This window comes from Oryza sativa, chromosome 4 (assembly GCF_034140825.1).
Source record: "Oryza sativa Japonica Group chromosome 4, ASM3414082v1".
NCBI classification, from domain to species: Eukaryota; Viridiplantae; Streptophyta; class Magnoliopsida; order Poales; family Poaceae; genus Oryza; species Oryza sativa.
Genome location: NC_089038.1, coordinates 33227423 through 33341687, shown reverse-complemented (window position 1 = coordinate 33341687; position 114265 = coordinate 33227423). Strand labels below are relative to the sequence as shown.

General features: G+C 42.8%; 19 protein-coding genes and 1 non-coding gene across 28 annotated transcripts; 8 read left to right on the top strand and 12 right to left on the bottom strand.

Moving 5' to 3' along the window:
* Positions 1-3413: 3413 nt before the first annotated feature.
* LOC4337191 (synaptotagmin-5) lies at positions 3414-8345 on the bottom strand. Its single transcript, XM_015781779.3, has 13 exons — positions 7957-8345; positions 7150-7254; positions 7010-7060; positions 6789-6909; positions 6122-6243; positions 5605-5706; positions 5438-5512; positions 5268-5347; positions 4987-5137; positions 4658-4888; positions 4221-4517; positions 3987-4100; positions 3414-3881 (listed from the first exon to the last, which is right to left on the bottom strand). Exons 1-13 carry the CDS (start codon positions 8059-8061, stop codon positions 3708-3710), a joined length of 1728 nt encoding a protein of 575 aa, XP_015637265.1. The 5' UTR covers positions 8062-8345; the 3' UTR covers positions 3414-3707.
* Positions 8346-9427: 1082 nt separating this feature from the next.
* Positions 9428-14223, bottom strand: LOC4337190 (putative chloride channel-like protein CLC-g). The gene is made up of 7 exons (XM_015781121.3): positions 13906-14223; positions 13590-13790; positions 13291-13468; positions 12087-12349; positions 11669-11938; positions 10282-11410; positions 9428-9882 (listed from the first exon to the last, which is right to left on the bottom strand). The coding sequence occupies exons 1-7, from the start codon at positions 14151-14153 to the stop codon at positions 9745-9747; spliced, it is 2427 nt and encodes an 808-aa protein (XP_015636607.1). The 5' UTR covers positions 14154-14223; the 3' UTR covers positions 9428-9744.
* Positions 14224-14964: 741 nt separating this feature from the next.
* On the bottom strand, positions 14965-17413 carry LOC4337189 (coatomer subunit epsilon-2). Of its 2 annotated transcripts, none has more exons than NM_001419896.1 (7): positions 17042-17413; positions 16514-16606; positions 16253-16404; positions 15901-16036; positions 15636-15791; positions 15426-15505; positions 14965-15263 (listed from the first exon to the last, which is right to left on the bottom strand). In NM_001419896.1, the coding sequence occupies exons 1-7, from the start codon at positions 17222-17224 to the stop codon at positions 15170-15172; spliced, it is 894 nt and encodes a 297-aa protein (NP_001406825.1). In that variant the 5' UTR covers positions 17225-17413; the 3' UTR covers positions 14965-15169. The 2 variants fall into 2 exon arrangements, with proteins under 2 accessions (NP_001406825.1, XP_015636609.1); XM_015781123.3 differs by having other exon boundaries at positions 14990-15263; positions 16514-16649; positions 17042-17378.
* A 4247-nt stretch (positions 17414-21660) lies between these two features.
* LOC136351042 (probable GPI-anchored adhesin-like protein PGA55) lies at positions 21661-27203 on the top strand. Of its 2 annotated transcripts, none has more exons than XM_015780814.3 (9): positions 21661-21809; positions 22475-23417; positions 24087-24207; positions 24524-24583; positions 24719-25148; positions 25220-25278; positions 25372-25554; positions 25645-26659; positions 26755-27203. In XM_015780814.3, the coding sequence occupies exons 2-9, from the start codon at positions 22606-22608 to the stop codon at positions 26958-26960; spliced, it is 2886 nt and encodes a 961-aa protein (XP_015636300.1). In that variant the 5' UTR covers positions 21661-21809; positions 22475-22605; the 3' UTR covers positions 26961-27203. The 2 variants fall into 2 exon arrangements, with proteins under 2 accessions (XP_015636300.1, XP_015636298.1); XM_015780812.3 differs by having other exon boundaries at positions 25363-25554.
* A 98-nt stretch (positions 27204-27301) lies between these two features.
* LOC4337188 (uncharacterized) lies at positions 27302-32753 on the top strand. The gene is made up of 11 exons (XM_015780817.3): positions 27302-27734; positions 27827-27902; positions 28414-28499; positions 28933-29026; positions 29101-29177; positions 29264-29391; positions 30115-30186; positions 30387-30457; positions 31715-31790; positions 32081-32224; positions 32398-32753. Exons 1-11 carry the CDS (start codon positions 27420-27422, stop codon positions 32435-32437), a joined length of 1179 nt encoding a protein of 392 aa, XP_015636303.1. The 5' UTR covers positions 27302-27419; the 3' UTR covers positions 32438-32753.
* A 3862-nt stretch (positions 32754-36615) lies between these two features.
* On the top strand, positions 36616-37346 carry LOC9272463 (pEARLI1-like lipid transfer protein 1). The gene has a single exon (XM_015779910.3). It carries the CDS (start codon positions 36781-36783, stop codon positions 37048-37050), a length of 270 nt encoding a protein of 89 aa, XP_015635396.1. The 5' UTR covers positions 36616-36780; the 3' UTR covers positions 37051-37346.
* Positions 37347-40641: 3295 nt separating this feature from the next.
* Positions 40642-41909, top strand: LOC4337187 (36.4 kDa proline-rich protein). Its single transcript, XM_026024985.2, has one exon. It carries the CDS (start codon positions 40731-40733, stop codon positions 41601-41603), a length of 873 nt encoding a protein of 290 aa, XP_025880770.2. The 5' UTR covers positions 40642-40730; the 3' UTR covers positions 41604-41909.
* A 119-nt stretch (positions 41910-42028) lies between these two features.
* On the bottom strand, positions 42029-46102 carry LOC4337186 (uncharacterized). Its single transcript, XM_015781694.3, has 11 exons — positions 45676-46102; positions 44936-45058; positions 44753-44849; positions 44569-44604; positions 44295-44482; positions 43949-44051; positions 43644-43825; positions 43478-43555; positions 42837-42939; positions 42720-42756; positions 42029-42622 (listed from the first exon to the last, which is right to left on the bottom strand). Exons 1-11 carry the CDS (start codon positions 46026-46028, stop codon positions 42228-42230), a joined length of 1695 nt encoding a protein of 564 aa, XP_015637180.1. The 5' UTR covers positions 46029-46102; the 3' UTR covers positions 42029-42227.
* Positions 46103-55575: 9473 nt separating this feature from the next.
* Positions 55576-59295, top strand: LOC4337185 (protein ANTAGONIST OF LIKE HETEROCHROMATIN PROTEIN 1). Its single transcript, XM_015778950.3, has one exon. It carries the CDS (start codon positions 55700-55702, stop codon positions 57005-57007), a length of 1308 nt encoding a protein of 435 aa, XP_015634436.1. The 5' UTR covers positions 55576-55699; the 3' UTR covers positions 57008-59295.
* A 1247-nt stretch (positions 59296-60542) lies between these two features.
* LOC4337184 (uncharacterized) lies at positions 60543-61537 on the bottom strand. Its single transcript, XM_015779613.3, has one exon. It carries the CDS (start codon positions 61430-61432, stop codon positions 60866-60868), a length of 567 nt encoding a protein of 188 aa, XP_015635099.1. The 5' UTR covers positions 61433-61537; the 3' UTR covers positions 60543-60865.
* A 1047-nt stretch (positions 61538-62584) lies between these two features.
* LOC4337183 (uncharacterized) lies at positions 62585-65272 on the bottom strand. The gene is made up of 8 exons (XM_015779128.3): positions 64944-65272; positions 64647-64849; positions 64357-64538; positions 63942-64226; positions 63781-63839; positions 63652-63688; positions 63483-63554; positions 62585-63404 (listed from the first exon to the last, which is right to left on the bottom strand). The coding sequence occupies exons 1-8, from the start codon at positions 65074-65076 to the stop codon at positions 62735-62737; spliced, it is 1641 nt and encodes a 546-aa protein (XP_015634614.1). The 5' UTR covers positions 65077-65272; the 3' UTR covers positions 62585-62734.
* Positions 65273-68071: 2799 nt separating this feature from the next.
* On the bottom strand, positions 68072-70039 carry LOC9271328 (uncharacterized). 2 transcript variants are annotated; one of them, XM_015779863.3, is made up of 5 exons: positions 69840-70039; positions 69670-69713; positions 69484-69577; positions 68759-68826; positions 68072-68635 (listed from the first exon to the last, which is right to left on the bottom strand). In XM_015779863.3, exons 1-5 carry the CDS (start codon positions 69913-69915, stop codon positions 68465-68467), a joined length of 453 nt encoding a protein of 150 aa, XP_015635349.1. In that variant the 5' UTR covers positions 69916-70039; the 3' UTR covers positions 68072-68464. The 2 variants fall into 2 exon arrangements, with proteins under 2 accessions (XP_015635349.1, XP_015635350.1); XM_015779864.3 differs by having other exon boundaries at positions 69484-69574.
* Positions 70040-72342: 2303 nt separating this feature from the next.
* On the bottom strand, positions 72343-75883 carry LOC4337182 (pentatricopeptide repeat-containing protein At1g80550, mitochondrial). Of its 4 annotated transcripts, XM_066309494.1 has the most exons (5): positions 74347-75883; positions 73924-74241; positions 73506-73757; positions 72742-72793; positions 72343-72680 (listed from the first exon to the last, which is right to left on the bottom strand). In XM_066309494.1, the coding sequence occupies exon 1, from the start codon at positions 75859-75861 to the stop codon at positions 74533-74535; it is 1329 nt and encodes a 442-aa protein (XP_066165591.1). In that variant the 5' UTR covers positions 75862-75883; the 3' UTR covers positions 72343-72680; positions 72742-72793; positions 73506-73757; positions 73924-74241; positions 74347-74532. The 4 variants fall into 4 exon arrangements, with proteins under 4 accessions (XP_066165591.1, XP_066165590.1, XP_015635892.1 ...); XM_066309493.1 differs by having other exon boundaries at positions 72343-72793; XM_015780406.3 differs by having other exon boundaries at positions 72343-72793; positions 73506-74241.
* Positions 75884-76095: 212 nt separating this feature from the next.
* Positions 76096-82336, bottom strand: LOC4337181 (probable cyclic nucleotide-gated ion channel 6). Of its 3 annotated transcripts, none has more exons than XM_015780399.3 (10): positions 82167-82336; positions 81885-82000; positions 81496-81646; positions 81108-81197; positions 79670-80252; positions 79317-79529; positions 78567-78856; positions 77428-77539; positions 77110-77346; positions 76096-77026 (listed from the first exon to the last, which is right to left on the bottom strand). In XM_015780399.3, the coding sequence occupies exons 4-10, from the start codon at positions 81164-81166 to the stop codon at positions 76346-76348; spliced, it is 2175 nt and encodes a 724-aa protein (XP_015635885.1). In that variant the 5' UTR covers positions 81167-81197; positions 81496-81646; positions 81885-82000; positions 82167-82336; the 3' UTR covers positions 76096-76345. The 3 variants fall into 3 exon arrangements, with proteins under 3 accessions (XP_015635885.1, XP_015635888.1, XP_015635886.1); XM_015780402.3 differs by having other exon boundaries at positions 81908-82000; XM_015780400.3 differs by lacking the exon at positions 81885-82000.
* A 1538-nt stretch (positions 82337-83874) lies between these two features.
* On the top strand, positions 83875-87964 carry LOC4337180 (1-aminocyclopropane-1-carboxylate oxidase). The gene is made up of 3 exons (XM_015779807.3): positions 83875-84394; positions 85949-86270; positions 87376-87964. Exons 1-3 carry the CDS (start codon positions 84000-84002, stop codon positions 87637-87639), a joined length of 981 nt encoding a protein of 326 aa, XP_015635293.1. The 5' UTR covers positions 83875-83999; the 3' UTR covers positions 87640-87964.
* Positions 87744-87817, top strand: TRNAE-UUC (transfer RNA glutamic acid (anticodon UUC)). The gene has a single exon. It is a non-coding gene; the product is annotated as a tRNA-Glu (tRNA).
* A 374-nt stretch (positions 87965-88338) lies between the features above and the next one.
* On the bottom strand, positions 88339-93506 carry LOC4337178 (beta-ketoacyl-[acyl-carrier-protein] synthase III A, chloroplastic). Its single transcript, XM_015781604.2, has 8 exons — positions 92945-93506; positions 91947-92095; positions 91249-91385; positions 89881-89983; positions 89662-89780; positions 89395-89459; positions 89099-89315; positions 88339-89028 (listed from the first exon to the last, which is right to left on the bottom strand). Exons 1-8 carry the CDS (start codon positions 93157-93159, stop codon positions 88807-88809), a joined length of 1227 nt encoding a protein of 408 aa, XP_015637090.2. The 5' UTR covers positions 93160-93506; the 3' UTR covers positions 88339-88806.
* Positions 93507-94988: 1482 nt separating this feature from the next.
* LOC4337177 (glutamyl-tRNA(Gln) amidotransferase subunit A, chloroplastic/mitochondrial) lies at positions 94989-98801 on the top strand. Its single transcript, XM_066309492.1, has 10 exons — positions 94989-95625; positions 95945-96256; positions 96820-96999; positions 97096-97190; positions 97275-97350; positions 97526-97603; positions 97714-97807; positions 97889-97938; positions 98165-98278; positions 98430-98801. The coding sequence occupies exons 1-10, from the start codon at positions 95077-95079 to the stop codon at positions 98511-98513; spliced, it is 1632 nt and encodes a 543-aa protein (XP_066165589.1). The 5' UTR covers positions 94989-95076; the 3' UTR covers positions 98514-98801.
* A 415-nt stretch (positions 98802-99216) lies between these two features.
* LOC4337176 (V-type proton ATPase subunit D) lies at positions 99217-102079 on the bottom strand. Its single transcript, XM_015780683.2, has 2 exons — positions 101057-102079; positions 99217-99592 (listed from the first exon to the last, which is right to left on the bottom strand). Exon 1 carries the CDS (start codon positions 101893-101895, stop codon positions 101086-101088), a length of 810 nt encoding a protein of 269 aa, XP_015636169.1. The 5' UTR covers positions 101896-102079; the 3' UTR covers positions 99217-99592; positions 101057-101085.
* Positions 102080-103993: 1914 nt separating this feature from the next.
* On the bottom strand, positions 103994-108418 carry LOC4337175 (cullin-3B). Its single transcript, XM_015781447.3, has 2 exons — positions 108083-108418; positions 103994-106240 (listed from the first exon to the last, which is right to left on the bottom strand). Exons 1-2 carry the CDS (start codon positions 108241-108243, stop codon positions 104206-104208), a joined length of 2196 nt encoding a protein of 731 aa, XP_015636933.1. The 5' UTR covers positions 108244-108418; the 3' UTR covers positions 103994-104205.
* Positions 108419-114265: the final 5847 nt, after the last annotated feature.

Here is a 114265-nt window from a genome sequence, read left to right as displayed (position 1 = left end):
AGCGGCTACCATTCGACGGTCACGAGAGAGCGGAGCACGGCGACAAGCGCGGCTGTGGGGTACGTGACGCGAGGGCTCACCTCTCTCTCTCTCTCTCTCTGTCTGTCTCCTGCAGCGGCAGGAGAGGAGGGAAGGCCAGATGGCTCACGGCTAAGCCAGGGCCGGAGCTGTTCGATTCACCGGCCGATCCGAGGCGCCTAGCTCTGACGCTTCTGGCCACTATTCTCTCCTTCTGTTTGTCAGTGCGTCTAGCAACAAAATGTAACAATATAAAACCAGAGTTTAACGCAGTATAGCACTACGAATCTACATTAAAAAATATTGATAATATAGTGCTATATTTTAGGACGGTTATATGGTTTGTGTAGAGTTCTTTTGTGATTCGGAGCACGTTCTCTTGGTCATAGTAGGTTTCTTAGCTAACGTGATAATTCAGTTTGGTGATAGGATATCCATGGTGAGGTTAATTATTAGCCTGGAGAAATCATTCAGACCCGATTGGGACATGGACGGAGGTGAACATGAGAAGAAGTCAGAGATCCTACCCCCGTTGGTACCTCAGTGGAATTTCAGTAGGGCGTAAAATTGCTTGCCATGTTCAGAGAATGTGGTGCGTTGTCGATGGTTAACTGACTGACGTCCATCGTGAAATTGTCCTCTCTAGCTCTTGAGACCTTCGGGCGATTTCTCCTTGGAAATCAATTACCGAAGGACTTGCCTGATGGTAAGTTGGGCCGAGTTTGGATCCAAAATTTTTCTTTAAATTTTTAACTTTTCCATCACATCAAAACTTTTTTACACACACAAACTCCTAACTTTTCCATCACATCGTTTCAATTTGAACCAAACTTTTAATTTTAGCGTGAACATACCTGGATGGATTGAAAACGTGGACTGCATGAGCCTGAGATCGAGACGCAGTACAGTTTTGGTTTCCTACACGCATATACGCAGTCTGGAATATTTCTGGACACCTCAAGCTAGCTAGTATCACATTGTCAGTACTGCGATTTGTGTACTACCAGCAAGGTGTCACTCCGGTTGGAGTAGATGACAACAAAGCCAGGAAGAGTCCAGTAGATTGATGGGTTAAAGTTAAACACATATAGACACAAGCTAAAAGTTGTTTTTGTGCCGGAAACTGCTTCACTAATACGTGTGGCAGCTTGTAGACTTCGAAACAAAAATACACCTGCTACTGCTATCTATCTCTAAAGGGTGCAAGCAATTGACAGACGATGAACAGTCTGTATAGCATGTATGTACGCATGCCGATATGTCATATTAGTACGGGGCAGGCAGATGTGCTGGTTCAATCGGCGTGACACTAGAGTACCACATTATACTGTTTAACAAGCTGTGATTCATAAGAAAAATACAAAGCCCGTCGATTCAGATGTTATTAAAAGCAAGAAACATAACGATGTCGCTTGCATCATGACAAAATCAGATTTGACGCATAAAAATAATAAGTTAGTACATTTAGGCATAGCTAGCAAATAGCTAGCCTGAGGTAAAATATAAGAAAAGGACCACCTTAATTTGGGTATCTAAATCTGATGGTATTAATTCTGTAATTCGATTCCCTTAAGAAGCACGTCTTTTCCATTATGTGCCATTGTTAAAGCTGGCTGGGATCATGAATGCTGTCAAAGCTTTACCAGATTGCGACGTCGTGCGCATTACTGATCAATTAACAAAGCCAGGTGAAGAGAATCATCTGCGTGATTAACAAAACAAAAAAGAAAGAAGCATATGTTTTGTGCCTGATTTTTTTAGCCGGGAGGAGCGTGCCTCTACCCGTGGGGCTCGGAGCTTGGTTTTATTGGGCGCTGGATGAAGCACACGATGATGCTCTGTTGGTATCGTCCAAACCTGAAGCGAATCTGCCCAAGGTAGGAAACCCCGGGATGCTCGTGCGGCTCGTGTCCTGACCTAGAAATCTTTACTCCTGCATATTTTATATCAGCCGTAGCTTTCAGAGTTTCAGAAATGTTACAGAATACTCCATGCTTGGTACTACAACGATGTCTTCGTTGGAGATTTTCATGTTTCGTGCATGATTCTCGTTGGAGGCACGGATCTATGCTGCAGATTTTTTTCATGCCGAATCGGCATGACGGGAGTAACACGATGAGGCGGCGTACACAATGGGTTCGTCTTATGTCGTTAGTTCTTACGTCTGACGACAGCATTCACAGATTTCCTGTATGCTATTTCTTCAGAAATTTTACGATCCTAAAAGAAAGTACATGTAGAGCGGTCTTACTTATATCTGTAAACTTAGAGAATGCATGTTTAGATCCACGATCTCGTTTTAATGTACCATCTCAGGTTCAATCCGCGCTTGACCAGGTCTGACTGCAGTACATTTGCATTCTCCCCCCTCCTAAATCCCTCTGTCGCAAACCTAAATCCCCAAAAATCCCCAAACCTAAATGCCCTCTGTCCACTTCCCAGGGAGAGAGGGCGACCTCGACGACTCCGGGAGAGGCGGCGCGGAGCTGGGCTCCACGAGGGGCGTCGACGCGGCGGGGGCGGCGGGGCTCCGGGATAGGCGGCGCGCCGCGCGCCTCCGCGAGGGGCGTCGGCGCGGCGGGGGCGGCAGGGCTCTGGTTCGTGGCGGCGTGGCGCTGGGCTCCGCGAGGCGCGTCGACGGGGCTGTGTTTGTCATGTACTGAATTTGAACCATGGACTGTGTTTGTTTCTGTCAAAAAATGTGCTTGCCAGGCTTGAAATGTCATCTAATAACATCACTGTTTGATACTATTCTTATTCCTGGCCTAAGAGAGATGATTTCTGGAACCTGACACAGACCCTGTAAGACAGCAAAGCAATATGAATCGTCTTGTTTTTTGGTTTCTTATTGAAATTCCGAGTTGGTTTTGTTCTACAGAATGTTCTACAGAAGTGTGAGCAACTACTAAATCAACAATGTAGTCTGTCATGTTGTTTTAATCAAAGGCACTTGAGCTATCTTCGATCAACATTCTTTGCTGCATTTTAAATCAAGCCTCCGAGGCTGCTAGTTTGCTACTGCGCTATCTGTAATTCCACACAATGGTACTGCATATTTCACATTTGAAGACTACTTTGTTATGGATCGTTTCGTCACATGGTGGTGTTTAGGGATGATATTAATGCCTACATTTTGCGGAGGGGGGAGAATGCAAATATACTGCCTGCGTGGCACGCCACGTTGGCGGTCAGACGCTGTCACGCGCGGATTGGACCTAGGATGGTACATTAAAACGAGATCATGGACCTAAACGTGTATTTTTTAAGTTTACGGATCTGAGTGAGATCGCTCCACAAGTTTAAGGACCGGCCATGTATTTTAATCTATAAAAAATTTAGAGGTAACTAGTATATGAAGATAACAAGTTTTACACTAAAAAATATGACACCTTCAATTGTCTTCAACAGCTCACTCCAACAGCTCAAATTATATATTTTTCACATGTACATAAATGTGCTTTGAGCATACATTGCAAGTAAACACATAAATGTTGTTTGACAATTACATTATAAGCTAGCTGATCAACACCATAACTCTTCTTCCATGTATATGTGCAGCGGATGATCAAATTGCACCGCAAAAAAGAGATGACTGAACTCATCAGGTTTTCAGGAGGAAACCCTCATCACATCCGGCCCGCAGAAACCAGATGCCCACACGCATCTATGACTCTCCGCGCATACAAAACTCATCTGAATCTTAAGCTGTCCTCTTCTCGCGAATCACGGAAGATTGGTTGCGGCGACCACTTCAGATGCAAGTTCAGTTTCCCGGACTTTGCTCCCTCCAGTTTGAAGCTGTCCTTGTAATCTTCTTCGATCAAGACCTTCGTTAATGTTAGGATGCACCGTCCCATGTAATCCTACAGAAACATATTCAGTGCCTTGGTGTCAGTCGTTATCACAAACGTCTGCAGTTGAACAAGCCACTCGTCCAGTAATGAGATAAAAACTTCAATTGAACTTACTCTACTAAAAGTATCATGATCATATACTTCCAACATAAGCATATCATGTAAACCATCTTCGACAACAAAATCAAAAGTTTGGTTCCAAACTGGATTCAAGCTTTCGCTCACAACCTGCGGTCAGACACATGATAGGAGCAATTATGTTAAATATAGCGTAATACTAATAACTGTTAGGAGTATGTAATGGTTATTTGTGACCAGTAGTTTGTCCATATATGATGAATAAATTACCCTTGTCTTGTACTTGGTTTTTGATTTCTTGAGTGAAAGTACAACATATGGGTCAGACTTTCCATTCATATCCATTGCTGGCAGATCTTCCCCAGATATCACAGTTACTGACAAAACTCCCCGCATAATGATTTCTTTTTTCTTCCTGGAAGACAACCTGTTAAAACCATTGCTCCCTGACCCATTTTCCATGCTCGTCATTGTCCTCTCCAAGGATGTCATAGAAAACTGCTGTCTAAAAGGATTTGGAGTCTCCTCCTTCATGTCAAATGGGCAGTAGAGTAGCTCAAGATGCACCTGTTGAGGTGATATTCAAACAAGAGAAATACTATGTATTTACAACCCTGGATGAATAACAATATAAGAAGATCGAGCTATTTTACTGTGTTAGAGAAACAGAAAATGGAGAGTGGCACTGCCAAGAAAACAGGGCTCACCTGACCCCGATCTTTCCGGTCCCTTTGAATCTCCAAGTCTTTTACAAGCTTCAACCAGACATCCTTCACTTTGCCTGGCTGTAGATCCTTCAGAGTAACTTGAGCACAGCCAATCAATTCAGATTCCTGAATACCATCATCATCATAAATCTTCACTGTCACAGTCTGAGTATCTGCATCTTCAACAATAAACTCAAAGTGTTCATTCCAGATAGGGTTCAAGTCGTTGTTCTGTAAATTTGAAGCACATAAACAGCTGTCAGTATGCATTAAAAAATATACATATCTATTGGAGCACATAAACAGGGAATAGAGTAGCTGATACTTACAATTGTTTTACTTCTCTTCATTTTATCTGGCAAGGGTCGTACATACACAATTGCAAAAGGGTCAGATTTTCCTATCAGATCTTTGTTCGTCAAATCCCTCGCTTGTACTAGCTTGACTTCCAATGTACCAACAGGCTTTAGTTCCAAATCACTGTTGCACACAATAATTTATGGGATTTATCCATTTTTGTATTCATATGTTGATATAGTAAGTAATGACAATGATATTATTCAGTCAAGAGAATAAAACTAGTATGTCCCCAGAAATCACCAGTAATTACCTGTAGTCCCCAGGTATTATAGGAATGACTTTCCTTACAGGCCATGTTATTGAGTCTTCTATAGCATTTTTTATTGTGTCCTGTAACACGAGATGTTCCAGTCACCATCTTGACTGTAGGAAATGCAAACTAAACTTTTATAGCAACAAAACAGAGAAGTATGGTCAAACCTCAAGAGCATCCGAAATCCCAGGTATAGCAGAAATTTCACCACCAATGACCTTCAGTCTGAAATCCAGCTTTTTCTGAAGTGATTTGAGAAAAAAATATCAGATTAATGAGAAAATACCTTCAACCAGATTTTTTTTTAATAAAAAACACGACCAAGAAAAGGAACCTTCTTTCGTAGAGAAAAGCAAACTGCTCCAAAGCAGGGCAACTGATCAACAAGTGGCTTGAAGATCAAGCGGAAAACTCCTGTAAAGCCAATATCTTTCACCTATATGGCAAAAGGCACTCACAAGATTATTATAGAAAGAATAATTAATTTAAGTGTATGAAATACATAGCACAATTATAATAAAAAGATAATATCTACAGTATCACTATCCAATCAGACCATCACACTACTCATGATGTCACATAAAAACTGCATGAAGAATTACATACCCCCACAAAATTGGATTATTAACTAAGATCAACTGCACCAAAGTTAGTTGCAACTTGAATTCATGTTCTTTTTTGCCAGAACTGTCCACTTAATCATTAGTTATCAAGAACACCAATTCAGTGTTCCAATAGACAAAGCCTACTGTCAAACCTTGTGAACTAGGTCTAGTTCACTATGTAAATGCCTCAGTGCCTCCTCGTCAGTATTCATAACACAGGACAACAAGCAACATGAAATAAATCACCTGTATTGGAAGTGACACGCCAAGTCTAGTTTTTACGTCTAGTATGATACTTGGATTGGCATCCCAATTCATCTCTAGTTCCATGACAATGCCTGATTCGTCATTCTCAATGATCGAAACACCTGCACCAAAACCAACAGAAAAATCTAATATGGTAGCAAAATATAAAATGTATACCAAATATTTGGTGTCATTAGGTAGAAAAGAAAAAGAATTAAAACCATTCTAAAAAAAACAAACAACATAATGAAGCGAGCGCATTAAACTCCTCATAAAATAAGTACATTAGCATAAATTAGTATTGTTTAAAGAATACATACACGGCATCATTTTCCAAAGGATGCAATTCTTAATAATGAATTACACACTATTATTCATCTAAACACAGGGCTCACGCTTGCAACCACAAAAATCAAAACCCTTTTAAGTTTTCATGATTCTGAACATTTCATCAAACACCATGTACAATCTAATATCCACAAGCTGCTGACACCAGACAGCGGTGGTTATTGTCAGCTATTCAGTCATTGTACTCTTGGTTAATGCATGCAAAATTAAGTTGATTTACTTTGTCTAACAAAAATACAGTAGAGAAAGCAGAACAATATAGCTCAGTGCTGTCAAGAATATAATGAGAAACAGTCAATGATATATAATAGCTTCTTACCAGTAAACTGTGGTGCAACAGTACCAAGAGTGAGTTTTGAGAACTTGAGAGAAGCTAAGATTATTGGTCGATATTGTTCAAGAACAGGCTCCACGGAGGTTTTGATCAGTTCTGATGCTGCCTGCGACAACAATTGACAAGAGAAGAAGACATTGAAGAAAAGCATATTTGTAAAAGAAGTCAAATCCTAATTCTAGTCTCCCATGGAAAGGAATGCATACCGCGTTCACAAATGGCCATATTTTTATCAGCTCTTGATTGAGCCATTTTAACTGCAAAATTGCCCCCATTAGCATATACTCTCATTCACATCTAGTGTGTAAGCATGAAAATTGAGAGCTAACTAAATACTGTCAAATACCTTTTGCTGTGTTGAGAAAACAACCCAGGAAGGGTACAGGTCAGCTGGGAGTAACTTCCGTGAATCTTCAATAGTCATCTTGGAGAAACTAGCAATTGTGGCAGCCTGTCCAAACAAACAAGGAGAATCCCCTTTTAGTTTCATTTATTAATCAGGAGGAAAAAGATCAGAGATCAAAGCTATCTAAATTTACAGAGTAGCATGCAAGCAATCATATATGGACAACTGGCCTAAACAAAATGCCATAAGCGCAGTGAGTCAGTAGCAGGGAGCAGCCATGAATTTTAGCATGCCAGCAGCCATGGCACAAGAATAGGCATCAAATAGAATAGTGGCAACACGGATCAAATGAACACCGGCCTTCTAGCCCAACATTGCACTATGCATGCTAGGTTGTTTATTAGAAGCGCTTGCACTTGCCCCCACAATTTGAGGCCTCCGCTGCAACTTGAGCCCCCTAACATGAGTGCTTTCCAACTCCAACAAACTTTGTTTGTAGCAAACCGCATCATCATGTTCGTAAATTGAAAGCTCAATAAGCCCAAAACATGTTTCCATTTTGACTAGTCATACGCTCCAATGGAAAAGCAGTCGACATGGGGAGTGCAGCGCCTCTACCTAACGCAGGGACCATCCAGCTCAACGCAATCAATCGGTAGAAGGTAAGCGATTCGCCTTCCACTCGATTCACAAACAACGCAATTAATCTCCTATCAACTTCGAAGCTACCGCTCCAATCTAAACATCACACAAATCAAATTTATTACGGAGAAAGAGAGGGGCTAGGCAATTAGTAGTATAACTTACCAGCTGCCGGCGGCGGGCGGCGCGGGAGTTCTCGGCGCGGGCGAAGCCCACTATGAGAGCCACGCCCGCCGCGATCCCCAGCACCAACCCCACCAGGAACCCCATTCCCCTTCCCCTCCTCCTCCTCCTCCTCCTCGGCGACTCGGCGTTCCAACCCAAAAAAACCCAACCACTACAACACAATCAACCGCATCTGGCCGCGGTGGCCGCAAAGCTTCCAGCGAACGCGCAAAGCACCAGATGCTAAAAGCCGCAGCGCCAGGCGCCAGCTACCCGCGCGCGGGCCTCCGCACTGCCCCTGCCCGGCCGGCACGCACTCCACGGCGCGAGGGCTTCGAGCGGATTGGATTCCCGTGCGTACAAGTGGAGCTCTTCGCTCTGCCGCCGCCGCCGCCGCTGCTGCTGATGTGGGAGAGAAAGAGGAGAGGAGGGGGCGGAGTTTGAAAAGAGAGAGAAAAAAAACGGAACGGGGGAGGAAGAGATCTCGACAAAAGCGACCAGTTGTCTTTGTTTTCTCTTGGACTTTCGTCAGGTGGCCGACGTGATGGGGGAGGCGCCGTTGGGAAACGGGAGGGGGATGGGTCGCGGTGGCTGACAGGTGGGGGCAAGGTTAGGTGGGGTCCACGAGGAAGCGGGTGGGGCAAGGAGAGGTGGGGGAGTTGGGAATAATGTGGGGGGGGGGGGGGGGACGAATCGGTTCCCATTCGAGCCGTGCGTTTTATGCTCCGGGCACACGTTGGCTGCACCTATACCACACGATTCGGCCGGTGAGTGGAATTTTTTGTTTTGTTTTTGTGAACTTATTTTAATACGTATTCGTTATATCTAATTGCAAATTGCTGGTTTTTCTCATAAAAGCTGCCGTAATCACTTTACAAACACGCCGGTGAAATACGAGTAATTAATTTCGCGTAATCAACTGGACATGGTCATACAGTAGGCTTGTACTCCCTCTATACTCAAAAAAAAAAAAAGTCGTTTAGAATAATATTTAAGTCAAACCTTGAGAATATAAATCATAAATAACTCTCAAGTTATTGAGTTTGAAAATGTAAAAATTATATGAATATATTTGTCTTGAAAAATACTTTCATAAAAGTATACATATATCACTTTTCAATAAATATTTTTATAGAAATAAGAAGTTAAAATTATATTTTGGAGACCGTGTCACTGTCCTAGACGAATTCACATGTTAGGAGGGAGTACTTGTAGGCTCCCACCGACGCCGCGGCTGCTTGTGGGCCGATGTGAATAGCCGGCCCGAAAGCCCAACAAAAAAGCCCGGTATAAATTTCAGCTGGCCCATTCGGTCATGGGCCCGACGCCGCCGCCTCTTCCCGACGCCCCTAGCCTTTTCGGACTCGTCGACCCCACCCAGCGATAGCCCAACGCCAAAACGAAAGTTTGTGATGCAGTTACGAGAAGTTATGGAATGATGATTATTCTTATATATCATGCATCTTTATAGTTTCGATTAAACTCATTTCGACTAACAAAATTTGTACGTTCCAAACAAGATTTACATTTACAAAAAAAGATTTCCTACTTGCACTGTCCATTGTAGCTTGAACATTCTGAATATGGTACCACTCGGTACAATCGTAACAAAAAAAGAAAAGAAAAGAAAATGCAGTACAATTAGCTGCTAGATTCCCAGGCTGGAGAATCTACTACATTTTTTTGTGGTCTTCATCATATAAGATTATACTGTGCAGCTCCCAGCATCAAGATGGAATTTACAGCAGCAGTGCATCCTTGAGCAAACTCATCAGTTACTAGCGAGCGTCAGAAGACGAGGTTGGTGAATGCTGACTTGCCAAACCGCACCTTCTTCCATCTAGTCTTGAAGAGGAAAGGATGAAGACCCAATATATGCTCAGGCATGAAGTCGTGCCTTGTCAGTATGCCTACAACAGGCGCTCTCTGCATTGATAGGAATTAACCAGTCAAAGATTTATCACTGTTAATTATTAGAAAGTTTTATAATTTCAAATACTGTCATGAGCAATGAAAGCGATAATGCTGCTAGTAACCAAGAAGAATATGTATGGCTATTTAGAGATTTTTGCCACTAATCATCTTGGTTTGTCTTAGCAACGGTCATGGTTGGAACTTGGAAGCAACATTTGCCAATATAAAAGTGAAACAGGGGTGCCAATGCTATCAGCCTATCACCCTTTGGTTCTAAAAAGGCATTTCTAAAAGGTAATAGACACTGACGATTGCAAAATAGCTAGACCTATCTAGACAAAGCAAAGGAAATAAAAAGTAGAATGAAGAAGAATCCGACAAAAAAATATATTTGTGAATAGTATCACTAACCTTAGACGATTTTGGTAGAACCAAAAGATGCCTCAATCCAACTTCGCGGAAAAGCACATGGGCCTTAGCCAAAGACATAGTCTCGACCACAGTGTAAGGAGACGTGTTTGTGAACGGATGCAAATCTACGAACATTTCCAGTTCTTCTGCACTGAATTCTATTTCCTCTATTCTGTCATGCTTTCCTGAGCCAGGTTTAGCAAAATCATGAGGCAAGAATTGCTTGGAAGCATCCAGTGCTGAAGCTGAGCAGTTAGGAATGAAATCTTTCTTTCTCAGCAGAACAAGCAAGTGGGCTCTAAGAACTAGACCAAATAAGACAGGAGAATCTGAAAATGGTGGCTCATCAACAACAGGAAAACCATTATGTCCAGTTGTCCTTAAGACATGCACTATATGGCCAACCTTCTCTATGCCATTGAATGCCTGTAGAGGACCAGTTACAACATCACTGACAGACAATTGCCTCATGTAAGGTTCAACATGGCCTTCGAGATAAGGAAATCCTTTCAATTTAACAAGCAAATCATAAATATTTGCATTAAAAGCATCTGCCACTGTCTTCGATATGAGAAGGACCAGCATAACCAAAGGAAGCATAAGTAAATTATTAGTCAGCTCTAGGATGACGACACAAACTGAGACAGTCATTCTCATTGATCCTCCTAGAAGGGCAGCAGAGCCAAGAACTGCAAAAAGGCCATGATCTAATGTTGATTGGGACCCAATTAACATGCCAACAAGGCGGCCATAAGTTGCACCTGTCAAAATAACTGGCACAAAAAGGCCGGATGGTAAAGCAAGGCCATAGCTGAAAATGCCCAGGAAATACGATGTGAAGAAGAAGACAAGTATTGAAGAGATATGGAATTCATCATCAGTGCCAGCACTGTAAAGGTTTCTAATGGTGTCATCGTTGGTGTTGAAGAACAGGCTAGCTAAGTCATTGTACTCATTCATTGCACACTGATACTTCTTAAAATTACCAGATCTTCCTATGGATGGACAGGCTTCTTCGGTGTCACTTGGACAAGGTTTGCAAGAAGCAATCCATGGCAAGCCGAAGAGACAACAGGATGTACAAATGGTGACTACTGCAGCCAGGAGCAGCTTGTACTTTTGCCCTTTCCTGAAAGTAAGCTGAAGAGGTTACATGGCAAGTTATTTTAGGGATATATTTCACTTCAAAAAGGATGCGCAAGTCTAACAGATAACTGCAATATGCCAGTAGGTGTACTTTGCCATTTTTTAAAAACAGTTTTAATAAAGTACAGGGAAGTAATGTGTGCATGTCAGCTAAAGCTTTGGGAAATGGAAATATGAAACGCCTGCAGTTTAAAATTACAGAAGTGAAGATCATTAACATTAAGCCAACAGCAGTACATACTCGTTAATAAAATTGTAGAGACGAAGAACCTTGTCCAGGAAAAAGTTGTGCAAGCTTCCTAGTACTCCACCAAGAACTCCTAGAGTGATTACTGGCGGTAAATCGACCAAATGGTAGGTGATGTAATCTGAAGTCACATCAAACATTATAAGTCCACCTTTCCCAAACAAGCCACACTTGTCACTTTTGCAGAAGTCTATCAATGCCCTAAGCACAACAGCAACCATTGCTGTTGTGAAAAATGCTCGCCAGAGTAGGGCACTCCTCCACCTGCAAAGAAAGCAAAAAAGGAGCTAATGGTATTGTAAACAAAACACTGTATATGAATGGTATCGTCTTGCAGAAATTGTGTGGTTCACATTTTAATTAGTAACAGAAAAGAACAAGGAGTTTTCACATGCATATTCAAAGTTGTTACCATGAAGACACTGCTTCAAGAGCAAACAGGACTCCACCAACTGGTGCCCGGAAAGCAGCAGCAATACCAGCACCAGCACCACAAGTAACAAGGTCCCTTCGGTCCCTATCATTCTTGAAGTACCTTAGCCATTTACATGTCAGGTGATATTTACTTGACCCACCTTGTCCAAGTATAGATGCAATGCATGCACCTGTGTGTACTAGAGGACCAGCTTTTCCCACATGCAATGATGATGATACTGCAGCAATGCAACCCACAATCTGTCCAAAAAACAGTATATATGAAATCCAGATATATCAACGGAAGGGAACAATGGTGTTTTTCTTGCATAACAATTTATCACTTATGTATAAGTCAGAGAACATATTTTCTAGCTACCATTGCCCTAGAGTGGTTGGGCAGTCATGTTCACTTTGAGTAAAACCAATCATTCAGAATCGTTTTAGCATCTCCAAATTGAACCCCGACATTCAAGCAGAATAAGATAGGCATGATCTTTCTTATGCAAAGGTTATGTCAATACATCAGAACTAATCCAAAAACTAAAAGGTTTCATACCCCAATTCTTCTAAATGCATTCTTTGTTTCCCTTAAAAACATCAGAAATTAAAATGAAAAAGATTGCCCTGCATTTGTCTGAGATGGAAAACTAAAGAAAGCAAACAAAGAGTCATGCTTCACCGAGATGACAATTGGTCAAGAGAGAAGGAACGGGGAAAATCTCCAGATGACACAGAACTCAATACTAATTGCCAGGTTCTAAATTCTGCTTTTGAAGTGAACATAGAGTTACATCGCAAACTATATATACATGTCCAACAGTCAATAGAGCTGCTCCAAAATGAATAACAAACAAGTTGTACCACAGACACAGACACTGATGTCCTGCCAGAGACCAAACAATGTGTATTTCCTAACTCTTCCATGCATATTATTCGTAGTTATATATACATGATTTCTTAGCCCATACAAACCTGATCATGTCTAACAGACCAACATTTTCAACTTATTTAAATCGTCTCCAATGATGTTGAACAAAAACAGAATGGAACAAAAGACTAGATATATGTTTGCCACAAATCAATCACAGAGACAACTTCTTCTTGGAAAAAAAAATCACAGGGACAACTAATAAGTGTCAAGAATTACCAGTACTCTGTGATGAAATAACTTGAATGAAAGAGATATAACAGTAGTCTACCTTCACCACCAGGGTCTTTAGAGAAAATATGTCGGGGGCATCAACCCCGTTCAAGTAAGCCTTCACCTCAGGGATGCCCGACCCGGCCGCCGCCGGCGCCACATACACCGTCAGCACCGTTGCTAACATCGTAAGGGCGAAATTCGAAACCAGGAACACCGCAAACGCTGTCCCGTATCTGATCAAATCAATTTTGAGTCAACACAGACAACACGAGAAGTAAAGTCCATCAGTTACTCAAACTGAATCCAACCTAGTCTGAACTCTGAAGTAGAAACCACTCTGCAACCGCTGCTTACCTGCCGGCGAGCATGAGATTGGAGGTGACGACGAACTTGGCGCCGGCGACGTTCTCGACGCCGAGGTTGGCGACGAATCCGGCGGCGGCGGAGAGGACGCCGACGAGGAAGCAGAGGGCCCACTTGAGCGCCACGTAGCGCAGGATGTGACCCCGCCCCCGCGCCCTCCAGTCCTGCTTGAACACTTCGTTCTCGATCAACCTGCAGCACCCCCACGAACACCGCGTTTTCCATGGAGTCAAATCGCAAATGGAAAACCGAGCGAGCGAATCGCGCGCCTCGAATTGGGAAGGGAAAAGTGAGGGGGGCGCCGTACTCGTAGTCGAGGCTCTCGATGGGGCACACGCCGACGCCGACGAGGGCCACCTGGGAGGTGGTGTTGGACTGGGAGCGGCCGGCGAGGAGGAACCTCCGCCGCCGCCGTCGCGCCTCCTCGTCGCCATCGCCGTCCTCGTGCGCCGGGTCCTGGAAGAACGAGGAGCCGGAGGAGAGGAGTGGCGCCTCGATGCCACCCTCCGGATCCACCTCGCCGCCGTCCCCACATGACTGGTCCCTTGGCGCCATCGCCGCGGCCGCTCAGCTCCGCCGCCGCCGCCGCCGCCGCGCCACACACGCGACACAAGCCGAGGAGAGTGGTGGTGGTTTGGTGGGGACGTGGGGTTTAACGTCATAAAATTCCGGGTGGAATGGATCGCGAGATTTTTATCTGCGGGTCACTGCCACTGGGCCCAAGCGAAAATGGGCCCCACATGTATGTGACTGCGATAGCAGGCGCTGGGCCGTTTGGGAAGTTGAGTTCAGAAACGGTAGGGAGATGGCAGCACGCCGCTCCGAAGAAGAGCTGAACTGAAACGCCTCTTGACAAGAACTTCCTCCAGCGTTAGCAAATTTTCTCTCTCAATTTTTTTAAAATATTCTCTTTTTTTTTAAGTTTAGCAAAAGTTTTGCACTGACTGTGTCGATCGCTGTTTGGAATAGATCTGAGCTACGGTGGTCGATGGAGTGTAAGCTGGACTCTTGTCTCTTCCTCTCTCGGATTCTTTCTTCCACCACTAACCTCTGTCTCTGTCGTTGATCCTTATGATTAGGTGTCCTTTTAAGTAACACGTCACTAGATTTCGTACTCCTCTTATCCATTGTTTTGCTGGCAGATACATCTGACTCTTGCTAAGAAATTAAATTTAGTACTCCTAGTCCTATATAATAATCGTGGTTTGTTGGTATGGTGGCACTCTCACATGTTAGATTCAGAGCTCACATGCTGTCTTGTCCGGAAAACAGCATGTATTTGTACTACGTCTGCATTTATTTCCGAAATTGTTGTTTAACAACAGCTGCCAATTCATTTAGTTTAACAACAGCTGCCAATGCATCAAGAGATAGTACTCCGTACTCCGTAATTTTATTCAGTAAAGATACTGATGTACTCGTACCAATTTATTGACAAAGTGTAGTACTTCTGTTGATTGTTCATGAACTGCTAATGAACAAAAATTAGCTTGTCTAGGTCATGACAAGATCAGAGTGTTGCATTGCTTTTGGTTTATCTAACAGCAAAGTAAGTAACAGCACTGCAGAAATCATGATATCGCTTGGCAGGCTCTGTCGAAACTGTCTTCAGCAGAGGACATTCGCTTAACCAGCATATGGTCTGGGTGTGCCAGCTTCAGTTGGCTGCAACGGTTATCAGAATTACAGTTCAGATTAAGCGCTCAAATTGTACAGAAATATAACAATTATTAGAGCCTTGACATCTTGACTTATCAGGCAGAAATAAGACAAGGCATTAGGAAATGGCCTTCAAAATGAAAATATAACAGTGTAGAACCCACTTACTTCAGGTAGCGGGATGCAGACTTTCCTAGGTTCAGACTGCACACAACGAGGTTGGCTAGAGTTTCTGCATCCTTGGCATCCTGAACAGTTTGACCATTTTTTGTTAAGCACTAACACTCTGTTTGAGAAGTAGATTATCTAGAGCAAATGCTCAGATGGACAGGTTAACATCATTAGAACTTTTGATCTAAAAACATCATTAGAACTGACCTTGTTCAGTGATTCCAGCAGCAATCCCTCTGCATCTTCAAAGTTACCCATGTGCATCAGGCACAGTGCTTTACCATTAAGAATTAAGCAAGTTGCTGGGTACTTCTCTGACAAGTCCTGGAAGATGAGGTGCGCTTCTTGGATCTTGGACCCGCCCTGGTATAGAATCAGAAGCAATGGGAAGCAGTAGAACTCAGATTTCTCTCCTGCCTCTTTGATTTATCATCATAAACAACTCTCAAGTAACAACCCATAGTATTCCTACCATGACAAGGTCTACCCATGCGTTTGCGAGCTGCGTCAGTGTGTGGTCTTCGTCCAATTGCTGCATTATCCTCAGCTGTTTCTCTGCGTGATCAGACCTGTGCATCTGGAGGCATATCTGAACATTCATCGCAAGCCTGAAAAACACCAGACGTGAATCGGTTCAGTGACTTCAGTCTTCCCAATGGTAAAACATAACATGCAGTAATTCTCTGATGGCATGGAAATCTTCAGCTATATATAATTCTTATGCGAGCAGGCAATCGTATCAATCATGGAACAACACATGGGGTAAAAATAAGATACTGTGCAGAATGGATCAAAAGTTACATGGAAGGTTGGATGATCCTTACAATTCCATAGTCCCACCAGAATTTGTGTGCTTCAGTGCTCCGGCATAGTCCCGCTCGTGCATGAGAACCGTCCCTGCAACCAGCCGGAGAATCGGGTTGCTCCCCACCGCATCATCTGCCAGGAGCTCGTTCAGCTTCCTGATCGCGGATTCCTTAATTACACAGAGATTGATTACAAAACGCACAATGAGATATATAGCGCGGTAATTAATTGGATCCAAATTGAAATGCACGCGCGGATGAAACAACAACAGGAGTAACCTTGCCGCCGGCGCCGCCGGAGAGATACACCGTGAGCAACCTGACGGCCTGGAGCGGCGTGGCCGCGCCCGGCCCGATCTCGTCGATCACCAGCTGCATTTCACACGAGAAACCAACCGCTCGACGAGTCGATCAGCTAGGTCATCCAACACGAGAAAATTGTCATTTTACCATTGTCAAAAAGGATTTTCGCCCAAATACCACTATGCAGTTGAGATTCGCCGAAATACCATTATCAATTGAGGGGCTTCGCTCATGTCATTTTCTTCGAATTCTCTCTTTCCTCTCATAATTACTTAAAAAAAATACCCCTAGTAAAATTAATTAATTCAACTAGGGGTATTTTGGTCAGAAAAAATAAGAGGAAAGAGAGAATTGGAAGAAAATGGTGTTTCAGCGACGAATTCCAACTGCTTAGTAGTATTTGAGCGAAACCCTGTTTGACGATGATATTACGCCAATTTTCTCATCCAACACACAGGGCGTGATCAATCGATCGATGGACACGTGCACGCGATGCGTACGTACCTGGTGGGAGCCGATGGCGATGTAGGAGCGGTAGAGGAGGGAGTCGCGCTCGGCGAGGGCGTCGGGGGAGAGGGCAGCGCGCGCGGGGATGGCCTGGACGCCGGTGATGACGGCCTGGTACGCGCCGACGTAGAAGCTGTTGCGAAGGCCGAACAGGTGGTCCGGCGACGCCGCACCCGCCATGCTTGCTGCTGCTGCTGCCTCACGTACCTCACTACGTGCCTTCGCGCGGCCGTACGTGGAGACGATGGATCGATCGGCGAGCGAGCTAGCACGCGCGCGTCCGGGAGCCCGGGAGGTATGGATCTCGTCGAGGCGAAGCAGTGGTGGCCAGGGAGTGGGGGTACCGTGCCGTGTACGTGCGCGCGTTACGTGGTTACGCAAAGCGCATCCCCGCTATCCGAGACCGAGAGAGATGATGACTGATGGTGCCTGGCCCAGTTTGGGGCTCGGGCTGATGCCTGATGGTCCATCAAAAGTTCTCTTTTTTGTGAAAAAGGCTCGTCAAAATTCTAGCCCAAAACCAACTAGGCCTTGTTCTCTATCCCAGCCCAGTCTATGCGGATACGCCACATATTTCTAGCTAAGAGAGTACTGCATGTTCGGTAAAACTCCATCTCTTATAAATTTAATTAACTTCAGGAGTTGAGTATAGAATAGAGCTATGAAGTAGCTTAAACTTTACTTCATTTCTTTAATTTATTTTGTGATAGAACTCTAATCAGTTCATCCACTTCCTTTTTAAGTGAAGCATAACCGTTTGATAGAGCTGAAGCTGTGGCAAATATACTCTAAATATTGTACCGATTCCAACGCTTATCCTCTCAAGTTTGTTCAAAAGTGTGTTTTGATTAGTACCAAAATAAAACCATTATGGTAGCATCAATTAAGGAGGTTATTAAATGAATCATGTAGATGTAACTAGGATGGCCCTGATGTGGATCGATGCTAGATACTGATGAAAAAAATCGAACACACCAGCCTGAGAGATCTGCTTAACTCCAGTGCAGGTCTAAAGATTGGTGAGATACGAGCGTGCCAGTCAGTTTGATCCTGTAACTGACAAGATATGCAAATAGTAGATCAAAACAACCGATCGGCTGACAAGCCGATGGAGTAGTTCCAGCCGATGCCGATAATAGCCGATGCTGATAGCAGCCGATGCCGATAGGGTTTAAGCAATCGGCTATATGTCCAATGTAGATAATGATATAAAGGCAATCGGCTGACGACGATGTAATAAAATAACAATATAATCCAGTATAAACCAATCAGCAAATAATGATATGATAAATAAGCATCGATCCGAAGGTCAAAGCACACATCGGATGGAGGTCCGATGTCATGAAATCCACAAGATTAGATTAAACAGTGAAGCCTTTGTTGTCATCGGCTAAATCCAACTTATATGTATATGCAATCCTTATGAGCCGATGCAACGTCCAGATAACTCACCAGCTGAAACCCCGATGAAACCCTTATTAGCAATCAAGAAGCAGGCTAGAGATTATGGTTTTAAGCATGACTTAGTAGATCAAACTTAACTGATGCAGCACCAAGTATGAAAAGAAACATAATATCTAGACAATCAAGCCGTTGACTGATTTTTAGGGTGGTAGATGTCTGAGCTAATCTAATCTAGCAACGCGATTTAGCCGATATCGGCAGAAACCCTAAAACGAGAAGCAGCCGATAGAGCTAAATTGATATGCTAAGACTAGATTAATAGAGACATATGATAAATAGGTAGGCAAATATATCATCCAAACCAGAGCGATCCAAGAGGTTGAATGTACTGATGCAGCCTTGAACGACGCCGACGTAAACGATACAATTGCCTGGGCCGACGGAACATTGGACTTACCCTTTCGCCGGAGATCGAACACCGATGCAGCACCGCGTCAGATGCCAAGTCTCGCCGGACGATAAAATAAAGTAGAAAAGGTAAAAGGTGGCGATGCGCCGAATTGTATTGATTGTGAGGATAGATTACATAGACCCCGGGTGTACATATTTATACCCATGGGTTGATACAAGTCCTTGTCGGATAAGAAAGAAACTAACCTAAAGATAAAAGGAAACTAACAAACTATTCCTAATTAATAGATAAATTGCCATGCCGCATCCTCTTTAAACTCAGTCACTTAGGGATAAGCTTCCTTTAGTAGATTGATTTCCTTAATCAAATATAGCAGGAACCCGACTATTGACGACTTGATAACTCCCATCGGCTGATTCCGAGATGCTGCAGCCGATAATGATTCTAAGCCGATGACGTCTTTGCCGATTACCAAATTTTACTGTTAACAGATACATAGGCTAATTTTATCCTTGAGAGTCTAACTCAATTGAATATGGATCTAGAAAATCAAACAATTGCATGGCTAATAGCCATGAGAATGTAATTGCACGTTAATTTACTAGCTTCCAATACAGGATGTCAGACATCGTAATACTTAATTTAGAAATAAACAGAGTAAACCATAGCGATGTAAATGTAAACAATGAAATCGTTATCCATAGATGAACTACTCTCAACAAGAAGAATACACGAAATAGGCATGCTATTAGTGTAGACCATCGAAACAAACATATCTAACTCGTTTGCGCATATAAACGGAACTAACAGAAAAGAATAGAAGAGGAAAATAACATGCGGTGCTTCAACAATAGTTGTAGCGGAAGGATAACCGTAGCCGTTTACATTCTCGCCACTAGCCATGATGAAAAGGAAGTAGTCTAGTCGATGTAGTCATTCATGAACACCGGCGAGGAGTCACGCGATGTGCTCACCAAAAACCTAATTCGCCTCCTCCTGTGCAAGATCAGGAGATGGGGGTTTCAGAGGCATGCTCTCCCACGCATGTGTACGCACTTGTCAGAATGGGATCACCTTATCAGCAACGAAAGTGAAAATGGATGAAAGTATATGTTCTCTATCGCGCATGGGAAATCAGATCCATTCTCCTTTTATAGGATAGAAGGAAAATGAAGAGAAAGAGACTCATGTGATAGGAAAAGGAATAGAGTAACTTATTGTCATCAACCATCCTCCACTACACCACCATCAACTAACCATCAATTAGATACAATTGACGTATGTTGCCAATTTGTTAATCATTTCTTGGAATAATTCTCAGAAAAGGTACACCTTCCTCCTAATTATCCATGATGAATTAAACACCATAACTCCTAGCATTCCATGAGTCTTGAGATTTATTTGATTTAGTTGATTTAAATGGGCCAGTGCCAAATTAAATCTAACATAGGAGCTCTCCAGTTTCATAAAAAAGGATGAGAGAAAAAAGAAATAGTGAGACACTTTCATGACAGGTTTTTAGCTCACCCTTTTTTAGTTACTGGTAGAGTTTTGATGGTGCTCTAGCGGTGGCCGTAGGGGTGAATCATTGACGATCTGGATAGTCTTACCGTTGGTGGCCCATATCATCAGGCCCATTGCAATATTCGGGTGGCCTAGCAACTAGAGCTGAGTCGTTAAGTATTCGAAGTTCCGACGAATTGGCAATGGTTCGGGAATCAGTTGCACGACTGTAGTTTCAAAGCTAGAGCATATCGGTGGTGATACTCAATAACATTGCCAATTCATAATGATTTAGGCGAGAATCCATTATGAACTGATCGTGATGGGCTAGCTATGAAGCCTCTTTTAAAGTAGTGTCGTAACTTTCTATGGCAATAATAGTACACAATGTATGCCCAATCCACAAGTTTCATTTGACTATGACTATAGTTGGGCCTAGAAGAAACAATCGATTTGATCTTCTCTCATAAGCCCAACCTACTTGTTATGCACTAAGGCCCATATAGGCAAACATTGTATTAGGTGGCATAGGGCTAGTCGGCTAGGGTACACCTTCAGTGCTTCCCTTTTCCCTATTTATTGGCTTTGCTCACTCACTCACTCTTGCATCTTATCCCTTCTATCTCCGGTCTCCGCCGCTTCCCATGGATGGTAGTCTTGTGGAGAGCTAAGCGCCTCATATGTTTCCTTCCCAAGGTATGTAGATCTAGTTATACACGATCCCTGCAATCTTCTTACCGTCGTGCCCCCTCCACGGTCACGCCAACCCTATCTCATCACTCAATTGTTGCTCACTTTTTCTTGTCGCCGTTTAAGCAAATCCCTTTATCTCCTTTTACATCTTTTGTTAATACCACTTGATTTGCGATTTACTTTAGATTTGTTATTAACACCGTTTGATTTGTGGTTTGCTTTGTACTATGTATGTTGATTTTGGTGTTTTCGATAGGGTATGATGTTGTTAGCTCTCAAACCTAAATTCATACTAAATACTTCTGATTCACGATCCTAGATTTTTAATTTGAGATCTCTATCCCTTATTTGCTTAAATAGATGAGAAACCATACTTATGTGTGTGTAAATGTGATAGACACTTTACACTTGGATACATATGGGTTTTAATATAGCACACATAAATAAAAGATGACACTGGTGGTTGGTGGCTCCTCCTAGGAAGGTGGGATACATTGTGTCCCTTGTGACTTGTGTTAGTCCAAAGGAAAAAGAGGAAAGTTGGGTGGTCCCACCTGCAGTTCTTCTGCCCTTTACCCTTCCGAATGTTCCGTGTGCATCCTCCGTGAAAACTAACGCGTGCGCTAGTGTTTTCGTCGTCCGACTCCGACGGTTGCTTCCTGTAGGCTGCGGCCGCTCGCCTGCTCGACGCCGCGTCGATCGGACAGTTCCGAGTTCCGACGCCCAAAACCCTCGCAACTTCATCTCTCCCAGGTGAACTCGTGCTTCCTCCTCCTCCTCCTCCTCCTCCACAAATCCCTCCGCCGCGAGTTTTTCTCGGACATGCTTCAGCTTGTGGATCCCCTTAGCCACCGGAGGCGGCGGTGGCAGCGGCCTCTTTTCGCCGCTGGTAGGGTGTAATCTTGGCGCAGGAACCTTTTCCATCAATCGAGATACCATTCCTCTCCCCCCCCCCCAATGTTCAGTCTTATCCCGATTTTTTCCCCTTTGATCCCTCCAAAATTGGACGATCATAGGATGGAGTGTAAAAAAGGGGCTGCATGCTGGCTCAGTAGTCATGTTGGAATTCATTGGCTAACTGCGGTTTTTGTGGTGGATGCTGCAAATCAGTGGTGCGCTAGTAGTTCCTTCAGTTAATGCTGCCTTGCGGATGGGCAATTTTTAGTTACTTGTTTGGGTGGCAGCTTACACGCAAAGGAGATCAATTTTGTGGAGTTTTGCAGTGTTTGCGCTCTTCTGTCACTGCATGGATTGTCAGTAGTGAACTGATGTTCCCTATAGAACCATCTGAATTTCCAGAGCAACTGCGAGGGAATGGTTTACATGTAGATTAGCTTGCTTGTAAAGATGTCACTTTTTCTCACACTCTTATACCAATTTCAGTGACTGGGCCTTCCTATTCACTGTGTTTTTGGCAGGCTTCATATTCTGGCATTCTGCTATTGTTGGAAGCAGTGCTGCAATCTACAGTTGATTTCATTCCTTTAATTCTGCCTTCGCAACAGCGTGGAACAAACAACCATATAATATTTCTGTTCCAGAGGAAAGGATGTCGGGCCAAAGTAATTCCCCCGACATGATTTTTCAGGTTTATACGCCAAGAAAAAGAAAATTTTTGAACTCTGTTCACTACAGTGAATCTAATAGGGCCGTTTCTCATGGATCTGGGTTAGTCACTAGTGCTAAAGATAGTCATCAAGGTGAAGAATCATTTCTAAATGGTCCAGCTGGGTTGAGCTCTATTTTGAGTAACTCACAGGGTTTTGCTCCTCAAGATATTCTGTCAGGAACCACAGAACTGAGTGGCATTAGATGTACAACTAGTTCATGCAAACCAAATGAAACCATACTGCACACCATTTCAACAAATAATGGCACATCAAACTGTCAGGATACTACTCAATCGTTCTCTCTATTGATGGAGTGTACAAATCATACAACACCAAGCAAACCTATGCATCCACATATTACTTTTCAACTAATGCACACTAAAATAGAGTCTAGTAATAGTTGTGCTAAGTATGCAGATTCAACAGATCAGAGCCAGACAGCTGTGGCTCATAAGTTACTTTTCAGCTGTGAAAAGGGTGATCAGAGTATTGTAGCTATGGTTCACCCTTCTCAGAGTTCCCTTGAAAAAATTCAACAGAAGCAAGGGATATCAAGCTATGAAGCTAAACATGATGTACAAGGTTCTACAAAAGCAGATGATAGTTCTAGTATATTGTCTCCTCATTCTTTGGATGATGAAATCATGTCAGTTGTTGGCCTGCTATCTCCTTCTGCTTATGAAAGCCTATGTGATGGTACAATCCAGTTGAGTAGCACTGTCAAGGTGTCTGTGATCGCCTTCTTCAAAAGGTGACTTTCGTGTCTACTAAGAATGATAATTCTATAGTGTCCATATTTGTGCTCTATGGTGCATTTTATTACATCATCCCATCCCTAGTAAGATCGTATTTAGTTTTATTCTTAGCTTCAGACAAATAGTAAGGCTAATAAATATAGGATTTCTGATCCTACCTTGGCAAAAGCCATGAACGTTTTTACAATCTACATTTGATTATTGCTTGCTACTTTATACTAAAAAGGTAGAAAACTTCACCAAATTCCTATTTAGCTGTGACTTATGTGCCTCTTTGAGGAGTTAGTAAGAGTATCCATTTTTTACAAATCTGAAATACCATATTCAACAAGTTTTATTGGATTCTGGAAGCATATAAATTGTGTATCTCATTGTTTTTGTACAAAACTTGATAACCACGCCAGAGCTAAGTTTGTGCCGCTTGGAAGCACAACTAGTCTGATGCTATGCGGTTGATAAATCATTTTTTTGCTAGAGAAATTATAGTTGCTACTTTTGTTCAACTACGTTGCTAGTTCTTGTGCTGAGTTGACTGACTTTTATGAATAATCATTCTTATATTTCTCTATTTAGCTTGAGTCGAAGTTATCTTTGTGAATGATGAATATTTTCACAGGGTATACATTGTTTCATGTTAAATACGTCTTTGCTTGTTTTCTTGGTAGCGGAGAAAAAAATCACGACATTACTTGGCCGAAAATCATAGAAATCAAAGGGAGAGTGAAATTAGATGTGTTTGAAAAGTTTGTCCAGGAACTCCGTCGATGTCAAACCCGATCTTTGATGGTAAGATTATTTCTTGTTTTCTCATCAATCCTTGCTGATATATTAATAAACCTTTGATAATTTATCTTCCTTTCATTCTTGAAGTAAATATCCACTATGTTCATTGCTAATCAAATGCACAGTTAGCTACCTTTTGCGCTAAAAAAGGTTCATCCCACTTAATTATGCTTTGAGGTTCTTTCTTTTAGGCTTAATTACATTTGTGTGCTTATGAATTTAAAACCAATGGAGAAAGAGTTTGTAAATTTTGTCTTCTACGGTAACTGTACCAGTTAATGTAACATTGCTAATAATATTCCAACACCTGTATGTATAGGTAATTTCTCTTTGTTGGAAGTTTGGGACATCAAAAGCTGGCTTACTGGGAATGAAAGAGGTATTACAAGCACTTAATTACATTTTGATCTGTAACAGCTATGGACTTTTCTGGACATTGGATCTAACTCATTTGAGATAACAGCTACGGACTTTTCTGGACATTGGATCTAACTCATTTGAGACACTGGTATAGGTTGCCGAGAACTTTGAAGCGAGCCAGAAGGTTGGTTTTGCAGATGTATGTGATGGTTCCAATCTCTATGTCTGCCCCAGAAGTGATGCTGTAATTACAATCCTAGCGAAATGTGGTTTCTTTAAAGGCATGTCAGCAGCTGATACAAACCAAGACTCGTTGATAGGGTGCATTGTGTGGCGCCGAAATCCACTGTCAAAAATTGTGGATCATAGCAGGTCTGAAACTATTGGAAAGGGATCTCCTTGTGTGCCTCATGTTGGAGCAAGGCATCCAACTTCGTTGCCATTTTCAGATGGACATCAGGCAACATCATGCTCCAACAATCCTGGCATGGACTCTAGAACAAACACAGGCAATATTCAGAATGATATTGATCAAATGCAAGAAATTCAGAGCAATTCTGTGAAAACGCATCCTGTGGCAACTGGTAAACTTCTTTCACTGATTAGCGCATGTACATGGTGATTACTGAATTATTTACGTTTACTTCTTATCCAGGTTTGCTATCTCAGTGTGGGCATGCTAAGAGTACTGGTGAAAGAGATCCTACAGAAAAAGTAGTGCCCCATTCTCTATTCAAACTTGCATCAAAGCTAACCCCGCAGCCACCGTTCAAAGCACCATCACTAATAGGATGCCAGTTGTCACAGGTTTCACCGTTCGAATTGGCATCGCATGAAGTCCCAGAAATTCAGCAACATGTTCAGTCCATCATAGATTCTCATTCTGGATCTTTTGGAGTGTGGCATCCTACTTCACATTCTCAAGGATTGTCTCTGAAATCCTTGCATGTTCAGCAGAGAACTACCCACTATGATTTAGCTGCACAAAAGGTAACCTGCTCATCTAGTTACTTGTGCAATCAGTTCTATTTGGTTGCAAGTGTTAATCTGTTGAATGGTATTATCCTGTAAATTGTGTAGAATCATATGGCGGAGGCCTTCTCAGGCAGCATAACTCAAGAATATGCATCAAATGCTGTTGAGTCTTCAAAACAACAGGAGACTAATCCATTTTTGCTGCAGCCTGATACTTATGGTGCTCATAGAGCTAATGATATAGATGACCTTCCAAAAGTTGACTTCGCTAATCTCCATAGAGTTGAGTTGAAATTTGATGTGCATCCAATCAACAGGGAAACTACAATAACTTCTGATGTGCTGATTTGCCCTAGGTTATCTGATAAGAAGTCAAACAGTCCATTCCAGCAATCATCGCAACCATCATTTCAAGTTGAAGGCATCAAGAATCATGAAAAGGTTGAGGTGAAAGAAAATGTCACAGACATGATTTCAAGGGAGATAACGAATCAAGTATCTCATCGCAAGGCAGAAATAGAGAACTTCAAGAGCAAAGATGACATTGATGCTGAAGACATGCCAGAGTGTCACTTCCAGGGGTTGGATAATGAGAAACTGCATCAAAGCGGTTCAAGTAAACATACATCACCATCTTTGAAGAACTCCACAGGGTCTAAAGCACCATCACAAGTGTTTCCTCCAATTACTCAGAAATCTTATACTCCACTTGAAGTAGAAGACATCTCTTCTGGTCATGATCCAAATATGCCATCTGGATGTCTGAACATACCAAGAGATCAAGTCTCGTTTCCTCGGCATCCTCCACCTGCACAAGGGGATCAACGGTTAGCAGCTCGGCATCCTCCTGTACTAGCAGATCAAGGTTATGTTCCTCGGCTTCCTCCTCCTGTACTAGAAGATCAAGGCCTTGCTCCTCGGTGTCCTCCTCCTGCATTAGCTGGTCAAGGCTTCGTTCCTCGGCATCCTCCACCTGTACTACCAAATCAAGGCTTCTTTCCTCGGCGTTGTCCTCCATTTGCAGGTCAAGACTTATATCCTTGGCGTCCTCCGTTCCATGCAAATCAAGGCCCATTTCCTCGTCATGCTCCTCCACATCCTTGTCCTCCATTTACTCCAGGTAATTTTCATTCCCCGTGAAACCATGGAAACAAAAATGGTACTTTTCCTGATGAACAACATTTGATTTAATGGCCAATCTTCCTGCAACTTCAGGACACGTGAGGCCACCTAGCAATTTTGCTCCCCCTGGCCCTTGGCGTCCAGTTCTGCATCCAGGGCAAGAACACCATCACCATCACTACGGACATCCTGGAAGATCAAATGGTCCATCAGGCTCTGGCAACAAACCAGGCTACCATAACCCCAGCTATGGAAATGGACCAGGAGGTTGCAGGCCACAACACCAAGCTCAAGGATAACATTCTGCATGATTGGTTGCACAGATTATACCCATTCCCAATTGCATTCTGAACAACTAGAGAAAAAAAAACATAGAACAACTCCTCCATTTGGTGGACAACAAAGAGCTCCTCAAACTTTCTCTAGATGATGTTGCCTTTATGGCGAATTTACCAATAAGTTGTACAGTACATAGCCATCTTGTGTTGCTGAATTGTGAAGTTTTGTTGTTAGAAAATTCATGGATTTCCAGAGTGATTCAATTGTGGCCACTAGACTAGAGTAGAGTGAGAGAGTGGCTCACCTGCGGTTGTGCACGGGAGCCACATGAGAAGTGATCTTGTCGGCCCCACCGCAATTCGCGGAGAATCTTCTTTCTTCCCGACCGTTCGACGCGGCTGCGCCAACCGAAAGCGTCTCGCCGCGCCGCCACGTCTCGCCGGAGCGCGCGCGCGCACACCCACCCGAACGCCGCCGCCATGTCCTGCTGCCCCTGCACCACCACCACCTCGTCTCCTCTCTCCCTGCCACGCCCCGCTTGCAGAGGCAGGTGGTCCGGCGGCGGCGGCAGCAGCGCCAACGCCGCCGCTTGGAGGGCGCGTGGAGGAGGAGCGAAGCGGAGTTTGGTAGTCGCGGCGAGCGGCAGCAAGGATGAGACGGCGGAGGGGAAAAAGCAGGAGGAGGAGTCGGAGTTCAACCCGTTCGGGTTCGTGACGGACAACCCGTCGAGCCGCGGCGCCATCCAGCTGCCGGAGTCGCCCGCCCAGGACGGCAATGTCGGCCAGATGCTCTACGTAATGCCCACTTCGCCACACCTCCTTGATTCCGAACTCGTATCATTGTTGACCATTTCTAGTATGCTGTAAAGTAATCTCGACGCGTGCAGAGGATCGAGGACAAGGGGAGGGAGTTCGGCTCAAGAGTGAAATCAGGAAAGCTGCGGTGGTTTGTGAGGGAAACAGGTACTGTTTCTTCATTTCTGTGTTGGTTAGATGAAAGATGATCTTATTGCAGTGATCACTGAACGTTAGTAAAACGTTGTATGCACGTTGATCCAGTGAAATGGGGTGTGTACTGACGACGAAGCAGTATTGCATTGTGAATACAAATTTAGTATTTAAGAATAAAAACGAATGATACTTTCACTAAGATAGTGGATTTTGTCAGACCTTTGTGTATTTCAGTAATATTGATTTCTCCTACAGTAGTACATAAGTTCATCTCCTTCTGCAAAGCTTTTAAAGGAAACAAAACCTGTCCCAATTTGCTATAATTCTGCCTCTATAAAACTTAAGGAAAATGTACCTTTTTTTGTTTGTTTGTCTTGTACCTTGTCCTTGTATAGTTGTCATTGCTGAACCATGAAAAGAAGGGCTCACCAGGTGTTCTTGCAAACAGAGCCATCTTGCAATTGTCTCTGTCAAATAAAAAGCCCCATGTAATTGCTTCATAAATATGGTGATACAATTGTAGGTTCCGCTGGTGCACGACGTGGGACTGTCGTGTTTATTCACGGTGCTCCATCTCAGTCATTTAGCTATCGTATGGTTATGTCTCAGGTCAGACTCATTTATCTTGCAGCTTGTTGGACTAAACTTAATTTATGAAACAATTTGTTGTTCTTGATTTGCATTACCAGACAGAAAATATCAGTGGTTCTGGCTTAAATTAGTATGTGGTTCTTTCTAAAATATGTTTTCTTTCGCTGCAAAGTTTAGCTCCATGCACCATTTAAGTGGTGACTTTAGACATCTAACAGCTGCAGCATGTGTATGTCCTGTTGATTATGATTCCGAGACAGATGGGTGACCTTCCAGAGACTATTAAAATTTAAAAGAAAAACATAGTTTGAATATGGAGCATATTTATGACATTATACTGGAAGCTTAATAAATAGGGATCCTCATGTTAAATATAAATTTATAAATCGTACTAACGATTTGTTTCTATCGATCATTTTACCCACTAAGCAGCTATTGAAATTGCTACTAGATGGCAGATGCTGGCTACCACTGCTTTGCTCCTGATTGGATAGGATTTGGGTTCAGTGATATGCCACAGCCCGGATATGGATTCGACTACACAGGTGTGGCCGTGTGGCAAATGTTGACAAAATTAATGAATCTTACTAAACTCTCATTTATATTGTATCATGTGCAGAAGAGGAGTTCCACAAGTCACTCGATGAGCTTCTTAGTACTTTAAATATCACTGAGCCATTCTTCTTAGTTGTCCAGGTACATGCCCAAAACATTAGGAACCTGCATTTTCATAATAATTCTCATATATATTTTCTGAATCGTTTCTTTCATTTTCATTCTAGGGATTTCTTGTAGGTTCATATGGGCTAACATGGGCACTAAAGAACTCAAGCAAAGTTCTGAAGGTAGCAATTCTTAACAGTCCACTCACTGTTTCTTCTCCAGTGCCTGGATTGTTTAACCAGCTAAGGTCAGTCTTTCTGTTTCTCTTGCTTTGCATCTTAATTGAAGTGCATGCTCAGCATTTTACATTGTGCTACAAGTTCAGGCATATAGTTCTTTAGCTTTTCAACAAAATTTAACTTAAAAACAAGCCATATGTCTGCGTACACCAACATATCAACCAAATCCGCTATACATTGATAATGCAAGAATCTGAGCAAAGATGCATCAGTCACTGCTTTACTAGTCACTGCACATCTGAATGTTCCAGCTCCATTTCCTTGGCATTTCTACAATTTCTCAGGCCCGCCCGAACCCAGCCTGAGCAGAAGTCTGAAAGCGCAAAGCTTGACCTGAAAGTGTGACATAAATTTATGCATGAGCAATTTGACGTCCAGATCTACCCGAAAAATGAACATTGTGCATATTCTTTTTCACATTGTTTTCCTTCTTCAGTTTTATCGGATGTTATTGTGGACTTATTATATAGAAAATGCCTTGAGGGTGGTATGTTAATGCTTTCATCCGCCTTAATAGCGTAGTATGGTTTTTCGCTATTAACTTTTATTTGGACTTTATACAAGCTGGTCCTAAAAAGAGTATGAGTATTTGATACATGTGCAAATAGAATTTATCTTTAACCTGCTTACTGCTCAATATTTTTCACTAATGCTGCAGTTGATGCCATCTTGCCTTTTTTGCCCTTAATATTTGTATCATGGAAGTAAATTCAAGTCACATTTCAATGCAGGTTGCCACTTTTTGGTGAATTTACCTGCCAAAATGCTGTTTTGGCTGAGAGATTCATTGAAGCAGGTAGCCCGTACGTATCTATCATTGTCACAGAAATTCTTCATTCTCCTCTTCAGATATGTTATCATTATTCTTCTTACTGATATGCTCAAAATAAGGAAAAAGTTTGGTTTATTCTTCATATTATGTTGTTCTATATCAGTCCTGTCCATATCTGTGGCATGTTGTTTATTCTCATATTTGCTTATATTGTGTCCACTTGCTTCACAGCTATGTGCTAAAGTCGGAGAAGGCTGATGTATACAGATTACCATATCTATCAAGTGGTGCACCTGGATTTGGTTAGTCTGTACACCTGAATCACATGCCCCCAACATGTCTTTACATTAAAGTTGTATTGTTCTCAGCCATGAAACGTACCTAAATAAATTGTCAGCTATATGACTATGTTTTATCAATTTATAGAATCCATCTCTCCTAATGAAGGAAATGCAAATTCTGCTTGCACAGCCATTTCCATCTAGCTTACCCTCCATCGCAATGATTGGGTTTTTCACATTGGCTTGCCAAGCTTGTCACAACCTCCTCCTTTGCCTGGGCTTGGGGCTGGGCTATATTCATAATAAAGGAAACGAAAATTCCACAGGGGAAACTATTTCCTTCTAGCTAATCCTAATTACTGTCCATGGGAAATACTCGAAGTTTATGTTTACATATTTTCACTCAATGCCTAGCTATTTTGGAAGTTATCTTATGAAGAAATGGCACTGGGTCCACATAAGTGTTTTCAGCAAAGGATCTTGATTATATTGCTTTAGCCTTCATAAAGCAAAACTGCAATTTTTAGAACCCTACTAGTTACACATATGATGATTACTGAAAAGTACCATGTTTAGTTTATTATAGGATATTTGCTTGCATGTTTGGGCCAACAATTTGTATCTGTACCTTAGCCTGCATGGTTAATGTTGTACCTGCCAGGCTACCATGACAATTATATTGGTTGAACCTTGGACTTCGGAGGGAAGGATTATACTTGTTGAAGGCATCTGTTTAAGCTATTAAGTATTACATCATCTATATAAAAACTGTTGTTTTGTTCGTCCATTCTTTATATAAAGCTAATGCCCACTAAATACCTAAAGCTCAACATGCAAGCATAATATTTATTAGCACTCCTAAAACCTACACGCAAGCATGCCACATCAACCCATTAAACACAGGAAACTCAACATGCAAGCATATAATAATTATATCTACAATTTATTTCATTCTAAAACTAAACACACACATGCTAAATCATCATTTTCAAATCATTTTTATAATATTTCAATCCAAATCGTTTCATCATTTTTCCATTGTCTAACATATATCCCGCAGCAAAGCGTGAAGTATCATCTAGTTTATGCTACGCCTTATGCCAATAGCATCGAACAACTATTACTTCTTCTGCAACTTATGTTGTATTCCTTGTACTTTAAGAAAAATGATGTTTAGATTTTTTTTTATATTCTTTTGTCTACTTTTTACCTAGAACTGTCATTACCATCTGAGATTATTTGACAACCTTAGTTACATCTCGCTTTTCTTTTTTTTAGCATTGCTTGAAGCTGCCAGGAAAGCTAACTTCCGAGATGTATTAAGTAGAATTTCAGCCGGGTTTGCATCCAACAGGTAAGTTAAACAAACAAACAATCACTCATATTTATTGCATGTTATTGCTTCTGTTCTAACTAAAAACAGATAACTTAAACAAACAAACATATTTATTAGCTTCTGATATAATTAAAAACAGATAGATTATGCCGTATAACATGCAAGTTACTACTATGTCCATAAACATATGTATGCATGCACAGCAGTGTCAAAAGGTTCATTCTGAATTCAAGCAAGCAATATTAGACAGGTATCAGTTATCACTAATGTTTTCCAGTTCTGAAACTTCTCTCTGGTATTTCCTGCAGCTGGGAAAAACCAATATTGCTTGCATGGGGGATTTCTGATAAGTACTTGCCACTCCCCATAGCTGAGGAGTTCCAGAAAGGTAATCCTGCAGCCATAAAATTGGAGCCAATAGAAGGAGCTGGTCATATGCCTCAAGAGGACTGGTAATTGTTTTTTTACTAGCTCAGTATTTTCTGTCGATCTGTGTCCTGTAAAATTTGTACTCATAGTTCCATCGGTGCTTGCCTGCTTTGACGTGTAACCTTCAACCTTTACCTTTTGGCCAATTCATATACTTGTGCGATCCTTAACGCATCTCACTTGTCATGTTATGCAGGCCAGAGAAGGTTGTGACGGCCCTAAGATCCTTCTTGTAGAGTTTGGCACTATACTTTTTTTCCTGTACAAGTCACAGGTAAAAGTTTGACTATAAGTTACAAGATATGCCTAAATATGCCTCTAACATGCAAACAGCCGACGGCAAAATCAATATCAGGAAGGGATGGGTAAGTTCAAGAAATTATAGAACTGTTCTTAGTTGAGTTTCCTCTTGGTTTTACATATTCACAAGATCTGGTCGTTTAGGATGTTACGTTCCTGTATAAATGCAGTGTGTATATATGCACTTGGTCACTTGGATATAAATATCATGGGTAAATATGTATAAATGTATGTACAACCGCATTTTCATTATCCCCCATTCCCCCAATTTCGTTGTTGTCTACTTGCTTTGCACACTCGACAATAAGATAATTCCTGTGACATTTTCTGGCGATGCGAAGTTGTACACTTGTACTCCACTCCAGCCTTAATAAAAAAACATCACTGAGCCATTTTTCCCAGCTGTCCAAATACATACTTAAAACTTTTAGGAGATCATCATAAGGCATCAATCCTTAAGGTTTGGATGGATCGGGTTGGGTTGAACTTTTTTTTTCAGGATATTTGGTTTGGGAATAGGTGGAAAGAGAATAAGAGATGGACCATGATAGGAAATATTTCCCTAAGATTCAGGTTAACTGGTGGATCAATCCAATCCACTTTTTCTCTCGTTAATGTGTGGGTCAATGGGTCATCCCTTAAATGGTAGGACTTCATATATTCAAGCTGCAGGCATGCTCCACATTTCGTATTGATGCTCTGAATTCAGGCATATAATCATGTAGTAGTTTTTAAATTAAATTTGACTTAAACAATCATGTGTCCTCATACACCAAATCCTCTAAGCAAGCAGAAGGCAGAGGAGGACTCATTGATAGTCCAAGCGGAGATGCATGAGCATCTGTTACGCGCACAGCAAGCCAGGATCGAATTGTTCCAGCTCCGTTTCTGCCGGTATAAGATTCCCTGATCCCGACTCCTGCCTGATCGTCGGAGATTGGCGGCTTCAGGAAGGGGGTCCATTTCTGCCAGTCAAGATTCCCTGATCCTTCAGGAAGGGGGTCGCCATGTCGAGATTGCTTGCCGCCTCCTAGAGGAGCCGCGAGCCCACGCAGCAGCATCGACAGCTCCGGCTTGCCGGCGTATCACCATTGTCGCACGGCGGCTAGGGCCAGCGACAGTAGCGGATGCAGCAAGCGAGACCACGTACCTGCGTTGGCCGCGGTTTTGCAAAACTGTGTTGTAGGGGGTTTTCAGAATTTGGGAGACGACATTAACGGAATACTGTTCCAACGAAATAGCTAATATTTGCAGCACGATATCTTAGTTATCAGATCTGATATCTCTGATATCAAACATGATACCCTCGTAGTTATGAGATCTTATAACTAGGTGTCAGCATGGTACTGTAAATATCAAATCTAGTATCGGAGATAGCAAACATGATATCTGGTAGATATCAGATCTGGTACAATAGGCATCATGCTGACGTTAGCATAATACCGAGGAACTGGATTTAGTATCTCCTGTACCAAACATAATACCTAGTAGATACTAGATCTGCTACCTACCATAATGATGTTAGCTATTTTATTGGAACGATATACCAGTTCTATAGTATTTTTATTTCGGAATATATCCATGTGTCTACCAGAGCGATTTGAATGAGGGGGCAATATGAAAACCTAACGAAATTGAGTGAGGACATATCTCACCCGTTTGATAAAAAATGTGTGGTCCATTCACTCTCGAAACTAGTAAACACCGCCTCGCCTGCTCGCCGGTGTCGTTGCCCTTGTCCACCGCCTCTTTCGCCGGCAGACGGCTTCCATGGCTCGGTAGTGGACCTCTTCTTGACCTCACGAACAACGGAGGAAGCTAGCAAATATATATACTATGGCCGTGTAAACTAGCTGCGAAAACTAAGAATCTCATATTTGTTGGAGCCTTTGCTTTGTGTTTGGCTCTATAATTAAGTAGAAATGATATAGTTTTAAATAAATCTTGAAATAAACATTATATATACACACACACTTTTCAAGGTAACACGTTGGCTCGATTGCTGGGCATAACTTCAAAAGTGTGAAGAGAATAAGAAGCTCATATATTCTATATGTCGAAACTTAGAAGTTACAGTTATAGATTTTCGCCAACTACGGATGGAGATTCACAAATAGATGATCAGTAGTTGTTTTCTCCTTATTTATTGGTTTTATTATTCAGTTTATACTGTTGCATGAGTGTTTGTTCTCTTTAAGAAAATATTGTAATAAGTGAATGAAGTTTCTTCGAAATAAAGACCAGGATATAGTTTAGGGCATGTTAAGATTGTAGCCAAAATAAAGAGTGAAGTGCATGAGCGGTCCCTAAACTTGTGCGGGCGTGTCATCTAGGTCCCTAAAATCTCAAAATGCATTTTCGAGTCCTCAAACTTGTCTTGAGGTGTCATCTAGGTCCAGAGGAGCTCTAACCCGCTCCATGCGCTGATGTGGCATGCCATGATAGCACCTACGTACCACGTGTCAGGCACATAGAAAAAATAAAATTAAAAAAGCATATTTTCTCCTCTCTACCTTAGATTTTTTGTCTTTTTTATGTTTACCTAAGAGGAGAAAATATGGTTTTTAATTTTATTTTTTATATTAGATTTTTTGTCTTTTTTATGTTTACCTAAGAGGAGAAAATATGGTTTTTAATTTTATTTTTTATATATGCTTGACATGTGGATTTCAATGACACGTAGGTGCCACCATGGCAATGCCACGTCAGCGCATGGAGCCGGTTTGAACCGGTTAGGACCTATATGACACACATGACAAGTTTAGGGATCTAAAAATACATTTTGGAAGTTTAGGGATCTAGATAACACACCTACACAAGTTTAGAGACCACCCATGTACTTCACTCCAAAATAAACTTTACCAAATTTTAGCAATTTAGCGATATTGCTAAAATTTTGGTAGGATTTCTTATGTCTTTACTAGAGTTTGACAATAAACTAAATGAATACACTATTTAATATTTTTTAAAAAAAGTGATATGGTTTGAAATGTCATCAATTTTAACGACCCCTTAAATTTTAAAATACTACCTGCAGGAGAACTGGCAGTAATTTCTTTGAACTTCTGATGATATCAGTATTTTCGGTTGATTCATGTCCTGTTTCGCATGCTAGCTAATCACAACTCACGAAGATTTGTCCACTTGGGATCGAGGTTGAATTCCTCTACACTCGCATGTACTATGTACTTGGAGTTGGATGCAATATGTTCTACTTGGTCCAATGCCACGGATGGATCTCAATCCTCAGCGTCACGGGCGGGGCGCCCGGGCGCGCTCCCGACGTTTTCCATCCGCGCGCACGCGAGCCGTTCGGTCGCCGGCGTCGCGCGCGGCGCACGCGGGCGCGCATGGCGTACGACCGCGCGCGGCTGCCGGTGGCGAGCCGGAAGCCAACTGCGCGCGCGCGCACACACACACACAAAACAGTTTGATTAGCTTTCTGTCGAATCTGTCATGCATGCACGCATGGACCGGCATTTTTCGTAACCTTGTTCTTGATGTTCTTGATCTCTCTTCTGCTGGTTACGAAAAATTTGTGTGGATGCTGGCATATGCTGCTGTTGCTGCTGCGTTGAGTGACTCATGAGATGCTAGCTGAATCAGCAAGGAAATCTGCTATAGGCGCATATCTGTCGCCGGTGTCGCTATTCACAGCTAGCCATGCATAGTACCCCCATCGTCTCCCCTGTCCTCTGCTTTGCTCCATCGAAGAAGCCATTTCCTCCTCACATGACCGAGCTACTGCGCGCGCTCGCGTACGCTGCTGGTGAGAGTGGTGATCGCGTACCTTGTGTTTTGCGACGGGACCATGGCAAATGGACCACCTGAATTTGCAATCTTCCGGTGCCATCACCATCGTTATAATGCTACGCAAGCGGAAATATCGTCACGTCGTTGATGCAGAGCCTAGTGCACTGTCGAACACACGAGCGATTTCTAGATTCTTCTAGTGTACCTTACTATGTTACCACAATAGTATGTAGTTCCATGTAAAACTAGAACGAATATAACTACACCGTACATGCAAAAAAAGTACGTAACCTTTTTTTCAGTACATACGTATTTACGTCGTATCGTACGTATACGTAGTAGTGGCATACGTAGTTATGCAGTATAAAAATGTACGCGGCGAGAACGAGGACACGGCACAAGCAAAGGATAATGGCCAGCCGCCGCGACGTCGCGGCGCTCGCGCTGGCCATCATGCTCACCATGGCGTCGACGCGCGGCGGCGGCGGCCGGCGCGTCGCCGCGCAGGGGGCTGTGGGGGAAGGACATGCCGGTGAACCCGTTCTGCCCGTGGGACGCCGTCAAGTTCGGCGCGTGCGCCGGCGTGCTGGGCGTCGTGGGCGTGCAGGCTGGCGCCCACCTCGGGAGCAAGTGCTGCGCGCTCGTCGACGGGCTCGCCGCGGCCGAGGCGGCGGCGTGCTTCTGCACCACCATCAAGGAGAGCGTGCTCGGGATCCCCACGGAGTGGACCGTCGGCGTCAGCGTCCTCGTCAGCACCTGCAAGACGGAGCTCCCTGACGGCTTCAAATGTGTCTGATTAGATCTGCATTTTAGAGTAATTCTACGGTCTTTGAGAAGGTATCATGAGATACAAAAAATTTAGTGTAAAATTTAGTATCTTATGATACCTCATAGTACCTAGGTACCATAAGATACTAAATTTACAATAGAAAAAATGGTACCTTGTGATACCTCCTCAAGGAACGTAAAATTGCTCTGCATTTTATAATTTCGTTTAGTGTCCAAAGTGAAGCAGCATTGTAATTCTTTTGCTTACCCTTGTACAAGCTTTTGCATTATCCATAAAAATGCAGTCACTTACTGCGTTCGCTACTGTGCTTCGAGTTCATCTGAACAAAAGAACAAAACAAAAAAAAGAACTTGATTGAGGCTACGATGGTGATAGAGTTTGCATCCATGATATGAGAATTCTGAACTATGTCGACGGCATCTCGATCTTGCAACACTTATAATCAGAAAATGCATGTGACGCGACGCACGTCCAATCGAGCTTAACTATCACTGACATTGTTGGTCAATAATTAATAAGAACTGTCACTGATATTGTTGGTCAATAATTAAGATCTTAAAACCTGCATGGCGCACGTCCTCGTCACATGATGATGTGCATTTCGCTTCTGAACAACTCGTCAGTATGGGGCTACTCTATGCGCTGGTCTCAGCGATTAGGATGAGGGTATGGCAGTATGGCTGAACATCTGGGGGCATGTAGACGAGGCAGATCGATACTTGACTGCCTTAGTAATAGTTCGACCCACAACCAGATCTGCGTATCGATCTGGGTTAGCTTGGTGCAAGCAAAACCAAGCAAACTAAGTACAGTGAGCAGGCCTTCATCAGTTTGCTATGCGGTGTAACGATATGTCTCGCATTCTAGTCAAGAACTTTTGATGTAATCGCTGCAGAAAGTTCTCTAAACATTTGATAGCATGAGAATACTGAATTCCTATCACCACCATTCGACCAAATCAAAATCTAGTGCTGGCAGACCAGTATACCAATATGGCTAATACTCCTTCAGCAATGTGCTGGCATTGATGGTCACCCTTTAGATAATACTACTAGAGGAAAGTACAATGGGCATCTGAATATCTTTGTCAGGTGCACTGAACTTGTTAATAGTTCTTACCATAATGTAAGTGCCATCAATTAGATTTTTACGGTGTTTGTGAGGTACTTAAAAGGTGGATTAATGTGAACCGTTGATCAAAAGAGGGATAAGGTACGGAATAAAATTATTATAACATGATGGCAGTATTAACTAGTAAATTATAGGTATTTAATGTGAATTGAATACCTGGTTCTATTGACCGGTATCGTTGTACATATCGATACCATTGTAGAGAAATAAAAACGTAAATCATGGCTACCCCGTTAATTTAGCGATTGATTCAATATGTATCGGAGAGAAAAAAAAATCAAAGATCATATCTCCTTTCTTCTCTACCTTCAAAGATATCCATGACTTATTTACACAGTTAATTAGTTATTTATGTAGTCGAGGAAGAAGTTTCATCTTTACTAGGGATAAATTTATAAAATATTATATAATTTAAATCGACGCAAACCTTCGGTGATATTTTAACCAATCATGTTTATGAAACACAATACAAATCTCTTCTAGTAAAAAAGATATAAATCTCAAAAGAATTAAACAGAGGGGTTTTGACGTCTTCTTGAGAACATAATGTAAATCTATAGAAATGAACGCAAATGAAAACTTTTACTCCAATAACATTTTCTTCGGAACAAAACGTAAATATAAAGAAAATCATGCAAATGAGAATCTCAAAGAACACAACATAAATCTATAGAAAATCATGAAAATGAGGACAGCTAGTACTGGGCAAATCACTTAACTGGTACCTATGCGGTACCGATAAAAATTTAGGGACAATTCTACCATTTCTCTCAACTAATATATTTGTATTTTTACCCTTAGTATCTAAGTACCAATACTAATACTTAAATACTTTAAATACTTTTCATATGGTACCTGTTATTGAGGAGCGTTGGATTTTTACTTTTTTTTTTGGAATGCAAGCACCATAAAAGTTCTCTTATAGCGAGATGGTTCAGAAATTCTAAAAATATTGAGCGCGTGCATATTTCTCTGAATCAATCATGGATATATATTTTCATCAAAAAAAAATCATGGATATATACATGCCCGCTCCAACTGAACAACACTACATGATGATTCAGATTGAAGAGCAGTACTGCATATGGATTATATGAAAATACAATGGAGTAGCAGTACCACATCTCTGAACAGAGTTAAGCAACATTATTAATGGATCAGAGAGGAATCCATGAATCCCATTTGAACTCTGGAACGAATTAATTAAACTGTAATAAAAAAAAACTTCTCTGATAGGTTCATCGGTTCATGCATGTACAGCACGCGCTACGGCCTCGCTCTCGCCGTGAGCTGTGAGATTAGACAGAGAGCAAGGGAAGTAAGCAGTGCGTTGCAATCATGCACGCTCATGGCGACGGGCGCGGACAAGCGAGTGTCACACGCCGCTGCGCCTGTTTTTTTGGCGGCTTGGCAACGGGCCAAGCCTCCCAACACTGGCAATCCCACTGGCTTCACGTGGCCGGTTCGTTCGTTCCCGCGCGCGCCAACCCACGCCCCCGTCGCTCAGTGGCATGGCATGCGCGCGCAAAGCTCTCGACCATTCCTGGCCGCTCGATTGCTCAGAGATGGTTTTTCATTTCTCGACAGGGCATCATCATTTCGTTTCTTCCGTATCTAAATAATCATTATTAAAATAACATCATAGATTAATATAGAATATACAAATATGCAAAACTAAATTCAGCTTCTATAAATTGTCATAAAAGAACAAATTAAACTAAAAATAATTACTCCATATGTCCCAAATTATAATGCCTATATTTTTTAAATGGTCTTCATTGATATACTTTGACCATTAATTTATTTCATGTTTAGTTACCAACAAATATAAAATTAACATCACATGAAAAGCCTTTAAAATATAAATCTAGTAATATAGCATGCATAATAGTTAGCATATATATGGTTAATATGATTATTAGTCAAAAGTTATCGAGTTTAATTTTTCTTAAAAAGAGGACGCCTTATAATTTGAGACGGAGAGGGTAACATACATTAATTCATAATTCTACTTGTTATTTTCGTTACAACTTATAAAAGTTGAATTCGAAGCTACATGTGTTTATAGAGTGATAATTCCTCCGTTTCACAATGTAAGTCGTTCTAGCATTTCTCACATTCATATTGATGTTAAAATGCTATAATGACTTACATTGTGAAACGGAGGAAGTATATTTTATATTAATTTATCTCTAATTTTATATAACTATTTAGACGATGAAGGGCCTGTTCATTTTGATGTCAAAAAAAAAACTTACCAAATTTTGGCAATAGTTACCAAAAAATTTAGCAGGATTTCTTATATAATTAACAAAATTTGACAGCAAACTAAATATAGCTATTTTTTTTAGTAATTTTACTAAAATTTAGTAAGGTTAAAAATGACATTAAAGTAAACAAACCCGAAATGCAAGAAGCAAGTGATGAAAATACTTTCCCGGACCGCTCGCCTTCCCCGCCTATAAAAGAGCGCGCGCGCCACGGCCTTCGCCTCCCGCCACACCTCGCAGTTCGTAGCAGCGAATAAGCGAGCTCCATTTGATTCTTTGATTACAATGGAGTCCACCAAGGTCTCGGCGATGCTCCTGCTCGCCATGCTCGCGCTCTCCTCCTCCCCGCTCGCCCTCGCGTGCGGCTCGTGCGGCTCCGGCGGTAGCGGCAGTGCACCGTCGGGCGGCGGCGGCAGCGCGCCCTCGGGTGGTGGTGGTGGTATCGGAGGAGTCGTCGGAGGAATCGTCGGGGGTGTCGCTCCCGTCGTCGGAGGAATCGTCGGCAAAGTTCCTCCTGTCGTAGGAGGAGTTGTCGGGGGAGTAGCTCCGGTCGTCGGTGGAATCGTCGGGAAAGTTCCTCCGGTTGTAGGAGGAGTTGTCGGGGGAGTAGCTCCGGTCGTCGGTGGAATCGTCGGGAAAGTCCCTCCCGTCGTCGGCGGTGTCGTCGGAGGTGTCGCCCCGGTCGTCGGTGGAGTCGTCGGTGGCGTCGCCCCGGTCGTCGGAGGTGTCGCCCCCGTTGTCGGTGGCGTCGTCGGAGGCATCGCCCCGGTTGTCGGAGGAATCATCGGCGGCGGCAGCGGCGGCGGCGGCTACAGCCCGAGCCCGAGCCCGCCGAAGCGACACGGCGGGAGGAAGGCGTGCCCGCCATCGCCGACGCCGACGCCGTCCACCCCGACGCCGTCGTCCTCGGACACGTGCCCCATCGACGCGCTCAAGCTCGGCGTGTGCGTGGACCTCCTCGGCAACGAGGTGCACATCGGCGACGCCCACGTGACGTGCTGCCCGCTGGTGAAGGACATCGCCGGCCTGTCCGCCGCCGCCTGCCTCTGCACCGCCATCAAGGCCAAGGTGCTCGACATCAGCATCTACATCCCCATCGCGCTCAAGCTCCTCGTCAACTGCGGCTGCGACGTCCCGCCTGGCTACACCTGCGCCTAAGCCATCCTCATGCACGTCACGTCCCAAACCATGCACGTCACGTCCCAAGCCATGCACGCATTCATTATTCTCTCTCGAGTACACAGTTTAGCTTCAATCAAATTAAGGTCGGTCGTTAATTTGGTCAAATCGGTCGGGTGATGAAGCCACTCGCTTCTGGGATGTTCAATTATTCAGTGAACTTCTTTTTTATTGGATTTGCTTTTCTTGTTTTGCAATGTTAATTTGTACATGTAGTGGCTCCGGAAATTGTCATCAATTGTACTGTATGCATGTATTGTAAAACTATTTAATTTAATTCCCAGATGTAACTCTTGTTTGCAATGTTTTGTGCTATACTCGCGAGCTTATCTAGTTACCCTATAGGAACTATAGGAACTACATACGTACTACACATATTAAGATACAGTTGATAGCACAAGGAGTAACTTCTAAAGCTGAGATTGCTATCCATGAGAAATTACTTAAGCACACGGTAATAAGTTTCCAGGTGGCAGAAAGGTAAACTCATGTACAAATCGACCCTATTAAGCAAACTCTCTCGGATTGAGGCTGACTATATTTCTTTCTGAGGTTTGATAAAAACTATCTAGACCAGGTGAGTAATATGTTTGCACATCAAGCCTAAGCAGCAGAATCCAGTAAGCTCAGGTACTCTGATATAGCCTGCCCTTCGTTGCTAACATCAATATCATAGTCATCCAAGGCATCCCCCGTCATTTCATGGGCAAGCTCGTTTTCCATCGCCACATCCCTGACTGGAGGAGGATTTGCTTCTTCTTCACCCTCAGCTGACTCCTCGCTCATATCTTCCTCCTCATGGTTCACAGTTTCGTCATCGTTCACAGCCTCTACGTTGTTTGCAGCTTCTTCATTGATCACAGGCAACACATGACTCTCCTCCATAGCGCTTCCATCTGGAACATTAGCTGAAGTGTCAACCGGAGCCTGTGAATTGTTTACCCCTGAAGCAGTCGTGGCAGCAGCAGCCCTGGAGCTTGATGACCCTGAGCCCGAGCCTAGCAAGAACAACGAGAACAGAAAGGGGCATAAATTCGTTTTCATCTGAGACCTTCTGATTTTACAGAGCAATCATGAATGTATTATGATCCATACCGCGAGATAATCGCTTCGCCTTTGACATGATTTTGTGCTGAAAGTGAAAGAGACAGAAATAGAGTTAACAACTGCAGAGTATCTCAATATGAGTTCCAAAACGGTGCAAAGAATTACTTGTAGGATGCAATTTTGCTCAGGATCTGTCAAGAGATCTAGTGCTTTGTCAGCATCATTTTCATTTATGCGGAGTGCTTCAGCAGCAAGTTTCTTCTCAAACCTTAAAGATACAAACAACTGATTAGTCACAAATAGGAAGTACGACAGCATAAATATGTGGAATTGTAAAAAGAGCGCTACCACAAACAACTGAGTGCAATTTATTTTGCTTTATATTACATCAGCACTCACTATCCATAATTTAAAGTGCAACTGGGTAGTCAATATATATTTTGTCCCTTTGTTTCTTTCACAATGCATGTAGACTGTAAAAGCTATTGCTAAAAGGAAAAGGGCAAAGAGAGAACTTTCAAGCATTTCAAGATGGTATGCCTGGTATCCAGATTATATTGAGTGTCATAAGACTAAGATTTCCATCATGACTTATAATACAATGATCCTACAATACATTAGTCAATAAGACAATAACAGACAAGAATATTTCTAGAAGATAATGTATGGACTGCCAAGCAATAGGTGCCCTAAAGTTCTCAACAGATCTAGTCTTCATGGCTGGTAACAAAATGCTATATTAGATCATCATGACAAAATCAACATCTAGAACTTCAGGATTAATGTAATAAGACCAACATTCTTACCCAATTGCAACCAAGCCTTTCAACTTCTGCATATTCACTGCCTTGTTCATGGGAGTTTTACCATATTTCTTTTGTTCCCTAGGACATCACCAAGGAAGTTCACACTATTCAGCAAAAAGGAAAAGCAAATGAGAATAGAAGAGAAACCCCTTGATGAGAAGCTCACATGATCTCTTTTTGCATCTCCATATCTTCCTGTACTCTACGAATTTTCTTTTCACGCTCTTCACATAAGAGATCAACTGAGGATTGGATATCATAGCCAGTCATCTTTAATGCTCTTTTTGCAGCTTGTGCTCCATAGCCCATGCTCATTAAGATTGATATAGCTTCATCTGGTACTTGAAGCTAAATATCGCATGCAGTTAGGAAATATAAAGTCAAGAAGTTACTAGAAGCTATGGTACTAAAATATTCCAATGCAAAATAATAATAGAAAACGCAGCAGACAAAATTAACAACTGAAAATACCTGCATGTATTTTGCTTGGGCAGAAGTAAGGGATTCACGCGCCTTTACAGTATTTCCATTGTGATATGCTACCACTCCTTCCAAAAGCTCCAGCCTTACATATCTAAAACACATGGCAATTTTTCATGCATTGGAAAACAGCATAAGTCAAAACTAGAATGTGTAAGATTGAACCTTGATAAACACCACTATAAAAAGTTATACAATTGTAACATTGCTTTTCATATATAAAATTAGAGAATGAATGCTTTCATCAGTTCATAGCTAAGGAACAGTTCTCACTTCTCAATGAAAATTCAGACTCTAATATGGTAAAAAGAAGGGAGAATTGATAGTAAGTGCTCACATTGCAAGATCTGCATGACGGCCAGCTTGGAGTAATCTGAAACGAGCAGAGTCTTTACCATGAGAACGTTCAAATCCTGAGCGAGCCCTTTCTAAGCGAGTTCCTGCAACTTCTAAGCGTGATACATCACGAAGCACGAAATAGCACCAAACTATATCTAGCTGAAGCATCGGCACATTATCAACCCTCTGCAGAATATACATGGAGTGTAGGTAAAATATTTGCAGCACTCTATGATACATGTAAAAAATGTTCTTCTTGCAATTCAATTTACCTCAATGAGTTTAGGGTCACAAAGAGAGAAAGCTTCCTGTTGTTCACACAACAAAAGGGTCAGGAAATATACAAATATTTGGTTGCATATAAAGCAGACCAATTAAAAAGCTGCACATGCTTACTGATATTGGAAGGAAACAAACAGTCAAACAAGCATGGTAGGATCAAGCAAACATACATACCTCAGCCATTGCTAAGACATCAAGTGCCTCCTTGTGCATGTCCCTCTTGATAAATGTTTTGGCTTTTTGATGAAGCATCAAAGCCATCTTTACCGCCCTAGAGATAACAGATGATGATGTTATATTATAAAATAATAATAAATCATAGTATGAGAAAACTGTTTAGACGATTCAATCTCTTACTTGAGATCATCTACAGATCCAAACATCACTTTCTGGCCACTCTGATCCTCAAGATCTAAGTTGAAATCTTCTTCATGAAAGGAGCCATCAGTATGCCTTTGACATAGTGCTTCTGCAGCATTCCTACAAAAATTATTGTGTCATCCATCGACCAAAAGAAGTGTGTGAGTTTCTAGCAAACCAACAAAATTATGTGGTAATCCTAATACATTATACATCATTTCACTGTTCAATAGGGGCACACAATTTGTGCAGACTCTCAGCCTTCTTTCAGATTCAGTAGGAGCTATTCCAGGCTCTGCACCCGCATGCTTCGTGATCAATTACTCAGAAACAATGGTACTCAATACCTTTTTTTGTGCTTCTTACTACTTCACACAAAACAAAACATACAAGTAACCATGGGGTATGGTTACAAACAACCACCAAATCAATAGTCTTTGCATATTCATTAGAACATCCCAGAATTGGCATAGAGTAATCCTTTTGTAAAGATGACTAACGACTTGATACCACATTCAGTAATCAGTACCCAAACCAAGGGGCACGATGGATTCTATGTTCAGTGGTGCGGTTGAGTATGCAACTAAAGAGTAATAAGTGAATCGTGGTTCCTAATTTCAGGCTGCAAATCCTGCCCAATATGACTGGAATTTTGACTGGAAACATGGGAGCGGAATCCTCAAAATCCCCCATCGATCCTCTAGAATTTGATCGAAGAGGAACGGAGACCTCCTTACCAGAGCCTGACGAGCCTATTATTATGCTCCTCCTCGGCCGCCGCCGCGGCGGCCTGGGCGGCGATGGCCTTGCCGCGATCGGGGGCGAGGAGGGTGGAGAGCACCTTGGCGTTGCCCTTGAGGCCGGCCTGCTGGAGCGACGCGGGCGGATCGTCCTTGAGCACGCGGCCGCCGAAGATGAGGTTGATGCGGTCGGGCTCCACGCCGCCCGCGCGCCGCGCCACCTCCGCCCGCAGCATCGGCACCGTCCAGCCGCCCAGCTCCACCTCCAGGGAGCCGGCCCACGCCCCGACCACGCGAATCCTCTCCGCCGCCGCCGCCGCCGCCGCCGGGGAGGCCTCGTCGGACGCCATCGGACTGATCGGGGTTGGGGGTTTTGGCTCGGCGTAGGCGGTTTTTGGTGTGTGCTCAACAGATTGCAACAGCCAAAAGGCAAGACGAACGGAACGGGATTGTCTATGGAGGAGACTTGGCACTCTTGACTTGGATAGAGTTCGTTTGGGCTAAGATTTCTGGTATACTTATTTATAGATGATTTATTTTGCATCAGATTTGGTGCATTTTTTTTAATTAAGAGACATGCTTTAAATTCTGATATGGAATTGTCGGCTCAGGTATGATCATATATACTTCTATACATCAATAATAAGCTAAAGGGTACATATTTACCTTCTACATATTCAAACAAATTACACTAAAACATAGGTTTTACGTATTATTATTTACTTGAGTGCTTGTATTGGTTGTTTAAAAAAAGATTGGAGATTAAACTATGGCCTTCCCCAAACCTATTTCAACACAACCACGTCATTATTGAGCCACATAAGGCAAGCGATAAAATTCTACATATTTTGGACTCAGATTTAGGCCTTTCGGCAACACTATTTCAAACGGATCTAGTTGTTTATCAATAAAGACTCGCGAAGCTCATGAGTATTTGTTGAAAAGCTTATGAAGTCTACTTTTTGTTGATTTTGGTCTCATTTCAAAATTTTTTCTAAGATGTACGTAATCATCCAAATAAGTTATGCACATCATCTAGTCCAAATTAGATTTGGGCCTTGGGCCTTGTGACCGTGTTGTGGGCTAAGCCAAAGAGGTGTGCGCTCTAGGGCTAACTCTAGGACACCTCTAATCGTATACATTCAGTAGTCGTCATCGCTTAGAGTGAGAGTTTTACTTATATTATTATTTTACAATCATGCAGTTTCACCGGTAGATCGATTTAAACAACCTCACCTTTGTGTGCCAATCATTCATTATCCTTGTTTTTGTGAATTTCTTCAATTATATTTGCAGAAACATAACCTTCGTGATAAGGTCAATTACTTGAGAGAGTGGTCAATAATGACTAAATGCAGATATAATAGTTGCGAGGTGACGATCGGCCGACCAGAAGCCTCCAAATCGAACCTATCGGAAGATCAAACACCTATTCACACCAGGTGGTATTAGAGCACAGTTTACCCCTTAGGTAATTCTTTTCTCCTTTATACTAGTGTTGTATCGACCTATAACCAGGAACAAATTGAATTCATTACCAAACCAATTTGAGTTGTTATATTTTCCTATTAGATTATGATTTGTTGAATTTTAGATTGCATTGTTGTATCGAGTGATGATTTTAGTCTTGATTTAGTTTGATCTTACGTCAGTCATCACTTTGGTCTAGGATTTATCCGTTTGTGAGCCCATTTGTTGGCAGCATTATTTCACATAATTTGAGTTGAGTTCAATTTGTGTATGTAGTTGTTACTGTTGGGACCCTCGAAAATTGAACCGTTGTTATCGGGTTTCCGTTTTGTTTTTACTTTGCAAGTTCGTGTTAGTCAAATTTCAAATTTGTAAGGTTACAAGTTTTGTGAGGATGAAGTCAAATCTCAAATTTCAAATTCCGTTTGGGAGCTTAAGATTCTGAGTCAGAAGCAACTGATTGTTAGTTAGTTTCTAAGAATATGAAAAAGTTAGATCATTTAGCTTTCAACTTGTAGTTTATTTTCTAGATTTTATAACTATAAATTATTTGATTATTTGATGTTTAATAATTTAAACAGTTTGAGGAGCTCAATATTCTGGACAGCTGCTAAAAGCAGACTAGTACTGGCTGTGTTTGAGATGAGATGAGAAGAGAAGATTGAGAAAATACACAAAGCGAGCGAGGTGAGCTATTAACACATGATTAATTCAGTACTAACTATTTTAAATTTTAAAAATAGATTCATATGATTTTTTTAAAATAACTTTCCTATAGAATTTTTTTTAAAAAATATACCATTTAGTAGTTCGGGAAGCGTGCGCGCGGAAAACGAAACAAACCAACTCACAAACTCCCACCGCCGAACAGAGGCCCCCTAGTAGATCTGTTGCCGTGGTAGTTTCAATCGGGTTATGTACTTAAGGTGTGTGTGAAACTCACGAAGATGAATATTAAGTTAGCGTATGTAAAACGAAAAAGCTATTAGCATATAATTAATTAAGTTTTAATTATTATAAGCTTGACAAATGAATATATTTGATATTTTAATATAACTTCTATATAAAAAGTTTTCGTACTAAACATATCATTTAGTTTGAAAAACATGCTAACAAAACTGAAAAACGTGCTAACAAAACTGAGGTAAAATCTACTCCATATGTTTACGAGAAAAGAACAGGCCTGAGTCTGTGATGGTTCTGTTGGAGATAGAAAAACTTCGAGTTCAGAAAGTTAAAAAACACGTTTGTCTCCCTGCGCAAGAAAGGAAGCATAAAGGAAAAGACACGTTTGTTTCTTACTCCCTGCGCAAGAAAGAGGGAGTCGAGAGTTAACTCGACCACCTCCACCGAGTCCCAACGTCCAGGACTCCGGGGCGTGTCGTCCCGTGTTCAGTTTTCCCTCATTACGTCAATCTTCCCGTCAGACACTTTCGTAGTAATTTCGTTTTGTCGGGTTTTTGCACAAACGGAATCCATGCGAAGTGAGCATTCCATTCTCGAGCGGTTGCGACATGAGGGATAGATGTCTCTATTTGCGACATGAGCATTCCATTCTCGAGTGTCCAATCTTCTGATAGGCCGGTTCGTTTTGTCCCGTGTTGATAGAAGTCTCAAAAAAACGTACGGAGTATAAACGTCTTTACGTTGTTAACTCGAACCGGCCTATTAGATTTAGACACTATCCGCATTAAAATCTCTATTTGTTTAGCTGAGTTTCTAATTTTAATCGACGTCTGCATCGAATTGTAGGTTGTTTAGTTTAGGATACAACACGCAAACAACGTATAGTCGTTTATTTTGTTGCCGTACTTATGATATGCTTGAAAAATACAGTTGTTTACCCTCATAGTCGATAATAAGTTATACAATTCCACACTTTTAGCTCTTATATACGAAGATTTGTTCTTCTTCCTTTGCTCCAAATAGATAAATTACACCCTTTGTGTTAAATATGTGATCCGAATTTTGGGCCCACAATATTATCGGATTAGTTTCCTAGTAGAAGTCCTATTAGGTGTCTTTCTTTTATCCCCTATATATACTCTTGTAAGCCGTACGGGAAGGGGTGACGTTCCCATTACGATTCCCCTACGTTTATAATCATCTCCTCTATAGTGATCATTGCCTGTCGGCGCCCGTGGTTTTTTCCCGCAAGGGTTTTCCACGTAAAATTCGTGTCTCCGTTGTACATCTATTTTTATAACAAGTAGTATCAGAGCATTGGAGATCGATCTACTGCAGTCCTGGCCACCGGCGATTTTTCCCGATCATAGAAATCGATCTAATCGGCGGCACACATAGTCGTGTTCGTCGTTCCGTCGAAATTCTGTTCGGCGAAATCCAATCCAAAGCGGAGTTGACTTCGTCCTTCCTACCGCGCAAGAATCAGAGCAGCAGCAGCGCACGCGTCAGGAGAGGAAAAGCAAGCAGAGAGAAAACCCTTCCATCTGCAGTGCACGTTCACCGAGGAAAAGTAGGGCAGAAGCCAGAAAGCCATCGAGATAGGAGCAGAGCGCTCCTGTACATGTGAATTTTTATTCACGTTGAAATTGCTACGCGCACACAAGCTTGTCTACCAGGAAGATTCAGATCTACACTACATGCACACGAGAAGTGTACCAGGTTTCGCGTTTTTGCTAGTTTACCCTAATTTCTTACTAGCAAATTTCAGGATTAATTCCCATGACGAGTTTGAAGTATGATCTACCGCTCCTGGACCGAGACACAAGATTCTCACTTTGGCAAGTTAAGATGCGAGCCGTTCTTGCACAACAAGAACTCGATGATGCGCTTTCTGGATTTGACAAGAGGACACAGGATTGGTCCAACGATGAGAAGAAAAGGGATCGTAAGGCTATGTCATATATTCATCTTCATCTATCTAACAATATTTTGCAGGAGGTGCTTAAGGAGGAGACAGCCGCTGGGCTGTGGTTGAAGCTGGAACAGATATGCATGACTAAGGATCTGACCAGTAAGATGCACCTGAAGCAAAAATTATTTTTGCACAAGTTGCAAGATGATGGGTCTGTGATGGACCATCTCTCCGCTTTCAAGGAAATTGTTGCTGACCTTGAGTCTATGGAGGTAAAGTATGATGAAAAAGATTTAGCCCTTATTCTATTGTGTTCATTGCCTAGCTCATATGCAAACTTCAGGGATACTATACTTTATAGCCGTGATACTCTAACTTTGAAAGAAGTTTATGATGCTTTGCATGCCAAAGAAAAGATGAAGAAGATGGTACCCTCTGAAGGTTCAAATTCACAAGCAGAAGGCTTGGTTGTTCGGGGTAGCCAACAGGAGAAGAACACAAACAACAAATCAAGAGATAAAAGCTCAAGTAGCTACCGTGGGAGATCAAAGTCCAGAGGCAGGTATAAGTCATGCAAATACTGCAAGAGAGATGGACATGATATCTCTAAGTGTTGGAAGCTACAGGATAAAGACAAGAGAACCGGAAAATATATACCAAAAGGTAAGAAAGAAGAGGAAGGTAAAGCCGCAGTTGTTACTGATGAGAAGTCTGATGCAGAATTGCTTGTTGCTTATGCTGGTTGTGCACAAACTAGTGACCAGTGGATTCTTGATACTGCATGCACCTATCACATGTGCCCGAATAGGGATTGGTTTGCCACTTATGAAGTTGTTCAAGGTGGTACTGTTTTGATGGGTGATGATACACCATGCGAGGTTGCAGGTATTGGAACAGTTCAGATCAAGATGTTTGATGGTTGTATCAGAACATTGTCAGATGTGCGGCATATTCCGAATTTGAAGAGAAGTCTCATCTCTTTATGTACTCTTGATCGCAAAGGGTACAAATATTCCGGTGGAGACGGAATTTTGAAGGTAACTAAAGGCTCTCTTGTTGTGATGAAAGCTAGTATTAAATCTGCCAACCTGTACCATCTACAAGGTACAACTATATTAGGTAATGTTGCAACAGTTTCTGATTCATTATCTAATTCCGATGCTACTAATCTTTGGCATATGCGTCTTGGTCATATGAGTGAAATTGGTTTGGCAGAATTGAGCAAGCGAGGATTGCTAGATGGACAAAGCATCAGTAAGCTCAAATTTTGTGAGCATTGCATCTTTGGCAAGCATAAGAGGGTGAAGTTCAACACATCTACACATACTACTGAAGGTATTCTTGATTATGTGCATTCTGATTTATGGGGGCCTGCTCGTAAGACATCTTTTGGAGGTGCTCGTTACATGATGACCATCGTTGATGATTATTCGCGAAAAGTTTGGCCTTATTTCTTGAAGCACAAATATCAAGCTTTTAATGTGTTTAAAGAGTGGAAAACTATGGTTGAAAGACAAACTGAAAGGAAGGTGAAAATCCTTCGTACTGACAATGGGATGGAGTTCTGTTCTAAGATATTTAAATCATATTGCAAGTCTGAAGGCATTGTGCGTCACTACACCGTTCCTCACACACCTCAACAAAACGGCGTAGCTGAGCGTATGAACAGGATAATTATATCAAAGGCCCGTTGTATGTTGTCTAATGCAGGTTTGCCTAAACAGTTTTGGGCGGAAGCCGTTTCTACTGCTTGTTATCTTATCAATCGATCACCCAGTTATGCCAATAAGAAGACTCCAATTGAGGTATGGTCTGGTTCCCCAGCAAATTATTCAGACTTAAAAGTATTTGGTTGTACTGCTTATGCTCATGTTGATAATGGTAAATTGGAGCCTAGAGCTATTAAGTGCATTTTTCTTGGTTATCCGTCTAGTGTGAAAGGCTATAAGTTATGGTGTCCTGAAACCAAAAAGGTTGTGATTAGTAGAAATGTTGTCTTCCATGAATCAATTATGTTACATGACAAACCTTCTACTAATGTTCCTGTTGAGAGTCAGGAGAAAGCAAGTGTGCAGGTGGAGCACTTGATCAATTCAGGGCATGCACCAGAAAAAGAAGATGTTGCTATTAACCAAGATGCACCTGTTATTGAAGATTCAGATTCTTCTACTGTTCAGCAGTCTCCAAAACGTTCTATTGCAAAAGATAAGCCCAAAAGAAATAGTAAACCTCCTCAAAGATATTGAAGAAGCGAACATAGTTGCTTATGCTTTGAGTGTGGTAGAAGAACTTGAAAAGAATCATACTTGGGAATTGGTGAAGTTGCCAAAGGAGAAGAAACATATCCGTTGCAAGTGGATCTTCAAAAGAAAGGAAGGTATGTCTCCAAGTGATGAGGCAAGGTACAAAGCAAGGTTAGTTGCTAAAGGCTATAGCCAGATTCCAGGTATTAATTTCAATGATGTCTTTTCCCCTGTTGTGAAGCATAGTTCAATTCGCACTTTACTCAGTATTGTTGCAATGCATGATTATGAACTAGAGCAAATGGATGTTAAGACTGCATTTTTACATGGGGAGTTAGAAGAGGACATTTATATGGAGCAACCTGAAGGTTTTGTTGTTCCTGGAAAAGAGAACCTAGTTTGTAGGTTAAAGAAAATCTCTTTATGGGTTGAAGCAGTCACCTAGATAATGGTATAAGAGATTTGACTCTTTCATGCTTTCTCAGAAGTTTAGAAGATCCAATTATGATAGCTATGTTTATCTCAAAGTTGTTGATGGTTCAGCTATATATTTGCTTCTTTATGTCGATGATATGTTGATTGCTGCAAATGATAAATCAGAGATAGCAAAGTTGAAGGCACAATTGAGTAGTGAATTTGAGATGAAGGATTTGGGTGTAGCGAAGAAAATTCTCGGTATGGAAATTACTAGAGAAAGACATTCTGACAAGTTATATCTTAGTCAGAAAGGTTATATTGAAAAAGTTTTTCGTCGTTTCAATATGCATGATGCAAAACCAGTGAGTACTCCTTTAGCTGCACATTTCAGATTATCTTCAGATTTATGTCCACAGTCAGATTATAATATTGAGTACATGTCTAGAGTTCCTTATTCAAGTGCAGTTGGTTCACTTATGTATGCCATGATATGTTCTCGTCCTGACTTATCACATGCATTAAGTGTTGTCAGTAGATACATGGCTAATCCTGGCAAAGAGCATTGGAAAGATGTTCAATGGATTTTCAGATACCTACATGGTACATCTAGTGCTTGTTTGCAGTTTGGGAGATCTAGAGATGGACTTGTTGGTTATGTGGATTCAGATTTTGCTGGAGATTTGGATAGGAGAAGATCGCTCACAGGTTATGTTTTCACTATTGGAGGATGTGCTGTTAGTTGGAAGGCAAGTTTGCAAGCAACTGTTGCCTTATCTACTACTGAAGCAGAGTATATGGCTATTTCTGAAGCTTGTAAAGAAGCTATTTGGCTTAGAGGTTTATACACTGAGCTTTGTGGAGTTACGTCTTGCATTAATATATTTTGTGATAGTCAAAGTGCAATATGCCTTACAAAGGATCAAATGTTCCATGAGAGAACAAAGCACATTGATGTGAGATATCACTTTATTCGAGGTGTGATTGCTGAAGGTGATGTCAAAGTATGCAAGATAAGTACTCATGATAACCCAGCTGATATGATGACAAAGCCAGTTCCTGCTACTAAGTTTGAGCTTTGCTCAAGCTTGGTGGGTGTTACAGTATAGTCCTAGAGACTATTTGGCGTGCGGTGATTTTACCTACATGAGGTATTTTTGGTGATTGATGTTTTTATGCTACAAGAGGAAATTCGTCTCAAGGTGGAGATTGTTAAATATGTGATCCGAATTTTGGGCCCACAATATATTCGGATTAGTTTCCTAGTAGGAGTCCTATTAGGTGTCTTTCTTTTATCCCTATATATACTCTTGTAAGCCGTACGGGAAGGGGTGACGTTCCCATTACGATTCCCCTACGTTTGTAATCATCTCCTCTATAGTGATCATTGCCGGTCGGCGCCCGTGGTTTTTTCCCACAAGGGTTTTCCACGTAAAATTCGTGTCTCCGTTGTGCATATATTTTCATAACACTTTGTAAAGTAGGCGCTTTTCTATCCGCTTTTCTTCATTGGTGTCTCAAAAGAGTTTCTTCCACAGTTCCACTCTTGGCCAATGTAAGACTTCTATTTTATTTATAACAAAGCTAATTAAGGGATTATTAATTTGTAATGGTAACTGTGCATCTTCCACTCAGTACTCCTATTATAGATTTTGCAAATCGCACTCTTACAAACTTCTTAATATTAAAAAACAATCAAATCTGAATGGATAGATACATACTCCATAAAATAAGGACAAGTTTATTTTGTACCCTTCAACTATTATGTTCATATAAAATACATTCGTCGGCTATAAAACCAGACATCCAACACCCCTCACTTGTCAAAACCGTTCAATTACAACCCCCTCCAAACCAGTCCAAACAATAGTTTTTGCCTTCGTGGCAACTGAGGTGGTGGTCCCATCAACAACCATCTATTAGTCGCTATAATTTCGTCTCTTCTTTTTCGTCTATTCCTTCTATAACAAGTAGCAATGCACATGAGCACTGCCATCAAAGTTCTCAGCCACCAACGAAGTCCTTCATGCGCAATGTTGGAGCCGATATCCTCCTCGAGGACAGCCGTAGTCAGAATATTCTTAAGTGACGCTTCATCCACATAGCAAGGGATGGGAAAAGAGAGATTGGGAAGCTCAAGTTAAACCAACAATGATGGCCAACGGTGAGAGACGAGTGACCTAATAAGTCAAAGCAAAGTTAAAATTTAATTTTTTTTAATTTAATTTTAAGATATTTTCAATGCAAGTTATTTTTAGTGTTGGCTTTAAATCATTACGAACAATATATAAAAATTTTAACTACAAATTAAATTTTGTTTCCTAATAAAAAAGGATAAATTGGAACCATGCCATTATAATTTTGTAAAGTTTGAGATATGCCATCGGTATCTCAATGACATGTAAATGACATGTGGATCAGGATGGCATATCTCAAATTTTACAAAATTATAATGACATGGTTCCAATTTTCCCAATAAAAAAAAGCTTATTAAGAAATATGGCAACCGATGAGACTACGACTTACCATCTGACCTTCCCTGGCCTGGCCCAGCTATACTATTTTTAAAGTGGCCCATTCCAATTTTTTTCAGCCGTCCAGGCTACAGTTCAGGTTGGGCCACAACGCCCACACAGATTTGCGGCCTAATCGGAACCCAAGTATTGACAAGAACCAACCGGTTTTCTCTCTCCCCACAAAACAAAAACCTTTTCTCGGGACCAAAAATCCGGCTGGAAGCATGTCAAAAAAAAAAATCCGGCTGGAACTTGGAACCCCGACCCGAGCCCTGACTGCAATTTACTCCGACGTGACCACTGCACGACGAAGTGGGTGGCAGGTGCGGTGCAGCTGCAACAATGCTGTGCTTCCCCTCTCCCGAGGAGGAAGACGAGTGGGCCCCACCACCGACCGCCGCAGAGAAAAAGCCCATGTCGTCATCAAGCCCGAGGCGCAGCGGCTAGCCCATCTTGACCCACCCAGCCACACGCATGCGCACTTCTCCCACTCTCTCTCTCTCTCTCTCTCGCTCCAGTCGCCATCGCCACCCGCGAAAACCGCAGCGCGCGCCCCGAGGATGGTGGCCGCCGGCCGCAAGCGCCGGTCCCGGAGCGCGTTGGCGGTCGTTCCGGCGACGCCGTCGCCGCCGTCGCCGCCGCAGTTGACGTCGTTGCTGGCGCTGCTGGCGTCGTCGGTGTCGCTCGCCCTCAGGTTCGCGTCGGACCGGGACCTGCTGCTGCACCCGTCGCAGACGCTCGAGCTCGATCCGCTCGTCCTCGCCGCGGCGCGCGGCGTGTCCCGCCTGCTCGCGATGCTCCCGCTCCACCTCCAGACCCTCACGCTCACCTCCATGTCGCTGTCGCCGCCGGCCCCGTCGCCGCCGCTCCCATCCTCGTGGTTCCTCCGTCTCCTCTCGGAGTCGCACTCCCTCCCGGACTCCGCCTGGCGCGACGCGTTCCGCATGTCCAGGCCGGCCTTCTTTCAGCTCCTCCACTCCCTCGCGCTCTCCGACCCCGCCGCCGCCTCCTCCTCCTCCCTCGCGCTGCCGCCCGACCACAAGCTCGGCGCCGCGCTCTTCCGCCTCGCCCACGCCGCGCCCGCCCGCGCCGTGGCGCGCCGGTTCGGCCTCCCTTCCCCGGCCGTCGCCGCGCGCGCATTCTACGAGGTCTGCCGCACGATCGCCGACCGCCTCGCCATCCTGCTCGACCTCGGCGCGCCCGACCGCATCGCCCGCGCCGTCCCCGGATTCTGCGCGCTCTCCCTGCCCAACTGCTGCGGCGCGCTCGGCTACGCGCGGATCGGGGACGCCGTCATCGCGCAGGCCCTGGTGGACGCCGAGGGCCGCTTTCTCGACGTCTCCGTCGGGTGGGACACCGCGATGGCGCCGGCGGAAATCCTCCCACGGACGAAGCTGTACAGCTCTCAGTCACTGGTGCTCGCGAACGCTCCTCACGGCGAGCTCATCGGCGGCTCAGTGCCGCGCTACTTCTTGGGGCCAGCATGCTGCCCAATGCTCCCATGGCTCGTGACGCCGTATAATGACATGGACGCCAAGAATGGCATGTCCAAAGAGAGCATCTTCAACAATGTGCATTCACACGGGATGCGGCTGGTGAGGAATGCATTTGGGCATGTGCGATCACGGTGGCGGCTTCTTGACGAATGCTGGAAGGGTGAGTGCCAAGAGGCACTGCCGTATGTTGTGGTTGCTGGCTGTCTTCTCCATAATTTTCTCATCAAATGCGGCGAACCGGATCCTGAGGAAATTCAGGAAGGTGCCGCTGCGGAACTATTTTCGGACTTTGAAGGAGAGAAAGACAAGGAAGGAGAGAGGATCAGGGATGTTCTCGCCGTGCACTTAAGCCTGGTAAGCCGAAACCAGTGAAGAATTTATGTGTGCTTCACAGTATTTCGCAATGTACATAGTAGTCTGTAGTCCCCCAGCATCGCATGGAATGCTTATGCAACTAATAATACTAAGCCTCCATTGGAGCTGCTTCTGTCTAATATAGTTTTATCGGTTAATGAATTCATTTGACTAGCCAATATCTAACTTCATTAGTACTTATGACATAATAAATCATAAATGTTGGATCACATACCATGTCGAATGTAATCATACAAGTGTCACGCATAGTATGGTTGTCCTGTTTCTATTAGCTACATCTATAACTAGTCTTTATTTGCAAGTTATATGTTCTATTGCATATTTTCTGAGAGAATGTTCTACGGCAAAGACGGCATGTTTGGCATGTCCTGAATTACAACAAATTAGACTAAAAGTTAGAACTCCAGGAGCATTTTGTTCATTATGCTTACCATTTCACCATTTGCTTTAATCACTAGTTAGGCATGTTCTACACATATTCAAGTGGAGCTCGTAATGTAGCATTGTGCTCATTTTTAACTGTTCAACAATGATGTCAGGTATATATTCCTTTGTTCTCAACACTTTTAGAGTTTCAGTTTTCTTATGTCCACAAAGTCTGATAATATACAGTTAGGTTTCTAGTTTCTTCTGACTACAGTAAAGTAGTGCATTTTTCTGTCTTCTTATTTGACCTTTCTAGTTGAATCCAGCTGCTGAACAACTATATTCATATGTTCTGCTTTGCCGATGATTGTTATTGTGGGCTATGGAAATTTTGATTTGGAGATTGCCAATAGAGTTTTGAAAAAAAAATATATCTTCAGATAGGGCCTCCTCTCCATTACTCTGTTTCAGTGAAAAAAGTAGTGGTAGTCTCATACTCCCTACTTTGAAGCTTAAATTTATACCCTTTTCCAAACAACAATACTTGATCTCTGTGAAGTTTAAGCATTATACCTTTCAGCATAACTTAAAACTGAATATGATTCCTTACCATTTTTTTTTGTGGGAAAGGAAGGAATACTAAAGAACACTGAAGATAATGCAAGCGTTTGGCCTACTATATTACTCTTGCAGAGTTTATATGAAATTTTGAGTCGTGAATGTTAAGAGACTGAGACAGGCTATAATTCCCATGCATTTGTCAGTTCACTTTAAAACTAACCTCTAATGCTCCTGAATTACATGAAACAAGAATGTACTATGGTTTTAGGATACTGAGGAAGTTGTTACTGCAGATTACTTTAGATGCATACTGTAGCAACCAGCGCTGGATGCAAGAAATGTAGTGCAGTGATAGTATGTATTTATCTAATATCATTTTTGTTCTTCTGATTTTATTCTTCCTGTTAGAAGTTGCCATGATAACCAACACCCCCAACCCAAAAATAGAAAAAAAATCAAAGTCGCCGACTGTTAGCTATAAAATTAGTATTGTGACGCCATAAAGGAGATACTACTAGATAAGTACTAGCTGGCTAATTAATAGTTTCAAATTTGGATCGTGAAGGAAATGTTAGACCATATATAGTACTATATAGCTGTTCTGAACATGCTTCGTTTTTGTTACTGAACTAACAAAGGGTGTAAATGAAGTCCCATGCTTAGTAATGCTAAAAGATATGTAATTGTGAAGACAAAGTTGGGGAAATGAAGAACATCATATGACAGAGCATGAAGAAACAGAGAACAGAAGAACAATTGCGTACGGTATGCTCAGAAGTGACAGAGGAAATGCAGTTCAACAACGAATCACGGTAAGTAGAGAAATATCTTTTCAAATTCCCCTATATCTCCAACTCTGATCTATTATATTTTTTTAACCTTTTTAGCATAAGTAGCTTTGGGACCATTTTGTCCAATTTTTTCTCTAGATGTTTGCCATGAACTAACTACTATTGTGAATGAGTATTTTAGTAAGAGTTTCATGTTAGAAATCAATTCTGCCAGTACTTTCAACTCTAAAGAGTTTACTTGGGAAAGGGAAGCTATAACAGCTCTAATTTCTTTTTTGATGTTGAAACTGTCAAAACGGATATTTTTCCGATGGCTAGAGTTCATCATCCACTAGAATAATAATTTTGGGGGGTAAATTACGACAAATGCAATCCTTCATGGCTTGAATTGCACATTCCAGTTACCTCTGAAGTCAAAGTGATACTGTTTGCTTACATTTTTGTTTTCACTGCCCGTACATCCACAAAATCTACCAAAAGTGGCCTTACCGGCCGCAAATCACACCGCTGTAATGTTTGTGGTACTGTCTTTCTTAAATGGTATGAATTGGCGTACGGTTGTTTGGTTGGATTGTATTTACAGAAGTTTATCTGCAGTTATTCCGTCTACAATAGCACCATCTACCGACAACAACCAACCAGCAGGCTGTTTCCTGTGAAGCAGAAACACGACAATAAAAACTGAACAACTACAGTTTACACTAGCATGAAAACATAAGAGTTTTACTTACTCCTACGAGACAATCTCAGGACTTGGAATTCTGGTGGTTGTCAGTTTACTGTATGCCTGTGATTCTGTGTTCCTTTCTTTATGCCATGCACTCATTTCTTGTATACTCCACTTCGGGTGTGATTAGTTCACGCCAAAATTGGAAGTTTGGTTGAAATTAGAACAATGTGATGGAAAAGTTGAAAGTTTGTGCGTGTAGGAAAGTTTTGATGTGATGGAAAAGTTGAAAGGTTGAAGAAAAAATTTAGAACTAAACTCGGCCTTCATTCTGGTGGTTGGGAGAGTTTTTTTTTTTAAAACCTTGAAGCATCCCTGCCCTCATTTCTTGCATATCAGATTATACTGCCGCTTTACAAGCATCCAATATACATGGATATAATAAATACACATCCACACATATACGAAAGAAAAAGATGTTTAACTGCTCTATGATTACCAATCAAGCATGACAGTACGTCTGTACTGACGCAACCAAAACTTAGTATACGATCGTACTAACAACTACAAGAGGGCTAGTGAGCAACCTCCACTTAATTACTCCCTCCAAAATAAGTGCAGTTTTGCACTGTTCATCTCCAACGTTTGGCCATTCATCTTATTTGAAAGATTTTTTATGATTAGTATTTTTGTTGTTATTAGATGATAAAATATGAATAGTATTTTATGTGCGACTAATTTTTAACTTTTTTATAATTTTTTCAAATAAGACGGATGGTCAAACGTTGGACACGGATATCCATGACTACGCTTATTTTGGGAGGGAGGTAGTATTTGACAAAAAAACCATCAATTTCTGCTCTGAAGTCTGGAAGACAGCTAAAATTGGTGAGAGTTACAGTTGCATCCACAGATACACTGTAGCCACAGCCAAAATAAAATTACGGCAGGAGGCTCTTTAGAAATTTAGTGAGATTGAAGTATCTCCTTTTGTGTTATGGCCGGAGGCTCTTCAGAAATTTAGTGAATCGGAGATTCGCCACTAGTACCTCTTTTTTTCTGTTACGGCCGGGGACACGGACATGTAACGTGTATGAACCAAATATCACGGAAATTACTGAGGCATTGTTGATTTTCGTTGGCACGATTAATCGCAATTAACCACTCCATGTGCATTTATTGTACAGCAATAACCTCACCACGAGCTAGTCTACAGACAAGTGGAGCAACCCAAACCGCTCCCAATGGCGTGAATTGCTGTCGTCGCATCGGCACGATGCACCGTGCTTCCTGTACATGCAGCAATGGCGCCGGAGCAGTGCACAACTGTGCATGCAGGAGGAAGAAAGAGCACAGTGCTCGACCATTACCAAAGCATGGAGATGAACAAGCATTAAACCCTAACAGTAACACACCGCTGCATCCGCCGCCGGCGCCGCGATCACGCGCGGCATCGTCGTCGTTGCGCGCTCAGTTGGGCTTGAGGTCCTGGAACAGGCGGTCCCACCTGACCATGTCCTCACCGCCTTTCTCGCCGTCCTTCACGGCGTGCACCGTCGAGGCGGCCCTGCCGCCGATGGCCAGCACCGGCGACCGCATGGCTTTCGGTGTGGTGGGAGCGGCGGCGTCGGCGGCGACCTCCTTGGTCGACTTGGGCTTGGACCTGCTCCTCCTCGGCGTCTTGTCGACGTCGGGCTGCAGCTGCTGGCTCGGCACGAGCACGAGCGCCGAGGACGACTCGTCCTCCCGGCCCTGGACGACGACGACGACGAGCGCGCGCACGTACCTGGCGACGCGGTCGACGGCGGCGACGAGGCGCGACGACAGCGCCGCGCGGCGGCGGCTCCGGCGCGCCAGCTTGAGGATCTCGAGGCGGTGCTTTGCGACGGAGACGCCCATGCTGTGGAGGAACTCGTGGTCGAAGTAGGCGAGGTCGTCGGCCTCCAGCTCGTTGCGCGAGAACACCAGCGCGTACTCGTACGCCACCGCCTGGTCCAGCCTCGCCGCCGACAGCCACGCGTACCAGTCCATTCCCATCGCCTCTTCACTTCACTTCGCCGCCGCCGGAATCTTCTCCGCTCACGTGACTCTCTTCTCCGCCTCTGCCCGATCGGATGATCGGCCGGCCGAGTGACAAGTCGCCGGAATTTATAGCAAGCGAAGGATTGTACTGGCGAATCTGGGAACTGCGGGTGATCTGGGCCGTCCGTTTCCTGGAGTACGAATCGGACGGCAGCACGGGCAAGGGAACAGGTGAGGCTTGTGACTTTTGTCATGTACTAGGACTGTCTCCATGAAGGTAATCAATGCCTAAGCCTAACGGATAACGTACCCCCTACATCAGCAGATTAAATCGTATGTCGTCTCACCATGAAGTTTTCTCCATATGTTTCGCCAAATGCAGTACTCCTAGTAGTAGTAGGTAACATGTGAACTGTTTGTAGATGACTAGATCACACATGCTCTACTGAAGAAGGTGCATTGCATTTGCTTACTCCAAGTCTGCACGATGGTCACAAATTCTCAAATTGTTCATGAGATCTCAAATTCTCAATTATTTCAGTTTTCAAGCATGCATAGCATAGTCCAATCTGTAGTAAGAAACAACCAAAGTATGGCCTATCCGACTGGTCTACTCCCTCCGTACCAAAAAAAAAAAAGACAAACTATGATTTCCGTGTCCAACGTTTAACCGTTCGTCTTATTTGAAAAAATTATGAAAAAAATTAAAAAGATAAGTCACGCATAAAGTATTAATCATGTTTTATCATCTAACAACAATAAAAATATTAATTATAAAAAAATTTTATATAAGACGAACAGTTAAACGTTGGCACGGGAAACCAAGGTTTGCCTTTTTTTTGGGACGGAGGGAGTACAAAGCTTACAGAGTCACGGAGAAGCAAAACATCTGAACACTGAAATCCCGAACACACCATGATTTGTCCTTTTCCCTTGCACGATGCAAACCTGTTTTTAGTCACTCATCACTCCCCCTTTCTTCTTAATTCTGGCTGGACAATATGGCTGTTTTATGTACAGGAGTAACATTTTTTTTACCACTGATCAAAATCGAGCAAAATTAACTTATCTGAATTCAAAATGTTTGTTTGGAATATCTGTTTTTTGTTCTTGATTTTTTTAGTGGTTAACCTCGCATTTTCTCTAGCTTAAGAGAGCAGCTAAACATTTTCTTTTTTTCACTTCCAAAATATACTCGATATTGACATCATTCACATCATATAGTACAAATCACCAGATCAGATTGATGAACAGGTGCGGGGCATGGCTGCCATGGCAGGCATGCCATATTGCGATGTACAGTATCACTCTTCACATCTACCTGCCGAGCCCGAGCGAGCGCCGCCGCCGCTGCCGCGTGTGCACCATCCAGAAGACGATGGACATCATGACGGCGCCGGAGATGAGGAGCAGGCCGAGGTAGACGTGCCGGCTGTAGAGCTCGAGGCCCGGGCAGTTGTTGTCGCTGATCGCCGTGAACGTCTCCCGGACGAAGCTGCAGTCCTGGAGCTCCATCAAGAACGGGCCGTACTGGTACAGCCCCTGGCTGATGCTCGCCGCCGCCGTCATCTGCCCGTACGCCGCCGGCGTCACCCTCCCCTCCGTCGCGCACACCTCGGACCCGGGCGGCCCGGTGGTCTGGCACTCGAACTTCTTCCACTCCGCCGCCGCGGTGTCGAAGTTGACCTCGCCGGGGGCGCATTTCCGGGGGCTCATGTCCGGGTTGAAGGGGTCGCAGAGCTTGGGCATCAGCGGGCCGGACTGGTTGATGTAGAGCGGCCGGAACGACGGCGGGAAGTCCCTGTTCGAGATGTTGACGATGACGTTGTTCACCAGCGCCACCAGCTGCACCGTCACCTCCTCGCTCCGGTACATGGACTCGTTCGCCGTCGCGACGTCGACGCAGGGGAGGATGTCGTCCAGCGCCGTGTGCGCCTGCGGGTGCGTCACCCAGTCGTCCATGGCCACGCATGTGTCGGCGACCACGCTGCCAGCCCAGTTCTGTCAGTGTCAGTGCCTGAACACGCTGCGAATGCATTTCTTCATCGGAAAAATTCAGGCTTACTTGTGCAGGAGGAGGAAAGCAGCAGACATCATGATTGTGATGACGAGAACGAACCAGCCAGCGATCACCAGCCTGCATACATGTGAGATGGGAGTTTGTAAAGATTAGCAAACAACAGGAACATATTCAGTTACAGTAATTAGCTGCAAATTAGAACAGCTTTTCTTACAGGGAAACAAGAAACCGCAGCCCCAGGATGGAGAAGACTGCACGGGAAAAAAAAAAGAAGCCAAGATCAGTTGCAAGTGAAGCTTTGACAGTACAAGCAGAATCAAGTCAAAGATTGGTTAATGCTTACGGAATCCGAATATCGCAAGGCCAAGCATTACAGCTGCAATAACCATCAAATTGTACTGCCTAAAAGGAACAAAACAAAAGGGAAATCACAATGAATACGTTCAGATTTTTCCAGGTAAAAGTTCAGTGCTGATTGGGTTATTACGCAGCCATCATACGCACATCTTGTCCATCACATGCTTGATCTTCTTGGAGTTTTCGAGCGCGCGCGTGGAGAACTCATTTGCAGAAGAATTCAGCTTATCCTCGATGACGTCGATCTTCTGCTGCACTTGAACTGGTAGGAAGACCTGATCCACCCCGATGTTCTTGGCTGCAGCCAAGCTACCTGAGAAGTTCCTCAGACTATCCACCGTCAGATTGCCTTGTCCGACAATGTAGTCCACGGTTTTGATCGTGCTACTGTGGAATAGCTCCTGCCCACAATGCAGTATGATACATCCGGCTCTGAAATTAATCACCAAACGGAGAACAAAAGGAGAAAGATTCTTCATCAGTTCAGTTCAAGGCAAGAACGATCGATCAAAGTAATGGCGAACTGGAGATAAGAACTGAAATATGGTTTAAGAGTAATTACATTGTGGCCAAGGTGAATATTATGAGGAGGATCAGCGAGATGAAGTAGGTCGCCGGCGAGTAGGTGTTGTACTTTTTCCGGCAGAAGCAGCAGCAGCAGGAGATGATGAGCAGGACGATCCCGAAGACGATGAACCACAGCATGCCGACGAGGATGAGGGGAACCGCGGTGTATGCCACAGACTGCACAAGGAACAGAAATGCACAAGATCAAAAGAATTAATGGTCACATGGAGAAGCAATTAATTACTGAATTACAGGAGTAGGAAATAATTGAATTGGTGTACTTACAGCCCAGTAATGCTGGTCGCTGATGTTCCAGCCGCCGCTGTACATGGTGAGGTTGGCGAGGGGGTCTCTCCGGTGAGTCCTCGCCGCGGCCAGCGGAAGAGATTTGGTTCCTGGATGAGCAGCGTCAGCACCGGCTCCCGGCGACGGTGTCTCGACGATCAATCGCCTCCATGTAGCCAGCAACCCACTTCTTCCTTGCTCATCTGGATGTCACCATGGTGCAAGTCACGAATTGCAACAGACTGATCAGGCTTGAAGAAGGAAGCCATGGTCGATGGATACGCTATCTGCACGCACCTGACATCAGAACACGGCTGGATACCTCGAACCCAGCATCCGAGACGCAGGCGTTGGCGAGGAACAAGAGCAGAACGACATAGGCGACGCCGCCGACGCCGCCGCCGATGAGCGAGGTGGCCGGCGGCGCCATGGGAGAATTCTTTTACAGGAGACCAGACCAAACCAGATCGATCGATCTTTCTTCTGCCACAGAATCCAATTTCACGTCCTCAATGGGGAATCGATCTCCTCCAGTCCTCTTCTGCGATTGCTCCCGTTACCGCACCATTTTCGGGAGCTCGGCGATGGCAATGCGCGAGGAGACGAACCTCCAGGGTGGGCCCCGCGGTTTGCACCCGCCAAAACTGGTCCATAAATAGCAGCAGCGCCAGGCGTTTCTGCATGCAGCTTTGCTTTCCTATTTCCGGTCAGTCTTACGGGAGGTCAAACAGATACGTCGCACGTGTAATCTGGCCCAATCAGCCCATTGTGGGCCTAAATGGGCCTACCCAATGGCATCCGGCCCATGAAAGCCTGGTGGAGTTTAAGTTGGGCCTAAAGATTAATGGGCCAAGCCGGAGTGTACACCAATTCAGAACTTGAGTTCAGAAGTAAATTTCTTCGTTTTGTGACTTCAGAATTCTCCTCCGATCAATCGACCTAAATTTCTGAAAGAAGATAAAACAAGGAAATGATTGAGGGTATGCACAGGTCAACATGTGTATCCTCCACCGAAATCCAGCTAAATATATTCAGGAAACAGTTTGAGTTTTTCGGTTTGTCGTGAGCATTCAGTAGGGGTTATCAAGTCTTCTGGTCGAGTAGAAAAATCGAGGACAGGATGGGCGTGCACTGAATACATACATATCCGTCTTGTTTCATGTGACTCCTCACTAATTTTCGTCTCCAATCGATCAGGCTTCAGAGTGACGACTGATGACACGCAGGCAGGCAAGGCAAGGCAATCATCAAAATTGTCAGCTGGTTGTCAGCATACAGCCTACAAGAATAACTCAAGCACAGAGAAAACAGTAAACAAAAAGGCCGCGTCAGAAACTGAAAATATATATAGGTTGCTGCCACAAATGTGCATGGTGCTTCGTCTCTACACTATCTGCTGCTGCAACTAGAACAGTACACATTCCAACGCATGAGACCATGCTGCGACAGAAGAGAAGTGAAGGCCTAGTTAATCCCTGTTCTGCGAGTCTGCGACACTGCAATTCTGTAACGCGATCGATCGAGTAAGAAAACATCAGAAACTTACAGTGGCATACTGGCAAGCATACGTGCTCTGTGCCGTTTACTTCAGGCCCATTGTATACTGGCGCTACTCTACTCTCTCACTCTCTCTTTTTTTTTCACTGCACTTCCAAGTTCCAACGCTTGACAACAACCGGCTGACAGGTTCATAAGCTGGTAGCATGACAATTGACAAGTTGCCAACGTCGTAATTGTGTGCACGCAGCACACCTTACATCCTTGAGCACAAAGCAAATTAGTTAACGGTTAACCAGGCACTTTATTGCTCTTCGGTCAAGTTTATCATATATAACAAAAAGAAATTTTATAATATTGTGCTACAAATTTCTTTTAACTTGTGTATTCCCTCTGGCTCCGGCTTTTAATAGATGAAATCGTTGACTTTTAAATAACGATTTGTTTTATTGAATTATTTGTACAAATATGAAAATTAAAAATAATAAGTCATGCTACATTTAATGAGAAGCAAGTCACCAAATATAAATAATAATATTTTTTTAATAAGACAAACAATCAAACATATGTTTAAAAGTAAACTACACCATCTATTTAAAACCGGATATAGAATAAGAATTAAATAGTGAAAGTATGTGACATAAAATTAAATTTGTATATTCATATCCTTAAATACCTATTTATCAACATGCTCTTGTATCACATAAATGGTGTTTTAATTAATAAGATTAGATACTTTATTAAAGAAACAAAATACTCTCTTATATTTTAGAACGGAGAGAATAGTGCATTTTATATTTTGCAACGGTGGGGTTATTGGCTTTGAAGAGTCAAGAAACGGTTTGTGAAGACCGGACGTCCAACCGGGCGGCGCGCGAGTCGGCGTCGACGGCTACGGGACGGATGGCGCTTCGCTGTCTTGCCGGCCGGCCGCCTCTCGCGTCGCACGGCGCTGGTCTACCACGCGAGCGCTGCAGCCTCCGGCGCCGGCACGCCGTAGCCCACTTGACATCGCCATCTCGCCGCGGAGTGGCCGCCGCGCGACGAGAAGAGATATGCATGGATCGGTCGGCGCACGCAGATATCTCGCGCCTCTCGCCGGACAGCGATGTCTCGCCGCCGCGCGCGCGACAGCAACGTGTGCCAGGGTCGTCCATGCATGTAGCCGGCCATATGCATGCGCATCCATGATCCGTCCGCTCCAGCCGGCGACACGAGCCAACACGTACGGGCCGCGCCCATTACGCGCGTCCTGCCGCAAACCTTGGCTAACACACCCGGCATGCATGTGACAAATTCTCTCACCAACCCATCCATCTCTTAATTAATAGTAGTATCTACTACCTCATTCGTTCCAAATTATCACTCTATCCAAAAAAACAAACTCTAACTACAAATCTGAACACATATATATCTAGGTTCACAGCTAGTATAGGACCTTTTTTTAGACGGATGGGTATAAATTAGGATGTAGCACTACATATGTTTAGATTCGTTATACGTAGTGTCACATCATTTCAGTCATTGTTAGTTTTTATGTGAGGTTTGACTATTTGTCTTATTAAAAAATTATAAATATTTATTCATTCGATCTGTTGTGACTTATTTTATCATAAAGAAACTATAATCTTAACTTGTACTTTTACATATTTATACTAAAATTTTAAATAAGATAAATAATCAAACGTTAAATGAAAATTAACAGCATCGTATATATTTTTGGATGGAGATAGTATGATTAGCATGCTGGAATATAGTACCAATCATGATCACTCGCGTCACAAGTAGAATTGGTGTGCAACTTAATTAACCGGTCTACTCCATCTCACTGAGTGAATATAGTATCATTGGACTTTTGGAGTGTTCTAAAAAAAAAAGACTTTTGGAGAATGTCATCAAGAACAGAAAAACGAATTGACGAATGGGAGAGATCTCAAACGAGCTACGGAGTAATTAGTTAGCTAGCTAGCGGTCAAAATGGCGGTGTTACACAGGCGCGCATGTTACATCCGCGGGATACACGAGAGAGACGCCAAGCTTTGTAGTATCATCTTCTTCACAAAAGGTGCAGCATTTCCTGCAATGCTGTCCCAGTATCGGTCACTGGCTGTACGCACTACTATTCTATTCGATGATCAGGACTCGCGCTGCTAGCTAAGCTAATTATACTTAGCTAATACTAGCAGCTAGCTATGGCTAAGCTATAGCTAGCTAGCTAGCTAGTAGCTAAACTGCTAAACTAAGCTAATACAGCAAGCACTAAGCCAGTGAAAGTACCAGCTTTCTAGCTAGTACTGCGTGCGTGCGTGCGTGCGTGCCACTCAGTTGTGGATCGGCGGCTTTCTCGTCGCCGGCGAATAGTCCATTCCGGCGATGTCGAGGATGTCAGGGTACGTCGTCATCGTCGCCGTAGCCGTCGACGACGTCTTCTCTTGCTGTCGCGGCGCCGTCTCCTGCTCCTGCTGATTGGCATCACCTGATCTCTCTAGGCTCTGCAAAGATATTCACATCGCCGGAGGTAAGTTAATCCGTTCCATTTTCATGCGTGACAAGACAAGATTGCTCAGCTGAATCTCCGAAAGCCTGCAGGGAGTGCAGTGTACTAGTGGACTGACCTGATTCTGCTGCTGCTGCTTCGCTGCTGCGCCTGCCTCAGCCTGCACCACTGGCCTTTGTACCTTTCCTGCATCAAACGTCGTAAAAGAACAGTCGGGTTAAAGCTGCCAGAGGAAGGTGAAAGATGCGAAAAGCTGCAGCTAGCGTCACTAGCAATTTTACAGTTTACAGCCGTTTTACAAGATCCCAAATGTTCATTCATGCCGGTTCGGCGACTGTGGTGCTGAGTTTCTACTGTGGGATCTCATACTGTTCTGACATCACTGACTAGTAGTATCGTTACTGCCCGGAATCGATCGATCGAACTGTGGGCCACGCACGGAAACCGATGCATGCAATTAGCAGAGATTATCCGGAAGAGAGCAGTGAGATGAATGAACTAGACTCAAGTAGCACACGGTACTAATGATCATAGCTAGTTGGTGAAGAACTACATAATACTTCTCCCTTTACATTTTCCAGCCAAAACGCAGCATCGATCTAGGAGAGAAGAACTACTACGGATCACTACTAAGAAAGTAAGCTGCTGCTGCTAAAATAGAAAAGGGCAAAACTAATTAAGGCGATATGTAGCTAGCTAGCTGTGCTTAATGGTGATTAGGTTCATGGCCACTTGGCCCGTAGTAATCTTCATGGAACCTTGGTACAGACCGAGCAATCGCACTGACCACTTCGCTATCCTTCGCAACAACAGAAGAACTGGGAATCGTCTGCTCCATTGTACCTGAGTTGCAATGCCCATCGGATGTGCAGTGCTTGTTCATCAAACGAGCTGTATTTAGTGATTGCTCGGCCTTTGAGTCACGCATGATCTCCTGCTGGAACAAAGATGCAAAGAAATGAGCAATCTTTGAGCATTTTGTTTCTGACAGGAAGAACAACTTGGAATTGCTCATATATTAGTACTCACCTTGTTGTTGATTGCTTCATGTAACTGCCTGTCCAGCCTGATCCCTGCATTTTCAGGAGCACAAAGAAGCTTTTCAATGATCACTCCAAGTGAAATTAATACACCACTGATCGGTGAACCAAACAAACGGAGAAGATTGATGGGTGGCTGGCCATGAATGGCATACATACCATGTGCTCTTGTAGCCAAGAGGAGGAGGAGAAGAGAGGCCAAAGCCAGCAACGAAGTCCTCGTCCGTGTGTGCATATTCAGACAAAGCTTTGTCCTGACAGGAGATGAAATGGTGTACTATATGCAATGAGAAGTGAGCAGAACAAGGCCACGAGGGTACTGAACTCAGAAGAGAATGAAAGGATTGGAAGCAGCTAGGCCTAAGACGAAATGGACTGAGGGGGCTTGTATTTATACAGAAGCAGTGGTCTCTCCTAATCCTATGGCCCACTGCACAGTCATATACCAAAGTGCCAATTAGGACAGAGCTTAGAAAACAATTAGGCATAATGCCAGCTTAGCTTAGTTGTAATTCTTTATTCAAGCTATGTGTCTTGATTTTCGGTTGGCTGTCACTTTTTAAGGAAGGATGTTCCCTCAAAACTTGGTAGTACTTGTTTATTTTTACCTTGTGTGTCCTGATCTGAATTCAGTTATAATACCAGGATTTGTCCTTGTTACTTTCTCCAAATTCCCCTGTAGCTGCTCAGTCTTACCAGCAGTGGCAGCATTAGCATGGTCCCAACTGCTTGCAAGTTTGGTTAATTAGCTTATTACCACTGTCTGTTAAAAATCAGATATTCAGAAGGCGTCAAGTGCTACATACTCTACTGAAATACTCAATTTATCTGTCTCAACTTCTGTCACTATCTGCTGACGAAGTAAAAAAGAAGTCCGGGGTAGTTCTGTTCTAGATTGACCTGAACATCTGAACTTAGGTTGACTTCAATCAACCAGCCTCATGAATTAGCAATTATATTGCCATATGTTAATTGGCACTAAGTACAGAGTAACAACCAGATAAACTAGTCGAACTGTTTAATTAACTTTTTTTTAAAAAATCAATCTGAAGTACAGTATAGATCAGTTTTCTTTTGACTATATATTCTGAAAGGTTGCCAGGTAGCAATATGACATATGCATGATGATACTTACGTAATAGCCATTCCTGATCATTGCGGTTGAACACATGATCATTGCGGTTGATTAGCGAGAGAGGGTTGAACACATGATCATTGCGGTTGAATACTTGCGTACGGATAACACGTCGCCGTCGTCTCATGATCGTGTCGACCCCGATCGTGCAATCCGGAGGAACACGACGTACTGTTATACGATCACAACGTGACAAACCGCACCGTCCTACTACGCCACGCTCGCCAGCATGCGAGGCCACGCGCCGCCGCTGTCACGACGCCGACGTCCACGACGTGTAACGCGCAACGAGAAGCTCGCGGCGAAAGATGCACGGAGCTCGCGCCGCTGTCTCGCTGGCGACTCCTGGCCCGGCTATCCCAGCTGTCGTACACACCGGTAGCTAGCTGCCGGAGACGCCCCTTTCGACAGACGGGCCGGCCGGCAGCGTCGCCACCACCGCGAACTGTTTGGCCCGCCGGCGTAACGACGTGTCGAGGGGCGCGTATGTAGGTAGGGCCACGCACGCGCGCTGGGTGTCTGTGGACGCGGACTTTCCCGGCCAATTGCCTGCCTGAATATAGCAGCCTATGCTCGGAAATAACCGGCGCGTCAACGAACGAAAGCTGCGTAGCTAGTTCAAGGCCGGTGTCACGTAGGTCCTGCATGTTCGTCGTTCACCGCCGCGATGCTACGCGCGTGGTTCAATTATTCAACGATCGAGGAGTATGACCTTTCTTGCCGACGGTTCAGCCAGCGGCCGGCGCGCGGTGGCATCTCTCGTGTGAGCGACGTCGGTCCATCCCGGCGCTCGCTTGCGCGCGCGCACGCCGCCCTGTCGCGCGCACGGCCTCGCGGGCACGCGCGGCGGTTCGCTTCGCGATCGGCAGCGACCCCGCTGGGTCTCGCGGTCGCGGACATGTCCCCGGCCCGCGGCGTGGCGCCATTACTGCGCTGCTCCATCCGTGCCGTGCAGCGCAGCCACCGCCCGCGCGGCGCGTACATACGTGCCCGCGTGCGCGTGGCCCGCCACGTACGTATAGAGACGATCCGTCTCGCGCGACGCGAGCGAGCAAAGCCGTGGTACGGCGACGGGAAACGACAGGTAGGGGACGCGTGTCGTAGCTGCCGGCGGCCGGAGTAGAACCGGCCGACCGGCGGTGGCCGTGGGAAGCGGCAGGAGAGACCATTCTGGTGAGGCTGTCGGCTACCAAACGGATACCAACACCGGCGACGTATGTTGCTAGCCTGGACCAGTTCAGGAAACGGGTCACATGGTTGATATATCGTCAGACCTACTCGCTTCTTTCTCATTACGAGAAATCAATGTCGCAGCAGCAACATGGTCATACTCATACATACTCCCTTTGCCAAAAAAAAATTAACTTCAAGCTATAAATCTGAACATAATCTATGTTTAGATTCATAATCCAAAGTTTGTTTTTATGGAACAGAGGAGGTATGTAGCAGCTGCCATTCCAAACATTGATGAATCGTATATGGATAATTCTCCATTCGATCAGGAGGTGTATGCCCGGACCCGGTTGCTACGGAAACAAAAGACAGGTTTGGTTGTCACAGTTGAGAGTTGCTGCACAAAGCAGCGCAATTAAGCCATTAAGGGCAGGTGAGCACCTGCCTCCAACTGACAGGTTTTCGGCAGCTAAACACTGGAACATCTCGTTGCCATGATAAAGCCCCAGCAGAAGGTACAGACTACAAACGACAAAAGAATACTGCAGCTAGGCGAAGTATGGGTACTACTAGTGGTATGCATCTTCTCTTGCTGGCTGTAGCTTCATTGCTCCTGAACTGTTCGTGAATCCTCCAGTCCCCATGCAGCTTAAAAATTAAGCTATAGATTGCGAAGCCATCAACTTCGGTAGCTGCAGCACCGAGAATTAATTATCAGTGTCCAGTATCCTCCTAGCAAAGTCATGATCTTACCACCATCTGTAGATCTGTTGATGTCACTCCCTCGCCTGCTTTCTTCTGCTCCCTGCACTTGACATGTTGCACAAAAATATGTTATTCAAGTGATATTTCTGAATATGGTACCAACTTTCAAGAGCTTCCAGACGGCTCAAATGAACGGTGTTCCACATACTCCATTGATATTTTACAAGGACATTCCTAAATTAGAGTTTAAGACATTTCTTCTTTGCATTTGTCCTACTTTGCTGTAGATATTCGTGTCAATTCTAGTTTATCCCTTGTTTGTTTTACCATGTCGTGTTTGTTTAGTGCACTGAGGAAATAAAATCTAGTATGTCGCATTAAGCTGTTTGCTAGCCTGTGGCACTATATCATTTCGTTTTCCATACCAAGATAAATCTCAGAGGCCAAGGAGACTGCTGCTAGTACCAGTGCACCCACCCCTAACAACTGGTTTTGCTTGATTTGACAGAAGACTATCACCTATTCCAACAAGGTTTGAAGTTAATTGTAAAGTAAACATATGATTCAGCATGACAAGCAAATACTTTCCTGTAACCTCCTTTTGGCTTTCTATAAAAGGCGGGTCTGATGGCCTTTGATTTTTTTAAAAAAACTTTGCTCTAACCTAGCCATCAGGAAACCAGAATCACATGGAAACTAATAACCGCAACCCTGAGAAAAGCTACTACACAAGTTTTGAAGTTTTTGACCATTTACACAGTGCAATGAATATCAGAAGTATAATTGGTCCAGTTGGGATATTCGAGAATCACCTGGAATACTTGTGTTAAATTCCTCCAAATGATGCAACAAGAAAATTGGGCAGGCACGAAGCCGTCTGCATGTAAATTTTCCTAACTGGACAGAGTGACAGAAATGGCAAGGAGAACTCCACTAGAGGGGAAAAAGATCACTTTTGAGTTCAAGAAACTAGGAATAAGAGCATTTTGTTCCGATTCAATCTGGTCTTCAAGTTAAGTTCTATCACATCAAGGGCCAGTAAAAAGATCGTCGAATGAACAATACTTCATATATTGTTTCCAATGCAACAACAGTACGTGTGTAGATAGTACCCAAATCAAAATCAAGAAGACTGTTAACTTCAGTGCCAAAACAATATGTTTAACTATAATTTGTATGAACAAGTCATGACTCATGAGTCTTGTACGCAAGAGATGCCGTTGTTCTTACCTTTAGTTATGGCATGGGATGTCCTGTCCTTAATATCATTCATTAGTTCGGTAAGATAACAACCAAGAAGTAACTGCAATATGGGTGCTACCACTGTCACTGATTTCATTTCAGTTCAACACAAAATTTATTATTTATGACCCCCTGAGACAAGGTTGTCTGCTTTGAGAAATATCAGCATGTCGTAATTTCAATTGACCACGGTAATCATATAGATCTGTGAGGAGCAATAGCTCTCCGAATTCACACTAGTGCCCACTTCCCAGGTGTCCTCAGCTTGGGCAAACATTCCATTATTGAGGGATATCATCATAATTCCTGCACATATGATATGACCATGTCCATTAATGCTTGAAGAAAAGCAACAATAAGCACACTGCTGAAAAAAACATCAGACCGTAGCTCCTCTTTCGCATGTTTTACCTGTGGGCAGCTGTGCAATAGTTGAGAGGAAATGCAATCTTTTACTTCAATGTTAAACTCATGTGCACCACAAATCAGATCTCCTTCAGACTTTCAACACAAAGAAGCCTATCTTTAAAAGAAGATCAGCATAATCTTAGTGATAACCAGAACATGTTAATACCACTGCTCTCAGTAATCAAACTATTAAAGTACGCCACTCAATGCATTATCACTGTCAGACTCTGCTCCCGGAATCTTAGTCCCCAGTTCCTTCCTTGGTTTGGGTGATAATCCCTTTGAAAGCATCTCCTCATCATACTTTCTAGCTAAGTCCACCATTCCCTTCTGCAGCAATGCATCAATAAGGGAATTGTAAGCAAATGCATCTGGGCTGAGTCCTTGCTTTTCCATTGCCTTCCACACAATGAACACTGGCCTAAGGAATCCCCACCGCCCAAACCTCTTGATGAGCATGACATATGTGTCCATCCTTGGCCGACAACCCCTCTCGAGCATTTTCTCAAACAGTCCAAGGACCTCCTGAGGCCGGCTCAAATATTGGAAGAAGCAATGGTAAGTGAGCACATTGGGCTCAATCCCAAACTTGTGCATCTGTTGAACAAATGCATACCCTTCCTTGAACCTCCCTTCCTTGCATAATAATTTAACAATCGTATTAAAAGTGGAAGCATTTGGCTTGCAACCAGCATCAACCATTTGCCTATACAACCGAATAGCGAAATCGACTCCCTGTGCAAGCCCAACTGAATGGATTGCAGTATTATACGCAACAACATCGATCGCCATGCCCTTCTGCTTCATCTCCTTGAACACCTTGAAGGCCTTCCACGGCTTGCCTGACTTCGCAAGGGCATCCATGTAGATGGAGTAGGAGTGGAGGTCCTTGGCAACACCGCGGCTATCCATGTCGAACCAGAGTTGGCGGAGGCGCGCCCAGGCGCGGGTCTTAGCCCACCCCCGGAGGAGCAAGTTGTAGGTCTTCGTCACCGGCGGGAATGGCGGCGGGTCCTTGCCGAAGCATAGGTGGTGGGCCTCGTCAACGCGGCGGTGGTCGCAGAGCGCGTCGACGAGGGCGTGGAAGGAGGCCTCATCCCGCAGGCCGATGGAACCGGCAGTGGAATCGAACGCGCGGATGGCGTCGTCGATGAGATTGGCGGCGGCGAGGCGGTTGAGGAGGGAGCGCAGGGCGGGGCGGAGGAAGGACGGGTCCGCGCGCCCCGGGTCGTGGTGGGAGACGAGGAGGGAGGTGGCGAGCGGGAACTCGAAGTGCTTCCCGAGGACGTCGACCGCGCGGGCGACGGTGGCCGGCGTCGGGGGCACGTTGGCGCCGTCGGGGGAGGCTGACCAGTGGAAGAACTCGAGCGCGCGGCGCCAGTCGTTGGCGTAGAGGGAGAGCGTCTCGAGCACCGCCGTGGCGTCGAGAGGAGAAGGCGGCGTGGCGGCGACGTCGCCGGCTGGCGTGTGCAGGGTGGAGAAGGGGAGGCCGTGGCGGCGGCGGAAGAGGGAAATCATCTCGCGAGATGGTGACGGAGGCGAAGCGCCCGCGCGTAGCACCCCTTGCCTAAACACCTCTTCAGTCCTCCCCACGATCTCGTCAAAATCGCGTAAAAATGGGCGTTTCGCTCATGAAAACATGGCAAATTTCGTAGCCTCCACACTCCATTCACGAGATGAGAGGAATAAATCGAAAGATAAGCACATCGACAGCAGCAAACCCAACCTGAAGTAAACACAAACACAAGAGGATTTAAACTTCTGCATAACTTCTTTTTCTTTTTTCCGAAAGGAACTTCTGCTTAATTTCTGTATGCTATAGATGGGATTTAGCAGTGCAAGACTAAAGTACATGTACTCCGTGATGGTTCTTGCGTGGTTACAAACTTACAGGGCTTTTACAAGCAAAAACTCTGCTGGCTGTTTTTGAATTTTGTACATAATCTACATGATGCCTCCAATCCACAACTTAATACATGCAATTTCAGTGTGTTTCTTCTTGTTAGTCAGCTTCATCGACGGCAAAATCTGGTTCTGGAGGCTTTGGCAATCTCACAATTGTCGGGCTGGCCCTGCTTCTGAGCCTGTGAACTCCTCGGAGTGCATTAGCTGCAAAGCGAGATGCGTAGATGGTTGCTGCGAGGCTAGGGTGGTGGCTGCTGCTGCTTTGCCGGTTTGCAGCCTCTTCTTCCTTGCGATGCTGCTCGGCCATCTTCCTCTTGTAATAGCGGCGCCATGCCGCTTGAATGAAACAGGCCGCCCATGTCCTCCAGTGCTGGGAATAGAACCGGAACGTGTGCTGAACTTGCCTACTGTGGAGCCTCCTGAACTGACTGGCCACAAATTTCAGCTCCTCAGCACACAACGCAAATGCCTCAACCTCAGTAAGAGCTTTCACTGTCCTAGTTGAAGCTGGGAAGTTAGCAGCAGATTTAGGATCCAATGCCCATGTGAGCAGCTCATCACCGCAGAAAGCGCCCTCCTTTAACTGGACCTTGTTAAAGAATCCACTTCGGCCCCCATCGGTGGTCTCACTCTCCAAGCAGCCATGGAGGATGAAATGCATCTCATCCACAGGATCGCCTTCTCTCAAAATGTATTCATTTTCAGTGTATAGTGTAGGCCTTAACCTCTCACATATTGCATCCAGCAATCTTTCGTCCATATTCTCAAACAAAGGTACCTACAAGCAAAAAAGGACAATGCTATTTATCAGCACAAAATTGCTGAAAGGCTTAAAGATACTTGGACACAGATATATCTAACCCTTTTCACTAAACCCAAACAGAGATGGCGCTTAATGTCCCTCCGAAGGTCTTTTGGAAGGGTTTGAACCAAATTTTCTTCATCTACTCCTCTGGTCTCCAACCACCTATAGCGTTCATATCTCCTTACTCGCTCTCTTATTTGAGGAGGCAGTGAACGATGATGCATCCACTGCTCAGCATCACGTTTCTTAACTCTCATCTCTTCAAGCCGTATAGCAACTGATTGAAGGTAGGTCTGGAAAAAAATATTCAGAATAAACCAAAGAAAAAGGACAGAAAATAATTAAGTAGCGCATTTTAGTACCATTTCACTCACCTGCATGTTGCCGATGAGGAGAGCAAAAAGAATTAGCCCAATAACACATATTGCGATAGAGAATAACACCTCTCCAGGATATATGCTTGTTTGAAGCCCTTGACCAAGGGTACTGATGAAAATGGAAACGGAAGTTAGTCATAAGAATGATGGACAATAAATATCAGATATCGACATAGCCATATAGACATATAAGACTTTGGCTTCAGAAATTGATCGTTTGAATACTGACACAATCTTGGGAGGTACAATTTTATCACCAATTTCTGTGGTATGTTACACATCACAAAATTAATTTCATGAGAAAAATAAAAAATGTATATTGAAGCTTTAAAGGTCCACCGTCCATAAAACCTAAACAAGTTTCACCGGTTCTAAGATCATGTGTCAAGGGAGTACAAACAAAATGACTAACTCTAGAACACATATTTAGATACCAAAAAAAAAAAAAGGTCCCAGTTCCTAGACCTATGTTCCTCCTCAAGCTTGCCCCCATTGGTTACCAGGAATGTGGGAAACTGCCAACTACTGCTACTGCTACTATTACTAGGCAGCTTGGATTGGTAGAAATTTAGGAACGAAAAAAATTAGTCATTAAAATCAATAAATTTAGTTTAAAGCACTAAGGTGCAAATAGACTAAATTTAAAGTATCAGCCTTATTACTAATAATACGGCTTGTACAAGACCTAGTTAACAATTTAGCTCTAACCCATGTGAATATTTTTGTTGTTTTAAAAAGAACACAATCACCTATCATGCTCAAATTAAAATTATATCTATTCATTCTCTGTATGCCACGCCATCCAACACAGCGCACAATCATTTGATGTGCTCAGTGGCACTGATTCCACTACGGTTGGATAGGTAGTCAATGGACTTATCATGCTAGCCCTAATTCCCTCGCAATACTCCAGTTCCAGTTTATCAGAATCGGCGTGATGCATAAAATGAAATGTTGCAGAACACAGCAACAGCATCCTTGGTATATTTTTGTCCCTTTAGAGTTTAGAAAGTGGTGAATAATGGAATTTACACACACTAAGGCCAGCAAAGCCTTGCATTTCATAAATAAGCATTCTGCATCACGAGATATTTCTCATACAACAGTCATCAGATAGATCAAGTATTCTCCATTACCTTAGATTTTGTAGCCCCCACCAGAAGCAATAGCAGATTTTAGAGATAAAATTTCCTGGACGAAGTATTCCAGACACCAGCGCTTGTTCAAAAATACCAAATTGGAAAGAATTAGTACTGCATGCACTGAGAAGTTCTGTTCTCTTACTAAGCCAACTGGTATAGTTGCCAGTATGATTATCACTACAGTACAGGTAGCTTTTATTACAGCCATCATTGCTATGACAGTTCGAGCGCCAGCAAGAATCTTCCCGCTCTATGGTCAAAAAATACCACAAAGTACCAACATTCTGCACCACAAAGTTTAAATGAAAAGGTACAATATGTCAGGGAAATGTGATTCTCTACAACATTCTACGAGATAATGTTAATGAACCTCCTGTGTTAAAAAAAAAAGATAATGTTAATGAACAATGCTGCAAATTTTTTTAATAAAAATACTGTTGGCAACAATAACCGGCGAAAAGTATCTAAACTTGGTAGCATGAAGAAATACAAAATTTCTAAATAAATAGGCACAGAGTGTATTTGTTTTTAATCTAACAAATATAGAAAATTTCGAAGAGTACTATTCAATGCTACAAGTCCAAGACAAGAATACAAGATCCGCAAACAATGGAGAAGTCAGAAATCAACTCTGTTAATAGTCCAGGTTCTCATCATATCGTAAAAGAAGGAAAATAAAATAACATTTTGATAATGCCCTCCAGATGAAGACACTAACAGCTGAAGATACATACAAGCACTTACATGACCAGCCAGCATAAACCATAGAAGATAGTAAGCAGCACCAAGCCAAGCAGTTTCAATGAAAACACCAGCCGTCCTTTTCAAATCTTTGGTCACAGGGAAAATCCGTAGCAACCTTGGAATATATTGAAACAATACAACCCAAACCAATGCATTTTTTGTTGACGGTACATCTGGACCATCCAAAGTATGGAGATATCTCCAAACAACAATCTGTTGATTAAGAAAGATAGTTCAAAGAAAACAGGAAAAGAAATGCTTAAAACAATGAAGTAGAGTAATACAAATCATATCTAACAAAAGCATATGCATATGATACTACAAGTTGTGATACAAACAATGAAGGAATGTACCTGTGGAAGTGGTAGCAAAGCAAAGAAGTCCATTACAAAATAACTCTTTAAGTACCGAATAGCAATCCTCATTGGATCAATCACAAGCTCACCAGTTCCAAACACTCGAGAAGATGGAGCAACATAAGCAGTGCGAAATTGAAGAAATACACGTATAAGATAGACCAGATCCAGAATTGTTCGTATTATTGTTGATGTCACTGCCAATTTTTTATCAATACCAATGCAACTGGACTTGTCGTCGCCGTCGATAATGGGTAGGAAGAAAAATAGTGGATCCACGGCAACAGCAAAAACACATGATAGGAAGCAAAACCAATTCATTTGAAAGAGAAACTTTTCCTGGGGATCAAATATAGTCTTCTTAAAAGATTTAAGATCTTCCGCAAAAGCTGTCTTAGGAGCACCAGATGTAAGTGATTGCCGAAGTGATTTAAGTCTTCCAGAACCCTTTCTCACCCCTGACAAGAAAGATCTTACGGGATTAAATGAATCATAACCAAAACTAGGCATGCTAAACTTCAGGGTGCTCCTCCCTCCCACTTCAGAAGGTACAGATGACCTAGGGCTTGACTCATCCAATCTGCAGAATTATTTGGATATGATTAAGAAAATCACAACAGTAAAACAAGAACAGCAATGTTGTACACACAGTAATAATTGTCAAACATATAACATTTGATAGAAACATGAAACTGTCCTTTTACACTGAACCATTCTAGCAGGAAGGACCAAAGGAGCACTTAAATGCACTGGGCAATTCTCGGGTTAGATTTGGTGTTTTTGTTCAAGAAACACAAGATTAGGCAACCCTGACAGAAAAAACCGAAGTACTACCTATACAACCTAAGAAAATATGTATGCGAAGAATGGTAAACAAAGACACATAATAGGGCCGTCAACGAGCCGAGCATGACTGCCTAGGCTCGAGCTCAACACAAGCTCAAAACGAGCCTATGTAATCTTCGAGCTTCCAAGTAGAAACGTTTGGCTTGACTTCAATCTTGGCTACCGTGTTTGGCTCATGAACAGTATAATGTATATTTTATGGATAATCTCTTGGTAAGCAAAATTGATTTCTAGTTAATTACATTAATAAAAGAGAAGAAAAGGGACTAAGATAATATGATGCCAATACATGCTAATTCATTGTGCGGAACTGCTGTTGGTACACACTAATGTGTATTTGATCTACTAATTTATCAAATAAACAATAAAAGTTATGTAGAGACATGCTCATTTGGAGCTCGAGTTCGACTCTTTGGCTGAGGCTTGGGCTCACTCGTGATTATGCTGTGGACGTAACAAAGTTAGTTTTACAACAAAAGATTTCCGTTTTATACAGGAGAAAGGACAAAAACTACTGGAAAGTGACAAGATAACATTTGTATAAGGTGTTCAAACATAGGAAAACTGCTTTTAAGGTAAATGAAAGAACCTCTTAAACATTTCTCTTTGTCCGTCGATGTATTGAGCTTTGTGCGCAGAATCAAACATTGTCGCACAGGAAGGTTGCACAAAGCAAGTCCTGTTAAATGTGCCAAAGTATTATCAACAAAATAGTTTAATTGTGATAGCTAATGTAAATATGATTATATACACAAAACTATTGGCAGAACCACCTAAGAGAATATTGAAAGGTAACTCATAGAATTTAACATGACAGTAGAAGGGTCAATGGTGAAGTAGAAATAGTTTAGATTGACTCCACGAATTTCTGTATAAGTGAATGCTTGGATTTAATTGCACAAAGATATATGTTGAAGTACATGATATCTTTCACAGGTTGTAACTTATAAAAAAGGCATAAGTGGAAGCAGCAATACCTGTCAAACAAGAATCAAATGTACTGGAATTGGACAAAATAATAGTGCACAGCTCCAAGAACTGCAAATCAAGCAATCATTTATGAAATGTGCATTCATTTCCACTTTAAGTCATGCTGTGAGAAGCCGCCCTTGGTCCAAGCGTGATACCCTGATCCAAATTGAGCAGATACGCAGAATCAGTATAAGCAGAAGCAAAAGAAAAACACGCACATGGTACAGGGGATTGTTGTGTAAGCATCGTGCAGTCACAACTCACAACCGTCGGAGTGGTAAAACTAAAATTAGGAAACCATACGAACAAGAACTAAATATAGCAAACTCGAGCGACCTGCTATACAAGCAAACATATATAAATATGCATGATCACCAAGCTATAGTCTCCGTACCAATGGAAAGTTAGAAACTAAACCTCCTTTCACTAGCAAAGGAAAAATGAAAGTAGCGGAAGCCGCGTCCACCCGCCTCGCGCGCGTCCTCCCCCTCCGTCCCAATTGATCCAGATCTACACGCGCAGAGGAAGTTCACGGATCAAGACTCCCCGAACGCGAGCACGCACAACAAGCAGATCGAAGCAACTACCACCAATTCTGACACGAGCTATCCCCAAAAAAACACGAGAAATTGAGGACGGGGGAGATGATGGTGACGATGGCAGGTTGCTGGCTCACCTGCGACCCGCGGAGGAGGCGCGGATGGGCGGCCGAGGCGAGACGGGGCCAAGCCGGCGGCGAGCACGAGAGGGGAGCAACCGCTGCTTCGCGGCAAGTTGGGGGCGCAGCGAGAAGGGGAGGTAGGCAGCCGCTCGCACGGGGAAGACGAGGCGAGACGAGAGGCAGTCAACGAACGAGGCCTCGTCTGTCTGTCGCGGTGTCGCCTCTCGTCTCGTCCTGGCTCCGCCTGCTGTGTTGGACTTGGGCCGACTTTCAAGAGAAGCGTCGACGGGACAAGGCCCAACCGTGCAGATAGGTAGAGGGCGGTTGGCCCGAGAAGAGACAATGCGTCGCGGCCTGTTGGAATCCCCTTGAGGGACCTGGGGGGCTAGGGTTGAACTTTAATCACTTCCCTCAACCGGATACAACGCGAGAAGGCTAACGGGCGATCGATCGCTGCCAGTGATCTTTTTTTTCTTTTCCTCTTTTAGTAAGTTTATACATCTAAAATTTACACATCTAAAGTTTATCCACCTAAAATTTGTGAAGCGAATGTTTATAAGTCAAAAGTTTATATACCCGATTCAGGTTCAAATTTAAATTCAAATATTTCATATTTTCCTCTTGTAGTAAGTTTATACACCTAAAGTTTACACATCTTAAGTTTATCCACCTAAAATTTGTAGAGCGAATGTTTATAAGTTAAAAGTTTATATACTCGATTCAAATTCAAATTCAGATTCAAATATTTTATATATAAATATTTCTATACACAAAGTTTATACGTGCAAAGTTTACGGTACAAAGTCTGTGCACATGAATGAGAGTATTAGATTTTTTTCCCCTAATTTTCTTTTACTTTTTTTTTGAAATTTATGATGTAATAGAAAAGTAAAAAAGAGAGATGAAAGAGGAGTATTTAGGGGGGAGGGGCGGGTGATCGCTAGGAGGAGAGGGAAGCGATCACCCGCCCACTAGCAATACCCGGTATAACACGTTCTTTATCTTTCAAAACAAGTGTAAATATAGTCATGCGATAGTATTGAGGCCGGTTTCTTCTAATGTGACATCTACGCGATGTGTGTTGACTTAAGTCACCGTCCTCCGTAACGATTTTATGGTAAGGAAAAACGATAAGGCCCACATACGAGGTAGTGAAGGAATAAGGGAAGCATGTTTCACTGGCGTATAAGGTCCATCTTTTTTTTTTAAGCTAGAGTGACGTCAGCTAAAACAAGTCTTAATATTATTTTAAGATCTCGTTAACACTCCCCGCAAAAAAAATCGCGTTAACACTAGTATTACAACATGAGATGATGAGAAATATGTTGTACCTAATTTTATGGTTAATGGACACGATTTAATCTAGACTCTAACAAAAGAGACGTAAGGTGAACTTACCATACTAGTTTGCATTCCACAAAATTCATATAGTGGAATGTACCACTTCAAAAAATACGGCTTTCGAAATCTGCAACAGCGAAGTTCATCTTAGCTGTTCGCACTCCACAAGCAGCAGTTCCTCCTCGAACAGCTTTTTTTTTTTTTTTGAACACTCCTCAAACAGGTTGATTGGTCATTTGCACATTAAGGAGCAGCCGCCGCACTGTAGTACGTGGTAGTAGTACTAACCATTGGTCGGTTCCCTTAGAAAGAAATTTGCCAATTTGCCAATTGCATCAGGATCACTCTCGTCTTCTTCGCTGTTGTTTTGTCCCTCTCTATCGCGGATAGAGACATCGCGACTGGACTGTCTATCACCGGCATCTCCGAGTCTCTCCCTAAAAGATCCTCTGCTCGACTGCTCGCTTCCATAAATCGCGAAGATCAGAGTAAAGCTTGCACAGAGCCATGGCAGCTACCAACAACGTCGGCGCGGGCGCGCTCCCCGTCGTGGACCTGGCGCCGTTCTTGGCCACCGGCGACGACGAGGGCGGCGTCGCCCGCGCCAGCGCCAGCGCCACCGGTGCCGTGCGCGAGGCGTGCCGGGACTACGGGTTCTTCCGCGCCGTCAACCACGGCGTGCCGGCCGAGTTGATGGCGCGCGCGCTCGAGCTGTCGGCCGCGTTCTTCGCGCTGCCGGACGAGGAGAAGGCCAAGGCCCGGCCGGTCGAGGGCTCCGAGGCGCCCCTCCCTGCCGGCTACGCGCGGCAGCCGGCGCACTCCGCTGACAAGAACGAGTACCTGCTGGCCTTTGACCCTCAGCTCGGCTTCAATCTGTACCCCGATGAGCCATCAGGATTCAGGTCACATCAAGAACTCAAAACTGCAATAACTCGCCTGAAGTTATGAGAAACTCTTTTAAAGATTAGTTGATCATCCACCCATTTCTTACATACCAAATAAATAGTTATATTTTTTAAAAAAGAAATTAACAAGATACAGTTTGTGCGTTGATATATTACATACTAGGTAAAATCCCGCGCATTGCTGTGGAAATTTAGTATGATAACAAAAAAAAACATGTAAGATAGTTAGATAACACCAGATTAAGTAAATTAATGTGGTTTATGATAATTTAAATTTAAATAGTATGTAGAATGGTGATTCAAACGTAAAAAGTAAGGTGGTATGACTTTATGGAAGAAGAAAAGTAGGGAGATAGTTTGGACCGTAAATTAATCATCTAAAGGCTAAAAACAATTGATGTGATATGACTTAATTAGAGGAAAAAAGAGAAAGATAATTTAGACCATAAAATAATCATTTAAGCACTAACTAAGTGAGGATGAACTACTTCATCCGTTTCACAATGTAAGTCATTCTAACATTTTTCACATTCATATTGATGTTAATGAATCTAGATAGATATATATGTCTAGATTCATTAACATCAATATGAATGTGGGAAATGCTAAAATGGCTAACATTGTGAAACGGAGAGAGTATATAAGTATATATGATATCATAAAACATAATAAAGATATACATTGAAACATTATGTGAATTATGTTGGATGATAATTTAACATGTTTGTATTTGAAAATCTCTTAAATTATAAAAACTATAAAGATATAGCATGTTTGCATGATGTTTAAATGTGATGATCGTTAGTGGATGATGATGTGGCATTATATTAATTAGTGGATGATGATGTGGCATCTTGTTAATGGATTATGATGTGGCATCTTTTTATGTTAAGCTTAATGAGTTAGTGGGGGATAACTTTATAATAAGATAGGATTAACATATACTAGAAAAAATGCCAGCCTATTTTAATCTTATTATTATTCACTGTGAGAATTCGTTTGGATATATATATATATTTGTCTAGAAAATCATGTCAAGTTTGCATGTGAGTTTTTTTTTAAATAGATTTCTTATCGTTATATATTTCCAAAAACAAATGAACTTCAAACCTGATTCAAATACGGATCTATATTTCTAAAAGCGAACGAACTAAGAAACCGACTCATGCACATACACAGATAACGTACCAAAAGTGCCGGTAAAAATATCTTTAATTTTTATAATAGTAGGGATAGGGATATATATTAAAATATTTTTTTATAACTACTCCCTCCGTTTCATGTTATAAGACTTTCTAGCATTGTCCATATTCATATAGATGTTAATGAATCTAGGCACACATATATGTCTAGATTCATTATTAACATATATATGAATATGAGCAATGCTAGAAAGTCTTATAATATGAAACAGAGGTAGTATTTAGTTAATATTAAAAAATGGTTGGACGTATACCCAAAAGATTAGAATACATCTCCCTGAAAATTGTTGCTTTCTACCTAAAAGATCCGTCGTTTTCGTCATCATTTCTAAAAGAAACTGTTCATCAGGGAGGCATTATATGAGTTGTACGGCAAGCTCACGGAGCTGGGCGTGCTCATCCAGGAGATCCTGAACAAGTGCATGGGCCTCCCGCCGGGCTTCCTCAAGGAGTACAACGGCGACCGCAGCTTCGACTTCATTGCGGCGCTGCGCTACTCCCCGGCGACGGCGGAGGAGAACAACGGCGTCAGCGAGCACGAGGACGGCAACTGCATCACCTTCGTTCTCCAGGACGGCGTTGGCGGCCTCGAGGTCCTCAAGGATGGCGCCTGGGTCCCCGTCGACCCCGTCGAGGGCAGCATCATCGTCAACATCGGCGACGTCATACAGGTGACTGCACAACACTACTATATTCAAAGTTTTATATAGAATGAGTAGTAATTTGGATCACATTTTACTGTCAAAGTTTTATTTTAAACCTTACTTAAACCGATTTTTTAAAATTTTAAACAGTGTTTGAAACCATAGGTTCCCAACACACACTGTGCATACGGAAAGCGGAGCAGTCTATTAGCGCGTGATTAATTAAGTATTAGCTATTTTTTTTAAAAAAATAGATCAATATGATTTTTTTAAGCAACTTTCGTATCAAAACTTTTTTTTAAAAAAAACACACACCGTTTAGCAGTTTGAAAAGCATGCGCGTGGAAAATGAGGCGGATGAGCTGGGAACCGGTAGTTCCAAACACAGCCTAGGTAATTTTATTAGTTTTACAGTGTGGATCATCCAACTCTCTTTTTTAGCTTTGTATAAGCTTATGGTAAAGATATGGCATGCAGAGTTTGTCATGTGTCGAAACCAATGTATTTGGGATTATTGATGTGCACTAAAAAAACTTACTTGGGATGATCCAAACTAGAACAATAGCAAAATTACCTAGTTCTGGATATATGGATGTCTTAAAATAAAACTTTGGCAGCAAAGGTGGCTCACATTGCTAGTCACTCTTTTATTTATGCACTGTTAGTTCACTGCTGGAGAATCGCTTTTTAGTCCCAAGGTTGGGAACCCCCTATAGTTCTGGTTTTCTAACCGGGACTACGAATCCGGGACTAAAAATGTCTATTTTTAGTCTCGGTTGAAATAACGTGGGAAACTGATTTGTAGTCCTGGTTGGTATAAACAACCGGGACTAAAAATCTGATCTTTAGTCCCGGTTGTTTATACCAACCGGGATTAAAAATACTAGGAGACCTGCCACGTCGTGCTAATGAATAAACCGGTACAAAAGATGATCTTTAATCCCGGTTGGTAACATTAATCGGGACTAAAGATCATTGCACTTTTAAACCGGGACTAAAAATGATTTTTACTCTCGGTGTTTTAAGCAACCGGGACTATTGTTGTTTTTAGGCAACCGATTAAAGATGGTTTCTCTAGTAGTGGTTTGAGAGTGATGTTGCCGTTCATTTGTCTACTGATATGATTGTTAAGGTGCTGACCAACGGCAAGATGAAGAGCGCGACGCACCGGGTGGTGAGGAAGCCGGCGGTGCACAGGCACTCGCTGGTCTTCTTCTTCAACGTTCACGGCGACAGATGGGTTGAGCCGCTGCCGGAGTACACGGAGAAGATCGGGGAGGCGCCGCGGTACAGGAGGTTCCTGTACAGCGAGTACCAGCAGCTGCGGATGAGGAACAAGACCCACCCGCCGTCAAGGCCCGAGGACGTCGTTCACATCACCCACTACGCGATCTAAGTCTCAAGTGTCACAAAAAGAAATAAGGCCAGGCCACTGATGCGTTGAAAGTAGATTCATCATCAATATTAGTAAATTATTATGCTACCTAATAGTATCACATTTCCATTGTCGTCTAGTCCGGTTAGGATACCTGGCTTTCACCCAGGCGACCCGGGTTCAAATCCCGGCAATGGAATCATTTTTTTCAGTGTTTTTTTTTCCTTGCTTCATTTGTCTTGACTGCATGATCAAATTCTTCTGTATCTGTATCCCTTAAACAGTTCAACTTTCTTTGTTTTTGTCTTGACTACATGATCCAATTTCCGCCGGTCACATTTCATCTCATCATCTTTATCAGCGTAGCCAATTCTTTTGTCTCCCTTTAACAGTTCAACTTCTTGGCAATACGTTTTACACAGTGATAAAACTGAAAGTTCAAACTTCTTTTGTTTACGTGAAACAGTTACTATATTAAATTACAAAAGAAAATTGTAAAGAGATTGTACAGAGTTATCTACCATGTTTACACTATGATAGAACATTTAACGGAAAGTTCAACTTCTTGGCAATACCATGTTTACACAATTACACTACGATAGAACTGAAAGGGCTTATACTGAAATGCCGGTAATAACAGGAGAGAGAGAACTGTAACGTCAAAAGTAACAAATATTGAAGAGAAAATGTTCTAGAGTGTAACAAGTGAAAGCAACAAACTCCAAACAAATAAGAAGCATTCATTCAGGATTGACCTACAACAAACATCCATCACTTTCTTACATGCTTATTATCAGTGCCAGAACGCTGACCACAGTTCAATTAAAATTTTTCAGGGCGCACCCTGTTAAGAAGGCCCAGTAACTTTACAATATTAATATTCCCTCAAGGCCAGCTAAGTTCAATCCCGGATTTAAATATTTCTACGCATCGCTTGAACTACAAAGAGCTAGTAGTACAATCCAGACTTGTTACCACACTGACAGCCAAGCTGTGTAACGAGCCAAAGGAATATATGAATAAGGACGCACCACTGTTTCATGTGCAAGCAAAATGACGGAGATTTAACCCAAAAAACAATGTCGGACAGGGAAAGGGCAAATGACCCTGGAAGACTTAAACCTAGGCCACGTACATGAAATCTCGGAACGGTGTTTGGTTGTTGCAAATGTTTACCGCGCGGAATGATTAGCACCATTTGACAATAGCTGAACCCCATGTAAGTCCAGCACCAAAACCTGATGCTGCAATAACATCGCCTGCCTTCACCTTGCCAGCTCGAACAGCCTCATCTAATGCTAATGGAATTGAGGCCGCACTGGTGTTTCCGTAATTAGCAAGATTTGAAATAACTTTGTCAGATGGGATATCCAACCTACTGGCAGCAGCATCAATAATCCGCTGATTAGCCTGTAAAATGGCAGGTCAATTAGATTGATGCTTCCGGTCAAAGTAAATTCATCGATATAAAGATACTCACTTGATGCAGCAACAACCAATCAATACTGGAAGCAGGTAAACCAGCCTCTTCCAATGCCTTCTCAATAGATTGTGGCACACATCGCACAGCAAAGCGAAAAACCTCCTTTCCATTCATTTCAATGTTGGAGAAGGTTGCCTTTTTAGGTGGGAAGCTAGGGACACCATTGGTCTTCGACAGGATAGACTCAACATGCGACGAGACACAATTTAAGTGCCTAAAATAGGTAAACAGAGAAATTAATAAGACATGGTAGCAGAAATGTGATCTCAGTTAAATATTAAAAGAAGTCACACTTTTGTCCGTTGCCATCACTTTGAACGCAAAAACCTAGCAAGCCATCTTCATCAGCACTGCATGCCTGAAAAACTGTGAATTAAATAACTTGCAAAAGATTGTGTACAATGCGTACCACTATACAGTTGCAATATATAAATTATCATGTTTGCCCAACAATGGTCTATGAAAACCAACTTAAGCATGGGACGCTCATACTTAGTACGGAGTAATAATTTGGTGGATAGTGGAAAGCATATCGATATTTCAGCAAAAGTAACAAATACCTGAACCAAAACAGCACCAGCAGCATCACCAAAGAGGATGCATGTACCTCTGTCTGTCCAATCCACAAATTGTGAAAGAGCATCGGCACCAATTACTAGAATATTCCGGATGCCTCCACCTACGAAATTGTCATATATTAATCGAACAAGGTGACAACAACAACCTCCTGTGAGTGTTTGATAGCCAACAATCCTCACAAGGAAAAAAAAAAGAGTTACCTTTGATAAAACGAGTAGCCGTAATTAAACCAATAATAAACCCACTACATGCAGCAGTGATATCAAAGCCAAATGCATTTGCGCATCCCACCTCCGCCAGCACCTGTTTATATTTTTACCAGATGTTTTTAATGCAAAATTGTGCACATCTTTTTTTAAAAGAACATAAGAGAGCAGTCAAGTTAATAAATCAATATACATTTATGATGGGAATTTATAGTTTTACTGGTAGATGTAGTTCAAAGCGATTAAAATACTAAACAGGCAAGAAAACATAGAAGGAAATAAGAAAGATACAAAGACCGGATTCATTGTGTTATTGTGTATATATTATTTTATAGCTACTCCATCTGATGCTACATATAGGAAGTAATACAAATGTGCAACCAAACATTTTAGTTTGACCATCAGTATGTCAAAAATTATCGAGATTGGTCAAGTGTGTATTGCAGGATATAATATGAAACACACTTTCGTAATATATACTTACCTTCATGTATAACAACATAATACTCCTCTATTCAAGAATATATGATGTTTTGGATACTATCGTGATCTCCAACACCTTGTTGTCGTAACATTTTAATAGCTATGTATAAATTTAATAATATTTTGAATCTTTCCCACAAAAAAACTTCTATGCTACCATTTCACATGATCAATCTCAATTGTTTGTTACATATTAGAGGTCAAAATTTAAGATGTTTGTCTAAAACAGAGAAAACAAGTCAACAGATGGGAGTGTAACAGGAGATATTTTTATGGTCCTATTCCTTGGGAGTACATACATCGTGATTAACAGTAGAATATACCTCTACCACTCAATGTCTCCTAAGGATAAAAAGACTCATAATAGAAAAACTAGTGGTCAGGGAGTAAATATAAAAGTGTCAATCTCCAACATGAAATATATACTAGCAACTGGAGTTGAACAACAATTCATTGAATAAACCTAACGCTAAAGAAAACCCCATTCCACTCTAGTTATGCTATACATTAAAATACAAACAGATGTAGATTATCAAGAATGAGATGACTTTAATCAAAACCAGGAATAAGCAGTAACTCGCACAATACCCACAGGTGGCATACATGTAAAACTAATTAAGAAGTAAATACACACAAGACCATGGTCCATGGGATTGGGGCCAATATCATTACTTTACAGAACATAACATAATTTACATCTAACATACTAATATTCTTACTTGCAATTGGGAATGTCATGCAATTCTGATCTTTGAAGACATATATTAGGTTGAGAGATAATTACTTTCTCTTAATATTTTTAGTAAGTAGTAGTAAGAAAACATGTGAACGATAACTACTACAATATAGTACAATGCTAATGCATATTTCTAGCCATACCTGAGCAGCACCTCCAAACAGATCATCTGGGGTAGACGTGCAAAGGAGAACAAGGTCAACATCATCAGCATTTACTTGAGCCATCTCAAGAGCTTTTTTTGCTGCCTGTACTGAAAGCTCGCGCAGTGTCTCATTTCCTAAACATGAAAACTATAAATTACTCCTGAGAATAAACAAATGAAGCACGCTGCACACCTGAATAGCTATTGATCATAATACGTTCACAACACAAAAGACCAACTTTCAATGGTGTGGTTCACATCTATTGTATTAAAGATAACTAGAATAAATATGTGAAAAGTGCCACGCTGTTTATATACAATCTTGGAACAGTAACAAGATACATGTTTACTGGAGTTTTACTTTGGTAACAGCAAATTATCAAAATTCACTCTTATCTATCTTCGTACATAGTCTGTGAGCCATGGTATCTGAATGATGCTGTTAAGCCTAGACCATAGACACAAAAATGCCTTGTAGCAGAACATATGTTCATCTATAATCTATCAACATTCTTCATAGAATCAACAAGTCCACGATGTAAAAATACTTCAATCATCAATGGTGGTGTGATGTACCAATCAACTATGATGATGTGCCACAAATATTTATTATGCATCCACATAGAGGAGGCACAACTGACGCTAATGAAACTAACTTGTCATGAAACTCGATGGAATAAGGTGAACTAGAAGTACCTGAAAGAACTCGCCTATTCCGAATCCCAGTCCGTGCTGCGATCCATTCATCTGATGTTTCAACTATTTTAGAAAGGTCATCATTTGAAACGCTAAGCGATGGAGTGGCCGATCCGCATCCAATGAGTTTTGAACCCATACCGACGACCCTACAGGTTCCCATTAATTTTATGAGTTCATTCCACAGTCGAAAATAATTTAGACTCCTTAACAAAAAAAGTGCAGATCAACGAGTAAGTCCAACCAGTGCTGTTGGACCAACCATAGCAATAGTGCTGCAATACAGTGAAAGGTACATCAACTGCATCATTTGCCACCACATTTAATGACAATGCTGGTCTATAATAAGAGGAACCATGAGGTACCATTCTTCCGCTATACACGGAAACGGCCTATTCCGGTCACACATAGTAACAATAAACGAGTTGAGGCAAATTCACATCAGCAATGGGGTATCAAAATATCTCAATGGAGTATCAAAATATCAGAGATTCTGAGCAGTTATAGCAATCTGACTACATAAAACTAGTGCATTTCGACAATAAGAAGCCCACATAAACCCCTAGTACAAGATTATAAGGAAAGTCCCGGTGGCACTCCGATCCGACCAACCTAATAAATGAACAATCATCACAGGCAACGGCAAATTTCCCACCTAAAACCCTCTACCACTGAACAACCAAAGCACATTGAGCAGCATGCGTGATTTAAGTCAAAACCCAGGCTAAATCAACAGCATGCCAACTGAAAAATCGCACCATTCTTACAGAAACCAGGGGAAAGCCCCGCAGTACGCACAAAAATCACATTAATGGTAACACCGTTCGCGATCGAACAACACGCAAATGGTACCTTCTGCGCGAGGTGAACGGACTGTAGGATCTCTTTAACTTTTACACAACCAGCCACATCTCGCAGCCAAAGTGCTTAACCACTGGACCACGAGCCACGCGCCCACGCGTGGGGCACACCGGCACAGAGGCACCGCGGGGGTTTACCTGGGGAGGCGGGGCTTGGGGGCCGCCGCGGCGGAGACGACGCCGTCGTCGACGGTGGAGGCGCAGCACCGGAGCTGCGCGGCCGCGGGCCCCGCCAACGCCACGGGAGCGGATCGGAGGAAGCCAACCCGGTGGTGTCCGCCGCAGCCGCGCCCCGCCGCACGCGGGCAGGAGACCGCCAGCCGCGGCGGCGCGAGGCCGGAGGCGGCGACCATACCTGAAAAGCAGCCGGAGATCTCGCGGCGGCCGCGGCCTGGGCTCGGGCTCGGGCGGGGTAGGAGTTCGCGAGCGAGGCAGCGAATCACTCGGTCAATGGCGGCGAGCGGGAGGGGAGGGGAGGAGGGGGGGCATGCGTTGCTGTACGCGAGGGTGGGGGGGAGAAGATGATATAGGCGCGGGCGGGGGAGAGGACGGCGGCGGCGATGGGAACGGTGGGCGGCGGTGATGTCTGCGAGGGTGGGGTGGGTGGGGGCCGCGCGCGAGGGGGTGGTGGGGGGCGAGCTTCGGGAGCTCCGCCCGGAGGAGGGGGGAGGGGGTTTTTTAATGGGAGCGCGAGCGATGTGGGTGATGACTGATGACACAATCTAGGGGCTGGGTTGGCTCAGGTGTTCGGTTTCGCCTTCGGGCACGTTCAACCTCAGGGGGCGTTGCGTGCTTCACCGTGGTTTCTTTTCTTCTTCCCAGTCATGACTTGCCTGCGCGATGAGAAATGTGAGATTGTGACCGTGAGGCGTTCTTTTTTTTTTTTTGGTTACTGCGTCGACTGAGAATAAAAATATGTTAGCAGTAGACATGATATTGTTACATAAAATTCCATAAAATTTTATGGTATATATACATATGTTCTTTTAACATAGCTGATCTATATGTGGATGTATGAGATGTAGATGTACGTTTATTCTCTTCTTTATAAAGTTAAATATAGTACATTAGTAGCACTATTTTTCTAAGCCTACATTATTAGTACGTACATAATTTAATTAGTAATTGTTCTATTGATTATAGTTATATATATGTGCATATGTGCTAATATGGTACCGTCTTAACCCTTACGTATGGTTTGTCTATTATGCATTTAGGTTCTAAACGACCCACGAGTCCACGATGATAATATGGTAGCTACAATGCTAGGGGCTATGTCATGTGATTTTCTAGGTCAGTGATTGACTACTTGTGCTTGTGATTGATAATTTTGCACCGTCACATTTGAATTGATTCCTTGATCATTGACTATAGCCATTGCTTATTGACAAACATTTTCAGGATTTTAAAAATATTTTATATTTAAAAATACTTAGTGTTACTAACTCATGAAATCTTAGACTATTTGGGTTATAGGTTATAAGTAATGGTATATTTTCTTATTGGCTATATCTTTTAGTCATATTTTTTAAGAAGAACAGTTGTTTCGTTTTATGTCCTAAATTTTAATACCTACAGTATAGTTTTTCTAATACACGAGATATAAGAGAATTAGGATAAACAAAATTGATTACGTTCTTGAAATATGAATTATGAGAGATAAAGGTATGATTAAATATGAGATGTAACATAGAGAAAAGAGTAACTAAAATTAAGTAAAAAAAATGTGCCTCCATATTTTTTAACAATACCTTTTTTGTGGGGTTAACAATACATTTCTTTAACTACGTAGTTATATCTAGAACAATAATATGTTTATAAAAGAGGTGCAAATCATTATTTTTTATACGATACTGACAATTACAAGCTACAACATTGAATAACTGTACATCTAGAACAGTGAATTTAGACATTTAAATATATTTTTTACGCATGTGATGAGTTTCTAATGTGAAAACAAACTAGTTTTAACTTTTAAGCTCTCTTTGGAACAAAACGTTCTCAAATTTTGCAGAAATGGTCTTGGAGCTGCAGTCCCTTTTTTTTTCGAGTACAGAAGGGCCGCCAATTCCGATCGTGCGGCCACCAATCGTCACAGGGACACGTGTCCTCAATCGAACGATCCATTCCGTCTACCCCAATCCAATCTCCAAGCCCGAATGCACACCTCCTTCCCCTCTCCACGCCTCATCTGCTGCGCCCCAAAACCCCGAACCCCCACACTCACGCGCGGCGGCGTTCGCCGGAGAGCCTCCCCTCCGGCCGCCGCCATGCCGCCGCCTCTCCAGGCCCAGCGCCTCCTCCTGTCCCACCGACGCCTCCCTTCTCCCCACCTCCGCTGCTTCACCGCCGTCTCCTCCCTCCCGTCCGCTCCCGCCAAGACGGTGGCGGCCGCGGCGGCCCACGCCCCCTCCTCCATCCTCTCCATCCGCGAGTCGCTCCTCTCCGGCGAGAGGACCGCGGCGGAGATCACCGCGGAATACCTCTCCCGCCTCCGCCGCACCGAGCCGAGCGTGCGCAGCTTCATCCACGTGGCGGACGCCGCCGCCGAGCGGGAGGCGGAGGAGCTCGACCGGAGGATTGCCACCGAGGGGCTGGATGCGGTGGGGCCTCTGGCCGGGGTGCTCGTCGGCGTGAAGGACAACCTCTGCACCGCCAATATGCCCTCCACAGGTGGGTCGCGAATACTGGACGGTTACCAGCCGGCGTACGATGCCACTGCGGTGCGGCGGCTTCGTGAGGCGGGCGCCATTGTTGTGGGGAAGACTAACCTAGACGAGTTCGGCATGGGGAGCACTACAGAGGGCTCCGGGTTTCAGGTTTGGATACACTAAGACCAGTTCATTGTATCTTTCTAGTCAGAATTCGTTAAAGTTTGTAATCTAGAACAGCAAAAATGTGTTTATATTTGTTAGTGAAGTCCAATGAAATCAAACACAGATATTGTATATTTGGACTTATCAGTGTGAAACTCAGTTCATATCGCTGGTTGGCTTCTTGTAGCATAGGAGTATTTTCTTAGCAAGTGCTTCACCTATGGTTTTAACCGTTGCATAACATGATAACAAAGCATTATAATGCTTGAAGCAAAGTGTAGATATGGGGTGATCTGACTGGTATTAATGGTGGTATATGCAGGTCACAACAAACCCTTGGGACGATTCACGTGTGCCTGGGGGATCCTCAGGTGGTTCTGCTTCTGCGGTCTCTGCTAGACAATGTGTGGTATCCTTAGGGAGTGATACAGGTGGAAGTGTGAGACAGCCAGCATCATTTTGTGGTGTGGTAGGGTTAAAGCCAACCTATGGCCGGGTTTCTCGTTTCGGCCTCATGGCTTATGCTTCATCACTAGATGTTGTGGGATGCTTTGGTTCATCAGTTGTTGACACTGCGACAATCTTGTCAGTAATTGCTGGCCATGACAAAATGGATTCAACTAGTAGCTCTCATGTATGGAACTGAAACATATCCTTGTCTTACATTTTTCCTTTACCTTTTTAATTCTGATATGTTTTTTGTCTGTTTCAACTGTTACAGAATTGAAATCTAGTGATCCTTAGGCATCTATACTCCAGTTTAATAGCTAGGGCTAAAAAACATTTATCTCAGCTTCTAAGCAATGTAGATATCAGAAACAAAAACTTGCCCAGCAAGATCCTATGTTGCATTGACAACTATCTTTCTGTGACTGATTATCTTGATGTCTGATCATTCCCATAAATCCTGACATTAGTGTGTTGTGGTGTGATACTGATGGCAATCTTGTAATAAATTTGTGGTTAACAATCTTAACATTGATTTGGCAAAGAGAAACTAACTGTTGTCCATCTCCATCTTATAAAGTTCTGATTTAATACATTGCATATAAAAAATATGGTAGGTTTACAGTTTTGTTCCATTATCTTACCATGATTTTGGTCACCTTAAGATTTACACATGTGCAATTGGATTTGGAGCTAGAAGACAGAATGCGTAGGCTTGCTGAATCTGTTTTTTTTTGGTTGCTTCTATAGGATGTTTCAGACTATAAATCAGAGTTGGTCCCACTAGATTTGCTAGAATCAAAACCATTAAATGGTATGAGAATTGGAATTATTCAAGAAACTCTTGGTGAGGGTGTAGAAACTGGAGTCATATCATCAATCAAGGATGCTGCTTCTCACTTGGAACAATTGGGATCAGTGGTGGAAGAGGTTTGTTACTCTTCTCTTACACTAAAAAGTACGTTATTTCTTGTTTCACACTGAGTTGTTGAAAAATTAAAATATTTATGCTGTTCTACTTCTCAGGTTTCTCTGCCTTCATTTTCTCTTGGCCTACCCGCATATTACATACTGGCTTCATCTGAAGCCTCTTCTAATCTATCACGTTATGATGGTATCAGGTGATATTTCTGTACTTTAATCTCATCATTTTCCCTGTATTCTTAAAGTTAGAAATATTTATATTTTCCAGGTATCGTTTACAGGTATGGGAGGCAGGTTTCAGGCGATGACTTGAATGAACTTTATGGAGGTTCCCGGGCTAACGGTCTGGGTCACGAGGTAGTCCATCAACTCCCACCAACCTCCATCTCTTATTATTGGAACTTATCATGACTAACTTAGCTATCTATAACCAATACGGCAAGTTTTTTGTGCATCACATGGACCGCAAATCGTTTGCTGGTAATTTGCATGAGAAAACAAACAATCTAACATTGTTCTGATTATTTTTCAGGTCAAAATGAGAATTTTGATGGGAACTTATGCTTTATCTGCTGGATACTATGATGCATACTACAAACGAGCACAACAGGTAATGATAAGACAGTAGCATCCTATGCACTTTGCATTTTGATAATTTTTACATCTCAGCAGGCATTTGTGCAACCAAAAAAAAAATAATAATCACGTTCACTGTAGTAGGTAAGGACACTGGTTAAGAAAAGCTTCAAAGAAGCTCTGGAAAGATACGATATTCTTGTTTCACCTGCTGCGCCATCAGCAGCTTACAAGATAGGTATGCTAATAATATGATTATTTATTGTATGATTCCTTCACTGCTTTCCTTCAGGATTGACAACTCAATAAATTTTGGCAGGTGAAAAGATAAATGATCCATTAGCTATGTATGCAGGAGATACCATGACGGTAACAATCCTTAGCATATTTCTCTTGTTTAGATTTACAGCTACTTTTGGGTTTGCTCCAAAGTAATCCATTGTCTGCTGCATTCTGCAACTTCCTAGTTCTTGCAAAATTTGGTACATGTTGGTAAAACTACTAACCTCTAGTAGATAATCTCATGGTCACAAGTGATGTCAAACGTTCTGCAGTAGGAGAATCTTAAGGAGTGGTAGTCTAATGACTGATGCAGGTGAATGTTAATTTGGCTGGTCTCCCTGCATTGGTTGTGCCTTGTGGATTTGTTGAGGGTGGATCTGCGGGGCTCCCAGTTGGACTTCAGATGATTGGATCCCCCTTCAGTGAGGTAATAAAATGCTATTGTTGATCTTGAATGCTGGCGCACCAATATCACTTGTTCCATGCTTGGCAGTTTATTTTCTCATTCTTGTATTTTTCTAGCAATTTTCTTCTATTTGAAAATCCACCAATGATCTGTTTTATTTCTGTTTCACTAGGGGAATTTGCTGAGAATAGGGCATATCTTTGAGCAAACGCTCCAGAATTACAGTTTTGTCCCACCATTGCTGGCAGAGAGTTAGCTGCAATGCGCCATCAATCATCTCTGCCTTGTTCATGGCTTCGAGGCCCTTTCTATTCAAGACAAGATTCTTTTCATGTTGTATATTGACCGAGACAATTTGTTAAATGCTTGTATAATTGATTGGGTTCTCTCGTGTAATAGTTGTTTAGAATTGAGACCATGTGATGGCCCATCTGGAAACAGCACACACGCGGCCAAAATTGGTTCATATTAATTATGTTTTTTCCCTCTATATATTGGATAATAATAGTAGAGGGAGGGACAGGGAACTGTTCGTGAGTCGTGACTTCATGTTGTCTCAACGTCTTGGGTTTTGCGCAGATGGATAGTTTTTCAGTGTGGTGTGTTTCAGATGTACCACACGTGTTTCAGTCGATCTGAGTTATAGAGGATGTATATTCTGACCCTTTCTCATCGAAAGAGGGATGTGTTTCAGATGTAACACACGTGTTTCCGTCGATCTGAGTTATAGAGGATGTATATTCTGACCCTTTCTCATCGAAAGAGGGATAGTAGTCTTTCTTGAAACTCTCCACTGCTGAAACTTAACCGGAAGATTTGAGCTAGGCCGTTTTGGAATTTATTTTTCCTGCCCAAGGGATGAACAGCTTTATATGAAAATCTTCAGGATCGATAGAAATGTGAAATTCTCGAGAAGCTTTATGCGCAGATGGTTTTTATCCTAGCAGCAGTCGGCAAAATGAGAGCTTAATTATTCTTTTCCCATCCACGACAATTCAGAACGAAAAGTGTGCTGCTACAGTACAGAGTACAGAATTACTCAACCAGATCGAAATACACTTCGAGTCTGCAGCTTCAGTTTGCGAAACCCCAATCAACGAACACCTTTCCAAACAAATATATAGCTAAAACGAACATGGCAAAGAAATACAGCCCAATTGAATTAACTACGAAAACTGCACATAAACAATCCATCCGTTGGTTGGTTCCAAGTACAAATTATTTGTGGTCTTTTGGATGAACAGAGTCCAGACTACCGCCTGAAACAAAACCTCCGCCACTCTATAAACAGGTGCGATTCTGGAGCTCCAGCATCACAACTTATTATTTCCACCACTGCAAAGAGAAGCAACAGCGTGAAAACTTTTGGGAAACAGAGTTATTAATTCCACATGTGAATGCTACAATAGTCCACATTATTAAAGCTGGTGTCACAAATGAACAGAAGAAACAATTTCAGCCACAGTAGGTAGCACATCTGTCAAAAAGCAGAAAGACCACATGTATCTATGCTCAATTCCAGTTTGTCAAGATTAAATGATAATCTAAACTTTTATTCTTCAGCTTCATCAGTGGACAGTGGTTATGGAAAATGGCCTTGGTTTTGATAAATTTGAACTGTCATAAAATTTTAAAGTAAACTAAAGGCTCCGCTATTAGTTTGCTTTGTAAAGGAAATGCAACTCAGCGACTCATAGCACAAAGAATCCATGTCCAGTGAACCTCTGGTTCATGCAAACTAGCAGGTCCAACTTGAAATTCATCTGGCCTTCAGAGTTGAAGGATCAGCTTGCAGTTTTAACCCAGATACACATGCACTGCATTTAACATTTGTCATGACTTCTGACAACACAACTCATGATTTCTACGCAAAACAAAACTAATCTCCTTGGCATGCTGGCATTACCATGTCCCATCTCTCTCTATCAAACATCAGCCATCCCTATCTGCTTTAGTGGTTAACTCAATTTATATTTATCTTGGGATGTGTTGATGTGATTGAAACTAAAGTAAAATTTTGATAAGAAACATAAAACTCCTCAATAATAAAACCTTGATATTTAAGGAGTACTAATGTACCATCACGATGCTTTCCTAAAAGTACATAAACCAACTTCACTTCTCTAATATGTTGCCTGCAATTTATACATGGAGACTAAACAGTGCAATGCTTAAGCCCATATATAAGTAATGCTACAAATTGGCACTTATCTATTTTATTTGTAAGATCCTACCACACCTATTGATTTAATGGCATGCACAGAGGAATACATTCAAGGTGACCGACCTGCCTATTAAACTCGATTAGTTAGCACATGGCTACAATAGACGATCTAGGTATGAAGCTTGGCTGGTCAATTGGTCATATAGGTGACTAATATTCATTTACTAAAGCTTATTTACTACACTTCAATCCTATAAAGCATAACCGTGCAGTTGGCAACACTTTTGCCAAAAAAAAAAAAGATAATGTGAAGTTGAATGTCAATCATCTAATAAGAATAACTATATAATCAATCATGGCTATTGTCAACAGCAGCTTAGTTCCAATCAACGATACAAAGCTTGAATAGGATCATTAGTTTGATATCTTGACATATCTAACAAAGTAAATTGCATCCATCTAAGAACCACTGTTCCTAAAAACAGTTATCTCTAATTGATGCAACTTAACTAATACTGAAGTCTGATATATTAAAATTGTAGTTCTTATGAAAAGAATGTGCCACTGTGAACACATCTATGAGAGGTTTCCAATATCAGATCACAAAAATAGCATAAAGCATCAATACTACGCACCGATTGAATCACTGTATGACCGAAGATGATCAGAAGATGATGTCTTCGTCCCTCTCTCCACCGGCAACCAACATGTTGGTGGCAGCACCCACAGAGATACCCCTCTTGAGGGCAACCTCCTCCGCAAGCTGTTCCTCTGCGAATTGCTTGGCTGCAGCCATCTGCCTCTCGATCTCCCTCTTCTTGTAACCCTGGATCTTCTTGAGCCTGAAGAAGTCCTCACGCTCGAGCTCGTCCAGCTCCCCCTTGATGTAGCTGATGGTGTTCTCCAGCCTCGGCTTCACGACGTTCTCCAGCGCGTTGACACGGCGGTTGGTGGTCTTGATGGCCTCATCGAGGGTCAGGAAGGACGTCTGCAGCGAGGCGAGCTCGACGAGCACCTCGATGGCCTTGACGTGCGCGGCGCGGCAGGCGGCGACCTGCTGCCCGCCGCGGGCGAGGCCGGTGAGGCTGGGGGACGCGTTGGATGGCCCAGCGGAGCCGGCGGCGGGGTCGACGAAGTGGGTGAACTTGGGGAGCTTGACACCGGCGACGTTCTCCTGGTGGGAGCGGACGCGGAGGGAGGCGGAGCGGACGGACTGGAGGACGACGTGGCGGACGCCGTCGCCGGCGACGTACTTGGCCTCGGCGAGGGAGAAGGAGGACGCCCTCATGGCCTCCCCCATGGACTCCTTGGCGGCGACGATCTTCTTGAGGATGGCGCGGAACTGCACGGTGAGCGCGTCCGACTTCTTCTTGAGGAGCGCGTGGCCGCGGGTGGCGCCGACGAGCCGGGCCTTCATGACCCCGAGCATCGTCACCGTCGGCACCACGTTCAGGCGCTGCGTCTGCCCCGACATCGCGCCGCCGCCGCCGCCGCAGCCGCCGATTCGATCGGCTCGCCGGAGATCTGAGGTGGAGGAGGGGGATCGGAGACGGGGAGGGGGGAGGGGATCGTGCTAGGGCGGATCGGGCTTAGGGTTGGATCGGAATTTTGTTGTGTGCTCCCCAATTCGTGAGTTGGATCGGGACACGTCTCCGCGCGCCGCGCCGGGGCGGTGTACCGGTGGTTTTGTTCGTGGGAGGGCCAAATCGCCGTATGATTTGGTTATTCTATAAACGAATTCTTATTTAATTAGGTATAGATTAGTGAAAATATAAAGGAACGGTGACGTCGGTGAGTGAGAGCGAGACCTTAGGCCAGGGTATATAATTTCACAAGTATTCGATTTGAATTCTTATGAAATCAATCCGGTCATTCCATAAAAACGTGTCCAACAAGAGCTCCGATTTAAATATAAGAATTATGCGCACATTATGAAGACTGTGTTTAGATGGTGAAAAAGTTGAGAAGTTAGGAGAAAGTTGATAGTTTAGAGAAAAAGTTGGTAGTTTATGTGTATAGAAAAGTTTTCAATGTGATGTGATGTGATAGAAAGTTAAGAATTTGGGAAATTAAACACGGCCGAATTATTATGGAGGCTGATTATGGATTTATTATTACTACGAGAACACAACTCAGCAAACCAGGGTGAGATCTAACTACGCCAGCGTAAACTATTGTTCAATGAGAGGTTCAGATATAATATACCCTGAAATATCACATAATTATTATTATTGTACGAGTTACTAATCAATTACTAGTTGACCGGGAAAAAAAGCTTGGTAAGAATCATGACGCTTTGATTTTAGTATCGGGGTATTACAGATCGTGACTTTAACTTGCATTGTTGTATCAAGTCGTACTTACTTTCAACTTCGTAAGCATGTATCTCGATAAAGAAAAATAAGAGTATTAAGCATGAGTTAATTCATGTTTATCAATTTATTTAAGCTGGATAGTTAAAAACGTAATGAATATATATATTGGCATGCTGATAGTTTAAAAAGATTAGGAATTTTATAAATACTTTAAAATATATTACGGTTTTTATGAGATTATTACTATTTATTTGAAACTAAAGTTTATTGAATATAATAATTTGCTTTCAATCTATACAACCGTTGCTGGATAGAACCAGGGCTGCCGTGGTTAATGCAGTTGTATATGGCTAATCATGGGGCTATGCGTTGGAAACAAATCAATTGAAAACGGACATAGCAAGCGTTGATCCAATGTCATGCATGTGGGAGAGCGACCTGAATGGACCCCGCATGTACGAAACCGACTAAAATCAATAGACGACGAAAATCAGAGGATAGAAACTATAGCTAGCAGTTAGCTCTATTCCCCCATAATTATATGCCATCTCAAATTTATATTTTTTCTTCTAAACCCAGAGGTAGGGAAATTTTGTGAAATGTTATCTGCTACTAACTCCGTTTCATATTATAAACCGGTTTAACTTTTTTCTAATCAAACTTCTTTATGTTTAGCCAAGTTTATAGAAAAATATAATAACATCTACAATATCAAATTAGTTTCATTAAATGTAGCATTCAATATATTTTGATAATGTTTGTTTTGCGTTTAAAATGTTAATATATTTTGTATAAACTTAATCAAACTTAAAATTTTTAACTAAAAAAATCAAAACAACTTATAATATGAAACGGAGTAAGTATCTCACATTTTCAAATTTTCTTCTAAACCCAGATGTATGGAAATTTTGTGCAACGTTCCGTGCTATATCAAGATTTATATTTTTTTTTCTAAATCCAGATATAACAGTAGCTTGAACTATCAAATTGACGAATTGCCTGAAAAAACATGTCCAGCAAAATTGACGATTTGCCTGGAAAAAACTTAGCCCGCTTATTTTCCTTCAACAATTTCTTGTACCCATGCGAAAACTGACAGCAGCAAAGGCAACGCCAGACTGAATACCACATCTTCGAACAAGAACAGGTTGGCCAAAAAAACTGACCAATATCAAGCGCAAAATGCAACTATCACATCCATGAACACAAATTAATCATAACAAAAAACTAAAACTCACAGAAGAATCAAACCACGGATTAACGACCAGCAACATTCTATGTATTACCAGAAAGATATAAGATCGTTTTCTATATCTGTACCAAAGATAACAGGCCTAGAAATGTTAGTATGCCACCTTTGGCTCTGCAGCAGATCTAAAGAGAATGAATGGAAGAAAATTGAAACATGGGTAGGTATACATAGCAGCAACCCGTTTATGGACAGTCTGTTGTTTCGACAGGGAGGGCATCTATGCAAGATAACGGTACATCTTCCTATCTACCTTGTCCCTCTCCAAGAACTCCCTCTCGATCAGGGACTCTATTCTTTTCTTTATCACAACAGGATTTGGCAAAAAGCGCGATTGAAGCTGCTTTGTCACCTCCGTGATTATGCTATTGTGGTCCAAGACTCTTCTGGACTTCATGATTCTGACAATTGCAGCCTCAATTTGAGGTTTCCTGTCTTCCTCAACTCTCTGGCGAGTTTCCAACTTCTCTGGTTCTGTTTCTTTCTGAGCAACCACGGTGCCAATCTTCACCTTGACCAACTTGCTTGTGAACTTGTCATTGTAGTAGAAAGTGTCATCTTCAGATATATCCTTGCTCATGGGTTCCTTCCGCAGCACATTCTTACCCTTAACACAAGCAAGAGACTGGAGGCAGCGTTTCAGATCAGCATGTGGTATACCTGTGGCCTGCTCAATGTCACCGTAAGTCAAGCCATCTGCTGAATTAAACAGCATCAGGACACACATCTGATATGTCGAGACATTCAACTCATGCCTGCGGCCTCCGAACGTTGCTTTGATATCTGCATTCCCCATGTTTGTTTGCCATGTCAATCTCCTGCCATTGTGGGTGCCAAGGTAGAATGCCCGGAATTTCTCAGATATATCAACAATTTCAGGTGGAAGTTTGCAGGGGGTACATGGCTGTGTTGGCCAAGACCCAGTGGTGAGTATCTGGACTGATATTGTTGGGCTATCAGTATCACCAGAGAGATTAGCATAAAAACTTTGCATAGTATCATGCGATGTCTTCAGATCATTGAACATGCCTTCCAATTTTGACGTAAACTGGTAGCCACATTCCGTCTTCAGCTTCACAAGCATACTCCTCTCAGCTTCATCAGAAGTAGTTTTCCCAGATAGAAGACGTTTGGCCAAGTGTTGCTTGTAATATTTCTCAAAAACATCTTTCTCCTGCAAATATCTGAAGAGCATCATCACCTTGTCCAAGACAGTTTCAACATCCTCTTCATTGGCCCCTTTCACCCCTTTCCGGAGCTTGTCATCAACAAACAGCGAAATGAATTCAGGAGATCGGTTGTTCAAGTTGATGAAATTCTCGAAGGAGGAATTCAGAGCATTTTGGAAAGCCTTGTCATTGCTGAATGAAATACTTATGATCTCATCATACTTGTCTTTCTCATTTAGAAGACGCTGGACAAACTCAACAGGGTCCTTTATCTTCTCTGGGTCAGATACCAATGCCTTTCCACTTTCCTTAACATGAGAGGCCATCACAGATCTAATTGTTGAATGCCCATCAGGAACACGTTTAAACAAGTTGTACATCCTGCTAAGGTCTTCATGTTTGTCATCAACAAGCATATTCACAAGACCAGAATTCTCCATAAGAATCAACCGCTGCATGTGATTTGCAAGCATCTCAGTGTCCACAACACTAGTTATTTTGTCTGCGGTTTTGGCATCCATATACTGAGAAACACGCTCCAACTCTTCAGCAAGCCGTCTCTCAGCTTTCTTGAGATATTCGCCACAATCACAGCACTCAATGAACTGTTGTGACTCACCACTATAGAAACTTGCGGATACCTCAAGGAATGGCTTCTCAAAGTCATCATGATAGACAGAAGACCCTAGATCCATCAACATTTTGGTGGTACTCCTCATCAGACCTCTGTTTATCATCTCACCCATCCTCTCTCTATGAATGAGTTCAAGGAGTGTGTCAAGCAACCTCCCATGAATTTTGGGAGTGCGGACAACGATATCTCTCCACAACTCTAGACCAAGGTCAAAGACAGGTGTCTTTTTGTTAGTTGCAATAAATGTCCTATCCATATACATGAGTATATCTCTGATCATTTGTAGTGCCTTATTGTGATCAGCCCATCTTCTCTGCAGTTCCTCCAGAAACAAACTACCTTGGGCATCCTCTATTGATCTGCACATTTCTTTCAGGTGTCCTTTTAAATTCTCTGTGAGTTTATCATATAGCTTCAGACCATGCTTGTGAAGAACCAAGTTATAAGCAGTCCTGATCACACAAAAGGAGTATTATGATATAGAATTAAGTGAAGAAACTAAAATAGAGGAGTTTTCTCGTAACCCTTATACAACATCTAGCTAATATTATTATATGTGCAGAGCTCCCAAATAATAAACACACAATGTCACCCGCACTATCACATAGATGATACTAAGCTTTCAAACAATGTTTTTACTCCATGTCGTGAAAGCATAGCAGTGATAACAGATGATGGATGTAGCAGACAACAATTTAGCTTGCAGGAATGGAAAGCTATAATTGAAGGGAACTACAAAGTTAACTGTATTAATTTTGAAATTGAGTTATATTATATTAATATTACTTGTCTATAATTATATATCAAGCCTGGAGTACTTATTAAATTGGAAATAGCAATAATAACCAGTAAATGAGGAACATATGGAAATCGAAAAAAAGTATTATTGCAAAAGTGCTGCTGCATGCCATACACTATTAATTAAGAGGATATAGCAGAACAATGTGGAGTCCCCCTAACTTCCTAAGCTTGCAAAACAAAAGGCCAACAAGAGCAATGCATGAAAGGTGCTTATCAGCTAATTTCTATCTTTGGTCTTTGGTGTCTAATAAAATGAAGAGGACCAAACAAAGAAGGGATATTTTTATCAGCTGTAACTTACGCAGGTAAAGAGAGCACTACAATGCACTGCCAGGAAGATCAAGTTCCTTGAATATATACACCAAACTCTCAAAAGAAAGGACCTCACTATGTCTTATCTCAACCAAAACTAATGAATTAATAAATCTACAATAATACTATATTTTGGCAGGGAAAATCTTTAGCAGAGTGGGAAAATCTTTAGAATATGAAACATTATTAAGTATAGCAAATTTTTCCTTTTCTAGTGGTTACTATTATTTCTACTTGCTAAGTAGTTACACAATAATAAATGGGTAGATTATGATGGTTAAAACCAGGTAAGATAGTGTTTGTTAAGATAAGGACACATATGCGTACAACACCACGATGAAATGTAGCATATAGAAAACAATGAAATATGTTTTGAAATAATGATTAACCAGCATGCTCACTAGTAGAGAGTAAATAGATTACCTTTAAGCTATAAAATATCATATTGATTAAAAGGGCATATGCAAAGGGTATCAAACTTCCAACCCAGAATAACTTATGAGGAGACAAAATTATCCAGCACTATTCTAGAAACATCATAGGAGCAAAGCAGATATGACCGACTTATATTCAATATTTCAGGCTTAAAGAAAATTTCGAATCCATTGAAGCTTAAGAGAGGGAACAAAATCCTACCATAGGGTAATACATAGATGTGGCCTTCATGAAATAGACGGCATGTGCACTGTGCAGTACATATGTCGGATAATATCACTACACCACAGCCCATGACCCCAAAGCGTTACAATTTCCAGAGAACCACTATTATCGATCATAAATAAGGGAATTCCTTTTCTCTACTGTACAATGGATGCAAATCATGAAACTAGGGTTGCAAATTCCGACATATGTACTGCATGTAGGCATGCATGTAGCATACACAGAACTACCTAATAGGCATGCATGTAGCATATATCCGATCGATTAAAATCGTTTGAAACTCCCTGCACATCGCCTAATATCCAATCTATATACATAGATGATCATACAGCAAAACCTAAGGAAAAAAAAATGACTCCAACGATGACAGTGTGAGAAACTAAATCTACTAATCGAGCTGGCGTTTCATACAAAACTCGATTCCCCGTATCCCCCGCCCCCCACATGGGACGCCGCGCCAAAATCAACCTAGCATAAAACAGAAAAAAATCAGGCAGGGGATGCGGCGTAGATCTATCAACCTGTACAGCTCCTCGAAGGAGAGGCCGCTGGCGTTGTGGTTGTAAATCTCGCGGATGGCGTCCTCGAGCTTCTTCCACGATTTGTCGAAGGACTTTGGGTCCGCATCCACGCGGTGCCGGAAGGGCTCGATCTTGGGGCTGCGCTTCTTCTGCGAGTTCATCTCCGCCGCCGCCCGTGAGCCAGCGCCGTGCTCCGGCGATCTCCCTAGGGTTCCGGCGAGGCAGAGGCGAGGGGGGACGCGACGGTGGCGAACGCGAATTTGGGGAGGCGAGAGGGGAGGGGAAGCGCACGCGATGGGCCTCGTCGACGATATATCTTGCTCGTTTAATTCTCCTATTTTTTTTCTTTTTTGGTTTCCTTCTGATTATACGGGCCTGCTCTATATTTGGATCTTCGTTTTCCGTCCGGGGGTGGCTTTCTTTTTCTTTTCTTCTGTTTTTTTTTCTTTTTGGGAGTTTGATATTGTGATATGTTCTTCATTAGGGTTTTTTTTATCTCTAACCTGTTAAAACTGGACACATATATATGTTAAACAAAGGCAGAGCGTGATGATCTACTATAACTCTTTGTAAATCTTCACATAGCAAGTATTAGAGGTTGTTTTGATCTCTTATCGGTTAAAACCGGACTCTTGTGTCAAACAAAGGCAGACCTTAACGATGACTCATTTTTGTAAAGCTTCACGTGACAACCATGTTTACCTTAAAATTATCCACATTTTTCTCCTGAAATCCAAACAGAGATTTAGCCATTTAGGTTGCGGATTCGGTAGTGAGTTATGGGTGGTAAGTTTTAAAGTAGGATGCTTTTTAAACTTCTAAAAGGTGTACTTTTAAAAGCTTTTTATATGGAAGTTTTTCTTAAAAAAAATCAAATAATCTAATTTTTAAGTTAGTGATAAACACACCGTTAATCACACTCTAATGGTTTGTTCATTTTGCGTGCCGTGAAAAATCCCACTTCAAACTTACTTTCAATCTGTTAGACAAAATTTTTGTGTAAATTATGTTATCTTTTGAGACTTTATTTATTAGTCCCTTCATTTTATTATAAGACGATTTAACTTCTTTAAAATCATTTGACCAACTTATATTTATATATATATATATATATATATATATATATATATATATATATATATATATATATATATATATATATATATATATATATATATATATATATATATATATATATATATATATATATATATATATATATATATATATATATATATATATATATATATATATATATATATATAGACACACACACATACACAGCACCAAATTGATTTTATTACATCTAACATTGAATATATTGTAATAGCTATTTGTTTTGTATTGAAAATATTATTATGTTTTCCTATAAACTTATTCCAACTTAAAAGGTTGGAACAAGAAAAAATGTTATAATGTGTTAGAATATGAAACAGAGGAAATATATAGCCCTGTAAAAATTAAATTTGGATACGTCCTTCCTATAGGAATTTTACATTTGTGATGTTTTACAGATATAATAAAATACATATAGGTCATTTCTTTAAAGAATCTACATCCAAATATTATAGAAGTTGTAAGATGAACGATTGTGAATTACAAAATCACTGTCTGATAAAAAAAACACAAAAACTACTTACAATATCATCCTATATACACTATTTTCATCAATGGTTGAGAATATGCATAACCTTTTTTCCTAATGACTTATAAGTTGTGTGTAGTCCTTATCTTTCTCAAACTGAATCATTATGTTGATCGAATTTTGCACACATAATAGCAAACGATTGATGTCAAACTAAAGTGGAAGATAACACCTACGGAAAGTAACTAAAGTTGTAAATAAGTCACTCGCTCACATCAAATCACTAGTTTTTTTGAAGGAAATTTGTGGCGTGAACAGACGTAAAAGCATCATGTACTCTAAAACCTATTCCTGTCACTCTTACCGTTCGGTCGATCCCACGCTTATTTGTAATTTATCTCCTTCAAGAGAAATAATATTGAGTTCATTTAAGAATGTGAACGAGTAGGACGAAAGCAACCAATTAAGCAAGAAACTTGCACCGCGGTATAAGTAAAGTATATGTGATTAAACTAATTGAAGTACTTAATTGTCCATAACAAATGATTAGGCTGACGTAGTTAACCCGAGCAAGGATTAAACTGAAGTACTTAACCCAAAAAAGAAAAAAACGTTAGCTAGTGCGATCTACATCTTGGACAGTTGGACGCACTTGGCCGGAGAGCCAACATGTGTAACTTCTTCGTGCATGGCTATAGAGACCATGCATCACACGGTACATGACAGTGCATCAACCGTGGGTCTATGCGCGCATGACAAAGCTGAAGCCCGGTCACCCCGCTGATTGGTGAAGACCAATATCGATAAAGTAGAGAGAGCGAGAGATCATCGATGAAGTAGAGAGTGAGAGAGACCATTGATCTGGCGCTGCAAGCCCTGCAAGAAACCACAAAAAGAGGATTCGCCCTTTGCCTCGCCGCGGCGCGCGGACCGGCAAGTCCTGCAAAAGGAAGATATTATGCTTTTACGCTGCAAACCCGGGGAAAAATTTTGGTGGATATGGATCCCGGGTGCAAACCTGTGTGTGTGCGCGCGCAGCCCCGATCCAACGGCGTGCTCCACGCGGCTCATGGCATGTGCGATCTCAACACTTGGAAGCTCAGCTCGCTCCGCTCGGCTTAGGGTGAGTTTGAGGAGAAGTTGATCGAGGAGATTGGGAAGATACGCAAAACGAGGTGAGCCATTAGCTCATGATTAATTGAGTATTAATTGTTTTAAATTTTAAAAATAGATTAATATGATTTTTTAAAGCAAAAAACACACCGTTTAGTAGTTTGGAAAGCGTGCGCGCGGAAAACGAGTTGTTATCTCCCTCAATGTTACCTGAACGAACGCAGCCTTAGGCTTTTTGTATTGTTTGCCGTATTGATTTTTTTTAATAACACTTATCGGATTGTTGAAACAGATTATTTACAACATGCTTCGAAAAATACAATGGATTATCGAATTACCACGTGTCTGAAAACCAAACAAAAAGTCAGTTGTATTTTGAACTACTTTGATTGCTCCAAGATTTATATGCAACATTATCTCTACTCTTCTCCTCTTATCACTCATTTTGCGCAAGCTGTGTACACCAACTCCAAGCTGAGAGTTGGGATGTAGAAGATGGGTTTTTAATCTATTTTTCTAAAAAAATACTCACTTGCGTGTGCATGCGCGTCACCATGCTCGTACTGTCGCCTCCTCCGCTCCTACCTCATCGATGTTGGAAGCTGTCAATATTGTTGGTTGGGCCCACCCAATAGGGCTCCTCCCCATACCCCTCCCCTCACCTTGCCAACAATGTTCTTCTTCAAGTCTGGAGACATCAAGCCCTGCCCCTACAAGACCTTCTGTGTCTTGGGGTGGTTTGTGCCACCGGATGATGGATCCGCCCTTGTCATTTTTACCTCCTATTCAGTTTCGCTAGTGTCACCCTACCGTCAACCTTTGTCTCATCGTCGACCTCCCACCCCGTGATTCCGGCGCCTCCTCATTGCCCACAGTTCATTCGATTGCTATCCATGGTTGTCCACTTGTCCTGAATAATAGTTCGCTCAATAACCTGTTTCAAATTGAGCGGTTGGCACCGCTCCACTCAAGAAGGACTGGGCCAATGTCCCTCCCTCAAGGGAGCTATGGCCAATCGTTATCTTGCCGGCAAGGAACATCAAGGCATCCGCTAGCTAGGTTTTGGCGTTGATGGACATGGGATTGACAGAGTATTCGTTCCCGCTTGGAGTAAGGGTGGAGGAGTAGTAGACGAGTTCTTAGATAGGAGGCGATCAACTGTCACGCCCCGAACTAGTACCGACCGGAACTAGCCTGTGACGCTCCAAATTAACCTGTTAATCGATACCAGTCCCAGGAAACAATGCTGGTATCACAGGAAGACGGATTATCACAGCAACAGAAGTCTCTTTATTATAGAGTAGAGGTAGAGTCATGTTGGGCTGCGGACAGATCCCGAGCTCACAACTGCATTACAAAAGGGAAACGGAAGCCAGGACTTGGACCAAACAACACAGGCGCGACTTGGGAACTAGGCCGAAACCTTAAAACTCATCGTAACCGGCTTGCTCCTAGAAGAACTCCTCATCAGCAGGATCCGCTTCATCTTCTTCAGCAACTGGGGGGGGGGGTTATTTATATAGAGCAAGGGTGAGTACGGGAGTACTCAGCAAGCCATGGGAAATAAGTGTTTAATGCAGGCTTCAAAGAAAAGCTGTTGTTTTTGCAATTTATTTTATTTGAGCTCTTTTCTAAAAACAACTAAGTGAGTGCTTCTCAAACGACACGGATGAGACAGTGCGTCTCGTCTGGTCGGAGTATGTGCAATGTATCAATCTTTAGATCTTAAAACAAGGTTGGCACCCGGCCAACAGCTTTTCAAACGGCCACCCGGGCCAACAACTTTTCAAACGGCCACCCGGGCCTAGCTGATCCCGTCAGCTGCCGATTTTTCAAACATCGAACCCCTTTTCACCACAGTAATTTCACAAGCAGTTGTCAAACAAAACTATGCTAGGAATCACCTCACATCCGCCCATGACCGTGGGCACGGCTGTTCGAACAGTTTGTTAACCTCTGCAGAGGGGGTACACTTTACCCACACGACATTACTAACCCGGATCACCCAGCCCGTGGGGATCAGCCACGTCGGGAGACCTCCAAGCTTTCATGACAAGGCATTTCCAAAGCCGACACAGGCTTACCATATGCCGACGAGAGGGGTCCCAGACCAACAACAGGTTAGGTCCCAGACCATACTGTGCCAGGAAGCCCAGGGGGGTCCTCTCCGACACCACCCCGGCGAATCCACATGTCTCTCGGCATCATGGCTCCCCTGATAAGCTAGTTACTCAGCCAGGGGTGTCCCATTCCACCCATGTGGTCGTACTTGTCTTATGTTCAGATGAAATTCCAAGGAAACGGTCCTTAGGTGCAAGAGCGGGAAACCGTACACCCGGTAGGTTCCCCGGTCCGCGGTTTTGGAAATTCATTTAGTTCGCAAGCACCGACCCAGGTGTCGGGTTTTCCAAGTCTTTTGTAAAACCCAAGTTTTACCCAAGTTGTTTCTCAGATTTTAAGTTTGAAGGCGACCGTCGATACTCGCACAGAGTGCACGAATATCGAGGCGCAACTGGGTGGTTACAAGGAGACATGGTATAACAATTAACAAAGGAAGGATCAAATGCAACAAATTAGGCAGGTCCGCCAATCTGCCTTGCAGACGGGACAACAGATTAAGTGCGATCCTATCAATGCATAATATTTTGCAAGCAATATAATTAAATTTTAAATATAGGCTCAAGATGTTCAAAGGTGGCTTGCCTTGCTCGAGATCTGGAGCTTGATCCTCGAAATCCTCGCACTGCGGGTCTTCGGGCTCCGAAACTACACGCGAAACGGGACAACTCAACAAACGGCGAAAATAAAGCCCTATTAATGACCTCTAAGCGTGCCATTAGATAGATCTCGAGATTTGGGGAATTTTGGAAGTTGAACGGAGTCAAACGGACTTACGGTTTGGAAGATATTGAATTTCTAAGATTATTGGATTTTTGGTCTAAAGGAAAAAGGATTTAATTAAATCCTTTTTGGAAAAGAAAAGAAAAGAAAAAGGGAGAGGGAGGGAATATAGACTTTCCTCGGGCGGCTAGGGCGCGGCCTGAGAGGAATGGGGTGGTCCGGCCGAGCTAATTGGGCCGACCGGCCCAAGGCGGCCCAAGACGCGCGTGCGCGCGGGAGGGAGGAGAGAGAGAGCCGGTGGACCGGGCTCACCACGCGCGGTCCCGGGTGGGACCCGCTTGTCAGCGGCTCGGCTCACCGTGCGGAGGGAGCACGCGGCGCGGCGCTAGGGTGGAGGATGGACGTGGTGCACGCACGCGGTTCGCGGAGGACGCAGGTGCGGCGGGCCCACGCGCAGCCTCACGGCTCGCGGTGGAACGCGCGCACGGGGAGGGACTGACTGGGGTCGGCCCGTCCCGACCTCGGCTGAGCTGGCGCCGACGTGGCGCCTACGTGGCTGCCACGTGGGCTGGCGGGAGGTAGACGACGACGCCGGCCGGAACGGACGGCGGACAACAGCGGCGAGCGGCGGAGCGAACCACGGC

Bases quoted from the DNA above. Each gene is read 5' to 3' on its own strand.
- LOC4337191 (XM_015781779.3), bottom strand. From the start codon at position 8,061: ATGGGGTTCCTGGTGGGGTTGGTGCTGGGGATCGCGGCGGGCGTGGCT. The intron at 5,138-5,267 runs GTAATTACTGGT...TGTGTGCAACAG, and splicing joins ATAATACCTGGGGACTACAG to TGATTTGGAACTAAAGCCTG. The intron at 4,518-4,657 runs GTGAGCCCTGTT...TCACCTCAACAG, and splicing joins ACCGGAAAGATCGGGGTCAG to GTGCATCTTGAGCTACTCTA.
- LOC4337190 (XM_015781121.3), bottom strand. From the start codon at position 14,153: ATGGCGCCAAGGGACCAGTCATGTGGGGACGGCGGCGAGGTGGATCCG. The intron at 11,939-12,086 runs GTAACAACTTTG...CTTTCTTTGCAG, and splicing joins CTTGAAGCAGTGTCTTCATG to GTGGAGGAGTGCCCTACTCT. The intron at 11,411-11,668 runs GTATGTACTGCT...GCTTACTTTCAG, and splicing joins CTCTACAATTTTATTAACGA to GAAAGGGCAAAAGTACAAGC.
- LOC4337189 (NM_001419896.1), bottom strand. From the start codon at position 17,224: ATGGCGGGTGCGGCGTCGCCGGACCACCTGTTCGGCCTTCGCAACAGC. The intron at 16,037-16,252 runs GTAAGGATCATC...GGTGTTTTTCAG, and splicing joins TCTGGTGGGACTATGGAATT to GCTTGCGATGAATGTTCAGA. The intron at 15,264-15,425 runs GTAAGTGGGTTC...TAACCGTTGCAG, and splicing joins TCTGCATCCCGCTACCTGAA to CCAACTGAAGCTGGCACACC.
- LOC136351042 (XM_015780812.3), top strand. From the start codon at position 22,606: ATGTCGGGCCAAAGTAATTCCCCCGACATGATTTTTCAGGTTTATACG. The intron at 24,208-24,523 runs GTAAGATTATTT...CTGTATGTATAG, and splicing joins GTCAAACCCGATCTTTGATG to GTAATTTCTCTTTGTTGGAA. The intron at 25,279-25,362 runs GTAGTGCCCCAT...ATAGGATGCCAG, and splicing joins AAAGAGATCCTACAGAAAAA to TTGTCACAGGTTTCACCGTT.
- LOC4337188 (XM_015780817.3), top strand. From the start codon at position 27,420: ATGTCCTGCTGCCCCTGCACCACCACCACCTCGTCTCCTCTCTCCCTG. The intron at 27,735-27,826 runs GTAATGCCCACT...CGACGCGTGCAG, and splicing joins ATGTCGGCCAGATGCTCTAC to AGGATCGAGGACAAGGGGAG. The intron at 31,791-32,080 runs GTAAGTTAAACA...TATTTCCTGCAG, and splicing joins GCCGGGTTTGCATCCAACAG to CTGGGAAAAACCAATATTGC.
- LOC9272463 (XM_015779910.3), top strand. From the start codon at position 36,781: ATGCCGGTGAACCCGTTCTGCCCGTGGGACGCCGTCAAGTTCGGCGCG.
- LOC4337187 (XM_026024985.2), top strand. From the start codon at position 40,731: ATGGAGTCCACCAAGGTCTCGGCGATGCTCCTGCTCGCCATGCTCGCG.
- LOC4337186 (XM_015781694.3), bottom strand. From the start codon at position 46,028: ATGGCGTCCGACGAGGCCTCCCCGGCGGCGGCGGCGGCGGCGGCGGAG. The intron at 44,052-44,294 runs GTGAGCACTTAC...CATGTGTTTTAG, and splicing joins CGTCATGCAGATCTTGCAAT to ATATGTAAGGCTGGAGCTTT. The intron at 42,940-43,477 runs GTAAGAATGTTG...TGTATCTTTAAG, and splicing joins AAAGGCTTGGTTGCAATTGG to GTTTGAGAAGAAACTTGCTG.
- LOC4337185 (XM_015778950.3), top strand. From the start codon at position 55,700: ATGGTGGCCGCCGGCCGCAAGCGCCGGTCCCGGAGCGCGTTGGCGGTC.
- LOC4337184 (XM_015779613.3), bottom strand. From the start codon at position 61,432: ATGGGAATGGACTGGTACGCGTGGCTGTCGGCGGCGAGGCTGGACCAG.
- LOC4337183 (XM_015779128.3), bottom strand. From the start codon at position 65,076: ATGGCGCCGCCGGCCACCTCGCTCATCGGCGGCGGCGTCGGCGGCGTC. The intron at 64,539-64,646 runs GTAAGTACACCA...TTCCTTGTGCAG, and splicing joins GCGACCAGCATTACTGGGCT to TCTGTGGCATACACCGCGGT. The intron at 64,227-64,356 runs GTAATTACTCTT...GATTAATTTCAG, and splicing joins ATATTCACCTTGGCCACAAT to AGCCGGATGTATCATACTGC.
- LOC9271328 (XM_015779863.3), bottom strand. From the start codon at position 69,915: ATGCACACACGGACGAGGACTTCGTTGCTGGCTTTGGCCTCTCTTCTC. The intron at 69,578-69,669 runs GTGAGTACTAAT...TCTTTGTTCCAG, and splicing joins ATGAAGCAATCAACAACAAG to CAGGAGATCATGCGTGACTC. The intron at 68,636-68,758 runs GTCAGTCCACTA...ATATCTTTGCAG, and splicing joins AGCAGCAGCAGCAGAATCAG to AGCCTAGAGAGATCAGGTGA.
- LOC4337182 (XM_015780403.3), bottom strand. From the start codon at position 75,861: ATGATTTCCCTCTTCCGCCGCCGCCACGGCCTCCCCTTCTCCACCCTG.
- LOC4337181 (XM_015780399.3), bottom strand. From the start codon at position 81,166: ATGTTTGATTCTGCGCACAAAGCTCAATACATCGACGGACAAAGAGAA. The intron at 77,540-78,566 runs GTAATGGAGAAT...CATTTTCATCAG, and splicing joins TGGGGGCTACAAAATCTAAG to TACCCTTGGTCAAGGGCTTC. The intron at 77,027-77,109 runs GTTAGATATATC...TTTTGCTTGTAG, and splicing joins GTTTGGGTTTAGTGAAAAGG to GTACCTTTGTTTGAGAATAT.
- LOC4337180 (XM_015779807.3), top strand. From the start codon at position 84,000: ATGGCAGCTACCAACAACGTCGGCGCGGGCGCGCTCCCCGTCGTGGAC. The intron at 84,395-85,948 runs GTCACATCAAGA...ACTGTTCATCAG, and splicing joins GATGAGCCATCAGGATTCAG to GGAGGCATTATATGAGTTGT. The intron at 86,271-87,375 runs GTGACTGCACAA...ATGATTGTTAAG, and splicing joins ACATCGGCGACGTCATACAG to GTGCTGACCAACGGCAAGAT.
- LOC4337178 (XM_015781604.2), bottom strand. From the start codon at position 93,159: ATGGTCGCCGCCTCCGGCCTCGCGCCGCCGCGGCTGGCGGTCTCCTGC. The intron at 89,984-91,248 runs GTATGGCTAGAA...AAATATAAACAG, and splicing joins TGTTTGGAGGTGCTGCTCAG to GTGCTGGCGGAGGTGGGATG. The intron at 89,316-89,394 runs GTGTGACTTCTT...TACCTATTTTAG, and splicing joins AGTGATGGCAACGGACAAAA to GCACTTAAATTGTGTCTCGT.
- LOC4337177 (XM_066309492.1), top strand. From the start codon at position 95,077: ATGCCGCCGCCTCTCCAGGCCCAGCGCCTCCTCCTGTCCCACCGACGC. The intron at 97,000-97,095 runs GTTTGTTACTCT...TCTACTTCTCAG, and splicing joins TGGGATCAGTGGTGGAAGAG to GTTTCTCTGCCTTCATTTTC. The intron at 97,351-97,525 runs GTAGTCCATCAA...ATTATTTTTCAG, and splicing joins CTAACGGTCTGGGTCACGAG to GTCAAAATGAGAATTTTGAT.
- LOC4337176 (XM_015780683.2), bottom strand. From the start codon at position 101,895: ATGTCGGGGCAGACGCAGCGCCTGAACGTGGTGCCGACGGTGACGATG.
- LOC4337175 (XM_015781447.3), bottom strand. From the start codon at position 108,243: ATGAACTCGCAGAAGAAGCGCAGCCCCAAGATCGAGCCCTTCCGGCAC. The intron at 106,241-108,082 runs GTTGATAGATCT...TTGTGTGATCAG, and splicing joins TCCTTCGAGGAGCTGTACAG to GACTGCTTATAACTTGGTTC.